The sequence below is a fragment of the Colius striatus genome, chromosome 1, assembly GCF_028858725.1.
Source record: "Colius striatus isolate bColStr4 chromosome 1, bColStr4.1.hap1, whole genome shotgun sequence".
In the NCBI taxonomy this organism is placed as follows: domain Eukaryota; kingdom Metazoa; phylum Chordata; class Aves; order Coliiformes; family Coliidae; genus Colius; species Colius striatus.
The window spans coordinates 125,714,079-125,858,257 of record NC_084759.1 but is presented as its reverse complement, the minus strand read 5'-3'; the positions used below and the strand labels follow the sequence as shown (position 1 = coordinate 125,858,257).

At 39.4% G+C, this 144,179-nt stretch overlaps 1 protein-coding gene across 1 annotated transcript; it reads right to left on the bottom strand.

Annotated features, from left to right (window-relative positions):
* Window positions 1-74,036: 74,036 nt before the first annotated feature.
* Window positions 74,037-139,920, bottom strand: MPPED1 (metallophosphoesterase domain containing 1). Its single transcript, XM_061988785.1, has 7 exons — window positions 139,843-139,920; window positions 125,150-125,415; window positions 119,732-119,913; window positions 104,365-104,590; window positions 86,052-86,167; window positions 81,362-81,475; window positions 74,037-76,750 (listed from the first exon to the last, which is right to left on the bottom strand). Exons 2-7 carry the CDS (start codon window positions 125,299-125,301, stop codon window positions 76,632-76,634), a joined length of 909 nt encoding a protein of 302 aa, XP_061844769.1. The 5' UTR covers window positions 125,302-125,415; window positions 139,843-139,920; the 3' UTR covers window positions 74,037-76,631.
* Between the last annotated feature and the right edge of the window lie 4,259 nt (window positions 139,921-144,179).

Here is a 144,179-nt window from a genome sequence, read left to right as displayed (position 1 = left end):
AGTTGGTAGTGTTTTGGCAACCTCTTGCATTCAGGCAAGATGGCAGATATCTCAGAAGACAAAGTGCCTACAGCAGATGAGACAATCTGAGATCTTCAGAAAGGAGTCAAAAGTCACCGTCATCTTTAGATCCCTTTTAGAGGTCTAGAGTTAATCTGTGTGCCGCTTAGATCAAAGTAATACTCTTTTTGTTAGCATATTTTTAGAATGAGAGTTAACATATTATCATTATCCTCAAGTTTAAGGGATAGTATAAAACACACTTAATAAATCTGTAAAATAAGACTGCTGAGTATTTCTGCATTTTTCTTATATTGAAATACATGCTTCAGATCATAATTTTTGATAGATTTTAACTTTCCCTTTCATGGGTTATAGTAAATCCATAACAGATGTAAAACAAGGACAAGTGAGACACATTACTTACCCTTTAATTTAATTTCTTTTCTATCTTTAAAAGTTATGAAATATTTAATTGTTATTTATTGTAATGGCTTATTGATGAAGGTTGTGGTATTTCAGCAAGAGTATATAGTCCATATCTATGGACTTTCATATAGGGCCTGAGAAGGAAAGGTATTCTGGCCATTTCTCCAAAGGGAAAAAGTGTGAAAATTATTTACTTGGAATCCAGGAAGAGAGAAAATGACATAAGAGATATTTTTTCCCTTTTAAAATAAATGGAAAGACTTTCATTAATTTCTTTTATGTTAGCTTAGCCATCTCATGTTAACTGAATAGGTGCTAAAGAATAGAAGTGGCTCCTTAGCTGATGTAGGAATGGGCTCATTAGAAACAAAGCCTGTAATTTGGAGGTCTAGGATCTCCACTTGAAAAAGAAACACTTCAGAACAGTATCAGTCCATTTTTGGTTTGAGGTGGGCTTTGTTTGTCTTTTCTGTAAAGCAAGCCATACCTAAGAAATGAGTGCACAATATAGGCCTCGGAATCAATGTGTGTTCTAACTTGATCAACTTGTGTACTCTAACTTGATCATTTTGTTTTGCATCAAAGAAGTTTCTTCCACATCTCCATGTCTTGTTTGTCATTAAAGCAGTCTTGTTCATTGTTGCTGAATCAAATGCATGAAACTACAAAAAATAAATGACTTATCCTCATGCACAATCTTTCTATTTTAGAATCAAGCAGATTGCAGATTAAGCTAGCAAATATGCCTAGAATAGAACTGTTCATGAAGTAATTGAAAGGCTGAAAGGCAGTGATACAACAAGCAACAACTCTTAAAGACAGCTTTTTCACCTACAACAAGGAAGGACACTGGAAAATTAACAAAGCTAGCTTGTGGAAGGTAGGAAAAATGTCAGCCATTTTTCTCTTTCCTGTATTTTTCTCAGAAAGATACTTATTGTCTTAGCAATGTGCCTGTGCACACAGCTAGAGTTGAATCCTCCAGGAATGTTTCAGTTAATGATGAGCTAAACAGGTCTAGTGCAGGTTATTGTATGGGAGAGAATTTCAACTTGTCTTGAAAGACATAAAGTTATCAAGGTGTAGCAGCACTACACCTTGAAAGCTTCAACTGCTCCCAGTTGTCAAAAAGAACATGTATGAATTGGGACTGGAAAGAGACGGTTGACACTAGATTTCCAAATCTCAACTAAGAACACACTTCTTATGTGAAGTGAGTAGGCATACCTTGAAGAATCCCCTAAGCCTTAACTCAGAGCCCTTATGCCCTCTTTGTAACTCTACAGTGGTAGCTGGTAGGAACTGGCTATAGGTAGGTGAAGAATAAGATTCTGAAGATACATCATGACACTCCAAGGAGAATGACCTAAGCTAACTTTACACAGTCTTTCAGATTTCTGAGCCTCAGCTTTCTTTGAACCACTCTTGGCCTGCAGTGTGGCTTATAATCATACTGACACTTAGGGGTACTCCGTGGAGTACCTGTCTTTCTTCCTTGCTCATTCTTACTCTGCTTTCAAAGGAATCTGCAGTAATTGTGTCAGGGGAATTTCCTCCAGACATCTAGTAGCATTTCAGGGCACAGGCTGGTGCCCAACAGGAGAGGAGAATGTTTCTGTTACTCTTAGTTGAATTCAGTGGACTAGATCATGTTATAAATTTCCAATGTAATTATTTCATGTTGGGTGCCTTTTGATACTGGGTACAGCATCTCAGCTGAGAGGGTCCTCATTGCTATGAATGTATTGAAATAGTATACTTTTTACTTGACAAGAATACCAGTAGATTTTTGTTGATGTCTTTTCTGAGGTAGAGTTTTCTGTGGTGTTCTCAGGGCTCATCACAGCCTTTATGGCTTATCTAACTGCATGTTATACTTTGGACAGACTTGTGAGATCATGGACTTGGGATTGTAGCTGTGATGCTGATGGGATCCAGCTGTATATTTCTTTCTTTTCACATTTCAGAGCAAAATGCTTTGCTAAAAGTTGAGATTGGGTAAGAAAAGAGATATGATAGCAGCAATATTTCCCTAGTCTACCTAGGTTTAAGCAAGAGCTACTGCTGAATAGTGTTATAACAGTAACGCATGCTCTAACCTTTGTTTGGGTGCTGAACTAAGGTAAGAGTCAGCAAAGGACAAACCAGAATTGTATCTTTGAATATAGCCTACACGGTTCCTTGAGAAAAATTGTCCCAAACTGTTTTTATTCTGATTCAGTAACAAACATCATCTTCCCAACAAGCTGTGGCCTTCCTTTCTCCCCTTTTCAGCATGGACCCATGAGGTATGTGCTCTCCATCGTATGAAGGCTGGTATTATAGAGCCTTCCCCCATGAAAGCTGTAGCTGCATTCAGACACACACCTTCTTGCTCTCGGGTGGATATATTTCTGCAATTGTGTGCAGGAAGTGGAATTGCTTTGAAACGGAGGGGATGAAAAGAGGGTGGACAAAACATGTAAAATATTTTCTGTTTCTCTTAATATTTTCTTGTAACAACACATTCATTAAGAATGTATTAAGCTGCAGCTCTTCTTCCCATGCAGATCTAACATCTGTAGCACATACCTTTGGGACATTGGCGTTGGTTGCTGTGATTTGCACTACAATGTGATAGCTAAGAGGCTTATGCCAGCAGCTTATGCAGGAACATGCATTTTGTCACTTTTGGGTAGAACAAACTCATTTTACCTGATGCTTTTTCTTCTGCATTGGCTGTCTGTGTACAACTCGCATTTAAGATATTTCTATATCACCACCAACTATTGAACAGTCTTTCTGATTTCACTGTTATTTATTACACTATGGATGATGCATTTCTCCAGTTTTGGCTATGCACAAAGGATGAAAAAAATCATGTACCTGCAGACAGATATATGCATCAGTGCACTGTGACATTCTTGGACTCTCCAAGCTCAGTAGAGTCCAGCTGGATGGGATACTGCCCTGGGAACTCTGCCCTGCTGCTGCTGATCATTGAAAAGGGGTGTGCTTCCCTGCAATAGCCCTATTCTGCCCTGCCTTGTGCTGAGTGAAACAAACCTATCCAGGAATGAATGAGGATGACAGCTCTGTATGAATAAAGATGATTAAAAGGGATTCCTCATCAGAACTGAGGTGACATATGTCTCTGGGAACTGCCTGGGCCTGTGTACTTTGAGGTGAAATGCAGACTGAAACTGATTGTTCATTACTTGTGGTCTTTAAAGATCTCTGCACTTTTTGCAAAAGAAAAGATTTTTCCATCTCACTGTCTAAGTAGAATTCCAGCTCTGAGTTTTCACATTCTTTGTGCTTTAGTTTCCCAGTCATTTCTTCCAGGATGTTCATCAGTCCCTGACCTGGAAGCCCAGTAGCTTTTCATCCCAGAGCTTGTGGAGTTTCAGTGGTAGATAAAGAATATCTACAAATGGGTATCTAGCATCATTTGTAGGGAATCTTTAATGGCCTCCAATTGCTACTTCAGTAGTATGTAGGATTCCTTGTATCACATCTATCTGCTACATATAGATGTTCTGAATACATTAGGTAATTGTGAATGATGCATGGTAATAGGACATGTCCCAAATGGGTGGCTAGGTTGTGAGGCATTTTGAAGTGCTACTAAAGTTAAAAGGATCTATAGTGGTATGCTGTTCTTTGAAGGATTCTGACTCTGTAGCTGGGCAGATGTGCCAATGCCCATCTTATTAGCACATTTGCAATGCTTCTCTGAACTACATCTTTATTTAGAGCAGTCAGGCAGCTAGTGTACAGCTGGGCAAAGCTGCTTGTCCTCACAGTTGGAATAGGTTACTCAGCCATAGTGTAGTGTGGTAGTGGTAAACATAAAAGCATACTTGTTTTCTGATTTGTTATTCTAGGCCAAGCCATAAGAGTGGGCAAAAGCTGTCTGCCCAACTCAGAAGTGGATAAACTCTATTTATTTGTATAGCAGTAGCATTCACGGAGTGGGTAGAATGTACACTTACATTTCTCTGAAGATTAACTCTTCTTGGTATGCCTGAATAAATCAAAAATGCAGACATAGAATCACCAGTTAGCATTTTCAGGGTTGTACCAACACTGTCAGTTATCTATGCTTTTTTTCCTCTGTGGTTTACAAAATAAAGACAGTTTTTAACTGTACAATGTAATATGACTTAATTTTGTATGCAGTTTTGGCAGAGTTTTATCACTTTATTTTTTTTGCTACATAAAAGTGCTAATAGTTGAGACTGTAGTCACCAATATTACTATTTGTGACTGATTCTCTCCAGCTTTGATTGGATTTGTGCAGCCATATTTCCTTATTGCTACTATTAAGCATTTCATTTGATGGGAAATACTTGTTCAACTGAACATAAAATGTGCTTGCTTATCCATAAGCTTTACATTCATAAAAAGGAATGATAATTTGTTAATTATTATCACTTTTTTAACACTCCTTAGGTTGTTAAGCTCTTTAATGATTTTTTTTCTTTTAATCTGTACAATTAACTAAAATATAACAGCAAGAGTAATTGTTGTAGGAACATTTGGAAATTCAGGACATTGCTGTGAAGAATAGTTATAAAGAAATACACCCAAATTAGGAGTTACAAACCAACTGAAGCAAACAAAGATTTTGGAGAAAGCCCTGAGCTGGCACAAGGTCTGCAGCTACAGATTTTCAGGGAAACAAGAAGTGGGAAAACTAGAAGAAAACCAAAGACTTGACCACTAGGTAACTGTAAGAGGAACACAATGGGAGACTGCCACCGCTCCAGACTTTGGCACCTCTTAGATGTAGAGAGGTAGAGGATCTGCAAAATAAAGTGAAGTAGACATGGGAGGAATGTAGGAAGTTCAGAAAGTTCCCTGACAAAACAGATTACCTAAAAGGGATCCCCAAATCTACTTTGAAAAGCAGCAACATAGAAGGAATCCTGCCTTCCACTTTACTGCATTTGTGTGTGGTTCAGGGGCCTGAATCCAGTCAGTGGCATTTTTTGTCCAGGAGGTGGTTGTGGCAGACTCGTGGGGAAAAGCGGTAGCAGCAAATTCTTCAAATGACGGTTTTCCTCCAGTCTGCTGAATGAGCTAATGTCAATTCTTCTGGCACATTTTACTTTCAAGGTGAAGCTTAATCTTAGCCTGTCATTTGGTGCTTTTGCTTAAAATGCCAGTCTCAAAAATATAGTGAAATTTTTCTCTCTCTTTCAGTATGGAATTGAAGTTCTACAGAATAAATCTATATTTAAAGGCTTACTATAAATGTGAGGAAGAAAAATCAAACACCCAGATATTTAGTATTTGAAATGGCATATTAAGCAAGAATGTAGGCCATTATGTAACTTTTTTTATTTCTCTTCTAACAGATGTTGAAAGCTTATGGCATACCAATGGATGACCGTCAATTTCATCTACTAACAGAAAAGCTAGGGTTACCAGAAGGAGAACTGAGTTATCTGGATTTTGTGGCAATACTTTTTTTGTGGTAAAGGAATTTTAAATTTTGTGGTAAAGGAATTTTAACAGCAACAAAGCATGAAAAAAAACCCCCTCTCCTGGAAGATCCAGAACTTTTCTCTTTCAAGGAAAGGCTCTTAGTGAAATTAGGAAGAGATCAATCGTATTACTTTTAGCACATGGATGACCTTAATGTCTGTAGTTTTTTTGACTCCTGATCCAGCTAAGCTGTTCAATATCGAACTCAGGACAAGAGGGAAACTGGAACACATGGAATGTGAACTAACTAAAAGTCCACAGACAGGTAACAGGCTGCAAGATCTGAGGCTATTTAGCCTAGATAAAGGATGATTGAGGTGGGACCATATCAACACTTATAAGCACTTAAAGGGTGGATGTCAGGAGGATGGGATGACGCCTTTTTTTTTTTTTTTGTAGTGCCCAGTGACAGGAAAAGGGGTAATGGAAAGAAGCTCGAACACAAAAAGGTTCCACTTAAAGACAAGGAAAAACTTATTTCCTGTGAAAGTAAGGGAGCACTGTCACAGGCTGCCCAGGAAGGATGTAGAGTCTCCTTCTCTGGAGGTTTTCAAAGCCCACCTGGGCACATTCCTGTGCAACCTGATTCAGGTGGAGCTGCTTGAGCTGAGGAGCTGGACTAGATGATCTTTAGAGATCCCTTCCAAACCCTACTGTTCTGTGACCCTTTGATATGGAGCTGTTGCTAATGGATTGCAAAAAAAAATAACTGACTAATTGCTCTGTCCGGAGTAGATCCTTGTCCTCAGCATTACTAACTCTCACTCACAGTCTTAGGATAATGTTATATCCTAGATTACAGTGGAAGATTTTATAGTAGTGAAGGCCAGCAACTTTTTCTATTCTGTGTAAGAAGACAGCAACTAGTCTTTCAGAAGAGAAAGATGTGTTAGTATGCCATTAATGATGAGTTTTAGTGGCAGTATATACAACTGGAGCTCTGTGGTGTGATCTGGTCACTTATTGGTTTAGGGTTTTAATTTAAAGTACTACTTTTAAATGTTAAATCTTTTAAGGGGTGGTGCTACTAAAGAATGTTGAAATGTGGTAATATACAATGTAATTGATAGTTTTATTAGAGTATTAAGAATTCCAGTGAAAGGGCGAGGTTTACTGTTTGCGTAGACATAGATGTATTCTCCATTCATACAATGAGGATGTGGTCTTCATTGATTTACTGTTACTGTGAAATGAATACCAGTGGAATATATTCATAATTTGGGAGCACAGTTTTTCATTTCAGTTACTTGTTTTACCCTATTGGTGATTTCACTGATTTCAAGGCACTGTAAGTAAGAGGTTTGATTTTCAACTCTTAAAAATGTAGCTGATGGAACCTGGACTGATTTCTAGGGGTGGACCGCTGAGTGCAGACTAAAACTAGTAAGTAATATCAATTACTCATTTCTTTTATACTTATGGTTTTAGACTGGATTTTGTGGGTAAAATTGCAATGCTACCAAAGACAATGGCAGTTCTGATGTGTGCTTCAGCTCCTGTTTTAACTTCCATATTATTTTTTCAGAGGTGTGCATTTACTTCTTCCAGACTTTCATTATTATTTTCTGCTGTCATTATTTACCTTTTAGAACAAAGACAAGAGGGACGGCTGTCTTGTGGCTGACTGACATAATACTCAGATTTTTCTTCATTCAGGCCTATAAATTCAGAAGTTTTTGACTATAGCCAGCTAGTTGTCTGTCCACTGAATTATGTGTGCCTTCATCCAGTAGCCTAATAAAAGAGATTTGAAATAGGTTAACCTCAGCAAAAATAAGTGTGCCAGCTTTTTTTGTTTAAATCAAGAATCAGGAGTGTTTTGTCTGTATTTAAAGTTTTTGCTTTTGCCAATTATGATAATCACAGCTTCTCTTTCCATACATTAGTATCTTTCATAATTGTAAAAGAAAGTGTGACCCACATTTAACATAAAGTCTCAGAAACCAGAAGGCAAAGAAGAAACTCTCCCAAGTTTTATTTTTGATGATTTGTGATTCACTGGGATGGAGGGTGGTCTATAGTTAAGGAAAAAGAGACTTGATTTTTTTCCTTATCAGCTTTAGTGGAAAGATAACACAAGTACAGATTTTCTTAACTAGACTTCAGTGGAAAGTGGAATTGAAAAAAAAGAGAAGGATGGTACATATCGTTAAGGGTGGATAGGACTGAAAGGATAAAATCAGAAAAAGTAAAAATGATGCAGTGAATATGATTTAGTCACTCTTCAGAGTAGTTGTACAGGCTCTTGTGTGTCAGGGTATGTAAATCTTCTAAAAAGAAATGTTCCTTTAGAACAGACCATTAACTTAGCATTTTTCTTATCCGTCAGGAGTATAGTGAAATGTCAGCGTGTACATTTTTCTTTAGAAGTTTTTCCCATTTTAAACCTGATGCTAATTACTTTACTCCTCTATATGGCTCATATGTTGCAGAAAAAAAATCTAAAAATGCTCAAAGGGCTACAAAAAATGCATGGTCTCTTCCCCCCCCAGAAGGAAGGCAAAATGGGTTCCTAAACTAAGCTATCACTGCACAAAAAGTAGAAGGAATCAGACCTAGAACAGTGACCACAATACCTTTTCTATGGCCTAAAAGTACTTTAGCCCTTCAGTACTGGAAGTACATGAATGACCTGCTTGGAAGCCAGCTGTCTCATGGAGTAATAAACTTGTGACAATATGAAGCTGCTGTTTGTGCAGGACTGAGTCTTGCCAGAGCAGAACAACAGGCAAAATATTTTCAGGGGTGATACTCTGTTAAGTCAGGAGTGTTTTGAGGCAAATCTCCTGAAAGAGCCTACACCGGTTCAAACCGGAGGAGATCATAGCCAGGATAGAATTGCTCCAGGAGAGATGGTCTAGTGTGCAGTGGTTGTGCTACACAGTTGCAGATGTAATAAATTACTTTCTCTGATATAGTCTGCACCTCCTGTGTTTCTCTCACTGAGGCAGATGGGCGGAGTGACAGCAATTCACAGCTTTCATGGTGCTCCTTTTCTCCTCCTCCAGTCTGATACCTCCCTCCCTCAAAGCAACCCGAGAAGGCTAAGGCAAAAGAAAAAGGCTTTACCTCAGCTGCCCTTTCTTCAGTTGAGATTATCTTCACCTTGCGTTGAGAAAACTATAGCAACTGAGACTTTTACTGTAAATTGGGTGGACAACTCCAGTACTGCAAACAGCTGTTGGACTTTGTCAATGTTTGAGCGGTAAAATATTCAATTGCAGGGCTTCTTGTTTTGCTAATGTTGTATACTGTGCTTTTTATCAGATATGTTTAATACAATCTTTTCAAAATTTACTATACTTTTATTTCATTATTGCAAATGCCAGATTCAATGGGCCAGGAACTACATTAAGTAATATCCCAAACCACAGAGAAAATGATGCTAAATAGCACTATGAGACTACTGAAGAATGTCTCAATGAACTTAATGATAAGCTGGTGGAAGTCTAGGGGATAAATACATCGAGCCATGATTTGCTTTTGGCAGTGAAACTGGAGGTTCTTTTCATACAAACATTTATTTTAAAAGTTGGTTTGGAGGAGCTGTCAGGAAAGTGACTCTGAATTTTGTTGGATTTCATGTTTCCTGTATTCTCAGAAACTTCCAGTTCAAATACATTCAATTTGCAAGGCAAAATCTATTCTTTTTTTTTTTTTCTCTTAATTGTCTTCTCTGCAGCCTCTGACAGGAAAATAAAATATAAGATTTTTTTTCCCCCCCGTCCTTTTGTGAACATAGCTATTAAAGATTCTGCAATTAGAAATGAATAACTCTGTACTTCTTATTCATGGAACTGTCCATCTATTCATGAGAATGATCTTTCAAGATGTTCTTCGAGTTTGCAACATAGTGATCTCAATCAAGAGTTGTTTTCCAGCTTTTCTATTTGCTTATTATTTTCTGTCATTACCAATAAAATGTACCCCTTGAATTCCCGCTAGGGTTAGGCACAGAGTAAGAGAGATCTCATTTTACAAAGGAGAGAAGCTTCAGTCATTACCCTTTTGCTCAGTTCATTCCGTCGCTGTTCTGTTGGAGAAGCTGAAAGACCAGCATTCAGGAAAGGGATCCTTAATTTAAACTAGCTTGGACAGTTGTGGCAAAGCTGATAATATTGATTAGCATTTCTTCAGATGTCTAAAGAACTGTATCATTTTAAAAGCATTTGAATATTTTGGGTCTATTTTAATGGGAGAAGGTGTTGATCTGGTAGATCAGTTGCTGGAAATTCTCTCTTTGTTATAGATTCTCTAACAGTGTGCATGGGTACAAATGAGGTACCTCTCAGTATAGTACTGATGGAAAGTGGAGGTTAATTTGTCACTTTGTATGGGGGGAACTTTTTGATGCTCTCTACTTTTGCTCACTTCTGTACTTGCTTGAGAGGAGTAAGGTTGCAGTTTACTGTGGACTATCCCAAGTGTTTAGTAAGGCAGTATTACAAATGCTTTGTATTCTTAAACTGCGTTAAAATATTTGCCTGTTGTCAAAACAAGTCTAGAGCAAACATTTGTTATTTGTGTTTAAAAACATGTAGTTGATGTGTTAAATATATTTAGTTAAATATTCCTTGTTAGGACACCTATACTGCCTTCCGTGAAACAGACAGTAACCATGATGGTGTCATCAACATGCGTGACTTCCAGCAATTCTTGGGCAGCTTTCTGCTTTATCTTAGAGACGAGGAGTTCCTGCATCTACTGGGTTTGTTGGGACTGAACCTGACCTCCAGCTTAAATGATGAAGAATTTTGTCAACTGTTCCACGCCCAAGAAACTAAGAAGATACATCCTCAGATTGTGCAGTCTCACAAGTAAGAAAGAAAAAGCTGTGTAGTCCCTATAATAATCTGATGTGTTTACAGAAATGAGTATGCTGTATGAAAATTTGCACTGGGTATAATTAAAAATATACTGTTAAAAATATGTCTTTATCAAGCTGAGTTTGGGTGTTCTCAGTGATTTATGACTCTATTAAATCAAATATTGAATGCACTGCTAGGTTAAAATGCCAGAATTACCCCTGGGGACTTCCTAAATATGTAAGGCCAAACATATGTATTGATATCTAAGTTGGAGTCTAAGACTTGAGGTAGCCTCCAAACTGGACAACTTGTCTGCATCTTCGAAGCATGCAGAACTGAGAACATGGTTTAGGAAGCGGATGTAATTTTGGATTAGGAGCAGCCAAGGTATATTACCTGTCTGGCAGAGTCTTTCAATTCTGGGACTAATATTGTTGTCACTGTACATTACAGTAGCAAAAAGCCTTATGCTCCAGACCTTTACTCTGCCAAGTCATTGACAGCAGACAAGATCAGATGAGGTGCATTGAAGCACCAAGGCCCTGCAGAGTGGCTGGAGGCCAGGGTTAATAGTGAAGCAGCCTCCCTTCCTGTGAGAGGTGATGCTGCTTAAAATGTCTGGAATTTTAAAGTTTCAGCTTAACTTTAATGATAAATAGCATTCAGACACTAAAAAAAACCATTCTAAAAACTCAGTGTGAAACTCTGTTTAACTATGCAAACAGAGATAACTCATAAAAATAATGACAAGATGCAGCAGGACTGAAAAAGCTCCTCATCAACAACTCATCTCTGCTGTGGCAGTGAAGATGTGATATATACACATAGGCTTATTTCCCAGTTTTTATTTTTCTGTTATAGCATTACTGTTGGCTCTGGTGTTAGTAATATTTATCTGCCTGGTTTGCATTTCTCTCTTCCTGAATTGGACAACTGAGTGAATCAAGAACATCAGTCTAAAGAAAGGAAACTGATGATGAATGATTCTTGCTAACAGTTGGAGTCTGAGACCAATTACTGTCACAGAATTTCAGTTTGGACTTAGCTAGAAATTGAAACATTTTGAATTTAGATCCAGAATTTCCTCATTTCAAATACTGTTACTGTTTCAGAAGTCGAGCAAAGAAAATCTAGTGAAAGCCTTAAGAGCACTTGCATTTTCCCAGCTAAGTATTTAGACTATTTTTGTTGGTCAATTGTTTAGGCTTTTGGCATCTTCTCAAGCAGAGGGAGTGGGAGAAGCTTAAAAGGTTCCCAGGTACCTAAAATAGATTACTGTGACATTTGTGTTTCTATATCCAAACAGACCTCTTGGTGAAGGCTGTCAAGACCCAGTGCCCCGGGAGCTCAGAGTAACTGAGTTTGAAGAGCTGGAGTTCTTCAGGACTGAGGTTCCGATCTGTATGTACCATGGGTGGTATAGGAACTCAGTGCATAGGTCAGACATAGTTACCACAACTTGTCTGATTTGCAGACCCAGTATTCTGCTACCTCTCATTTGAGAATCTTGTTCGAGGGAGCGTGCTCCTGAAGTGCAGCTGAACCAGGCTCTTAAGCCATATGTCTGCAGCATTTCCTTATAAAGCAATAACCTGAGGAAAAATGGATGCTAGGACAGAGCATGAGGTGGACAGCCATGTGTTAAGAGAAATGACTAGTCTTTTCTCAGCTTTCTAACTGAAAGTGCTTAGAAAAACTGAAGAGAATTGGGCACCAAGAAGAGGGCTGCTCTTCTAAGCTGAGGGAAGGTGCACTGTTTCAAAGAATGTTGAGATGTAAGGCCCCCTTGATCCTCAGGTAGGCGTGTCCTTATTTAACACACAAATTTAGTCACCTTTCTGTGTAGTGCAATAGCTATGCTGGATCTTAATCTGAGGCACCCACATTCTCCTTCATGCTTGTGTTCAACCAGAAGCACCATGCCCCCAAAAGTTAGGTACTTGTAATGGTGGCTTAGTTTGCAAATGTGAGTTTTACTCTGCACACTTACTAGCTATGCATTGGTGACTCACAAAGATAGTTTTGAGCTACATTATTGATGTAAATCAAGGATAATCTTCTTGGAATCACTCCAGTACATAATTGTTTCTGAGATAATTAACATTTCCTTCTATGCGTATAAATGATCCATGCTGGCTCTTGGGTTTGAGGAAGAATTGAACAACATTGGTTTGAAAATAAATAGGGAATTACAAAATTTAAAACATCTTTGCTAACCTGCAGCTAGGGAAATAAGACAGTATTTAAAAAATTAAGTTTACACAGATGTGAACTAACGGTCTTTAATGGGTATCTTAGAAACTAGGAAACAAAATCACCACTACCATGAAGAAGAACAAAAGAGAAGGAAACTTGAGGAGATTAAAGATCCCACTAATGTAAAACGTAGTTGTTATTTTATTTTTTTTTCTTTTCTCTGAAAAAGAAAAGGATAACGGATGCAGAGCTAGCTTGTGATCACGCTCATTACTACCTTGTTATCAAAGCAAGAACCAGATGGCATGACCTAGCGAGGGTAAGAAGAATGTTTTCTTTAAATAAATAAGCAGCACTAATAGATTTCAGAACATTATGCAATGTTGATCTTCAGATTCTATAAATATTCAGAGACCCTTGCAAACTAGCTCATTAATGATAAAATCTTACTATGTGATTAAAAAAGAAATAAATCAACAGTTTGAATAATATTTAGTTTTTGTAACCTCGATTATGTAGTACATACTATTACAGTTATTTCTAAAACTTTCTTCATTTTTCACTATTGTTAGTTTTATTTAATATTTCTTTTGTAAGAGTGGTAATGGGCTTTATCTTAGGCTTTCCTTGTCTAGGCATGTCCACAAACACAAACTTATCTGCTAACACCCAGTGTTGCCTATCACTGTGAAGTATTGACTGCGATGCTTACACCATCCAAAGAGGCTATCACAAAACGGTCATATAAAGCTTATTTCCACCTTTTAACTTTCTGAAGAGTTGAAATATTTGGACAATAGATTATCACAAGGAAAAATTAATGTCATTTTTTCATTAAATGTTTGTGTAAATCAGAAAATAGTAGGGATATTCTCACTTTTGACAACGAATGGTAAAAACCCAACAAATCCAACCAACTAAAACTTAAAGCAAAATCAACAGTGTCTAAGATAACCTAAACAATATCAGGTATAGAACAAGTTGAGGAGAAAATCTGTGGGTCCACTCTTTTCCAGTACCTTCATCTTCCATAGGCATGCTTCAGCAATGGGCATGCAGCTTCTCATGCTCACATCCCCTGTGTTTGTCATCAGTAAATAACTTTCCACACAGAAGACCTCACATAAACACCTGTGATGTCAATCCCAATTCAAGATTTTGAGAGTTGTACATCCACAACAGAAAGCAGGAAACAGTAAAAACCAAATAAAAAAACATTAAAAGATTAAATTCAGACGAGCATGATTTTCCATTTCTTTCTCATTTCCTGTTATTCATTAAGCTTATCAAGAGATAAAACATTCTGTCAAACTTGTTGGTACTTGTTAGTGATAGTTTCTTTTACATCCCAGAATTTTCAGGAATGTGACAGTGAAGGAAATGGCATCATATAGCTAAGGGACTTGAAGAAAGCCTTGTTCAGATTTGGCATTCCAATCACCCTGGAAGAATTTAAGCAGCTTTGGGCAAGGTATGACAACTCTAAATGATTAGCTCTTCCAATAATTTATCTTTTACAGGATTACAGAGCCTTTGGTTGTGCAGCAAATGACAACAGATTACACCGCACAAGAAATCTTTTATTATGATTGTGACCTCAGATCATGAGACTGTGTTACAGGAGGCTATGTCTTGTCATATGGAGCTGAAGAATACAATCAGATCCATCAGTTTGCAATGAATTCAAAGATAGAGCTTTCTCTTGGCTTCAGTATTATTGATCCCTTTGATTTAAAAGATATTTTTCTTCTTGGACTGTACCTTAAGTCACTGGCTAAATTAACTTGTTTTTCATCAATTTGGCTTACACACACAAATGCCAACCTCAGTTTGTGATGGGTGAAAGTCAGTTCCAGATGTTTCGGGCCAGATGGGAACTGCAGACAAAGCCTCCATTGAGGAGGTCTGTGGACAGTCTGCATACCTGTCTGAAGGCAGTATTACCAGCATCTCTGTTTTAGAGTGCTAAATTTGCTTACACTGTTTTCACCCTAAATAAAAGTAGTTCAGTCAAAAGAAAAATGCTACATACCGAATACATAACAAAAGAAAGTAGGGTAATTTCATGCTGGGTAAAGATGGCAAGTAATATCATGAAATGTTTTCATAGACAAGCAATTTGTTGTGAAGTGGGGGAAAATACTTGCCTGCGTTCAACAAAGAAGAGGTGTGCAATATACTGTGTTGGAAATGGCAGAGGTATCAGCTGTATGTGACATTATATAAAAAGCTACCTTCATTAAAGGTCTACTTAAAAAGAAAAATCACTCTTTCTAACATATAGAGCCCGAGTGTACTGCATTTTGGTTTCAAGCTGCAGTAAGTATACATATTTTTCTTAGCACTGATTCATCTCTGAATTATTTTCTACTCCATTAGATTTTACTTTCCATTCTTATTCCTTATGGGTGCCATAGCACATTGAAGAGTATCCTTTTAATGCAGTTATCTGCTGCACTACTTCACTCTCATCAGCTACTCCTTTTATAGAACAGATAAAATCTCTTACGTGCTTGATATGTCTATAACTTGAATAAAAGAGTGAAGTTGGGGCTAAATTAGGCATTATCATGCATTGAAGCACTAGCAGGGAGAGAAACTTAGGGGAAAAAGCCTATGGAAGGGTTTATATCTAAGAAAATATGACAAGTGTTCATGAAGCTAAACCTTTGTTTCCAAAGGATAATTACAATTCTGAGCACCTCATATTTGTGTGACCAGTTTGAGACACTTGAGAATGGATTTTTAGGAGCCCAGTTCTCTGCGTCTCGAGCCAGACACTGAAAGGCAGCAGTACTTGAGCACTGGAGAATGCTCCTGACAATTTGGTCCTCAGGGTAGTATTTTCAGAATTGACTCTGTGATTACAATGCATAAGCCCTGTCTTTTGAGTCTCGCATAAAGTCACTCACTCTTTCTTGATGTGGTATGGCACCTTGATGAAGAAGGGAAGTGAGCGAGATTTAAGCTGTTAAGTCACTTAAGGACATCTGTAATGCCTTTCTATGAGGAACACATGAATATTTAAAAAGAGCATTTATTTTTTGAGGTATGATACAGATGAAAAAGGATATCTTACCAAGAATTTTTACAGAAATTGGAGATAGAGTTTGCACCCCCTGACACAGGGCTCAGTAGACACATCATGGAAGACAGCTATGCACACTTACATGTGTGTTATAATAACCAACAAAAGAAGCATTCAAAGCTAGAAGAGCAGCAGAAACAGCTAACTGAAGCTCTGCATGCAAGAGAAATTAAAAAGCAAATCAAGTTACCTGTGAGTTTAGCATATAACTTTCTGTGTTTGTGTTTAGTTTGTTAAGGTGACAATGCGTACAATAAAAATGTAATTTTTTTAAAAAAAAAGGTCTGGAAAAGGGGATTCTTGGGTGGTACTGGACCAGCCTTACCCATTGTGTTATTGCCTTGATTTGCTGTAGATAAGTCTAGCTCAGTGTGCACTGTGAGACTTTTTAATAGATATTCTCCATGGTTTGCATTATTTATTTTACAGAATTTATGGCAGCATCTATAGTGATAAATCAGAATGCCCAGAGACAGTCCCAAACTCAGTCATCTATGCTGCTGGAGTGCCACAACAGTCCTCATCATGCTTTGGCCTGTGTCAGCTAATGTTTTCCCTGACCACTCCCAGCGACCTTTGGGAGTAAGAATGCTTCAAGGACCATTCCTAACAGGCAATTTTCAGGCAGCAGTTCCCTTTCTACTGCTAAGGAGGTTCACTAGTAGAGATATGTCAACTGGCCTCTGTGAGAGGAGCACTCCCTGGCCTGTTTATTGGTATTGTCTTAGCTTGAGGTTCTAGTCCTAACACTGCCATCAGTTCAGATTGAGAGAAGAGGAAGTACAGTTTTTTAACCCTGCAGGTCTCTTCTCAGACTGCTTGAGGCAATGTAGACTTAGAGCCACTTGATTACACTCAACAGGGGCTTTTCTTGCAGCTGGACTGGGTGAGTGTGTAGGACACTGTGGTCCCATATCCTACCCTGTCCCTTGGATGAAGGCCAAGTTGCAATCACAGTTGGTTTCGCATCCCTCTAGCAGCTAGTTAAATTGTTAGTAAATGGCTTTGTAGATGCAGTAAAACCCAGCCTTGACAATAATGGACCCTGGCTCCATGTGGCAGAAATAACCATCTTATCTCCAAGCAAGAGGAGACTCTGCCTCGAACAAAATCAACTCTCATACAGCTAATAGATCATTGCTCCTGAGAAAAACATTTAACAAACAAATGACAAATTTCTATCCTTTTGGGTAGTGGAGTCTAATGATCCATGCTTGTCCTAGTGAGTCAGTAGTGATTAGTGTACTGCTGCTGTAAGATTCCTGCACCTGCCAGCAGATTTAGGCAGCAGGAGAATCCTCTGCCTCAGTACAGTGCTGTTAAAACTTTCTCTTTCCATGTTGTGAATAGACACAGCCTGGATGCTTATCATGTCTTCTGCTTACGTTCTCACTCTTCTCCTGAACTCTTTTATTTTTCTGTATTTATTTACCAGCATCAACCCTCAGGAGCAAAAACCATGTAAAAATGTACCCCCACGAGCATAGAATTGCTTTCTTTTATGCTTGGAAAGTGTCTGGAAGTTGTAGGAACTAATAAATTATTATTGATAAGAACGATAATTCCCCATGACATTGTTGGTAAAGGTGATACACTCATAAACAAAGAAGAGCAGCCTTGTCTTGTAGATAAAGAGGCAGCTTGGGAAATCATTAGGAAAAAGAAAAACCAAACCACAAAACACAGAGAGAAGCCTCTGAGCCAAGGCTTTTGCCATTTTTTTTTCTTTTTATCTTGTTTAAAAATCCGTTTTTCAGTATCCCATGTAGGCTGAAGGACTCAAGGACAAAACTTGTCCTTTCTTTTCAGCATGATATCTCTCTCACCTGCATTGCAGCTCTCTGGCATAAACTTCACTTATGACACCCACAGGTATCAGTAAGCATTCCACCTGTAAAAAATTGCATAATATAAAACAGAGTTGGTTAGGCAGCTGCAGTGTTGTAGGCATTGCTTATTACTGTATTTGTAACTGTCTGATGTGAAACTTAGGCTCTAACTGTCTCATACTGGCCTCTCCCACTTAATTTGCTGTACCAACCAGTTATCTCTAGTTTTACACTTTGAGGAAGAGCTCTTTTAGTCAGGAACCTTCTATTTCTTTCCTATTAGTGCAATGCCAAGTGCAAGGCAGCCCTGCCTCTGATGCTATAAATAAGAAGCAGCTCTGCAAGTAGGGAAGATGCTGTGCTGCAAGCAGAAATTATGCAGTGTGGCTTCAAGATGCAAATACTCGTCCTGAAGCAGCTGGAGAGTAATTAAATCAATGGGGAAGACATGCTGGGTAAAAATAAAGTAGTCATGATGTGACATGCTGGCAGGTCCACATCATTTAGAATTATTCACTTTTGAGAACCTACCATAACAACAACTATGTATAGAACTATGTATATGGCATATATATGCACAAATACATACATACAAGTGCACAGCAATTGTACTAATCATCCTCAATTCAAAGGAAAACAGATATTAGCAGACTCGATCAAATGTAACTAGGCTCAGTTGTATGCTATCAGCTGGAGCCGGATGTTTCTGATTGAGGTGGAGCAGTCTTCTAATAGACAGATATGGAATATTCTGTCCCCTGCACTAGGTCTGTCTCATCTTGGGCAGTGACAGAGTTTTGTGTAAGACTACAAATGGCATTTTTCTATCCCTTTCAAAATTATTATTTATAATTCAAGAAAAACAGAATGTATGTTTAGGACATCTGGTTCTGTTCTTAATCTTTTGAAATTTCTGGCTTCTGTAGCTTTGTCTGGGAATGAGTTCACAGCTTAATAGTTTGTGGTCTTTGAAAATGTATGTTGTTATCGATTATTGCCACCTTTCAGTTCCTGGTCAGTTGGAACAGTCTTGTGGTAGTAGTTCCTGTCTGTTTTTCTCTCTCAGGAAGCTGGAAGTGCAAGAAGAGCTGAATATAGGCCTTTGAACTCATCAGGTTTCACAGAAGACTCTCAAACTAGAGTCACTATCTGACAGATGAAATCCATCAGGATGTTGGGGCATCACTTTTTTCTGTTGTGTCTAGCGGACAAGGGATAATGGGATGAAGCTGGAACACAAAAAGTTCCATTTAAAGATAAGGAAAAACTATTTCACTGTGAGGATGAGGGAGCCCTGCCACAGGCTGCCCAGGGGAGTTGTGGAGTCTCCTTCTCTGGAGGTTTTCAAAACCCACTTGGACATGCACCTGTGTGACCTGATCTAGGTGGACCTGCTTTCACAGGGGAGTTGGACTAGATGATCTCTAAAGGTCCCTTCCAACCTACCATTCTGTGATCTGTGTAGTGGCTGTGAGGGCAGTGATCCAGATGAGTGTGAGCCTTCCGCTCCAGGGCCACATCAGGCAGCTGCAATACGGAAAGCACAGGTGGGCACTGTGCCCTCCTACTGTAAAGTTAAGTGTAAGGATATCTGCTTTCAGTCAGTAAAACAGACAAGCGGCTGCTAAGCCTAACCATGGTGATGTGCATGGGTCTCAGCCCTTGCTTAAGTCTCAATGAGTTGGAAAATTTATTCCTTTCACCTGTCAAGTTCAGACTAGGATTTGCCTGAGGTGTGAATCTTCTGGTTATAGTATCCACTTCAGCAGCACTGGGAGAAGCACCTACTGCCTCTTCTGTGATCTTGCTTAAGCCTTCTCTGCATCCAGACAGTGTCTTTCTTCTGGCTTTCTGCAGGGGCTGTTAACCTCACCCTAACAGCTTTGGAGCAGTTTCAGTACCCTGTGATTACACACTGTGAGGCAAACAAAAGCTCTGGACATCTTACAATTCAAAACATACTGCTGTGTATTTTTTTTTTTTCCTTCTGCTTTTGTTGTAAGTCACAGGGACAAATCGCCTAAATTAGAAACAGACATTGAACAGTGGTTCTGCAGCCCTTCAAGAAAAATACAAAACATGTGCAAGAAAATATTATTTTTTGGCATTGCAGCTTGAATCTATGGGTTTAACCCTCATTTTCTGCACCCGCAGATTTACTACTGTAAGTGGAATAATTTCTGGTTGGAAATCTTTTATCAGTCCAAAAATATTGAATGCCTCAATTCTCAAAAAATACGAACCTCAGAAACTATTTTGATTTTACTTCAGCTTTTTACTTTCATGGGGAAGACGGTAGTAGTGATGAAGAGTGGCATTAGAAGTAACATTTGGAAAAGGGTTCCAGAATTTTTCTACATTGAGGGTATATGTCAGCCATATCCTACTTTCCAAGCACACCCTTGCAAGACGGAAGAAGCAGTGCTAAATAGTCTTCCAGGGCTGGAGGAGATCAACCTCTCACTGAAATCACAAACTGCCTTTAGGATGCTCATCTGCTGTTGGCTTGTAGGCTGCTGTATCCTGCTTCCTAGGTATGATTCTCTTGGTTTCTTTTCCCTTTGCAGTCCTTATAAAGCTGTGGATTTTAAGCTGTGGCACGTTACATTAACTCAAAAAAAGCAAACCTTCTGTCAAGAGAATTTAGATTAGTGTCTCTACTGTAAAGTCTGTAGGCTTCTGAACATAATAAAAGTTAAAACTTGGAGATGTAATTAGCAGATGTTGGATCTCCAGGGTCTCATATCTTAGAGGAGGTTGAATGAGTCTAAGCTGGTTAGTAATTAGATACATGGAGATTCAAGACGGTAAAGCCAACTTGAGTGCAATGCAAATGCACTCTGACTGATGTGCACCCTCTGCAGCTTACTTCTGTGCTCTTTCCAGTATAAGTCTTGCTTTTAAAATTGTAAACCAAGTACCACATGGTAACAGGAGCAGAATGTGAAAAAGAGGAAGGAATTAACTAGAAAAAAAAAGGATATTTGAAAGTGAGAGAAAAGGTGATAGCTCTTTAGGGGCTTTTAGAGACTCTAAACCACACTGGCAATATTGCAGTTTCCTTGAAAAGATTCATATCATCCTTTGAAACCTATATACAGTGGCTAGATTAATCATAAGGAAGCTCGCAACTATATTCTGGAATATTACAGGAGTAGGAGCTATCAAAGTTTTTAATGTCATGAAACCAAGCCAGAGTCAGAGGGCAATCTGTGCAGCTACAAGAAAGTAAGTTGAGGGAATATTGCACTCCCAAGGAAACTTGAACTTTTGAAAGACATAGGTTTCATATGAGAATGCAGAAGGAGGGATCCTTTGAAGAATTTTTAGCGGATCTTAAAATAACAAATCAGTCAAATAGCTATTACTTTTTCAGAGATTCCATTTTAAGGGATCAGAGAGTGATAAGCATCAAAGATCTAAAGATACAGAAAAGGTCCAACGAGAGTAAGATCTCAAAAAAATACCCCAAAAAAAGAAGGATATAAAAACCTGTTTGGTCAAGCTAGGACAGCGATAAGGGACAGTAAGAAAGTAATCAGAAGGGGAGCAGGACATGCTATCCATCAGTAAAGGTTTTAGAGACACTCTTCAGAGCTATTTGCAAGAAGTAGCCAAAGCAAAAGACATGAAAATTCACAGATTCCTGTTATGTCCAGGAGTTTAGAAATTCTGCAGCAGCTCTAAGAAATACAGTAATTTTGCGAGACCTTGCAGCTGGAAAAGCAGAAACAAAGACAATACCCTCCACATCCCCAGATTTATGTGATGATGCACAAACCAACATTTCAACAAAATACCACATAGGAATTCTGTGCAGAGGCTGCACAAGGGCACTGTAGACTAAGGATAAACACCTCTAAATTAAAAACTGGTACTCAGTCAATGTTACCTCCATACATACAGTAAAATGTCTGGCTCAGGAATCTCTACATATGAAGAAAGACTACTGAAACTGAGAGTGGCTACGAAGAATCTAATTCCTACTAAAGGATTGTATGAATTTAAAGTGAAAGATGAAGATAAACACAGTAGTTGAAGTTTATAGTCAAAAAGACCTAATATTTGGTCTAAAATATACCTAGCCCTGGGCTTGGTTAAAGCACTGTGTGCGATGAAGGAATCATAAAAACAGGAGATCAGCACCCAGAAATCTTTAGTGTCAAAGTAGACACAGAATATAGAGCTGTATTTTAACAGCAACATGTGCTGTTAGGAACATTCCTCTGCTTGTGAAAGAGAAGCTATAAAGGAGCTAGGTTATATAGGAGTAATGATGGGAAGTTTAAAAATGGAAGAGCCAATTAGCAAGATCAAAAGACAAGTCTATGAGATTGTTCATACATTCAGCAGGGCTAAGTATATGTTTCAGGATAGACACTGTCCTATAAAGAACATTTTCAGGTAAAAGGATTGCATATGTTTTTACAATTACTAATACATTTTAACAAAAAATACAAGTTCAGATTCTTCCTGGCATGACAGGAGTTAAACACTATTTTTAGACCACTGGACAGGAGATTTTGTTTTCAAAGACTTTATTTAGCCCTAAAGTCCATTCTTGAGTTTTCACAGGAAAGTGTATAAAAAGCCATTCACTTGAAGGAGCTGTGGTTACTTAAACAGATGTGAAGTAGAGAGAAAACCAGTAGAGAATCTCAAAAAAAAGTGTGCAAGAAGGTCTGAGAGGTAGGATTAGACAGAGATGTAAATGTAAAGGCAGAGAAATAATATAAAATATTAACTGTCAACAAGATAAAAAAGAGTCATTACAAATATGCCAAGATAACACAAAGATAACGAGAACATCCAGAGGCCTGTTAGCATGTGAATGTTACATGGGAGTTCATATCACGTGAGCAATCTATGCAAGTAGCTTTGAAGTTACTGCACAAAATGGACACACTGAGCTGTAAATCTGGGACAAGAATGTCCAAATTAAAGGTATTAATAAAGACAACTGCTAGCCTTACATATATTGGCTCTGGAAGACAGACACAATGTTCAAAAGCTGGCTTACAGGCAGTATTATTAAAAAGGTAATCAGTGGAAATGTGTAGCCTGTGTTTCCAGGGTGCTTATCAACATCCTGATTCAAGGCATAGACCAAGAGAGCAGAAAAAGCTATAGCCCTGCACTTTGATTGTAAGATGTCACATATTTGTTTATCAATGTGTTACGGTCAAGGCTGAGACAAACCCACTTCGTAGGCAAAAGAAAGACTTGCTTACAGATTATAAAGATAGTGCGAGTTTTAGAGATGGTTTCTTTAGGTAAAATAATTCAATTTGACAATAAAATTTAAGTCAGAAAAATAATTACTTATCGAAGAGATACTCTGTAGATCATTCAAGGGGCCTACTCTTGAAAACAACACAGGGAATGAGATAACATTTAGAAATACAATTTTAAAAGTATTATCCTGTTTCAGAAAGAAAGTGGTCTATGTTTGATGAGGCTGTACAGATGACACAATGCAGAAAATTATCAAGTCACCTCTTGGGTAGAGAGGTAGTTTTGCATACCAAAGAGAGGCTACAGTGGAGGCTCCTGTGAGAAGCTGCTAGAAGCATCCCCAGCTCTGGGTCAGACTTATCTCTGCCCAAGACTAAGCCAATGAGTGACAATGGCAGTGCCTCTGCAATAATCTGTTTAAGAGAAAACCTGCAGTGGAGGAAGAAAGATGGGAGAGAAACAAACATGAGGACTTGAGATCAGTAAGGAAGACGGAGAGGAGGTGTATCAGACCAGAGATTCCTCCACATCTTGTGTTTTTTCTGCAGGTTTTTCTCCTGTAGCCCATGGAGACTGACAGTGGAGCCAAGGTCCGCCAGCAGCCCATGGAGGATCCCATACCAGAGCAGGTAACAGCACCTGAAGAAAGCTATGACTCTGTGGGAAGCCTGTGCTGGAGCAGTCTGTTTATGAAGAACTGTAGGCCACAAAAGGGACCTAAGCTGGAGCAGTTCATGAGGAGCTACGCCCTGTGGGAAGGGCTCACATCAGAGAGATTTATGGAGGACTGTTTCCTGTGGGAGGAACCTCAAACTGGAGTAGGGGAAGAGTGTGAATAGTCCTACTCCCCGATGAGAGAGGAGCAGCAGATATAATCTGGGATGAACTTACTGAAACCCCCATTCACTTTCCCCCTGCACTTCTGGCAGAGAGGAGGTAGAGATACCAGGATCTGAGCTGTCTCTAGAGGACGTGATTGGTGAGGAGAAGGTGCAGTTCCTAAAATCTGGTTTCGTTTCCCTCTATCTTACTCCGATTTTGATTTCTAATAGATTAAAATAATTTTGTTTTCTTCCTCGAGTTGGGTCTGTTTTGCCCTTCACCATAACTGGTGAGTGATCTCTCCTTCTCCTTGCCTCAACCCACAAGACTTTTATTTTCTCCTCCCCATCCCACAGTGGAGGAGGAGTGAAGAAGCAGTTGCATAGTGCTTTGTGGGCTTAAACCATGGCACAAGCTCGTATGACCAGTCAGATCAGAGTTTTCTGTGTTGAGCAGCATCACTGCAGAGATGCAGAGGCTGCCTAGTGGTATGGATGTGTTTTAAGGTGATGTGCCTCACAGTGTACATGAGGCTCAAAAGGATGCTGAAAAATATGAAGGAAAATACCATAGGTTGATACATCTGAACCTGTTATAAGTATTTGACTCGGGCATTAGCCTGAAATTGCATTTGGATGTAACAATGGAACATGTTATGGCATATATTAATGCTCTCCTTGTTTGGTTGTGGGGTCCCAGAAATTTTGTAAGAAATGAAGGATATCCAGATAGTCTGAATGCAATGGTGAGCTGAGTCAAAACTGTTAAAAGGCAGTTCAAGCAAGCTGTGAAGCTGAGAAATGATCCATACTTCCACTGAACTAGAGAAAAATGTCATTGAAAAATGGTTTCTTGCTAGATGAAACTTGGTTAAGCAGAGTGTCATGGTGTTCCCAATTTAGTCCATATAATAGTGGAAGGTATAGTGGGTCTGAAGCATACAATAAATTGCTACAAACCACCTAAGTCATATAATAATTCTGGTTTTTTTAAGGTAGGGGATGCTGTTTGAATACACAATGGTGTTTCCTGGACGCTGGGGGATGAGGATAAATTACATTTTGTTCATAGGAAGTGCAGACTCCAAAATGACAAATGTATTGTTCTTGTAAAGACTGTATTGAACTTACAATTTCTTAAAACCATACGGAAAAACAAGGATTCTGCAATTCTGTGAGTAGAAAGACAGCACCAGTAGCTGAATCTGAGACCAGATGCCTCTGAGTTGATCTGTAACAGCTAAGAGAACTCTGAACATTTACTGCGTATTGCTAAAAAACATATGAAATTTAGCATGTCCCATGTTAGCCTTACAACTGATTGCATGGTATTAATACAAAAAAGAAAATGTAAGGCTCGGGTGCTTGCTGCTTTGATGATGGCTTAACAAGGAGCAGAGTGAACTGCTCTGAGCTGTTAGATCCTCAGACAAGCTTGGTGAGAGGTTGAAGCCTGATTATGTGGGTTACACTGTTGCACTGTGCTATCACTTTAATAAGCCTTTTATATTACCAATCGTGACTCTCTAAAGAACCCAGCCTCCATGCTGTGTACCATAGGGCTGGCAGAAAAAGCAATCCCAAACAAATGATGTGTGGCTGTAGGTATTAACCCAGACAGTTAACTCGACAATTTTGTGATAAAGGTAGCATTTGGTAAGTGCTGAATATATGTAGATAATGTATATATACTTGATAATCTACATCAAGACCTAACTCACAACTATTTTAACTTACATTGACCTTAAGCCACTTTGCTAGCTGAATACGTGCAATCATGAGAGATGTTTGTGCCCGCCTCATCCTCTTGAGTCAAAATGTGGAGAAGCTTCCTTTGAATAAAGAGGCAGATAGGCACACTGATTGATTTTCCAAAATTTGATCAAGAGGTCCCTGATGTCAGTGAAATATAAGTGACAAAATAAAGGGAGAGGAAAAGTCAAGATTTTGAGGTCTGAATTCAATTATATGTAAGAAAGGACAAACACCACAGAGAGGTTTTAAGGTGCTGGCTGAGTGAGCAGAAGTGCTGCACTTCCTCCCTTGGGCAGGGATCAGGCCTTTCACAACTCCAGGTTTTGGTCAGGTTTTTTGTATTTGTTGAAACAGTTGTTCTTACTATGTCAAAGTTTCAGCAGTCTCAAATAGCAGAAAGCAAGCTGCAAAACCTTTATCATTAAACATTTTGTAACTCTGACTAGGATAGACTTTAAAATAACTATGTTTTTTTTATCTGCAGTTCTGAATGAGAAGAGTAGCCTGTTAATCACTCAAGTAGCATTTCTTTGCAATGGGAGGCTTCAGTCATGCAATTCCACATGCAAATTAAATGGAGAGAATGTTGGGTTTGAGATTTGTTTGTGAACAGTTTGGCAATCTTTGAATAAATTATGTGAACTTAACACACATAAATAAGCTCAAAATCTTTCTCTGCCCCTCCACCTCTATTTTGTATACTTATTTGTATCCTTTTATCTGATTTAACAAAGGAGCTAAAATAAACATCTGCTCTCTTTGAGGGATAAATTTAGGGATTACTTCCAAGATTTCAATAAGGGCTTTCATAAAGTGGATAAAAATAGAGATAGCTACGTAATATTATGTGACCCACAGAGGATACTGAAAGAGTTCAACTATTACCTTGATCACAATCAATTCAGCAGTCTTCTAAACACGTTTGTATGATTATTTCCTAAGAGCATCACCCAGCAAAGCTTGTAAGCTTCTATTTATTTAAGCATATAGAAACTCCGTTAAAATGAATGGAGATAGCCACATGTTTAAAACTGCACGTGTGAAAAATCTTTCCAGATAAACTGTTGATTTTGCAAGTAATGAAAGTGAAATTACTTCTTATATTAAAAATAGGTTTTATTTGTTTGCTAGTTTATTTATTTAATTACAATTTAATAGAGCAAGTACGTGAAACAGATCCTGTTATAGAAACAGAATTAAATCGGGCAATAAAATAGCAATAATTTTCAAAAGATCCAATGCTTCTTCCACGCTAAACTAGGCTTTTAATTCTGTGTGTTAATATGAGTAAGCAGAAAAATCTCTTTTGTAGAGGTGGAAGAGTACAAAGGACCTGCTCCAACATTAGGTACTGCAGTTCTCTGCAACAAACAGTCCCCCAAAGGTCATATGCCTGGCAGCACTGGGTTTTGTTCACCAAAGTCTTAAAGACCAGACTCTTTTTTTGAAATAAAATTAACAAAGTCTTTTCACAGTTCACCTTTAATTGGGTGATCAACTTTTATGAATCGAAACCCTAATAGGAATCTGCTGCTTGTTTCTTTCTCAAAGACCTCTTGATGATAAACACCTCCATTCATTGTAATTTTGTGCAGATTATTCCTTTCTTGATCCAAAATAGTCTTTTCTAAATAATACAGAGTAGATTAGCATATGTATTTAGTTTATTACTAAAATTTTAATGCCCACTTGGCAATTTATTTCTCTGCTGAAATGGTGTTGATTATTTCCTTTTCCACACACTGTCTCCAATATTGGAGCCAGCTTGACACTGGTAGTATGTGGGAGTGCTGTGCAGCTGCAAGATGCAAAATCAGGGCTCTTGAATATTTTTTTTTCTTACTAGCAGATATGGGGTCTATAGTTAATTTCTTTTCCAGCCTGTTTTATAAAGCTTCCTCTTTGTTTTACTGGCTCTCTCCATTAATTAGACATTCTTGTAACTGGATATTCTGGTGAATGGTAGCTGAGGCATTGGTCCCCAGTGATTTACTGTGGAAACAGATGATAAAAGTGTGTTACAGTAATCTAGATTTAAACAAGAAAATCAGGACTATGTAGTGGGGCCATCTCTTCTGTCAAGTCTTGGCTCTGTAGGACTTGCCCTAACCATTTTTTTTTAAATGCTGTATGTAAGACTAAAAAGAGTCCAGCCCTTTCCATGCAGCCTAGGAAATATCTACGTAATACATGTATCTAAAGAATCTATTTATTAAAGTGTATTAAATACCTTTTCATAGTAGGTAACTCTCAAGTCAATCTGGAATAATTCTATGGGAGCCAATGGATCTTTGTCAAAAACATCTAATCTGAAGACTCTCTGATTGCCTTCTAATGGTAGGAAATGCCACAAACTGGCTGCACTAGCTTCATACTGGGTGAGATCTCAACTGGCTTGAGTTGGGCAGAGAGGAAACTCATGAGGTTCAACAAGGACAAGTGCAGAGTCCTGCATCTGGGAAGGAACAACCCCATGAACAGGCTGCTGGTTGACCTGCTGGAGAGCAGCTCTGCAGAGATAGTCCTGAGAGTCCTGGTTGATAATAAGCTAAACATGAGCCAGCAATGTGCCCTCATGGCCAAGAAGGCCAATGGCATCCTGGGATGCATCAAGAAGAGTGTGGCCAGCAGGTCAAGGGACGTTCTGCTCCCCCTCTACTCTGTCCTGGTAAGGCCTCATCTGGAGTCCTGTGTCCAGTTCTGGGCTCCTCAGCTCAAGAGGGACAGGGAACTGCTGGAGAGAGTCCAGTGCAAGGCCACCAGCATGATGAGGGGACTGGAACAACTTACTTATGGACAAAGGCTGCAGGATCTGGATCTGTTCAGCCTGGAGGAGAGTGAGGGGGGACCTCATTAATACTTAAAAGTATTTAAAAAATGTATGTCAAGAGGATGAGGGAACAGTTTTTTCTGTAGTGCCCAGTGATAGGACAAGGGGTAACGGACAAAAACTGGAACAAAAAAGTTCCACTTAAGGAGAAACTTTTTTGCTGTGATGGTGAGGGAGCCCTGGCACAGGCTGCCCAGGGAGGTTGTGGAGGTTTTCTTTTTTCTCTGGAGGTCTTCAAGACCCGCCTGGACATGTTCCTGTATGATCTGATCTAGGTGGACCTGCTTTGGCAGAGGAGTTGGACTAGATGATCTCTAAAGGCCCCTTCCAACCTCCACCATTCTATGATTCTCTGAAAACAGAACAAGCCCCTGCTATTGTGTTCCTTCTGGTGAGGCTCACTTGACAGGTTTGAAGTCCTTGTTTAAAATATACCAGGTGTCTTTTCATTAAGTGGTTATAAGTCACAGGACATCGGATGAAAGTAGCTTTTCATGTAATAGTGCTATTCATTTTGGGGTTTTTTTGTTGTTCTAAATAACTTTTACAGTCACGTATTTTCTCCCTATGGGAAGCTTGCCTTAATTCCAGTCTTTTTATGGTAAAACATCTTTGAATAAAAGTTAATTTAGTTTGGTAACAGAGTCTTCTGCAAGAAAAATTTCCCAAATCATATGCAGAACTCATCATTCCCTGTGCTAATGCAAAAATATATTCACTTTTGTAACCTGAAGCTATCTGTAGTCAGCTCTGTAACCCACTGAATTTCCAATGTGACAGAACATGAAATTCCCCAGTGTCTGTGGTCCAGCAGATGTTTCATCTGACAGACGGAAATTCAGCAAGTTGTGAGCGCAGCCTGCAGAGACCATGGACTGGGCTCCCAGGTGCAGCCTGGCCACAAGCAATCAAAAGAGACGTCTCACAGGGCACAGCATGCCAGGAGCCAATGGCAGTGACTGCTAGGCCAAATGTAGCAGCCCTTTGTTCAGTTCAGTGGACACAGCAAGAAGGGAGAGTCAGTGACTGAGACAGCGAGGCTGAATCCAGCCAAGGATGTGTAAAATAACTCTCTAGTGGCCTGACAGGCAGTGCAAAGTTGAGTGCAGGTTGAGGAAGGTAAGACCTTCTATCACAAACATAAAGAGAAGCACTGTACAGAACTTGGTTTGATTTCCTCTTATGTGGTAGAGAAGTCATGAGTGAATACAGGCCTCTGCTGGTACATCAATAAAACATATCACTGAGCAGTACTAGATGTCCTAGCTTGTATCTGGTAACAGCGTACCCAGTTATATGTGGCTCTACTTATTTCTCTCAGAATTGTAATGATCACAATATACTGGGATACTTAAGCAACATCTGTGAGTCAAAGGTATTTTCATAAAACAGAAAGTCAGGGGAAAGTACCAGCACTTAGCACAATGAACATCTACTCCTCAACAAAGTCTATTAGACTGTATTTACACTGTGACATGAGAAAGAGATTCGAGGACAAGGTTGGGAACCTCCGTGTCTTCTGGTCACATTGGGGATGGAGAGCTCAGCGTAGATTGTGATCAAAATAACTGTGTTCTGTTTCAAAAACACAAAGTTAATGCTGATGGACTGGAAGGTTGTGCAGTGGAAATCTGTAAAGCAGGTGTCCTCTTGAGCATCTGGAGATTGTCCTAGATCTGCATCAGAGTGTGGTTGCATTTAAATGACAGGATTGGTGGCTTAGACCTAAGAAAGAGCTTGGGCTGGAACAAACTGGAATTACACACTGACAGCACAAGTATATCCTGAAGTGCTGCTGCAGTACAAATAACACTTCATAACAATTAATCAGTACAGACAACAGTGAGATAATTATTTAAAAGCATTGATCTCTCATTGTGGTTTTTCCTTAGCTTAGGAATCAGCACTCATGACAGCAAACTCTCTTATTTTGATTTCCTGAGAGCAATTGATGATGGCAGAGCATCTAAATACCAGCAGAGACAAAAGCAGACTGCACCACCTGCAAGGTTTGCAGTGCTCAGCTCAGAACAGACCCTAATTAAGATAAAAGAAATAGTTACATCATCTTATGATTTGTTGTACAAGGTAAGTTTCATGTGGTCACTCCATCTTATTTAATGTCTGTTTTTTACTGTTTGTCTGGAGACTAACCAAAGGCTTCAAAACTTTTCTGCTATTAATTGAGTGCTACCAACAACCTTGGGCTATGTAGAAATAGCATCTTCTGACAACTGTAGACTTCTTAATTAATTGTATTATAGTAACTCCACAAAAGTAGCATATCAAACCAAGCTTAGGGGTTTTGTGAGAGTAAGGGCTGGAAATGAAAAAGCAAATAGCAAATTAGCAGGACCTTCCTCTTTTCTCCAAACTTCCTTTCCTCTTCCAGTTGTCTGTAAATTGTGTCCCAAGCATGTAAATACCACATGTCTTTCAAATAGCTCTGTTGAATTTCCTTAAGCTGAGACTTATTAGAGGTAGATATAATGTGCTACTGTAGGCAGGCATTATGGTTTTATCACAGGAGAGGAACATATAGCAACTGATGATAAAGACATGTGATGAGATGCAAGCACATGATAGTGGCTGCAGAAGCTAGCACTTGTCAGCTGCGGCTCTGCAAATATCTGCATTTATGCTCTTGGCCACTTCCGATTCTGACACAGACAGATAAAGTGCATTAACTTTCAAGCAGCAAGTTTTCTGATTTTACCACCTGTAAAATGGAAATAATAAAAAAATAACTACTTCTCCCAAGAATTTTGAAAGCCCCAAATGAAAAAATGGTGTATATGAAGTAGATTGTTGTGTTGGAGTCTAATGAAATGCAGCAGCCTCTACAGTAAATAATTCTTGATGCCACAGTAAATATGGGAAAGAATAATCAAAAAGACCTTGAAGGAAACATTCCTATCACAAAGAACGGTAGAGCAATCCCATCTACACCTGTTCTTTCAGGGCCAGTTTAGGTTTATGGCTTTAGAGGCAACCTGGGCCAGGAAAATTCAACCTGACAAAAGCTTAATCAGTTGTGCATGCCCATGGGAGAGCTGGGGCCCATAGAAGGGAGGGGAAGGGAGCAGTGGCTGGGAAGATAATGGAAGCAGAAATTCTCTGTCATCAGTGGCTGCATTTCTGAAATCTCAATCTGTGGACTCTGTTCTGCAGTTAAAAATAACACAGGCTTCCAAAAAAAAAAAAAACCAACCAAAAACATGACTAGTGATATCACTGGTACAAACACCGAAACAAAGGTGCTAATTCTTTACAGAAATCTCTTTGCACACTATTTGGAGACTCCCAGGATATTTGTAAACTTATTGGTGGCATGTTGCCATTTTTGACCAGGTAGGCTAATTATTGAACAGGATGCTGCAATGTTTATAGTCACTTTACATCTTTTATGTTAAAGGGGTAAAAAAGTTCTTCCTGTGCCCTGCATAATTGAAATAAAAATAGATAAGTTCAACAGCACAGGTTAGTGTTCGTTAAATTTTAATAGAAGACAGTACCTGTTGTCTCATCCCTGGGTGTCTTAGGAATGGAGAAGGTCACAGTTTTGTCTGCTGAGAGTATAATTTGAAAATTACTTTTGGCAGGAGCAAATCATCCATTTAGTCTTTTAGGATATCATTTGATAGCTAATATAATTTCAAGGACCAAGGGATTTTTTCCATAGAGAGCCAGACTTTGTCCATGATGCTATGGAAAAGCAGAACTTCTTCTCATTTCCCTTACACAAGAAAATAAGGAAGTTCTTAATTTTCTTCTAAGCCATTTTTTGAGTAATAGCTGCTGCCATCTATGTGACAGGGCACTCTAATGACATAAGCTCGTAACAACATAGATTGTTAGAAAGAGGCAGATATGTAAGTACAGCTCCTGGAGTCTAGCTAGTTGATCCATCCCATCCACAACATTTTTACAACTGAATGCAGAACTTTGACTTTTCATAACAAATAGTTTAAGAGCTCAGGTGTATCCTCTCTGTCAGTATAATATTTTTGCCATGCATTTTCACCATACTCAGTACAATGCATACTATATACTTCATGCTCTGCTTTTCCCTTAAGACTTTCAGCATGTAAACAGAGATCAAACTTTCATATTAAGAAGTTACAGAATCCTCTTCGGTGTTCAAAGGATTCCTCTCCAATGTCTTTTGCATATGATAGTGTTTGTTTTGTCAGTAGACATGGTTCATATACATTAAATACACTTTTTTAAGTCAATTATTTAGAACAGCTCTAATGGTAAACCAAAATTTGCTGTATTACACCAATATGTCACAACATTAGCAGACTAATAGGGCTTTAACATGAAATTTTGAAAGGTGTAATATTTATTTATGTTTGTGAAATCAGTGATTTATATGTGCAGCATCATAAATTAGGGACAGAATCGAACAAGAGTGCACGGTAACTTAGTAGCAGCCAGGCAGAATAAGAGTGAATATGACCCACAACTTTTCTAGACCCTGTTCTTTCTGCCACTCGTTTGAACTACTCTTTTTCATGCCTCCTGCTGCAACTGTACTAAACCTAATGTGTTTCCCATGGGAAGCTTTTGCAAAACTTCCACAAAGAATAAACTGGGCATTTTTTGCAAGGGAAGAAAAGAAGTGAGCAAGTTAGCCTTAAGCATGAGCTGAAACTGAGGATGAAGGGCTGTCAAGTCCTTTACAGAGTAGAAAAAAAAAAAACCTTGCCCCATCAGAGACAATAATTTTGTGGGTGGGAGGTGAGGAAACAACAGGCAAATTAAATATAGAATCATAGAATGGTAGGATTGGAAAGGACCTTTAGCAATCATCTAGTCCAACCCCGCTGCAGAAGCAGGTCCACCTAGATCAGGTCACATAGGAATGTATCCAGTTGGGTCTTGAAGACCTCCAAGGAAGGAGAATCCACATCCTGTCTGGGCAGCCTGTGCCAGGGCTTCATCACCCTCATGGTAAAACAGTTTTTTCTTATATTTAAAAGGAACTTTTTGTGTTCCAGCTTCATCCCATTACCCCTTGTCCTGTTGCTAGCTACAATAGAAAAAAGGGACGCCCCAACCTCCTGACATCCACCATTTAGATATTTGTAAATGTTAATAAGATTCCCCCTTAAGTCTCCTCTTTTACAGACTAAACAGCCCCAGTTCCCACCCAGGTGAGTTTATTTTAAAATGTAATTTAAAATAATTTATAACATATTAATTTGAAGTATTTAAGGCAGCCCTCAAGTATTTTTGTTGTTTCTTATCTTAGCCACTACCATTTCTGTAATGTTTAGGTTAATGCCTTTTTACTTTCACTACAGGTTATTGTTTATTTCCATATTTCTATTACACGTGTCACAGAAATACAAGCTATTTTGGGCTTATTTCAATAAATGCATATTATTTCCAAAAGAAAGGAAAGCTTCAAACTAAATAACATTCTGAGAAATGTGTTTTGCTTCTTTATATACTAAATACCTGCAAGTAAAAGGCATATGAGTCTCAAGTATTTCCATGTGACTTGTTTAATGACTGCCAAAAAAGGTTTCTCTTTGGAATGTTTAGGTTTGCTTAAATAATTTTAATTATTGCTTCTCAGACATTTTCTTTATTCGATAAAGAAGACACTGGAGTAATTAAAACACTGGAATTTCAGAAAGTGCTTGACCATTTCTGCTTTAAATTATCAGACAAGCAGTCCGGGCACCTTCTCAAGAACTTTAACCTTTGTGAGGACTTCACAGTGGATTGGAAAGTTTTCCTGAAAAACATAAACCACCTCATAAAGGGAAAAAGAGCTACAATTTGCCATGTTAAAGTGTCTGACTAACCAAGTAAGCATGTGAAATTAATTTCTATTGATTTCTACTGAACTCCATCAACCCCTTATTTCCTTACAAACTGCTCTAAGAAATTCTTAGGCTCACATAGATATAGGTCTGTACATGTGGCAAGCTGAAAGCATGACACAGATGCAGCCAAATTGCCTCAACTGGGCAGTGTAGGACACGGAATATCTAAATATGCCGAACGACACCTGACCTCTCTAGATGGACTGTCGGGAGCCAGACAGAATAATGAGTGGGCTGAGAAGCCCACCAGGTTCTTGATGCCAAACAATAGCAGTGTAGATGTAGCAGGAAGGTCAAATACAGCAATTAGTCAAGTACAAAGAAAACCTTGACTACAGTAATGGACAGAGTCTTCTGATTCTCTGAATACGCGTGTTGAAAGAACTCAAACTAGAGTTGCCATTTCTCTGTGGCAGAGGTTTGTGTCCACAGTGCCTCACTTGGAGTCAATCACTTAGTGCAGACTGCAGGAACAGATCCTTCAGTTCATAATCACATGCAGTACTCCTTACCATGTTTGTAAATAACAGGAACATTATTAAAAGCTGTAAGTAAAATAAACTTCTGTCCTATTTCGATTCCTCAAACCTTCCCTTTCCTCTGGCTTCTCCCTTCTTGGTCTGTCTTACCCAGCAAGAAGTGGGTATAAAAGTAGGTATAAGTAGACATGTGGGTGCAGGAATCTAAATGACATTACCTTACAGCTCGTTTGACTTGACTAAGGATGTGAAGTGAAAGCTGGATGGAGAAAAAGCAGTCCAAAAAAAAAAAAAAGAAAAAAAATATTAACTTACATCTTACATTCTAAGATGTTACTATGTTTAATTTTCAAAAGTATATGCTTGAAGCACAAATAAAATGAGAAAGATAATAACCATCACCCAATGGAAAACCATATAAAAAGCCTACCACTTTATTGCCATGGTGATTATAGAATGTTGTGGTAAACAAACCCATATAGAGCTATACTGTGGTTAGGTCTTATGTCATAAAGTACAAGCCGGAGAACTAGCTAGATCTGTCTCAGCCTCTTCACGTCCCTAGTCAAAGTCTGTTAGGCTTCAAATACTTGCAGGGCCTGAGCGACTCACAAGAGGAGGCAGAGGGACCACAGGTTTCTAAAGAAGGAGGACCCATAAGCAGCTCAAAACGTTTGTAATGTGTTATGGGCTTTCGTAATGTGTTAGAGACTTCATCTATGCATGTTGGTTACCAACAGGCATAGCTTTACAAAAGTGCTTATTATAAGTGTAGCTTTATTCAAAATTTTATAAGGTTGCTTGAATGTATTTCATTCTTTGTAAATTTAGCATTAATATTTATAGAAGTGCAACTGTTACTTTGTCCTTAGTGGCAGGACTACATTTAATTATAGTTGTTAAAAAAATAATTGGGGGATTTTAAAATATTTATATTTTCAGCTTATTAAAATTAAAATGCAGTCTTAACAGATATAATAGATTACATGATTCTCAAGTGTAAAACAGTGAAATACTTTGTATAGGTTAGAAAATGTCGCATTTCCCCCTTTCCTGCTTTTATGCTGATATAAATTCAGCAAGTTTCAGTGGAGTTGTATCAGCACAAAGACCAATTGTATGAGATATAACATATCTGTATAATTATTGTAAGAATGTATTTGTGTGCTGTCATGTTGACCTGCAGCAAGCTTTTGTGTTAATTTTAGAACATGTAGCTGCGTCTTTTAGGAAAAGGTTTGCTGTAACGTCTTCTCATCCTCTGGGTGGGTGCTAAGCCTCCTCAACACTTTGACAAGCTGCACGGTTCCTGGGGTCAAGCTCTCCATGAGTGTATGTTTTAATATGAAGTCTCCTGAACAATTAGTCCTCCAAGACCCCAAATACTTTCCACTTCAACTTAATAAAAACATAAGCTACCTCTCTATCTTTCACAAGGTACTTGGTCCATGACAGGACTGGAGGATGTGCTGCTTTTTTCAATATTGAGTGTTCACCTTGAACAGTTTTCTTTGCTATTAGGAGTAGAAGGGACAAATCCATCATTAAAATCTCAAATTAATCCACAAGGGGACATTTTTTTAAAAGACGAAACAAATATGAACCAGGTTCACAGTGCTTGTGTTCAGCTTCCAGATGCTCTCAAATCTCATGTTTTCATTTTGGGTTCAAACCAAAATTTCCCACGCCTTTGCAATTTCATCCTACCCTGGGTTCACATGTATTCCTGAGCTCCTGTGCAGGTTTTGAGAGAAGGCTGATTGTTACATTATTCATCCAAACACGCTACAATTTTGGTCTGTAAAGTATGTATCTAAATTAATGAGGTATGCAACTCATTCAGGCACGTTAGGAAAACTGATCATTACACTCTACAATTTGATCACTGAAGTATATTAAAAAGTAACAAGTAAAGTATGCAGCTTGATCATTAAAGTATGGAAAATTTACTGAACTAGTAAAGTATGAGCCTGGGATGACTTTTGTCTCAAATGGCACCTCATAAATAAAACCCACAACCACAAAGGCAAACATTCACGAACCCAAAGCCATCCAGGTTTAAGTTGCATTTTTTCCTAGAAAACAGCTGAGTTAGGGGAGATGAAGAAAATCTTATGGAAATTACTTCTGAATGTTTTATGCATCACGTGGATCTTCTGATGGCTTTGACATATGTTAATGATCTTTATGTCCTGATTAACTCTTTAGAATACTCACTACAGCATCTATATGAGTAGGATGCCCACTGGAAAACAGTTCAATAGAGCTTTAGGTATATATTATACAAAAGTATAATTAAATAAATGTATTTTAAGTACTTCGACTGCAGCTTGATATTCAGATAGGAAAGATCCATAGCTATGGCTCTTAGCTTGGATGTTGCTAACCAACTGCAGAAATGCTGAGGAAGGAGACAAAGAGCATGTTATCTTAGGTGACTTGCTCTTAACCATCGGTGACTCTCTGCAGATATTTGTAGAAGTCAAGACCCTGAAGCCAGGAATGCGCGTCATGAACCTTTCGTGTCTGGCCTGCCAGTCTTGTGACTAATAAGGCCTGAGTGGAGTTGTTCTGCATTAAAATAAATGTCTAATATGGTCTGGCCTAATGAAAACTGCAGTTGGAAATCAGACTCACCCAAAAGAAAATGTACTCACATGTCATTCCCCACTATGAGCTGTTTCAGATGTGAAAAGAGAAAAAGTAAAGATCATGTTAAATGCCATAGTTCAGGGCACACTGGTCATGTCTAGGACAGCAATGTGTTCTCACAGGATCAGCACAGCTGCCTATAGTGGGAAATACATTGGGAAAGGAGGTATTATGATCAGAGCCAAACAGTTTGATGTTTAGCCTTCTTGGATCTGAGACCGCTGAGTGATTTCCTGCAATCTTAGAAAACCTTCACTTGTCAAAGTCCAGCAGTGAGGAGAAAGACTGTTGGGTCAGATTGAGATGACAGAGAAGTGACAGAAGTGCCCATTCAAGGGCAAGAGCTAAGCTAACTAGGGGCTCGCTGGCAACTACGTCTTCTAGGTGACAAAAGAAAATACTGGAATGAGTAGAAACATATTTAGCAAAGCTTTTTTCTTAAAAACTAAAAAGTGATTTAATCTAAAATGATGGAATTTGGGAATCAGATTGAATTCCAGAACTTCTTTCAGAAACATTTGCAGAATATTTCAATATCAAATCAGGCATTTAATTTAGCTTCATCTTGGACTTTTTTCCACACTAAATTCTCCCTTTTTTTGTTGTCTTTAGCTTCCTCTTTGGAGTTACTCTGCAGTCTGTCTCATGCTGCAGAGTGCCTTCTTCACCAGCTGATTGCATTTTGTTTTTGGTTAGTTTCATCTAATCAACCTGCCTGCAAAACTGAAAGCTTACATGTTCATCCTTGATACTCTTTCTGCCAGAGAGAGCATCCTGCTTCTCTTTGGACTGGTGTCCCTGTGTAGTAAATTCACATCTCTTCTTGAAGCCTGATACTGTGAAAACTGTACCTCCAGGTCTCAGGACTAGTTTCTGCTATTTGCTAGTGAAAAGCATGGGTATTGTGTCACGGTCTCCATCTTTTTTGGACATATTGCTGGTGCAGAGTCTACAGAGCTAAAGCCACTTGTTCTCACATCACATTGCTCTCAGCAGTGGCTGGTACAATCCCTTCCTGTAAAATGTAAACAAAACACCTTCCTTGTGATCTTTAACACTATTCTTAAATCAACAGAGGGGACAGTACTGACATGGGTTACCAGCTTCACAAATGGAGAATGGCTGTGCTGTGACTCCTCACTGATCTTCCTGCAAGTGATGAAAGGCACAGAGTGCAACTTTAGTGTTCTCTATTGTAGCCATATAGTTTCAGAGCTCAAAACCCCCATGCAATAGACATATTACACCCTTGGTCTTCCACGACCTTGCTACCTAAATTCAGCAGTGTTGCTAACCTAGCCCTTGTACATTGTGTTCAGGGCTGGGTAGCTGAAGTTCATTTTGCTGCATGGATCTACCAGTGAAACTAGAGCAGGAACACCTTAGGACCTGCTCTACAGAGACGGTGCTTTTCCCTGTCTTGGATGTAGAAGTTTTACAGGTTTATTACCTACTGTCTTCATCTGTTGGGTCTCTGGGCCTTCCTATTCTGAGCTACTGATCTGATCAGACAGCTGACTGTCATAGGTCAGTGCTCATTGCACCAACAGCAGAGATTAGCAAGCCTGCTGATTATGTCCCTACCCTCAGTCAGCAGCACCTCAAACTTTGTCTGTCCTCATATAGAACAGCTGAGCTCCAGGGAAATACCCCTTCTGGGATACTTGCAGGTTTGCATCTATTTTCCAGTGTTTGCATCTGTTTTCCAGTGTTACATCTGCTTCAGGCTGAGAAATATTCAAGCTTTCCTTACACTGACCTCTAACTCCACATTTCTGTTTTTCCATAGTAAAACTGGTTTGAAAATTCCCCTTTCCTTGTCTCTGCTCTGCAGTGCAGTGCTCTCCTCATGGAGGGCTGTCCCTCATTGTGCCAAGTTATCTGTTTTGTGACCTTTCCCTATTGACAAGCCTGCCAAAGCCTTACATCCCTTTTCTTCTCTGCTCTGAGTAATGAACAAAAGGGCCTAAAGGAATTTTAAAATGGCAAATTGTTCATTGGAATGGAACTCTATATTTACCAAGAGTTGAGGAAAAGGAGAAAGTAGGGATAATGGAAAATAAGGAATGTAGTATTAGACCATCAGGTGGGCTGCTGATGCGATAGACACTACTGGGGAGACAGAAGAGGGGGAAGCCTCACTGTGGCTCCTGCTTCTTTACCCAGTTCTACCTAAGCTTAATATTGTACAGCTATTTAATACAACAGCTATTTTACTTACATTTAGAGGAATATGGCTTTTTTTTTCCCCAGGCAAAACAGACTGTCATGTGGGCCACTTTTGACATATTGTATCAAATAGTTTTGTCAAACCATTGTATACCATTATATATTCTAAACATTACCCAAAGTATTTCATCCTGCAAATATGACCCAAAACTTGAATCTGACTGTTGCAAACAGTTGGTCAAAACAAAACCAGTACATTACAGAATGACCCTCAATAGAGTTTTCATCTTTTATTTATAATGTGGTTTATTATTGCAAGCTCCTGTTGCACACTAGCTATGAAATCCTCAGCAGGCGTAAATCAGCACTCAGGTTAATGGAGCTAGACTGATCACTGCCAGATGGGGATACAGCTTTACTTGTGACTCAGGGGTAAAATATAAGCTTCTCTCTAATCCCGACACCCTAAGAGCTAGAACACACTGGCTGGTGAATTACTGATTAGCTGAACATGAGAAGAAAATGCATTTCCACACCAATCCATGCTCAGACAACCAACTCTGCTGCTTACACACATCTTAAGGGAAGAGCATTTATGGAAAAGAACTTGAAGATACTTGTCATGAGTGTAAAGGAGGGCTAAGCACAGAGGCCTCTAAAACCATGTAAACTGTCAAAAGGATGATTACTTCTGGCAAAGGTCATTCTCACATACAAAGAGAAAGTGCATCCCTTTTCAGGGGAAGATACAAGGGCTTTCTTGTGTAAGCTGTTTCTCAAGACTTTGCATTCTGAACCTCTTCAGAAAGGGAGGGAGGCCAGACTTGTGGCACGGTAGGGAACAAGACCAGAGAAATTGTAATTTATCTTTATGTACCAATTTACTTTCTAATTAAAAATTCCTCTTAATAGAAAAATCTTCCAGAAACAGGAAGGAGCTGCAGGAATGGAGCTTCGCTGAGCAGGTGTGGGTGGCAGAGCCTTCTTTTATTACTAATCAGCACAGTTATGCCATTTATAGAAAAGGACATGAGGCTGTTCAAGGAACTTTCTGAAGAAGAAAAATAGAGCCTTACTTTGAAACAGTAAGCAAGCTACATAGGATGGCCCATAAGAAAAGCCTCATAATAATGCCTCCCTTCTCTTGGTGAAAGCAGGAGGTAAAAGTGGATTTACATGGTCCTCCCAAGGCACTCTGAAACTCTATTAGTGAGAGTGAGAAAGCCTGTAAAGAGCTGAGCAGGACAGACAGGTAATCTGGACTTCACAGTTTATGACAGCAGCTGGCCACAGTGTGGGGCAGATACTGCTCAGAGGCCACATGATAGTCTGAGATGCTACGAAGCAGGAGCAAGCTGCAGTGTCCTGGCCTCTGAGTTCTGAAACGATATACATACAAGTGGACAAGTGGAGCACATGGCAGCAAATATCAGGAAATCACTAAAAGAGAAGTTATCCCTTTTCTATCCCACGGAAACTCTTCTTTAAATGATTTGTAAGCAGTAATAGGGAATATGCTGCACAGCTCTGAGGAACTTCAGTCCTGTTACTCCCTTTCAAATTTGAAGTGAGACACAGCAAACCTAAGACATGTACCCACACTGTGTATAGGGTTAGTTTCAAACGAAGAATGGCACTTAAATATCCAGATGCTCAGGTCACAGTCTGAGATTTTAGACCTTAGTTCCATTATTTCAGCTAAAGGTGCTTATTTTTAGCCGAGGATGAGAGTCATAGATATACACTAAATGCAGCAATTGCAAGTGATAGATGAATGTAATGCAACAGCTGAATATAAAATGTTTTCTAGGTTTCAATGTATGTGGTTTGCAAGAAGAAAAAGTGGAGATTTTTTATCATCTGTCTAACCATTTCAAGATCAAAGTGCATTAGGTCTTATGAAATAAACAAAAAAGTCTTGAAACTACATAAATTAGGAAAGCTTGCACTTACAAATTGTGTATCTTTAACACATTGCAGGACAGTCACACTTTGCCTGAGTCTTTGGCTTCACTAGAATAATTAAAAGCAGCAGTACAGTGCTTTTTAGTTGCAGTAATGGCAGGCAAGTAGAATGCGTGGCCTTCACTGGACCGTGCCTGGCAAACTTTGTTTGCTGACTGTTTCTGACTACAGACCAGCTTCTGTGACTGTACGCATGATTCCACTCCTTGCATTTCTTCTCTTAGTAATAATGTAGCTGTAACGTCTGTCTCACACGTATGTTTTATGTAAAGTATGGTTAATAATGAAGTGTTATTTGCATCTGAACATAGTACAGTCTTTTCTGATTATGAGGCAGGTTTCTTGGAGTTCTGTAAGAAACATATTTTCTTTTCCATCCAGTTATAATGATCATGTGAGATGTGACAAGGAAACAGGAGCGCAGGACCAAAAGCCATCTGTTTCTTTTTTGGTATTTTATATTGCATGAAGCAAGAAGGTGGCATAGCTTATATGCTTAAACATGGGGGTATAAAATATGATGGTAGCATTTAACATGCTGTAAAGAAATATCTTTGAACCAAAACTAGAAATTATTTTGTTGTTGTTTTTACCAGGACCTATTACCACAGCTATAGTATAGCTGGCTGATACTTGTGTTTGTGAAACCTTTGCTTTCAAGATATTTTACATATTTAGGTTAGACTCTGCAATGGGTGGAAAGTCAGCTTCCATTCCTGAAAATAAGTGGTTTCTTCTTCAAAATTCTGATACTGCTTCTTTTTTGTTATTATTACCCCACATTGTGCCATTCCTGAGACCAATTTTCTAAGTAAAATTTGGCTTAATTTTGAAACTTGAAGTTTGCTGCTAATTCTGGAGGTAGAGTGTGAAAATTGAATAAATGTTGTTATATTTGACTTTATGAAATAAATATAAAGCCTTTTGTATGCACATTTAGACTTTTGGCTTTCTCAGGTATGCCTATACCAAAGCCTAGCAGTGTTTCACTTTGCAGTTTACTCCAACCAACTGTATTTTGTCCCTTTTATATCTGCTTGCCATGTGACCTTCTAATATATTTCCCCAAAGAGTGAGTTTCTACCCTGCAGAATGGATAATGGGAGTTTACTCAGCAATAAGCTCCAGTGGTAGATTTTAAAAGCCGTACACCAGTGTTAGATTTGAAAGCAACAGACTGAAATAAAAGGGATTGTGCACATCTGCCATTAGCATTGACATGCTTGTACCCAGCCCTTCCCTGCTTTCCCCTCACACATTCTGCACCTATGCAGCCTTCAACTGCATCATTTAGCTGAGTATTCCTAGGATGAATGACCAGATTAAAAAGTACCACCATAAATATACCTGGAACTTAGAAAGGAAAGGGACATAATTGCCCTCTTTCATTTCAGGACTGAAGTGCCTTTTCAATCAAAGAGATTTCCACTAAAGACTATTCAGATGAGAAGAATACATTTGGTATATTTGGGCTAGTTAGCGCTCACTTCCCTTTTTTCTGCATTAACAGAATAGCCCTCTTTGTAAGATCACCCAATTTTTAAGCCTTTGTAAAAGTTTAGGTCAGTCGTGGAATCCTGTGCTTTTGTTGGCCTGTCACCAGTTGGATCACGTTTATAGAGAGTCTATTTTTCTCCTCCATTATTTGCATAGACCCTTTTCTCTTTTGTGGTGCAAACCAGAATTCTTGGAAGCAGGTTTTACTGCCTGTAGGATCTTGAAGGCTGCCTTCTCCATGGACGTGTTCCTCTCCGACTGGCTAAATGCCACACCACGATTTATAGTTTATTCAGTGGATCCATTACTGATTCTCTGTGTATGTTTTTTGTCTAGACTGAGGAAGGGCGAAAAGTCATTCTACCTAAATCTGCTTCAGAACTGTCAGAGAGGGGCATCCTCTCACAGATACAAGAAGTAGTGGCTACTGACTTTCACACAGTTGCACAAGACTGTAAAGATATTGACTCTTCAAAAGATAATATAGTATTGAAAGAGGAGTTCTGGGATATCTGTAACCAACATTTTCAGCAGCTGACTGAAGAACAAGTAAGAAAGCTATATTATTTTGTCTTGTTAATTTAAGTGTACAACTGGGTAAATTGGCTGTGGCTAGAGACATGTGTTTGCATACTGCTGTGTATAGGCAAGTGGTTTAAAAATTTGGATGAAATGAAAATGTTTTAAGACTATCATTCCATGAACATTTGTTGCTACATTTGTGGGAGATTATTTTTTCCTCATCTGACTATGGTTATGAACTATAATAATCACAGGCTTTCTAAAGCAAAGTCACGGAGATGCTATTGCTAATAGCAAAGGTGTGAATTTAAAGCACAGTAGTTCTCTATCACTAGCTCTTTATCTGTGTATTTACTATTTTAAAAGTTGCTTTTTTTCAATCTTAAATTAATCCAGTTGATGGGGGAAAAAAGCCTTCTCAGCACAGAATAAAAATTATTTTCACGGGGAGTTAATGTAAATTCCCTTTTTTCAGTGGCTATTTTGTCCTACCCTCCTTGGACAAAGAAAGAGGTAAGCTTTTGACATTTCCTGGCCACCTCTCAGTGATTTTTCTCAGTGGTTAAAGAGTCTATCAGATTAGCGTTAGCAGAGTTTATGTAACATTGAATTTAGCCTGAGTGACTGGAATCATGGCACAAATCTGGCAGTACAAACCATCTGATTAGCCCAGTGCTAACCTTAGAGGAATCTGTGAGGCCGGTCTTTCATAAGATTCTGCTTCTGATGAACTTTAAATGAAAAGACACAATTTTTAATGGCTAATGCTGGTTTTGTGTGATTTTTTGCAGTCCAAATACTATGTGAATAATATAACAGAGGGAACCTTGACTAAAAGATTTCGGATTTTACTTAACAGCACTCTAACCTTCATGCTCACCATTGCATCGGTGCCATTTGGCAGCTAACTGAAGGACAAGACACACAGCCTCCAAACTTGTACGCGTGTCTGCACTCCAGAACATTATTTCAGTACTTTGTTTATTGCAGGTTCTCGGCCCAGCATTTTTGACTACAAATTGCAGGCAGGAGCAGGGTCTGTTTGTAATAGATTGCACAATCTGACATGTTATCAGGCACTGCTACACATATGCAGAGTTGCAGATGAAAGCACTGAAAAAACAATTAAAAAAGGGAAATGAGTACTAACTAGCCCAAATTCCCCCTTGCAAATAGCTGAAAAAGCCAAAATGGCCTGTATGCTCTATTCCCAGTAAGCACACCTCTGGTGAGGTACCAAGTGCAACTGCCAGGTCTGAGAACCTGGAGCCTCAACACCAGGTGAAATTAAAAGTGAAAACATGGTGATACTCTTTCTTTCCTCATTCCTGTGAACCACTGACCAGAAGCACTGGGGTGAGCTCACATCTGAACCCTGGCTGATACAGGAGAATGCACACCTTCCTGAGCTGCAGAAAATCTCTTGGACTTTTCTTTTTTGAAGCAGCAAGAGAGGCATCTCCAGCTGAAGAATCCTCTAGACTAGATCCTGCCTACTTTAAACTCAAGAAGAAGCAAACGGACACAGGAGCTATTTTATACTTGAAAGAACCTCAGACAACTGAAGAAAAAAAAATCTTGATGGAAACTGTCATCCATAATAGCAACGGGAAGCAGGCCTGAGGAGCCTCATTTATATAAGCAGCAGCCTCTCTTCGAGTCAGACTCAAGTCCTATATCTCCAGAGATATTTTGATTTTGACAGGCCTCTCAAAGATGTGCCTACGTGTATCTATATGAAGATGCCCCAGGAAAGCCTTCCAATCTGGGTACAGGGTTTGCCACCACTAATCCAAACCCCTGCCTTTCTGACTGCTGTCGCTGCACAGAGCTGTTACAGAAGTGTTACTAATAGTCATAGTCTGGATGACTTCACAGAAAATGTCTTCTTTTATCTTTTTCTGGATGATGGCCACTTACTGTTTGCTATTAGCAAGGCTCAGCTGGAGTCTGTATTGAGTAGTGGATAAAAAATTTCATCCTGAAGTTTGACTTCTTGGTCTTCTGAATTTCTGATACTGTGACCTTTTTCGTAAAAGACTAAGAATGGTAAACGTGCTGCAAGCAAGGTGCTGATTAATATCTTGCAAACTGACATCCTTCTTAAGCACTTGCCTGAGGACTCTACTTGAACTCCCTTGACTTGCTTGAACTATCTGCAATCCCCTAAATGGCTAAACTTTGTTGGGTGTTGAAATAGTTTCTAACTATACCTAACCCAGCTCATAAGGGTATTGTTCTATTTAATTGAGGTTTGTAAATACACTTTGAGATCCTCCTATGAAGTGTGAAGTATAATCACAAACGCAAAATAGAATTGTTTATAATTCATAATGTGGTAGCAGCCAGGCCAATGGGGGAAAGTTGAAAGGAAATTCAAAATGTATCCTTTGCCCTTTGAAGTTTGACTGCAACTTGGCACATGCATCAAAGAGGTGACTAGTTTCCTTTAGGGTTTAAGTCTCTGCCGAAAAAGATCAAATCAAAAGCAATCTGAGTTTCTCAATTAGACTTATATTAAAAATCAATAATGAAGACCCTAAAAAGGCATACTGATGGCTCTTGAAACACTCGCAAAATGAATGCATCTCATTTAAGGGCAGTCTGTGATAGTCCTTGCTTTGATTAGTAGCTTATATCATGAGTAGTCCCATTTAATTCAGTGCAGCTACTTACTGAAGAAAGTGCCATTCAGCAGAAAATCAGCCCAGCCTCATCCTTACTACTCTGCACGTATCTCACAGGGTGGGCTACCTGCCCTGTGTTGGGGTAAACAGCCACACAGACCTCCATGGGCAGCAGCTGCCTCCAGGCTTTCTGTAGGCTGGCTGTACTGTAGCACTGCAGCTCCTGGCTGTATATCGTAACTATACGTGATTCTAAAGGCTGTAAAGATTTCCTGCCGTGTTCTTTCATGCTGATTCATTTTTGCCTTCAGGGTGAAATAATTTGTTGATGCAAATACAATAACCGAGAAACCTTAATGGCCTTCTGAGATGGTGGTATAACTTAGGTGCATCTGATAGCATGAGAAATTTGCCTCAATGGTACTTAGCCAGAATACAGGTGCACCATGTATTTGATTTACATCTTGTGTTAAAGCGTTACTCTTCTATACTGCAGCTCAATCACTGTGTCTAATCACAGGGTTTAGTAGTTTAAACAGCACACTAAGGGCCCAATTCAATTAAAAAATGTCCTGCAGAAATCTTTTTTTTCATTGTTCTCCCAGCCTTGTGCAGGCTTCTGCAGAGAAGCTGTGGGGTTTTGGTTTTTTTTTTTAATAAGATGGTCCCTAGGATTCCTGCTATTCCACGACATTCTCTCCCTCTCTTTTTGATATATTTTGTCATATCCTTAGTACATAAGGGGATTCTGTTGATGTAAAACTAGCGTTTTCAAAAGTCTTTTTTTGCTTCTTAATTAGCTTGAAAATCTTTGAAACGCAGTAGATGTCAGTGCTGGTGGATGGCTGAAGTACCAAGACTTTTTGAAGAAGTTCAGTTCAGAACTTGTAACAATGCCATTAAGCACTCCCAGTGCCACTCTTTCTTCAGCTCCTTCTGAGAGAGCTACCTATGCTGTGCAGGACACACACAGGTCTTTCCAGCCTGAATGTCCCAAGACATCAACTTCCCTAGTAGGAAAAAAGAGCATAAGTTTGATTGTTTTACGAATTTTCTGGATTTTCATTCCCATGCATAGGCTGAAAATAATATCTGTGGAACTCCGTGAAAATATTCCTATTGATTGCCCACAACATCAGGCACAACCACCGGTCAATAAGCAAACAAGTTAATTTGCAAAACTGCGTTGTAATGACAAAAAATTGGGCCAAATAGTAACTCTACTGAAGTCTAAGGATGCATGTCAATTTATACAAGTAGTATTCCATGCTGTTACCACACACATACCTAACAGAACTGTACGGCAAACAAAACCTCTGTGTTTAAGCACAATCAGATTTCTGAGAACAAAGAATTCAGACCAAATTACAAAGGCCCAATAGCTGCAAAAGCAGCATAAAAAATATAGATGACTTATCTGTGGTCACCTGATGAAGCTAGGTTTGATTGGCAGTTGCAGTTTTCCAATAGGTGTTTGCTGGCCTGTCCTAAAATGTTCTGGTGGTTTTGCCTGTTTTCTGGTCAATGTTCAATTACAACTGTTAATACCTGATAGTCTTACTGATAGACTTGTCATGAAAGCTAGTGATCTGGGAGAGGTAAGAGAAGTAAATGAGGAATGCAGTACTTTTGTTTCATCTTTTGTACTATGGTTCATGTCAAGTCCTCTTATGCTATACTTCAAGTCCTCTTACCTGCACTTCATGTTGGTCCTCTGCATTGCCATGCTGGCCTCTTACTCTAGTGCTAGAATTCACAGAGAGATAGGGAAATCATTGCAGGCAGCCTTTGTGGAGCTGCACCTACCTGTTCCATGTTCTTTAGCTACAAACAAACCTACAACAAAAAATAAAATATTTAGAATTATTCAGTGTCTGGAATATGCATGGATTTTCTGACTACTTTTGCATGGAGATGTTTAGATACTGAAAAAGAAATAACAGATTGAGCAAATTAAAGATGCAAACAACTTGTCAGGGCTGGTAAATCTAAATATTGTCCCAGTACTAGCTCAATTATTGCATTAACTATAGATTTTTTTCTTGAAAAGCCCAAACAATTAGATACATGCACCCTTTGTGCTTTGATCCAGTTCCCAGAGAAAGCGACAGAAGATGCTTTGTTATTATCTGTGAATGCTAGATTGGGCAGCATAAGACAACAGGAAGGGAACTGAAGTCTTCCCAGACTTCTGGCTCTTGGTAAGACATCAGCCAGCCTGAACACTGATCAGGATGAATGTTCCTGCAGCATTCATTTCATGGAAATGAGTGTGAAGTCTCAGCAAGTCTGCACCAGTGAGACCCTCAAGGGAGCATTGGCAAGTCTCACTAAATGAGACTATACATGGGATCTAGAAGCATAAATATCACTTGTGCATTTATCATAGAGTGGTAGGCTGAGGCTTTGCTTTCAGCTCACCCACTGTACTGCTGGGGCAGAAAACAAAAAGACGTTGAGCACCAGGATCCTTCCATGTTACTCCTCCTGTGACTGCACAAGACCACTGCAGAACTGAGTACTCCCACTAACAAATTAAAGCAACGTTGGTTTCATAATTCAGGGAGTTTGAACAGGTTTGTGTTTGGTCTAAGATGGTACTACATAGGTTTTTTTGAACACTATATCTGTTGTTTAATAAGAAACAGCTTGGAGAAACAGTAAGGGATTTACAGATTAAGCCAAATTGAGAAAAACTAGTCAAGGCCCATTAAATAAATACTGTTGTTTTGCCACTAAAAGTGTCCCCACATTTTTACCTACACTTTTGCACATCAAATTAGACTTAGAAGTGGTTTGAATGGTACGTTAATCTCAATTCTGGAAGATACCGTCATCCAGTCGTCCTCAGACGACAGAAACTTGTTCTACACCTGTCCTTAACTGTGAAACCTTAGAAAACAAGATAAGAAAGAACATCCAACATTCCTGGAGAGGCATACTGAAATTGTGCAAAGAGAAGGATGTCAGCCAGATGGGAGAAATCCCCGTGTCAGACTTTCTAGGTTTGTCACCATCTGAGAAGTGGTTTATTCATTCTCAAAGGTGTTCTGTTTTCTTTCTGGTGTCTCAGCTAGAGGAATATCTGATCTCTAGTAAGTGGCATCCACTACATGATTGCTGCAGGTACCACCCTGGTGTCACAGAGCAGAATAGCATTGGGTACAATACATTCACATTCCTATTCAGAAGTAGCTGCTCCTTGGAAAAGAAGCATATGGCTTTGCTTATGGGAACTTATGGTATGTGTACAAGCTTCTCATCACCTTCCCAATACACTGTCTTTTCTGTTCCTCAGGTTATTTCAGTAAATAGATTCGCCAGTTTGTTCGGGTTTTTTTTTTTTCCCTTGTGAATTTGTTCATGCTTCTGGTTGCTTCTGACCTCAATGAATGCCTGCTGATTTGACAGGACCCTAGATTTTGCTCTCCTCTAGAGAGAGGATTTTCTGTCTCCTTGTTATGACATTTGCATGTATGAAAAAGCAGTGCATACCTGTATAATCAAATGTAAAGTCCTGGCTATAAGAACACGTTCACTTATCGGATTTTTTATCTCAGTTAATGTCAAGGAATATTTCTTGTGTATTTAAAATCAAAATGGCATATTATCAGTTTCCTGAAACCCTGTAAAATGTGAACTATCACCCCATAAGTATAGATGTATGCATATACCTGCATGTAACAAGATCTGCATAGCACACCTGCAGCTGTAAAACTTGTGACCAGAGGATAATAATTGGCTGTTTTTAAGAATGACAAAATTAATATTCTTTATTTGCATTTCAGATATAGCGCAGAAGTTCAATTTTGATTTAAGTGAAGGGGAAATTAACCAAATAACAACAAAGTAGAATTTCAAGAAAAATGGAAGATTTGCATACTATGACTTCCTTCAGAGTTGTATCTTGTTTTTAAAACCACGGGAAAGCTCACTGCTGCAGAGGGTGATTATACAGAAGCCACAAAATCAGGTAGGTACAAAGCTTATAAAAATAAAAAATGACTTCTTTTTTTTCCAATTTCTGCTATACTGACAGGATATTTCATGGCCTGTTTCTATAGTCACTTTATGCAAGGACTTTCTCTTATTTAATACCATGGTGCTAATTGCCTAGTACTCATTTCTATCTCTTTCATTTGGAGGATTTAACTCCTTGAGATCATGGTCTGTGTCTCCAAGTTACATGGTAAATTGGTGACATTTGCTGTAATTTGGATAATAATTCCAAACAGAAAACACAGGAGCTGGAGGTTTAAGAGCTTTCGTTAAACTCAATAAAAATCAAGCTAGAAATAAAAAGTGTCTTAGGATGGCCCTGACTTGTCAGCGAGATGTGTCCCTGCTGCACAACCAGCACTGTAAGAAAGCCCAGAGGAAGCTTTGACTTGCACTGCTGTTAATGGTCACTGAAAACGTCTAGTAGCCAAGACTGGTCAGCACATAGTGCTCTCTTGTAGCTCTCCCTGCCACACATACAGGCTCCCCAAGCTGTGATGAAGAATTTGAAGAAGCCCAGCAAAACAGCTACACGCAGGATGTTCCCCTCTGCCCACAGTATGGCTCGAGGGCAGAAAAGATCAGAAGAGACACAGAAATCTGGCTCTCAAAGCCCAGAACGGAAGGCGCCAGTAATAGCATCCCAATCAAGTTATGTAGTAGGAACAGTGCCAAATTCCAAATCTGCTCATTCAGCGAGCCTGTTACATTTTTAGGCAGTTTCTGACTGTGCCTAATTAGTTTAGATATGGTTAGTAGCAGCATTTTATAGAGAAATTATATTACCAAACAGTTTTCAGATGTGCAATGAACAGATTGCTACCAAGGTATGAAGAAAGTACCATTAGAAATTATCAAGTATTCACTACCAGTAGGGAGGATAAGGTAAAACTATTAAGTTTTGCCTCAAAGAACTTCATTATCTGACATAAGGTTTCCTTTATACACAAACTCAATGCCATAGGATTCCATCCGGGTATTCCAGAGTAGATGAAGAAGTAATTTTTAAGTACCTCTGTAGTTGTCTCAATTTTTATTTAATTTATTCTGTTAAGAAAAAATAATGAAAGTCTCAGTCCATGTTCTGAACACCTTTATATAAGGCAATATTCAGAGTGAAATTTCTTCAAAGATTACTCAGACCATTCCACCTAGTTAATGTACAGATACACATCAAAAGGAATCATAAAAACCCAAATAAATCCCTTTTCTTTTGGTGTCAGGCACAATTCCTTCTCTTTCTCAAAAGCCTGAGAGAATCATTGGCCTAGGGCTTCATGGAAGCATCCAGGCTCTGAGTGATGAAATAACCCAAGCTGAAGTCACTGTAAAATGCTCTTTCTCTCCCTTTAGCCCACAAGGGTAGTTCTCAGTACTTTGTGTTGGAAACTACATTATTCAAGTACCCATTCTTTCCCTAGCTACATAGTCTGTTGGAGAGATACACCAAGAGCAGAGAAAGATGGTGCAGCTGCCCCTCAGACCTCTTACTACATGTATATAGGTGCAGTATGGCCTCTGTGTCCATGTAGCAGATGTATAAAGTCAATTGTGCATGTCTTTCATAAGGAGATACTTGTGGAGGCTTCAATGAAATGTGCTACTGGCAAACAGAGTAATAAATGCAAGGACAGTGCTGGGGAAAGCCAAGATGGAGATGTACATTTGTGGTGGTTTAAGCCTGGCTGTGTGCCAGGTGCCCACCAAAGCCATTCTATCACTTCCGCTCTGGACTGAGGGAGAAAGAAATATAACAAAAGGCTCGCAAGTCAAGGTAAAGACAGGGAGATCACTCAGTAATTACTGTCAAAACAGACTCAATTTGAGGAGAAATGGTTTATTAACAATCAATCCAAACAGAGTAGGGAAATGAGAAATTAAAACTGAGAACCTTCTTCTTCCCAGGTCTCCACCTCCCTCCCCCCAGTGGTTCAGGGGATGGGAAATGGGGGTTATGGGCAGTTCATTACAGATGGACTTTCCTGCTGCTTCTTCTCAGGAGGAGGCCTCCTCACACTTTCCACTGCTACACTGTGGGGTCCCTCCCATGGGAGATGGTCCTCCACAAACTTCTCCAACGTGGATCCTTCCCACAGGGTGCAGTTCTTCACAAACTGCTGCAGCATAGGTCCTTCCCACAGGGTGCAGCTCCTTACAAACTATTCCAACGTGGGTCTCATCCACAGGGAGAACAGTCCTTCAGATACCAACTGCTCCACTCTGAGTCCCTCACAGGATCACAAGTCCTCATAACAAACCTGCTCTGGTGTGGGCTCCTCTTTCCACCGGTTCCCAGGTCCTGCCAGGAACTTGCTCCAGGGGGGGCTTTCCACAGGGCCACAGGCTCCTTCAGGCATCCACTCGCTCTGGCATGGGCTCCTTCACAGGCTACAAGTGGATCTCTACTCTCCCATGGTTTTCCATGGATTGCAGGGGGACAGCATGCCTCACCATGGTCCTCACCACAGGTCACAGAGGAGTCTTTTTTTCAGGGCACCCTCCTCCCCCCCCTTCTCCACTGACTTTGGTGTCTGTGGAGGTGTTTTCACATTCTCACTCCCTGTTGCTGCTGCAGTTTAGCAACTGTGCAGCAACTTCTTCTCCTTCTCAAATACATTATTCACAGAGGCATTACCTCCATCACTAATTGGCCAGGCCTGGGTCTGTTGCGGGGTCCATCTTAGAATTGACTGGCACTGGCCCTTTCAGCTACAGGGGAAATTTCTTACAGATCTTTGTTTAAAGAAGCCACCCCTGTAGCGCCTCCCTCTACCAAAAACCTATCCTAGGCAAAACCACTACAACTTGGTGTCTGTGGAGATGTTTTCACAATATCACTCCCTCCTGCTGCTGCTATAGTTTTGCCCTTGTGCAGCATCTCCTTCCCCTTCTTGAATACGTTCATCACAGAGGCATTTACTTTCGTCATTGTCTCAGCCTTGGTCAGCAGCGGGTCCGTCTTAGAGCTAACTGGCACTGACCCTGTCACACACAGGGAAAGCTTCCAGTAGATTTTCACCGAAGCCATCCAGTAGCCCCCTGGCATCAAAACCTGGTCACCCAGACCCACTACTTTTTTTTTTTTTTTTTTTTAAAAAAAAAGAAAGGTAGCAGAGCAGGTACAGAGCCTGAAGGTGGATTGGGGCTTACTGACTTTGAGAAAAGTCTCTTACTCATCATTCCAGTGTTAAAGCTTTGTGCAAGTGGAGTTCATTTTGACTTAATGAATATTTCTACAGCTCCCATGTGTTCAGGGCACACTGATACTACAGATTTAATCAGGCTAAAACAACAGGCCATAGCATATCCCAAGAAAAATTAACCATGTGGTCCAGCTGTGGAACTGTAGAGAGAACATACCTGGTTATAAGGTATGTACTGGGAAAATTGTATAGGAGGATTTTGGGTTTTCTTTAATACTGTACTGCTCCTGCTGTTTGCTTATGCATTAGGTCACTTTTAGGGAAAAAAAAAAAGAACACTGCAGAGAATTAAAAATGACTGAAAGAGGGAGTTGAAACAAGGCAAGCATAATACATGTGAAAACACTGAGATCTGAGCAGAGTAACACCAACTTCAAAATCAGCTTCAAATAATAAAAAGTTAGGGCTTTGACAGTGATTAAGTAAATATACCATCTGCACTTCCCAAGAATATCAAAATGTTATAGGTTAAAATAATCTTGTGTAAACAGTATCTTGCAATAATTTGTAAACAAGTATTCAGCAGCCAGTCATAGATAAGGCACTATTCTAGGCCAACATCTTTTCATTCTTCGCTATAGTTCTTCCCAGCTTTTATGTTTATGATGCTGTTAGTAAATGCAAGTCTTTCTCACCCAATTTTATTAACTGAGTCCTGGACCACAAACCACGTCATTCTTCTGTGCCCAGAATTCTTCAGCCCCAGATCCTTCACTGCTGGAGACCAATGAAGCGAACTTTTAAATCCTACGATGAAGGTCATACTGGACTGATAAATATTACAGATTTCACACAGGTAAGATGCACTTGTCAAATAATAGTCAGAAAACTACAGTTGTCTAACTTAAGCTTCCTAACTGGAAATTATCTGAACTAGAATGTCTAAACTCATCTTGGCTCCTCTTTGAAACTTTAATTCTGACTGTTACTCACAGCAATCTTTCTCCACAAGTGATTACTCTTCTTTGAGGTCTGAGGTCTTGGTCAGGTCCTGAATAGATAAACCAGATAAAAACCTTAGTCCCTATACAAAGTTTAAATGTGTATATTTCACAAACACATGGGAAGGGAACAGAAGCATATACCTTCTGGTAGGTCTCCCTACAGGCATTTCTATAGCTGCAGGATCCTGTGACCCTCTAACTAGTGTGTGGCCTCTTCTAAATGTGGAAAAGACTCAAGTAATCCCCATTTGAGAGCCTCCGTTTCTGTTTTTTCTCTTTGTTCTTCTGTGTGCAGCATAACTTTGTACTAGGCAAGGGGTCTCTATCCCCTACAAATACTTAGGTGTCTTGTGTCTCCTCAAAAAGCAACTACACAGCTATGTATTCTGTGCATCAGTGATTCTTTGTCTAGACTCATGGGAGTTTGATTTTTGCTTTTAATCTTTGTGTTTTAACTAGGAATAACAACTGAGGCCTGTTCCGGAGTAATTATGAATATTTACTATTTGATTGCAAAAAAATATAAAAAATAGTGGGGCTCTGAACCCATTTAATGCTGCATGAATTAAAACAGCCCTTGGCATCACTTTTTACTTGAAAAAAATGATCAAGTAGCAGATGGGATGTTCCACTGCAGTAAGCAAACATTTGGCTGCAATAGCAGCGATAAGGTGTGCTTCTGATGCTCTCCTTCCCCTGGAGCTGCAGGAAGTGGCTTGTTGCCTGGTACATACAAACCTATTCGATATTACCAGTCACAGAAATGCTCTTTTAAAGCTTTACTTACTTAGGATTGGTGGGAATGTGATACGTTCTGGCATTACCACATAGCTGAAACCTGAGTCCCTACTCGCTCCTCTGTGAAGGCTGAGGAGCAATATGTATCAATGAGGCTGTTCCAGCTTCATGCCTGAGGCATCCTGTTTTTCACTGCGGCTTTCTGACTGTTTGGACACTGGCTCAGCAGACCAGGCCCAGGGGAGAAGAAGCAAAGCTCCTTTGTATTTTATTTTAATTTGTCATGCTCCTCTAGGACATGTGGTGATTACCATTTATATTTAAAGTGGCGTCAACAACTTTCAAATCAAGCTTCCTAACATAAGTAAAAAAAAAAAACAACAAAAAAACCCAAAAACCCAACCTCAGCAACCCCACAACCAAAAAAACCCTAACTCTTTGTGAATCTAGATCAAGAAACAATGCCTGGTTCCAAAATCATACTTAAAATGGTGTTAGTCTGCTGTTTGACAAGATATCAAGTGATTTGTGGACGTACAGATCTCTTTATCTCCTAGGTAACTTAATTTAGTGAAACGGGGAAATCAGCTCTCTACTAACTTCAGTAACACTGCTATTTATGGCTTTACTATCTGCAAGGGGTCATTAGCGATTTCAGATGCTGAGTTGTTAAGAGGGAAAAGGGGCAGACTGATCTGCTTTTGCCAGAAAACTAATGACAACTGGCATAGCACACAAAGACACATGGTGTTGCTGAGCACTTTCAAGGTTTAAATTCCCAAGTGCATCTGAAACCAGAAAAAAAAAACAGGGAAAAAAAGCATTTTTTTTATTTCATGTCAGGGCATTGCAAACATTTAAAACACATTGAGTCAAATCACAGAATCACAGAATGGTAGGGTTTGGAAGGGACCATTAGAGATCACCCAGTCCAACCCCCTTGCTAATTCAGGTCCACCTAGATCAGGTCACACAGGAACACATCCAAATATTTGAAAGATGTAGGTACCTAATCCAGCTGTTAGCAACAGATGAACCAGACACATTCTGCTGAAGTTAGGTTCTCACTGAAATGTTAGGAGGGAATGCTTACAGGCTGAGCATTTATCTCATGGAAATTAAAAGCATTGAGTGCAGCACAGATACTAATATATATACATAGGGGCTTGCACAATTTGCATCTCTGGATCATTCCTTCTGTTACTCCAGATGCAAAGGCTGCAGATCACCCAAGGAGGAGTAAAAGGAAGATATTCCACCTTTTCATCTCATCTCCAGATACTAGCAGCGGCCTTTTAAACATGTACTTTTTTGTGAACTAGCTTCTCCATGCATGAGTGCTAACCATTTCCCACTGCTCCCTCAGGCAAGTGCTAGCTGGGCTAGTGGACTAAACCCCTGCATACACAGGTTTTTAAGTACACATCCCAGGGATGTGTACAGTATTGGCATGGGAAAAGTGATAAAGGAAGTTTTGATACACTAACGTTCTGAGCAACCCAAGACAGAGTGGAGCCGAATCAAGTGATTTTGTAAAGAAATTTTAGCAAGATCATGTTTTTTGCTTCTTGCTCATCCAAAGCACTGGAATGAATTTTAAAGCTGTCTCTGCCTTTTGTAGGTTCTTCGTGAGTACCACATCAACCTAACTGAAGAGGAGTTATTCAACATTGCGGAATACTATGATAAAACTTTGTCTTCAAAAATATCCTATAATGATTTTCGAGGCATTCATACAGTAGGATTTTGTCAAACTCAGGAAACTGTAGATAAAGACAGTGACTCAAACTAATAAATTAATTGAGTATGGCTTTATTGTATCTATTCATTAGAAAGCTCAAAATACTTTAAAATTCTGACAGTGGTCCTGTGTTGTGGATTAAATCTACATAGTGAGAGAATTAATTTAGCATAATCCATTTATCAAAAAAGAAAAAGGCAACAATTAACGTTGTCAAAATAATGCTTCCTAAGACGTCTCCAAAAGCAATTCAAGGAAATTCTTTTTATTTTAAAATTTTACACATTTTATTAATGACACACTCTTCAGTTAAAAAAAAAGATTTACAAGACACACTATCGAACTTCTTCAATTGTCATTTTCCGAATGCATTACTTTTAATACATTAGCCTTCATTATTAAAAAAACTAACCCCATTTCTCAGTGCATCTTTTCCTTCTGCTTGCACCACCGTATGTATATTGTCAAAGACACGTTAATACGGGCCAAGGATTGAAACCTGAGCAGCTGCCAACTGCATATGGACACCACACCTTTCTCAGTTAAAACTATTCTACATTCTTCTGTACAGTATAGAGAAGAAGCTACTTTACCAGTGACCATTGGCTTCTTAACTACAGAGAAATATTTCCAGTGTCAGCCGTGAAGGTTCTTTTTTTTTAAGGATACCATATATATATATACATATTTATACAACAAACATTAAATTGGAAGTAAAACCTCTGATTAGATTTCTCATTTCTAGAAAAAATCTGTTTGAATACCTTGCTAGGTACTTAGACTTTGGCAAGGAGATTAAAAGATAACTGTTTGACTGTTGAACTCTTGTGATGATTAAAGGATAATGTGATTATCAGAGCCTGCTTCCTAGGATTATATCAACAATTAAACACTCACCTGCTCTGAAGAATTGTTAGATAAATATTTCACTGTGGTTCCTGACTTAGTTTATATTGGTACATTGAAGAGCCCCACTCTCATCATCTGAACTGATTTGTTATCTTTGTTTCTCCTAAGTAACATATAATGATAAGTCAACAAAAATTAAAACAATTTAAAATAAAGGAGTAATGCATGTGCAAATACACATGAACGCAGACACATCTAGATATATAAAGGGAAGTGTTTGGAATGGGAAAAGGCTAGAGAAACATCATCGTGTTTTTCTTATTATTTCTAGTCAAGATGTGAACCATTGCAATGAATCTGAGATTCCCAGTGCAGAACACTTTAGTGCGTGCCTTTTTTCTTGGAGCTTTTCAGGAGATACATTGAAGATTTTGAGTGAAAAGCAGTGGGGAGATTTCAGGTTGAATATTCTGTATTGCTAAGCTTTTAAGATCTGTGTAATTTGTACTCTACTATAAAATAAAGACTTTTGGGATTGGATATATTTGAAATAACAACATAAAAAAAAAATACTTGCTGGTCATTTTTTCCAAAAACTGATCACAGACTCACAGAATGTTAAGGGTTGGAAGGGACCTCGAAAGATCATCTAGAACAACCCCTCTCCCAGAGCAGGACCTCCAACAATAGGTCACACAGGAACTCATTCAATGGCTACCTGTAAGTCCCTGAAATTGCTGCTTAGATATTTGATTAACAGAGGAGACTGAAACTACCATAATTTAAAATTACTAAATAAAGACAAGAATTCTTAATTCCATTAATAGAAAACAAATAGTTGGCTTTAAGAATACACATATAGATGTCAGCAAGTTATTGAAAAGGGCTGGTCCTGGTTCAGGTGCTTGAACACAGCTATCTCCCCCCTGGCTACCCCACCAGGTCCTGTGTTCACAACAGCCAGTTTCAAAGTTTCTTATACCTGCTGTTTGATAATTGGGTCCACTTTTACACCAAATACAAGACTTCCATCTCTGTACTGTCTTCTGTCCCGGAGTGTGGCTACCATGTTTCAGCAAGGGATAGAGAGTTGTGTTCCTTGCTCAACTGTTTTCAAGATACCCACTGTCTTCAGGAGAGGCAAGGGGATGGGTGTTAAGGGGTTTCCTGAGATATCATGCAAGAGGTTGATTTATTAGTTCAACTGGCAGGAGTATCAAATCCAACAACTCCAAAGAGATTAAGGAACAATCTTTTTGCTGTACAAACAAATCAAATCCTGCTGGGTTTTTTTGTGGGTTCTTAAAGACAGGGATAAACACTTACTGTTTATTCAACCTCAAAAAACCCAAGAAAACAAACAAAACCTGAATTTCAGATCCCAGAATTGTGAAACAACTGAGGTAATTTTTCATATAAAAATTTCAAACTGCTGTATGGATAAACTTTTTAACAGAAGAGGGCTTTAAATTTTGCAGCTATCACTCCTAACCAAGGGTCAGCCACTGAGCCAAGAGAGTCTGGCAGAAGTCCCCTGAGTTTGCACTGTGAGGCAGATAAAGCCAGAGAGATTAAGCATTATCCCAGGGTAATGGTGTCCTGCTGCTGTATGTAAATGATTCAGCAAAGATAAGGCAGTTGTAAAAACATCCACGAAAAGCTCAGAATTTTCATTTCCAAGTGAAGGACAGCAATCTTGTGTCTGCTCTGGCAGGATAGACGTTTTTTCTCTTGACCTCGTGAGCAGCAGGCACATGGGCCGACGTTTTTGGGAGTAGACAAGAAGCACAAAGCCTCAGAGGGATTTTGGCAGCACAAGTCTCTGGTGCACAGCATTTACTGCCACTGAAATGCAGCAGCAGGCAATGGCCTCCTCCGTGCCCCTTGCTGGCCATCAAGCTACAGGCAGCCGTTTCTGGCTGTTCCTTCCAGACACGCCTCTTCTGGGCTCAGTAGAGAAAAACATGTAGTCAAAGTCTCTCACTTCCCTTCCCAAGGGTCCTACTGCAGGCTTTGGAAAGGGAGACATCAGCCCTCACACACAGGAGCTGGAGCACGGCCTCCTGGCTGCAGCCCAACCTCACACGTGGTTTTTCAGTGGGCGGCCATGAAGCATTTGACTGGGCTAATCACAGTTAATGCTGCCAGGTATCCTGTGGGGTTTAAAGGGAGGCCATGCATACCACATAATCGGGGAAAACATTCACCTTCAGCAGTCTCTCCAGCAAAGCCTGAAGGAACAGCAGCCAAGAATCCCTAGGGGTTAACTCAGTTGTGGACAACAACTTGCTCCCTTCAAGAGCATTGCCAGGCTCCTCCACCCACCCACCCTCACCATTTTTCTGCTGCTCTGACTGCTCATGAGCCTCTTCAGAGCTGGAGACAAGAGGTTTGCTAAGGCTAAAGGAAAGTGTGTCATTCTGAAGTGTTTTAACATTGTACAAGTTTTGGTTATTTTACTCCCAAGCAAAACAAGTTAATTGAAGGAGACTGAAGTCACTAACAGATTTGCTGCTGCACAGGAGCCTCACATCACTGCCACATCACCTACCTACCAGATCCCTCTTGTTTCCTCACCCACACATTACATTTCGCTCATTGCCGTGTCTCTCAGCTAAGCAGCTGCTCACACATGACACCTCTATCAGGGGGCTAGCAAGAAGCTCTCCAGCTCACCACTGCCAAATTACATACTCTGGCTGTCAAAAAAAAAAAAAACAAAACCCTTTTATAGTAAGAGAACATCACAAAGAAACACTGTCCACCAGCATGGGAGAACCACCCCAGAGTCAGAGCCCGCCCAGAGGGACCAGGTCACGGCCAACATGAGCCATTACGACCCTGCACCACAAGAAATCTCAAACCAGCCAAGCACCATAGGCCTTCCAAGATTTTTAAATACAATAAAAATATCCCTTACCACAACAACAGTGGACTTCACATAGAAGCAGACTACAGAGAGAGATACAGTGTCTCCCTCTCTGACTTTTCTTCCTCTCCATCTTTCATGTTTTTCCTACTTCAAAGCCTCTGTAAATATGGACACTCACCAGTAACATGTGCTGCTCATTAGCACATCCTCAAGTCCACCTGAGCTACTTGGCCTCTTCCAATTCTCTGCCCCGAGGCCAGCGTGCTGTTACTGCCAAGAAGCAGGAACTGGTTTGTGGGAGGTGGCAGCTCTAGGAGAGCCCTTTTGGGGCAGGGCAGAAATGTGTGTTTGCTAGAACCATGAAGAAGCAGGACAAGGGAAATGAGGGATGAGAATCAGTCAGAGGAGGGAAGGAAGAAGAGGACTGTAGCCTCTATACCACCTATTTCTATCCTAGGACTTGGCATGGAGCCTTTGAGAGCAGAAATAGAGTCTCTCTGTGCTCAAAGGATGAAGAAGTAGGGAAGGGCAAAGGTAAGGCAAAGAGACAGAAGAGAAAGAAAAGAAGCGAGAGATCCACATGTGACGTTCTACATCAGCAACTGGCATAAAGCCTACAAGGCTAGAAATAGAACATGTTTCAGGAGAAAAAAAAAGGAAACTTCATCAAAATGTAGCCATTTGTTTGATTAAGGCATTACTGTGTGATGTGCCTATATCTCTGTGCAATTATTGTTTTTATCTGGATGATATGCAGCAGGTCATGAGCAGTAAGGGATGCTCCAAACATGGGAAAATGAATATCAGGTTTTTAAAAAAAATCCATTTTCTAAAAAATAATTTTCTTCTGTTTTTGAATTTTTCTGTGCTAAAGGCTGTCATGCAATGGAAAGAGCATTATTATGCCGTGAAAAGAGTCATAAAAAGAATTTTGTATTATATCAATACTTAAAATATGCAAATATGATATCTTCACAACACCCCAAAATTATGCTTGGCATGAATTCTTAGCAACAATACAAATATCATCATCTTCAAATAAGCAGGTATAACACACTGCTCAAATAGCTGTAAAAACAACCTCATCACAGCTCTGGGAACATCCAGATTTCATCTTTGATGTAGGTAGATTTTAAGTAGGAAAAGGAAAAGAGTTGTCTTATACATCAGAACGTATTGGGATGAGCGTTATTGGAGCAACTGCATATTTAACCTGCTGTTGTACATTTACAGAGCTATTGTAGTTATGAAAACACGGTTTTGGTACTGTGTGGGCTCAGCTACGTGGCATACATTCTTCCTTTCCTCCCAAATCCCTAGCAAAGCAAGGTTATCCCCAGGCTGCTGTCCAATGTCTTTCTTTATCACTACATGTAAATTGACTGTGATTCTTTTTTTAAAAAGGGAAGAGGGGGAAATAGTAAAAATAGTACATAACACAGACATTTCATTGTGGAGGGACACCCTTTTGCACCTTCTTTCAGTGTAAGAATTTTTACAGGGCTTTATTCTGATCTCCTTAAATCAACAAGGTACCACGATTCCCCTGGCTTCAGTGGATTTATCCCAGCATTTGAGATCAGGATCAGACCTGGACACTTTATTTTCTTTTCTTTATTTTGACTGCAGTCAGGTTTTCAAAAAAGCAGCAGCTTTTTCTGCTCACTCCAGAGCACGAGTGGCGGGAGGGTTTTGCCCAAGGAACAATGCATCTTTCTCCATACACTGTACAGAATTCCCATCTTGTGTATTAGAATAGATGTTGAAACAGTTCTAATTAACATTTTTAATTTGCATTTTAATTGCCTGCCAGGGTGTGAAATGACATGTCTGGGTAAAGGAGCATTTTCCTTAGTTCCAGTGGTTTGCATAGTCCTGGCAAGGCAATGGGGTAAGAAGCAAGCACCCTGGCCACTGGTCATTTTGCAGCATTCCCCATAATTAAGGCATGGCCTGATTCAAAGCCTAATAAGTTCAGTTGAAAAGGTTCACATGGGTGTTTGTTTATTTTTAATGAATGAGACTCCCATGATTAATTTTTGTCTGAAGATACACATTGGATCTTGATTTTAAAATTGCTGGTTGCAAATAAACAGCACAAGTTTTTTAGTGGCTTATTACTGTCTTTGTAAAGCAAACAACATATTCATTCCTATGAATACAAATATATGTATTTTTTTAAGATGATGTTATTTCAGATATGAATTTGCCTCTGTGCAGCTTCTGGCTTGTAGACCCTGCAGTTGTGTACAGGTCACAGTGAGAACATCCTGAACATCATCTTTCTTCAGCAAGGCAGCGTGAGATTCCCCAGATTTTCAATTCTTAGTGCAAATTTTCCAGTCTTTTTCCTATTTCCACAGGTCCTCCTGGTGTCAATCCACACTTGTCAAAATCATGTCAGAGTCAAAGATATATGAACTGGGACATTTCCAAATCTCAGCCGTAGGGATGCCAAATGCAGAGGGCATGTAACCTCCTTCTGTTGGCTTTGCCCACTCATCAGCCACATTTGCTCTTCTGGCCATGGCACCAACTGGGCACAATAGACACTTTCTGCCAATCAGATCCATATCCAAGTCCTTTTTTTTTAGAGCTCTTCTCCCCAAGGCAAAGTCACTCTGTCCTGTGTCTTTGTGTTTAGGGATATAACTTCATAGATGGCCATACTGAAATGTAGACTAATTTGCTGTTTCTCATTTTCTTTTAAAAAATCAAGATCTGAGTGTACCTGTGAGACATCCTGTTCAGTATTTCCCACAGTCCAACACTTGATTCATCTATAAAAGGTTTCAGTGGAGCCTTTTTGGGGGAGAGAAGTAGGTTTCCTGGTCAAGATTTAGCAGTTAAATCATGTCGGGACACGAACCACTACCTTCTGGACCCTACAAAACACACGGCTTCTTAAAGATGATTCCTCATTTAATTACAATAGTTATGTGGTTTTTAATTCATTTAATGTGTGCCATGTCAAAATTATATCATTCTCGTTTCCTCTTCGAAATACTAGGCAATGGTGCCAAGTCATGTGCCTTACAGAAGTCTATTACCTTAACACTGTTTAATTTGTCATCCAAACTCGTAATCTCGTAAAAAGATATCAAATTAGTTTGAGAAGATCCATTTAACTTAAACCCACCTTGATTAGCATTTAATTTTATTAGCCCCTTTTAATTCTTTATTACTCGAGCTTCCCACAATCAATCCCATCACTGCTTTTTTCCGGGGATCAAAGTCAGACTAACAGTCTCCACTTTGGCCATTCTCTTTCCCTTTTTAAAATATTGGCACGATTTCAGCTTTCTCTGGACTGTTGAGACTTTTCTAATGTCCTAACATGTTTGAAAATTCATTATTACAACTTTAAAAAGCACCTCAGCCAACTTTTCAAAGTCCTGATTCAAAAAATTTTGTTACTGGTTAACATGCTCTTTTAAGGACTGCTAGGTTTAAAACTACTTGATCACCAGCTCTGTGTAATGTCCTGCTACCACCTGGCCATTTTGTCTGCACTTGACAAAGATACTTATTTAAAAATTGAACTGTAAATATAATACTGTTGATGGATCTCCCATTCCCATTTGCTTTTGTATTCTTATTATTACTGTTTCAAGCCATTGATATTCCCTGTACACATTTGCTTTCCTTGTCACTTTTTAACAGGAATTTCTCCCTTCATCAATTTGGTATACATTTTGGGTTTTTTTCCAGTCTGCTTTTATTTACCTTCAAAAACAGGATGGATGTTTGTTCAAAACTTCTTTGGGTTATTCTGGCAAATTTAATTAAAGACTTTGCAAACACCATCTATATTTTCCTGCTTAAATGTTTTTTCTCCAAATGGAAATGTTAGTATTTGGCTTTGTGAATTGCCCTTTTAAAAGACAAATTGTTTATCTGACTTGTTCTGTCTCCTTATTTTGTGTTCACGCAGTGGATGCAATCAAAGCCATGGATGCTGCTATCTCAAGCTATGGCTGCCGCTACCTTTTTTTCTGTCAAAAGACAGGAAATTGGGATCTGGGGACTTTAGAACCTCTATCAGGACTGAACTCTCCACTTTACACCATTCAGAACAAATTGCCTCTTGACAATGGGTGCGGGGTATATTGCAAACATTATTGATATATGTTTAAGTAGGTGTCATCCTCTATAGGGATAATTCATAAATCTCAATAGAATTTAATGGTGTCAAGTGTGTATCAGCTGGAGGGTCAGTCCAGAGTCTGATTGACTGACTTCATATTTGCCAGCACCACCATTTTAAACTTTGAGCCAGTTTTATTTCCCTTTCTTCATGTTGATTTTTTCTAAAGAGATTATAAATAACCTGATCAACATTCCTGTCATGTGTCATCCTATTAGGTTTCATTAATATCAGCTAGTTCAAATCATGTTTCTAAACAAGCAATTTCTCTTCCTTGCATTTATTACCCGAGCTTTTAATCTTGATACATAATCAATTTATTAATTTCTGTTCAGCATAGTCTTTGCCTCTGTCACATGTTGCCAGCACAAAGATTTTGTACAGTCTGAGGGTTTGGTGATCCCTTCTTTTCATACACTTCTGTTAAATGGAACCCCTCCTTGCAGCTCTGGACAGCACAGTCTTCTGCAGGAGGAGCTCTTCCAAACTGTGCAGTTCTTCTGGTGTCCTAAACACATGAATGCTTTAACTTGTAGCTCCTAGTCAAACAGCACTTTTCACTGTCAGATCCATGCATCTTCTGATTTCCTTCATTTACTTCCAAGAGGATGCCTCGCACATCCCTCTCCCTCAGCTGCTGTTGGAGTCTAATGTTTACTAAGTTGCATCATGAATTGGTTCAGTAGTGTCTTCTGGCTTCATGAAGAGCAGTCCTTTGTGTTGTGACTCTTTATGTCAGTTCATCGTACTGCTGCCAGCCTTTCCTCAGAGAATATTTCTTCCTCCTCTTTGCCATGCAACAGAGGTCCATCTGCCTGCCTGGTTTTGTCTGTTTCTCTGCAGTACCCAGTGAGGTGATGCTCTCTGCATTTCATTGTCCTAGGGCACAAAATTTCTTAGACTTGTCCTGTGGGAATAGTAAAGGCTGTGCACCATATATACTTACAAAAGGCAATCACTGATTGAACAACTTCTAAAGCAAAATCCTTCCCTAAAGAATGAACCTTTGTGCGTGCTGTAGCTCAGGTTCCTGCAGTTGAAGTTTCATATCCCAGTTAAATCTGAACAAAACTGCCAAGGTTTTCAAATATCTACATAGCCTGGCACGTTGAGCATCTGACTCTTATGGGGATAAATCTTTAGTGACACATGGCTACATATCTGCACCCCACTGAGGAGTCACTCTGCTTTGAAGAAAAGTTGAAATGTCCCTTGGAAAGCAGTCACAAAAATAAAGTTCATGTGGGTCATAAATTGAGACACAATGAGCACAATCTTCCATTAAAATGTGATCTGAATGTTTCCCCTGGAAAACAGACTGCTCTCATGTGACCAAGGTGAAGTGAGAGTCCAACAAAGCAAGTGTCTCTCTAAACTACTCCAGCTCAGCTAGGAAAGGGCACAGTGCAGAGATAAACATGGCTACTCTTGAAAATGTGCCAAAAAATTGCATCTGAGAGCCTTAGACTGCAGTCAGATGAGGATGCTCTTGGCTCCAACTTATTTAGATACTTGTTTTGCTGAAGTCAGTGCTCATACTTCTGCTCACTTCAGTAGGACCAAGATATTTTGCACCATACATTTTCTTCAGAGTAGAGCTCTCTCAAAATAACCAAAGCAAATGGCATTGTTGCATTGAAGACATCAGAGCAGAGGAAAGAAAAACAGAGGGCTCCAGGGTTTTGCTGTTTTGGAGTGGCTGGCGCACGTGCTGTCTCTGAGCCAGGCGCCATGCAGGACATCACCGTGTAGCCACATGGGCTGGGGGGGCACTGAGAGTGGGGAGCAGTGCAGCTTGCTTCCTCTGAGAATGCAGGACACAAGCTTGCCTTTCTACAAGGAGGGGCATTTTACACCATGAGGGTGGCCACACACTCGTCCAAATGCCCAGAAGGCTGTCGAATTCTTCATCTTCGGAGACACTCAAAGCTCAGTCGGAGAAGCCCCAAGCAGCCCACCTGGCTGGATGGACTTAGAGTGGGAGGTTGGGCTGGGTGCCACCAGAGGTGTTCCAACCAGAGCTATCTGGAAACCAGACTTGAGTCATGTTGCTCCTCACAGAATAAGTTGGTTTCCAGGTTCAGTGGACCCTGAGCTTCTGGCAGAGTCTTGCATGAATTTAGCTCAACTGATACCCACAGATATCATCACCCTCTTTTTGTGGGAACAGTTTTGTAGTCCTCTGTGGCCATGTACACAGGAAAGGAAAAGCTGTTGTGAAGCCACCAAGGACTCAAGAGAAGTACCTGTCTTTTACATCTATGAGGAACTTTTAAAGAATAAAATCAGTCTTTTTTTTTTCTTTATTAAAAAATAAAAAAGCCACATACCACCTTCCTATTTCAACTCTGCATGTGGGCTGATGATTTTTAGACCAACGTCACAATTGCCTAACAGAAGCGCTGTTAATAATGCCAGTGCAGAGACTACTGAGACAACACTGTTCTTTAAAGAATGATCTTCTATTTCACTCAGAAACAGAAATGAAGCCAATAGGGAGCACAAAACGTCACTGTCACTTCTGAGAGCCCCATTCAAGTGATTTGCTTTCATACATTTTGTTGCTTTCCATCTCCCAGCTTTGAGCTTCTTTTGTTGTTTCTAATGGATAACACCATCTTCAAAGTTTGAAGGAACCATTCCTTTTCTGTCGCTGTTGTCCTTTTTTCTTTTATTCCTTTAGCAAGTGTTGATTTTCTTTTTTTGCAAGTTAAAAGGATCTGCTCTAACAAAGCACCCCCAGGATCCAGGAGAGACAGGTGTCTCATGCTGCGGCATCCTGAGCTCGTGGAGGGGTGGAAGGACTCTTTCCTGAACAGCAAATGGAGCTGCACCCTTTTCCCCTCCATCTACTCAACATTGTGGGCTTGGCAGAGAAAGTCCTACCCTTCAGATTAAAATCTGTGCACTAAAACTTCCTATACCTTTATTTTAAGGGATGGCGTATGCTCAGTGGCAGGTGGATTAGAAGCAGTTAAGAAACACTCTGCTTTTAATTTAGAAGAGAGCATGGTATTTCCAAGTTTGCCCCAGCATTAGTGAGTGCTCAGTGGTTACAGCTGCCACACAACCAGCTCAGCCGGCGTCCACTTGAGTGCAACACACTGACACAGAGCAAAGGCAGCTGATGAAGTGTCTTCATCACAGTTTGAGTGCCTTGTCTATATTTTTGTGATTTATTACTTCCCTGACTTTCTTAGGTGTGGGGAGGAACAACGAATCAATCCAAGCATTTTCAGAGCAGGGCCAGCTAATTGCACAAGCTCTGTTTACCGCTTGAGAGCTCCAGTTTTGACAAGTCTCTTGACCGCATGTTAATACATATGATTAATTATTGTTACGGGAATCCACAGAAACCAAGTGGATAGGTAACACTTTGGGGCTATTATTTCTTTCTCAACAAGCAATAACCATAATTACGCACACACTATGTTACAAGCATAACAGGCGAGGAAACAAGGTGCTTTTGAAGGTGTGTGGGTAAACCATCGCTCCTCAGCAGTGGGTTCCCAGAAGGCACAGGCTGAAACAACAGGGCAACAGATTCGAAGCAGTTATTTCTCTTGACTCCTTGGTGGCTCCACAATAGCTTTTTCTTTCCTATGTACATAGCTGCGGAAGGCTGCAAATGAGGGCAGAGTTGCTGCATCGCCTGGCACGTGAATGAGGGGTGGAAATGCCGGTCAGGGCACTAAAGGGCATTAGGTTACCCAAGTTCCAAATTTTTGCACCATTTCACAAACAGATGGAACAAACTCCAGTGCTGGGAAGCTGGGGGACCCTACTGGGCACTTGTCTCTGGAGATTTGCCCTGCTCTGCCATGCTTTGCTGCCCTGGTAAAGAGATATCTTTGCTCTGGCTGGTGTTAGCATTTTTACCCCACAGAACAGGGCTCTTCCTTCCTCATGGAGAGAACTTACTGCATATGTGGATACCTTCTCACTAGGAGAGGCTTGGGGTGATGTTAGATGTCCCCAGGTCCACTCCAGGAAGGACGACCTGCCCTCTTGTCCTACACCACTCTCAGCTTGTTGCAGGTCCTTTGAGCTGGTAGTGCTGCAGAAGGCAGCAGAGATTATCTGTGGGCTCAAAAGCAACATCAATATGAGTTAAGGCTTGCACATTGTCTCTGGGGAGACCATACAGGTATCCAGAGTAGGGGTGACCAAGTAGGGGAGCCCCACCCTGAGTGGCACAAAGTGGCAGAGACCAACTGGACCAACCATGGGAAGCAGAGGAGATGATGACAAAAGAAAGGTAATCTGCAGCCAACACACGTCCATGTGTAGCAACTCGCTGCTCATTTTAAAATACCAGGTAACAGATGCAAGCAGAATGTCTGTGCCGTGCAACAGCCTTATAAAACAGTACAAGAAATACAAATACAGGGTTTAATTATCCACTCCACTTAAATTGCTTTATCCTGTGTGACTTCATTATTTCTAGAAAATTTGTCCCAGGACACTATGGTGGGAGGTAAAGTTTGCAGCAGCCTGCCAGGAGGGGTTATTACGCAGCACAGATTGGGCGCATTTCTGCTTGCACAGAGCCCTCCGTCCGGCAGCTGGGCTCAGTGCTGGCAGGCTGCCAGAACCCAACCCTCCTTTCTTCTCTTGGAGGGGCAGCACCACTGGTGGAAACCCAAAAGGATTGGGGCAAATTATAGAATCGTAGACTGGTAGGGTTTGGAAGGGACCTTTAGAGATCACCCAGTCCAGCATCCTGCTAAAGCAGGTCAACCTAGATCAGGTCACACAGGAACGCATCCACGTGGGTTTTGAAAACCTCCAGAGAAAAAAGAAAACCTCCACACCGTCCCTGGGCAGCCTGTGCCAGGGTTCTCTCACCCTCACATTCCTTATCTTTAAATGGAAATTTTTGTTTTCCAGCTTCATCCCATTATCCCTTGTCCTGTCACTAGATACAACAGAAAAAAAGGGATGCCCCAGTCTCCTGACACCCACCATTTAGATATTTGTAAATATTAATAAGATCCCCCCTCAGTCTCCTCTTTTCCAGACTAAACAGCCCCAGTTCCCGCAGACTTTCCTCATATGAAAGATGCTCCAGTCCCCTGATCATCTTGGTGGCCCTGCACTGGACTCTATCCAGAGGTTCTCTGTTCTTCATGAGCTGAGGATCCCAGAACTGGACACAGGACTCCAGATGAGGCCTCACCAGGGCAGAGTAGAGTGGTAGCAGAACCTCCCTGGACCTGCTGGCCACACTCATCTTGATGCATCTCAGGATGCCATTGGCCTTCTTGGCCATGAGGGCCCATTGCTGTCTCGCGGTTAGCTTATTATCAATCAGGACTCCTAGATCTCTCTCGGCAGAGCTTCTCTCCAGCAGGTGAATCCCCAGCCTGTATTGGTGGATCTCTGAGAAATCCACAGCACATGTCACTGGGGCTGCCTGGAGCAGTCACCTCCTCCACGCCATCAGCTTCAGCCCAACACACCTGTAGGCAGAGTCTCTGCTGGGGCACACACTGCAGTATCCCTCTGGATAAAGGGGGCATTTGCTGCGGGAAGGCACTCCAGGACCCTCTATGACCCTTTCCCACCACTCTGTTGGCCTCTATGGAAAGATTGATACACCAACCTCAATATCCTTTGATACCAAACTAGGGGGACTGGCCGATTCCCCATAAGGCTGTGCTGCCATTCAGTGGGATCTTGACTGGTTTGAAAGCTGGGCAGAGAGGAGCATCATGAGGTTCGACAAGTACAAGTGCAGAGTCCTGCACCTGGGGAGGAACAACCTCATGCCCAGTACAGACTGGGGGTGACCTGCTGGAGAGCAGCTCTGGGGAGAGGGACCTGGGTTTTGTGGTGGGCAGCAAACTAAACATGAGCCAGCAATGTGCCCTTATGGCCAAGAAGGCCAGTGGTATCCTGGGGTACACTACGAAGAGCATGGCCAGGTTAAGGGGGGTTATCCTAACTCTCTACTCTGCCCTGGTGAGGCCTCACCTTGAGTCCTGTGTCTAGTTCTGGGCTTCTCAGTTCAAGAGAGGCAGAGAACTTCTGGAGAGAGTCCAGCACAGGGACACCAAGACGATCAGGGAACTGATGAGGAAAGGCTGTAGGATCTGGGGCTTTTTAGCCTGGAAAAGACTGAGAGGAGACCTTATCAATGCTTATAAATACCTAAAGAGCAGATGGTGTCAGTAGGATGGGGTGAATCTTTTTTTCTGTAGTGCCTAGAGACAGGACAAGCATTAATAGGCACAAGCTGGAATACAGGAAGTTCCACTTGAACAAGAGGAAAACTCTCTTTCCTGTAAGGGTGCCCAGGTGTGGAGGGTGTGGAGTCTCCTTCTCTGGAGGTCTTCAAAACCTGCCTCAAAGTGTTCCTGTGTGATCTGATCTAGGTGGACCTGCTTTAGCTGGGTGTTGGATTGGATGATCTCTAGAGGTCCCTTCCAACCCTACCATTCTGTGATTCTGTGATTCATCCTTCTATATTTTTTCACATCTGGCCCTCCTCTAGCTGTTTATCCCATCCAGAACGTGGAAAGCTTTGAAAGAAACATATAATGAGAGTAAGCAAAATGGCAAACCCATCTGGGCCATTGTTTCCTACAACGGCCATGCCGCTCTCCCTGAGGCTCGCCACCATGCCAGCAGCACAACCTCACTGTGTGTACAGCGATGGTCCCTAGGCAAAACTTGGGAAGGAGCAGCTGCACTACTGGGTTAACTCTGAGCACGCAAATGCCATCTGCTCCAGTGAAGGGAAGTGATTTGTCCTCTGAGCCTGGACTGCACTGAGTCATGGCAAACAGTAAGAGCATGAGGGCATGTTGTGCACTGGCCTAGTAGTAGCTGCTGAGGTCAATTACTCTGCTCAGTTTTAGCCCATTGTGGCCTAGAGGAGGAATACACTTCACTGGGGGGGGGGGGGGGGGGGGGGAAACAAAGCCAATCGGTTTGTGAAAAGGAAAAGCCTGTTTCTTTAATCTATTTGAGAGCTTTTGGCACATCAAAGTTGTGGCAAGAAGAGGTATCTCTGATATATAATTGGTGTGAACAATTGCAATGGTTTTGATAAAGAGCTTTGTGAAAGAGCTATCCATGGGAGGCAAAGAAGGGTCATGGGTTAGACATTGGGCAAGAAACAAAAACTCCAAAAGCAGGATGAGAACCGGGCAAATGTCATACGGCTCTGTACAGTGGACAAGGTGCCCCTGACAGCAAAGCCTGACGAGGGGTGACAAGGATTGCCAAGAGCACCACCAAATCCAAGGGGAAAAGATTGCCTCATCCACAGGAGCTCCCTGGGAGCAGGGAGGTGATGGTCATATAAACCAGGCAAGTCCAGATCAGCTGTCACCTCCCAAAGAGAAAATCCAACTAGGGCCATGAGCAACTCATCACAGTCTTCCACTGTGGGTTGCAAATGTATAGTATCACGCCATAAAATCCAAAACAAAATCCTAAACAAAACCCTAAACAGAATTGGATAAAGATCAGCAGAGATAGTAGGACGGAAGTGTGTTCAAATGCTCGGATAAGAAGGAAGAGAAGATCCTCTTCCGGCATCACTGCCTCTCACCAACTCCCAAAGGACACATCAAAAAGAGAGGGGAGTGTTTCTCAGATGGAAAAGTAAGAGGGTTAGAAACAGAGTTTAGCTAGAATTGAAATTATTTTAATTTCTAGACGAAGTGAGTAAAAAGCAACATAATGGCAGTATACAAAATAACGAATGGCACAAAGAAGGTACATAGAAGTACTCCTATTTACACTTTTCACATAAAAAGAAAACAAAGGGACAGTCAATAAACATGTGCACAATCACCTGGGGAGCTCAATGTTCCAAAATATCACTAAAATTGCAGATGTATAGAGACTTTCAAGAAAGGGACACGAATGTACCTGAAAGAAAACAACATTTGCAGTGATAGTTGCTATATGTGGCTTACATTAGCAGTGAGCAATAATACGGGTTTTTAAGAGAGAAATTCTCATACAAACAAGAATAAATGGGAGAGGGGCAAAGATCCCCATGGGCAGGTTATTCCAAAAACTGCCTTCTAAGGAATGTCTTGTTCCTCCTTCCTCTAAAGCATTTACATTGGCTATTGGCAGCAATCAGCAACTGGAAAAACTACTGCTAATTCCCTCTGGTCTCCTCCTGCAGCACAGCTAGAGCTCTGTTCCCCTGTGTCACCCAGAGATGGGGGTTTTCACCACAGCCTCCTTGCTGGTAGAGCACTCAGCAGGTCCAGCCCGGTGCAATGCTGCCAACCAGCCTCGCTCCCTGCAGCTATCTCCTTGAAGACCATCACAGTTTTGGAGTCTCTGCCTTCAGAGGCTACCAGATAACATCATTTGAAAGCCTAAACTCAGTTCTTCAGGCTCAGGTGAAACATGGTAGGTGAGGGCTGCCTGGGAAAAGGCAGCTGCTCAGGCAGGTGCCAAGTCCCATCTTGCTTGTTCCTTGTAGCCAAGGAACATTTCACATCCTCAGCCATATGTGTCTGAGGTAGGTAAAAATAATCTTGTCTCTTTTCATTGACATGCAGCGATATCTCCCCCATTCACCGTCAAAATGAACTGAAATGAATCTTGGTAAAAATTCTGCCTGGTGATGGTAACACACATATTAGTGACGATAGGCACACCTTTGGGAGCCATGCTACCTGGATAAATATGTGAAAGTGAGCAGTGGGGAGGTGGGGCAGGAAATTACTTGAGAGAGCATCCCTGTAAACAGAGCCCACAATGGCAAAACTCTGTCTGTGCAAACCTTCTTTTTCCTCTAATTTGAAGCAGATCAGACTTGGGGCCAGAAGATCAGGCTTTGACTCTGACCACAAAGTTAAAAATAACAGTCACCTTGAATTTGTCTCCCTCTCTGTGAGGTTCATGTCCTTACCCTCAACTCAAAGCACGAACCATCCTTCCCTTTACTGCTGCTTGTTCCCAAATGATGGCATCCCAGTTCCCAATTGCTTCACAGCTCCACTGCAGCACTCCCTCAGGTGTGCTTTCCCCTGCATCGCAGGCACATCTGGCACAGTGTCCCACCAAAATACATCAGTCCTGGGAAGCAGGTGCTGTCTTTGCCTCTCTCTGCAACCCCAACTTCCACCTCGCTACCTTCTGCAAGAGATGTGGCAGTCTTATGTTGGCAGATGGAGCAGGGCACCTCCTGTCCATCACCCCCCAGCCCTCTGCCAGCTGCCCCTTGACCTGATCCACAACCCTTCGCTTTAATTTCAACTTTAATGTCCCCCAGCCTGGCTTATATACCTGGAGAAGACAGGCAGACTTTCCTCCATGGAGCTGAATGCATGAGGTGGATATAAAGAGGCCTTATTTTTTATTGTTCTTTTTTTAAGACTTTATTTGTCTAACATGCTTGACCAAAAATTACAACAACAATCAAGTTATGCCAAAATGATTAAATAATCTTTAAGCTTTCATACCTCAAGTATTTTAAGTGATATTTTGAAGTAACAGCTGCTTTCATATCCTTTCCACATAAAAATACACAGTATTTTGAAGATACCTTAGGAAAAATTATTTTTAAGAGAATAGTTTATGGTTAACATAGAAATTTTGCTGATGCTAATAAAAGGACCTCTTCCCTCAATTTAACATTTTAGTCTCTTAAGTGCCGTGAGCGAATGTAAACATTTCAGACTTTTAACATACAGCCAATTTCCTGCCACATCTGTTGCTTGAATTGTGACTAGCCGAGACGTTTTTCTTCTAACTACGTGCTATTGCTCATCTTCCCAGTGATGGCGGGAGTTCAGACTCAACAATGAATTTCAGTCCTTGCTGATTTAGGAGCTGATCCTGCAATTTCTTCAACCAATCGTTTTGACAAAAGTGGTCTCATCTGAATTCACAGCAGACTGCTTATGTGCTTGTGAACTGTTCACTCAAAAACCAGTTGCAGGCATCACTGACTGTTTTGGGTTTAGTTTCAGGAGAAAGTAGCACAGGAGTTTAGACCTCGGGTCACCCAGCAGCTTATGAGAAACAACCGACCTGTGACTTGTCATGTTTTCTAGTGGTCTGCTGGTTTCTGGTAGGTCCATAGCACAAGTTGGTTACAGGGGTCTCGAATGTTGCTGCTCCGAGCAGCAGTTGGAAGAGCTGCTGCCCACAGGAAGCCAGTGAAATGCAATGTTTCTGCCCACCGCGCTTACAGTTGAGGCTGACACAAAACCTGGGTTTGTGACACAGGTATTTTAAATTTTGTGTGCATATAATGTACACGCAGCTGCTACATGAAACTCACATTGACATCCATGTATCAGGCGAAAAGGAACATACACAATTACCAAATGCGTGTGTGCAGATGGGAGTTATGCACAGACCCCCAAATAGCCTTGTACCAGTAGTGAGATGATCTGCCCGATGTGTCTGGACAAGATAGATGTCTAGATGCCATCAGCCCCAAATTCAGGTTGTCCACATTCAGAATGTAGCAGCTAAATTGATCTCCAACAAGGTGAAAAGGCTCCTCTTTGAGCATGGAGATGTTTGTTAGTTCAAGGCAGAAACACACTTGTTGGGCACGTTTGGAGTGTAGGATGGGACCAAAATACCAGCAACTTCCACACCTCTGTTAACCTGCAGGAAAGGTGCACAGGCAGTAGCAGTTGGCCATCCCAACCAGCTCCTGACATGTCCTCTGCTTTGCTCAGCGTAACATACAACACAAGAGGTGGATTTCAACCCAGTTGACTTTCAGCAGTGTCCATGAGTGGGAAAACAGCAATGACAGGTTCTGGGAAGTGACTCCTGCTCTGTACTCATTGGTGTCTGCTCATCACTCACTGCACTACATAGCTACTCAAAAGTGAACACCCAAGCTCCACCTTGGGGTGACCCCTTCCCCTTGATGACCACAATGTTCCCCAGTAACAAAATGATCACAGTGACATTTAATCACTTCTGACTGGGGCCAAATTCAAACCAGTAATTTCATCATTGGCTGCATGTCCCATTAACAGGTTTTGAACAAATAGTCTGAGTGGGTTTTATCTAAAACACCACAACTGAAGATTTGGGGGAGGGGGTTTGTGGGTTTTCTTTTGCTTTTTACATACAATCACATATCGTCTTACCATATGAAAACACAATTGTGGGGTTTTTTTTCTCTCTTTTTTTTTTTAAGGGAAATGTCATCCTTTTTTTTTTTCCACAGGCAAGGCCAGGCTACAAATTCCTGAGTTTATACTGCACTTAATACAGTTTCCCTTCTTGAATGTTGAGCTGTTTACAGCATGCCGGCAATATGCACCATTTCCCTTACCATCTGTAATGCCAGATGTAGTAAAACTTCATTTCAGTACAGTGAATTAGGGCCTCTGTTGCATTGGTTTTGAATAGATGCAAAGACTTAGACCTGGAGGACTTGAAGTAATAGCTTTCCTCCTGTGACTGGTCATTCGTACACCATCTTTTATATTTGCCATGTTAATTAAGGGAAAACATCTTTACATCATTTTTCTTTTACCAAGAGCTCACTGGGAAACATTTGACATGAGGAAATCCTAGTCTAAACACTGAAGTTTAAACCGCAAACTTTCTTAAACTCTCCTTTGAAAGACGTTGTTCTTTTAATAAGTCAAATATAACGTACGGTATATACAGAACTCCCTACTTGAGAGAGATATATATGTATATGTATATATATATGGAATGCATTCATTTTTTTCTGTGTTCACATATATTTTAATGGTGAAATTAAGTTAAAGTCTTTAATTTGTTTCTGGCACCAAAATCTCTATGTTCCTCATCCACTTTTGTCACTCAAAATTTATCTGTGAAGAGCTAGCAGGGAAAAAAGAAGAAAGTTTTTACTTTTTTGTTGAATGGTTCCCTATTGGGATTCTCAGGCAGCAATATAAAGTTGCTAATGTGTTCAGTACAACTTTAAATCCTCATTATAATCATGTGTTCCTTGGAGTAGGTAAGTCAATAACTATAGGTGGATTAAGTGGCTGGTAATTCACAGTGCACACAGATGCATTCACATAGGTGGTAGTTCCATCAGCCATGACACCATAACCTAGAAAGAAAGGAAGAAAAATCCTGGTTACACTCATTGTTCATTATTCTTTTATTATTATTATTATTCACCTTCACCATAGAATGGTAAGTGCCACAGTTATTACTCAGAAGGAATTTAAAAATTCTCTTCATGCAAAACATCAAAATCTCCCCAGTCAATAACATCTTTATCCTACAGCAGAAATTTCTGCCATCTTTTAGATTGTGCAAGAAAAGCAGAACAGTTCATAGAATCATAGAATGGTGGGGGTTGGAAGGGACCTTTAGAGATCACCTGCAGAAGCAGGTTCATCTAGATCAGGTTGCATAGGAACATGTCCAGGCAGGTCTTGAAGACCTCCAAGGAAGGAGACTCCACAACCCCTCTGGGCAGCCTGTGTCAGGGCTCCCTCACCTGAACAGTGAAGTAGGTTTTTTTATGTTTAAATGGAACTTTTTGTGTTCCAGTTACTTCAGTAGCTGGCAGCTATCATCTCTGGCAGCCAGCTCACCAAACCTCCTTAGAAAGACAGGTATGTTTCCCTGCAAAGCTTTTTTCTTAAAATCTTCACAGTTTTGGAAAGGATGAGAAGACAGAGGTTAGTCAATTGCATTACTGAACAAAACATACTGCTGATTATTTAGGTTGGTAGTCATCAGTGCAGCGAAGTTTGGGCACTTTTCAGCAGCAAACTTTTGGGCAAGATCTCGACTGGCTTGAGAGCTGAGAAGAGAGGAACCTCACGAGGTTCAACAAGGCAAGTGCAGAGTCCTGCACCTGGGGAGGAACAATCCCATGCACCAGTACAGGCTGGGGGTGACCTGCTAAAGAGCAGCTCTGCAGAGAGAGATCTGGGAGTCCCGGCTGATAATAAACTAAACATGAACCAGCAATGTGCCCTCGTGGCCAAGAAGGCCAATGGCATCCTGGGATGCATGAAGATAAGTGTGACCAGCAGGTTGAGGGAGGCTTTGGTGAGGCCACATCTACCCGTCTCTAGTTCTGGGCTCCCCAGTTCAAGAGAGACAGCGAACTTAGGGAGAGAATCGAGTGGAGAGCCACTAAGACAATCAGGGAACTGAAGCATCTCTCTTGACAAGAAAAGGCGGCAATGTTTGGGGCTGTTTAGCCTGGAGGAGACCAAGAGGAGATCTTACCAAAGCTTATAAATACCTAAAGGGCAGACAGGGCAAGTGTTTTTTTCTATAGTGCCCATGGACAGGACAAGGAGTAATGGATACAAGCTGGAATACAGCAAGTTCCACTTGAACATGAGGAGAAACTTCCTTCCTGAGGGTGAGGGAGCCCTGGCACAGGCTGCCCAGGGAGGGTGTGGAGGCTCCTCTGGAGGTTTCCAAACCCACCCAAATACATTTCTGTGTGACCTGATCTAGGTGGACCTGCTTTAGCAGGGAGTTGGACTGGATGATTTTTAGATGTCCCTTCCAACCCCTACCATTCTGTGATTCATCTTTCCACTTTTTTTTCTGTCCAGCGTTGTACATCTTTTAAGCAACCAAAGAAGAAAAAGTGTTGCTGGACTAGGGGGAGTATGTGTACATATGTACCTGGGGAAGATTTGCCTAGCAGGAACCTCTTCTTTCTATGTGCTTGCATTTGTTGACTAATTTCCACCAAACTTGATGGGAAGATACTAAAATGTCTGCCCAAGCAGAGATAAAATGTCTTTATTAAAACATTCTCTGACAGACAAGGTGAATTCACACCTCAAGACACCATAACATTACCAAAGGAGAAAACCAGAGGCAAAAAGCTTGAACTACATTTCATGTCTGACTAGACACCCAAGCCAAACAACCGCAGAGCTAAATCTGCAGAAAATCAAACTTCCATCTCTAATGCCTACAGAGAAATACAGTGAAACCCTGTTTCAGAAAGTGAAGAAGCAGCCCTTTAACCACCCTGGTGTTACAAAAAAGTAGACACACTCTCCATTGTCAGTCATCTTCTAATGAATAAGTAGGAAAAAACATAAGCTCAGTTACACTAAAACTAAAAGCTTGATGTTGGAAACCTTCATTGAAATATTGTGATCAACATGAAGAAATACACTCACAATCAGAAAGCTATGATTTGGGGGAAATCGCCTGGTAGAAAGCATTTGTACAAAGGCTCAGTCTCACCATTAATTAAGCTAATAGTGAAATGTATTCATTGCAACATACATTGAGTTCCAGCTATTCAAATCCTAGGTAGCTAGGATTCTACAGTTTTTCTGAGTGCAATTTTGTGTCTTATAGAAGCATTGATAGTTGCATAATTTACAAACAAAGAAACAGTAGCCAAATTCCTTTTCTTTTTTGTTCCTCAAAATACCCTGAATAATGCAAGGCCTCCTGGACTCCCCATGGAAAAACCACACTATAATTAGGGACTAGGGAGGGAAGAAAACTCTTGTCAGGTTCCTGTCACAGACGTTTCTTTAAATCATTTGCTGTTTGCCACAGAACAATTGTTCTGTGTAAAACACGAATGGCACGGAGGATAGTCAGCATTGCTGCTGGGACTTTCTGTCTCCTCGGCTACATGTTTGGAAAGAACAGAATCAGCTTGCTAATACACTCTTTTTGCTTCAAGATTCCCAGTGCTACAGTTTTCACTTCTACCCTACTGCCAACAGTTTCCTTGGCCATGACCTCAGCCCAGTACTGGCCTTGATGAGCAAACCAGGATGTTAGCTGGAGTGCTTGCCATGCTGCTCGTCACTTCCATGGGTCTATCAGCAGCAAACCCAAGTATAGAGGCATTTTTTGGCAGAGATACCAGTGCAGAGGGGGAATAGGGAAGAAACATCTAAGCATCTCTTCCTCCCGGATGTTCGGTAAATGACTGCTGCAGATGTAGCTATGCTCAGTCAGGGGAAGAACTCATCTGTTCAAATCATGCATTCTCTCTGCAAAAAGCAGCTCGTTTGCACAGGCTGTCTGCAATGGGAATTCTCCTCTGCAGAGATTTCACATCCCAGTGCAAAACAGGCTATGCAGTTCCCCATTTGTTTTCTCTAAATTACAATAGTTAACAAGAAGAGTACCTTGTTTCTGTGTTCTCATACCTACTCTACCAACTGTATTAATTCACAATATTTACCATTCTGTGGAGGTGCCATTCTTTTCCCTTGGGAGCCAAAGGTAGGCTTGGTTTTAGCAGATGTGATTTTGTTTACCTGCCTGAAGCTTCACGGCTTGCTAACTGTTTGCTTATATCCCCTGCAACCCACTTGGATCACAATTTCTGAAAAGACAATGAATTTGAGCTATATTCATCAGCTCTCTTCTATGGAATCTCAAAGACTGCTCTTAGAGCAAAGGGTCAGGTAAAAAAGCCTGCCTATGAGTTGTTTGTTTACTCTGTGGCTTAACAGCACCTTGGATATGAACTGGTCATGAACAGGCCAGCACAGATAAGACACAAACAAGGAGAATGGACTTAATCCCTGAGCTGTAAAATAACAAACCAAGTGTCTTCTCCATCAGTTTTAAGCCAGCACACCTCACAGCAGAGTCACTTCTAACACAGGATGGTGAAAGCGCCCAGCAGCAAGTCAGAGTGGGATTTCTTGGGAAGGGTAATGGTTCTTCACAAAAACTGAAGTATCTGAATGCCAGCTACTCCAGTTTTTCCATTTGTTCATTTCTACATCAGTAAGACTCAGAGAGAGTCTACATCAAAGGCTTGAGCAGTCCCAGAAGCAAAAAACTGGCAGTGGTGGAGCACCTTTTCCTGCCAGTAAGTTAACATGGCCAAGAACTAAGCAGCTGATAAATACAAGCTCACATCCCAGCGGGTATGCTGGGCACAGCCCAGTGGTTTATTTTGGTGGGGCCCTGCTTGAAGTCTTTACTGCCATGGTATGCGAACAGGATAGATTTCACTACAGCAGACAGCATCTACCTTTTCCATTGCCTAGAGCCGAACTCTTGCTGTCATTGACTTTAGAGGAGCATACTTGTCACTGTTTAGTGACTTATGTGAAGGGAACAGTTGAACAGATTTTCCAGTTGAAAATCAAAAGAGTCGCGAGAATGGCTTTGTTTCGTCTGGATACAAAATGTTTCTCTTCCCAAAGCAAATAAATACATGAATAAATATCTTGAAATTCTACACAAGTCAGTGGTGACATCGCTCGATTTCAACTTCATATACACACTGATGGGGAGAGACAACCTTTATTGTACAGTCCTGAAGATTAAGCCTTAGAAGCACCCTGCAACGTATTCTTACCTATTTTACAATCACAGAAACTGAGACACAGAGAGCTTACATGAATTATCTTAAGTCACGGAGCTTCAGCAGAGGAAAATACAATCCATCAATCCTAATATTTAGTCACTTTCTGTAACTACTGGACTCATGTTCTTATTTTAGAATTCACAGTAATACTCCCTGTGAAGGAGGCATCACCTTGTTTTATAAACGTAGGAACTGAAAGAGAAGTTGAAGTATAAATATTGAAATGCAGTTATCAGGCAATTTCATCTCTATACATGCAGCTAAATAAGTATCTAAATTCCAGAAATGCTTCAGTTCAGACATTCAAGTTTGAAAATGCTACTTAAACCAGACAACTCTGTGTCTGTGATTTCCAAATAGAAAGAAATGTGTTCTGACCTTCATGGATATGTCCAAAAACATGAAGTCTTGGCTGTATTCGTCTCTGGACTGTGTTCAGCAGCTCAACACATCCTACCCGTTGCATTTTCTTAGGAACCCAGTCTAAAAAACCTTTGGAAAAGAAAGGAAAGCTTTAAAAGAAAACAGGTTATCTGCAAAGCTCAATTGGTATACAGTATTTCTGAGACTTCATGTCTCATGGCTTCTCATAACCAGCCACAGAAGAAATGACATGGCAAAAACAGTGTTTTCCTTGATAAGTAGAAAAAGAATGAAGGAAAAACACTTGAAGAAAACCATAAAAGCTCATCTGATGAAAAAGGACATTTTGCACTGTTGTTAATGTGAAAACTCAATGCATTATCCATATTTTTTCCTTTAAGAGAGTGAGGTGGAAAGAGCAGTACGTTGAAAGTGAGTTTCTGAAGAATCTAAATCAATGTTTTGCTATTTATATCTAGTCCTGGAGTCTAGGTTTTTTTTTTAATTGAACACTTTAACTGACTTAATGGAATCTGTGCTGCTAATAATAAAACTATATTGTCATCTCACTGAATCTTACAGTAGTGGAACTGCCTGAAATCAACATCCTCAAGTAAAACTGGTTTCAGCGCTTCATGACACAGCAAGCCCCACCAGCCTAAATCTATGGGCCTCAGGCAGGAACCAAAACTCAGCCATTCCACTATAGATATTGTTTACTTGTACAAAGCTTGTATAAAAATCCATTATTTATGAATACGGCCCAAAATGTACACCAATTTGCTTGTATGTCTAAAAACATATTTCAGGAGGGTGCTTACTGCCAACTGAAGTCTCATGTTTCCTTCAAAGCAGTAGTATAAGAAGGATATAGTTGTATTAAGACAGTTTGCAATGACCAGTCTTGTTTTCATTCTACTGTTTTGTCATTTTCATTAGGCTCAAATTTGGATGCCTAAAAAATATAACCATTGATTTTATTTAGTTGCTCTGGTACTTTCCTTGTGTGCCTTTCATAGCTTTTTATCTCTTTGACTGCTGCAATAGCATGAATTTATTTTGTGCCTTTGAGAAAAGAGTAGTCAGCCAGAGAGGTGTAGAGTCTGGACCTAGTTTTCCCATGTTACTTTTGACATCCACTCAAGCATGGCTAAATAGCAGCTAACCAACTGGCTTGAAAGACCAGAACTATGGTATTCAAGCTCTTGGAAAAGCTCTGATTTGCTCGAGTTTCAGGGTATGTTCACACATTAATATCTCGTTAGATGCCAATGCTTGAAAATTGGGCTCAGTATACTGACCAATTTTATGAAAATGGTAAGAATTTGCCCTCGTATCATAGTTACTCAGAGAGCCAAGTCCAGTTTTCAGGAATTAGTTGGGAATGTGGCATCCTAAGTATCAAAACCAGGAAGATTTGATAATGAGCATAGACTCCTAATTCATTCAGGCATCTCTGAAGACACTGCTTGGCTCCTGCTGGGGGGATATACAAAGAGAAAGCCTCACTGGATTAGAGACAGAGCACAGCAATGCTCTGTTCTGGTAACTGATTTTACCAGTCGCTCTTGGTATCCCACACAGATCAAAATTTACTGTACGAAATAATAAGTATTTCAGATGTCAAAGTGAGGCCAGAAGCTCCTCTGGAATCCAGTCATGCTTTTTTGAGAGCAAATAAATACATTATAACCATAGGTTTTGTTACTTCAAAGATTTGAAACAGTTAATTGTCAAAATGTCTGTGGTGAACATAAAGCCAAAACTATTTCCACTTCAAAAACTTCACAAACAAAAATCCATAAAATTAATTTCTCCATTAAATTAAGCATTATTTATGTTGAACATGTTTTTGTTTACATGCATTATCACCCTTCTGAAGCTTTCCCATATGTTTGCAGCTTATTATGTACACCTGACTACACAAACTAAGAATAATTGATTACACCTAGCTAACAATTAGAGTTCATCTTAGGGTTTTTTTAATGTTTGGTTACTTGAAACAGGTTTCTGCAGCTGTCAGGAAAGTATAAATCTTTGTCACAGACAATCAAGCAGACAGCTACAAATGAAGACTTAAAGGTGAAATCAAATTAAAAATAAACAAAGAAAAGTGAACTTTCTGAAGAGAAAATAAAAAATCACAAATGCAGATCTTTGGGAATCAGGGAAAAGACTTTAAAAGTTATACTACAAGTAAAGGTAACAAAAATATGCTGATATAGAAATGAGCATTAGCACTAATCATTAATACTACACTTCATAAGCTATGAAAAACATGTCATATCTTTATTAATAATAAACAGGTTACTAACAAAATGGTCAATATCTGTTTTAACTTATGTTTTTTCATGACATATGAATCTCCTGGGTATCCCCACCCTGGTTTCATCCCAAAGCACTACTCTAAAACAGAAAAAAACCCCAAACCTACCAGAATTTTCTTATGTGCCCAACTGAATTAGAAACACAAAGTCCATTAACTCTTAATGGTGCTTCTGTATCTAAATCATGTAGGCAATTTTACATCTACCTAATAATGTAGTATTAATTAGTTCAGGAGGACGAACGCTCTTTTGAAGTGAGGGTATAAGAAAGCAGCACAGAGTGGATGATGGACAGAATTTGGGCAGTCATGCTGGAGGAAAAAAAAAAAAGAGGAATTTGCAAGAGCACTGATTGCTATTTATGATCATTAGGAACAGCTCTAGTGATGCTGTTCAAGATCAGAACAACAGTAATCAGCTTTCTGGTTAAAATAATTGGCTGGGAGGGTCAAGGAGGATCCCGTCTCCTGAAATGTCTGCGGACACAGTTACACAATAAGGAGGTTCTGTAAGTTAGGCCGAGTGCTAATTTCTTTTGAAGCATCATGTATTTGTTGCCATGGGTGTCAGGGAGACCAACAGCTGATGCCCTCAGGCAGAGGGTTCTGTGTCTAAGACACCTATTAATGCATCAATAAGACAAAGAAATGGGAACTTTTAGAAAAGAAAATCCTTGGAGGATGGTTGAAGCTTAGGAATTAAAAGAAAAAAAGAGAACAAATACGGAGACATAGAGATGGAGGGAATTTACATGATCCCGTTACAATCAGTGGAGACAGGCAGCTCTTATGCAGGAATACTGCAATTATTAAATTAATTTCCCATTATTACATTTACTATTAAATTTAGTATCAAAGCATGTCTGTTAGACAAAACGTTCTCCTCCCTCTGCTGATCACAGAGGTTGCCTAGGGAGGCCTGGTGGCTAAATTAGCAAGGTGTTTTAAGCTGGGTGGTGTAAATCCCTCTTTATACTTTCCAACACTGGACTTCAAATACTAGATACAGAGATATTCTATACATCAGCTGAAAGTTGGACTTCTTTACAGGTAATCAGCTGGTCTAAAAAATGGCTTTAAAAGTGCTGAAAAAGCTTCTGAAAGAGTTTTAAATAAAAATACATCAAAGGCTCAGCATCATGCCTTCGATACTAACAGGAATTATCCCCAGTACTGTTTGGAGCTGATAACTTGAGGTCTAAACAATTCACTGCTGTCATCCACTTTTATGATGCATGTCCATATTACTATCAGTCTATGGCGTGACATGAGACTCCACTTAGGTGAAGTATCAAAACACATGCCCTTACTGTGAGAAACCCTGCTCATAAAGAAGCCCTTTCCATCAGGATTAGTGTGCAGTGGAATGCAAACATATCTTTGTAAAGAAAACAACAAAACACAAACCCTTTAGATACTTTCTCCTCCAAGCTCTCACAAAGTAGAAGAAAGGGTGGAAAACAAGAGGGTTTTACCTTCCAGAAGTTGGGGAATCTAAAGGTTTAAAGAAACCAGCTGCCTTCATTTCAGACAAAGCACTCCTCCACAGTAAGACTCAGCAGAACGCTTAAGTACATGCTTCACATTCATGTCCGTTTATTAAATTAGTGAGAGTCAAACACATAGTTACATCAAATATAGCTGGCTGTATGTTAAAGATATTGAAAAACATGTTAAAAGCTTTAAGACTTTATTGAATTTGGAGATCTTTCTGTGATTATATTATTTTCATAACACAGATCATTTCATTATTATCCAGGAACACAAGAAACTTCTCCCGGCTTTTTATCACCTGTATTACTAGTTTTAAAACACAAATGTGAAACTATTTCTTGTTGATCTGTTAGTGTTGCCAGATTGTATTACAGACAGGCAATTCACTCACACTGTCTAAAGAAAAGGCAAACAATGGCAGCATTTGGATTTGTGGGGCAGAAGATGAATCAAGTCAGCATGATGAGGAAAAATACAGGTTCTGGATACTCACTGATGGGGGAAAGCTGTTTTAAGAGAGAGAGAAAGATGGTGCCAAAAAATAAGAACCTGCATTTCTCTTCAAGCAGGCTCAATGCTTTAAATCTGCTAATTTCAGTGGCAGAGGGACAGGTGCATAGGAAAACTTGACTTTGCTTATTTATAGAATCCATTAAGGCTTTACATGTTAAGGTTTTATTTTTTAAGCCACTACTCAATTCCATACCATTAAGCATAGGTAATCACGAAACATAAACCTGAGCTGGAGTCCTTGGTCTGCTGAAATCAGTATGGATGTTATTTTTTACTTTTATGAGCCAGGCTTGCACTCTTTGTCTAAGAAGAGCCATCAGTTACTATATATTCATCTGAAATACATAGCTAAGAGCACTAGTATTTTCTTACCGAGAGGTGGTCCATGTGTTATAAGAATATCTATTCCATCTGGAATAAGGTTCCATTTCTCTAATAGTGCTTGGCCTCGTGGAAGATTAAAGCCCCAGCCATAAAACCAAGGTTGCCTGCCAAGAGAGGAGGAGAATGTCTTCAGTGCTACTTCCATGTACTGGTTATCTAATTAAAATACAGAGATTGACTCTCTTCTAGCATGGAATTTGGAGACACAAATAGCATTCATTTTATTCTTTGTGTGCACAGTAAAACCCTCTTTCCATACATCCAGTGTCATTTAACTTGTGTGGCAAATCAGTGCAGTCCTCACCACTTTCAGTAGGCAACATACAGTAAAATGTTCACAGTATTCCCTAACTAGGTGAAAAGTAACTCGTCCAAGACCTGGATACCAAGGTCTCCGCATGTGAATCAGCATGCTAGACTCCCTCAACAACTAGAAGAACATTTGTCTCAGACACCTAGCTCTGGTTATGTTGTACATTGGTTCCTGTCACGTTTGGCCTTTAGCCATCATCTTTAGCTGGCTAGGGATAGAGAGACCCTGGCACCATCACAGATCCCGCTCCAAAGTCAGAGACATCACCTACGCTGCTTTGTTTCCCTAATTGGGAGCATCCCATCAGAACAAGAACACTGCTCCTTTCCTTATGCATAATTTTCTTCCGTCCTCTGGTGTGTTGACTTGCTTTTAAGCGAGACTTTCCATATTCAGAATTTCTTATCAGATAGGCATTTACATTTTAAAAACCATATTTACGGAGCAGCTCATCATGGAGCACTGGGACTGTAACGCTGCCAGTCAGGACACAATTTATCTGTATCTTGCTATCCCATTGATTAAAAAAAAAGTATTTCAGAGCAATTATACCACAGTAGTAAATTATGTCCTGCTGACTATGCTCTAATTCTCAGTCATAAAACTGAGGGGTTAGTTTTAGGTTGGAATTGTTTAATAATTTTTTGACTGTCATCTTCTGGCCATATCCATATTTGGAGAACAAGAAATAGGCTGCTGTGACTTAATAAGGTTTATGATAATTGCAGCCTTAGTGTTTATAGATACATACACATCAACTACAGTTCTCTTTGAGATGCTTCTTTTTGAAGAAAGCTTTACACTCCCTCACCGCATCAAAAGACAGAAAGAATTCTTTCAAACAAATTCTCTGAACTCCACTTTACATCACGTATGGCAAAGACAAAAGAAAATGCCCATAAAGCTATTATTCATCCTCTACCATTACTGATGCTTGACTAACATCTCAAAAATTAGCATGTCTTCATGATGATGTATTTTCTACTCTTCCTTTCCGAATGCTCTAAAGCACATGCCTATTGAAAACAGCTTTAAAAACACAGTTTGCTAACATAGAAAGGGATGTGGCTTACCCAAAGAAAGAAAAGAAAATTCTCATAAAAGGAAGGGAAGAAGGAGGCTTTGCAGAAGGCTTTCTGCCTTTCTTCCACTGACAAAAAGAGCCTCAACTATTTTAGACAGATGACTGAAAGATTTCTGTGCCCTCAGCTAAGATCTCTCCTCCTAGCTCTTCGCCACACACCTGCATAACCAGAGTCTGGATAACCAGGTGTCCCAGGGGGAAAAAAAAAAAAAAAGAGTAAAAACAGGTGAAACTTTGTACATCTGCCGTTGGAACCAGAAACACATCCAGCCTACAGAAGCTGTGATGAGGAAGATGAGGAAGGTGTGTGAATAAGAGATGCTAATAGTAGTAGCAGTCAAGTAGAAACCTTGCTCTGAGTCAGGTTGTCAGACCAACATAACTGGCTAAGAAAGAGATGATTCCTATACCAGAGATATGAAATCACACTTTTCTGGTTACTTGCACCTGGCTTGCAGGTAAATGATTCCTCATCTTTCCTAATGATGAGGTGGTAACTCATGGTCTAGTTAGGAGGCTCTGAGGAGACCTTATCTTTGAAAGGAGGTTGTAGTGAGGTGGAGGTCAGTCTCTCTTCCCAAGTAATGAGCAATAGGGCATGAGGAAATGGCCTTGAGTTGCACCAAGGGAGGTTGAGATTCTGTGATTCTGTGATATCAGGAAAAAAATTCTTCACTGAAAGGGTTGTTGAGCATCAGAACAAGATGCCCAAGGAAGTGGTGGAATCACCATCCCTGGAGGTATTTAAAAGATATGCAGATGTGGTGCTGAGGGACATGGTTTAATCATGGGCTTGGCAGTGTTAAATTTATGGTTGGACTCCATGATCTTGGAGGTCGTTTACAACCTAGATGATTCTATGATTCAAATTATTGATTTATTCTGCAGTAAGCTACCAGCAATGTTAGAGCATCTAACTCTGTCACACTTAACCAAAACCCAATCTGTGGAGTTTAATCAGCTCGTCTTTATGTTCAGTTCACCATTGACAGAATGAGAGTATTTTTATCTCACAGGAATGCCCTGAAAATAAATAAACTGAAGTCTGCATGGTGCTCAGATATTACAGAAGTGGGAGGCTTTAGGAAAATACACAAAGGTTAAGCTTTTTCTAACCTCTCCATCCATTCCTGCCTTGAGATTGCATTCCACACCTTACACGCCAAGGTTCTTTCTTCGCCAAGATAAAAATGCTTAACCATTTGGCAGACTTTGCCAAACATTTTGCTCTTTTAGCCCAGGGCAAGTTTTCCGGGACCAAGATCTCACCATCAGAAAATATTTGCAAGAGCAAATGGGAGGCAAAGTGTCAACAAAGTAAATCATGCTTTTAAAGACACCAATAGATTCAGCGAATACAGGCCTCTGGGCAAGAGCATCCCTAATCTTTGGTGGGAAGCGAGGCAAGGCACTGTCCTGCACCCTGCAGGTGTGCCTGGCAGAGTTAACTGTGGTTACTCTGCACCCCAAGAAAGAAACTGAGGGGGAAAGATCAATGTTTGCCCAGGAAGAAAAGGTCAAAAACCTGCAGGATAATAAAGGCTACAATGAAGCATTTATAAAGAGAAATGATCGTGACTGTTTCGCCAGAAGCCAGATTTAATCCTGCTGAAATCCGAACGACCACAAATGGCATATGCTGCTGTGAGTCTCTGCCTGCCTCTGCTAGCGCTAGCCTGAACATGGACAGTTCTTAAAAATCCCGTTTCCCCTTATGAATAGGCATGATCTGCTTATTAAGATAAGAAGCACAAGCACTTTCCCCCTCGTCCCTCCTTCTCCTCCCTCCTTCCCTCCCTTTGTGGTGACTACAGCGCGTAGCCGTCTGAGCGCAGGGCTGGTAAGTTATGCATGCTGGAGCTGTTCTTTTGTGAAGGGGAGATGTTACAACTTGTGTGATTTGCCATCGTGCTGTCTTTTGTGACAATCTCAAGATTGAAAGAAATGTCTGGAATATTTCTGGCAAAAAAAAAAGAAAGAAAAAAGAAAAGAAAAAAAGCTGAAGTCCAAGAAAGGACTCAGCAGAGGATGTTGGTGTGCTTTACATCTGAGAGGAAAAAGCCAAATCACACACTTCAGTGCCCCCACCCTCAAAGCAAAACCATCTTTATACGCACACAGGGATTTTACAAATCCCCAAGTCCCCTCTTCTCCAAATTTATTGCAAAACAGCCATCAAAGTTTCCCAGTAGGGGAAAAAAAAAATCTTCCCTAATACCCATTAATGAGTCTGTGACCTGGATATTGTGCAAAGACAACTTTGTCTGAAATTTTCATTTACGATGGAACCTGAAAGCAAAGCTGAAGTCTTCAGATCCAGCATCAAATTTCTGGATCCCCACTTACTGCTTGCTCAAGAAAGGTGTACTTTTTAAATAAATTATTTTTCAACAATATTCTATACTTTATGACAAAATTACTATTACATATGTTCTATAACAAAAAATACACTGTTCTTAAAAATATCTATATATTTGTCAATTAAATACATACAGCATGAATATATTTCACCTCTGAAATGTACTCATGTACTCGTGATTTAGGTCTGATCTTCTCAAAGCTAACAGTTTGAGTCTCTCCACATACTAGTGAAATTCAATGGTAGTATTATTATGATAAGAATAATGACTGTTTACATGTAAGACTCTAGGGGGGAAATACATTGGAAGCGAATTTGTTTACAGCACAATTAACCTTATGTTAAAAACATATGAACAAGTTGGGCAGGTCAAATAATCTACCATACAAAAAGGGCTGAATTATCAGAATTTGTGGTAGCAATCGGATGTTGCTTTATGTACTGAATTTCTATCTTTCTGTTCTAAAGTAACCATTGGAATAATTTTCTTACAGAATGATAGTTGCTATGACAACCATAGCAAATTTTCCTTTTCTGAAACAGATGTCTCATTTAGTTGAAAATTAGAATGTGAAAAACCCATGGGAAAAATTAATTCAAACTTTAACAGAACACTGACTACAATGTAATCTCTTATAGGTTAACCCCTTAACATCTTTCTGCATTCTTATAGTAACCTTCTCATAAATTCTAATTAAACCAGTTTAACCTCCTAGGAATGACCTTCTTAGCAATCATTAGCACTTTAGTTGTCTTTGAATGGAGGATTTTTGTTACAGCAATAACAAAAAAGTCATCCTAAAAAAATAGTGGTCAAACATATTACCACCTTAATTATTTATTAGTTTTTCATCTTTTATGCAGCTACTACTGCAAAGTGCTACCACGTAGTTCAAGAATTCTTTTGTAATTTAAATGGGGCATAACTTAGTTTTTACATGTGATTTACTGTAAAGGGCAGTGATGCACTACACGGGTTTGACCTGTAATTTTTCGTGAAAATCTTCAACTTTCAAACCCCTGGTATCCATCTCAATCTGCTCAGCAGACATACAGTAAGAGGACACTAAAAAGATACCTGACTGGGGAAAACTATCAATGTGCATGGGTTTTTTCTATTACAAGCAGCAAGACAGTAAAATCTGATTCTCTGTTTCCTTGATTCAATTTGAATGTTTCAACTTGAAGAACAGATCCCTTCCTCTCTGTACACTTACCAGCTCAGGAGGACCCTTCACATTACCCGGCCATCAGCTACAAAAGAACACAGCAGGTAGCCAGCAGGGAGTCAAAGAAATACTCCTACCACAGCACTGCCCATAGTGCTTGCAGGGTGCCGACTACCACAAAGACTTCAGGACTGCAAGATTTACTGCAGCAGCTGCATTTAGGTTGACCAGCTGAACAAGACAAATCCTGCCACCAGCAGGAACACAATTACTTTCTTTGACTTTGGGGGAAAATGACTTTGAGGGAAAACTCCTCCAATACCCATGGAGAGCTATGGGTAGTAAGTGACTGAATAACCACTGGTGTATCAAATTGGTGGGCAGCATCTTGCAAACACCTTAGTAGCCAAAAACGCAGAACTAAAACACAATGCAGAGATCATTGTAACTCCTCAATTCTATAGTTTCCTACAGAAATATCTTTCGTAGCCGAAAGTTCTCTCACTAGAATTCCTTTGCTTACAAATAAAATTTAAAAATACATGTAACCTGCTCCAGATTTCCGTCCACAACAGTTGTAATTTTAATCCTATTAGAAAATAAATGCATGTTGGCCAGTGACTGTAAAGAAGTTCAGTGGGAATCAACTAAATCAGCCTTCTCACTCCTGCTCTCCTTCCTGACAGCTGTTGAGCTGAACATATTCAATATTTAGAAAATGGGACAATGTATGCTGAAACTTATACTGGTAAAACTGACCGGTCATGGGCCACTCTTGTGATTCTATGACTTAAGTTTCATTAAGTTTCATTTTCCCTGGTCTTGATATAATCTTACCGCTATAACTAGCTACAGTCCTGTGAACATGGGTATACAGTATACGCGTATACCATCTTTGTCTGGCTGGTGTTCACAGCCTTCAGGTGTTCATATGTTTATGCTCCTCATCACTGTTAGTGGAATTTTCCTAATCCCTGTAATCACTTTTTTAGCCTTTCCTCAGCAACTAATCAGTTTACTGAGTATTTCTACTGCTTTTTATTTAATTTTCTCTCCAAGGAAGGACTCATAAAAGTTCACATCTTTTTTTTTTTTTTCCCCTATGGAGTATTGGTTGTTTGAACATTTAAAGAAGTTGTGAAATAACATTATTCTGTCTTGTCTTCCTCGCTTTCAAGAGGACCATTCAAAAGAAGTAGGGACAAAACTAGCTATTAGACCACCATTGCTAAGACTGGAAAGGCATCATTCGTTTATAGGTTTTGAATTATCATTCAACACTTTTTCATCTGAATATTTTAACAATATAACTGAGATTTAAAGAAAAGCAGGTTTCAGAAGTTTGAAGGAGTATGAGGAGACTTGTATTATCACAAACATCCATGTCAGAGGGATAAGGGTGGTATAAAGAGATACGAAAGCAGTCTACAAAAATAATTTAATCACACATAAAAGAAACTTAGATTCACTCATTCATAATATTGGAACCAGAGCTTTTTTCATGAAAGCTAAGGTTTTATACTTAAAACTAATAAATGCAAATGATGGTTAATCTCATACAAGACTATCCTCTGGAACACATGGCCACGAAGTAGAGCTCAGTAGGTGCAAAGGAGAAAGCAGAAGGGAGAGGAATGTAGGTGCTAAGACATAACCTGGGTTGCACAGTGTTAGCTCAAGAGACTGCAGGAAGCAGCAAATTGAACTCTGATCCTCTATTAGTCTGCTGGCCACAACATACAGCATTCCTTCCATGGGGAAGTTTGCCGTGTTCTTCATTTTTTGCCTTACTTCCCTTACATTCAAGGTTGTCATTGCTGAATCCCTGAGTCAAATGAAATTACTGTTTTCACAAAAGGAAAGGAAGGTAAAAATCTGAATACAGCCCTTTGTCAGTAATTATTTCTTTTGCAATTTCAGTTACACATGAAATCAGTCATCTTTTGTTTAGTAAAGGATTTAATACATCTCTGACTGGGAAGAAGAAAGAATGAGCTGTGACTAATAGGAATTGATCTTTTCTAAACATTAATCTGTTGCAAAACAATTAAAAATAAAATCTACTTTATAACAAGAACACAGAAGATAACAGGTAAGGAGAAAAAACAATGGAAGACTGAACTTAAAACATGCCAACACCAAATGCAAACAGTTTATTCCATTCTACTGGGAGGCAAAAAGATAATAACCCATCTGATACTTTTAAAAAGTAATAATATAGACCCAACAAACAAACATAAAAGCTAATTTCGAACAATTAGACATGAGAGTCAATGCTGAGGGTACGAATGTAGAACGGTACAGACTTTCAGTACAGTCTTATGGATGTAATGCAGGTCTAAGATCTTGAATTCTTCATGTCTCAGAGACTGTTTCATCAGTCTCTGGGATTCTCAGTATGCAAAAATATAGGTACAGTCAGTTTATCCAGACTGTACTTCAGATACTGATACCTGATAGTCACAGAACGAAGAGTTAAGAGAAAAGGAGGAGTTAACAGCCTCTCTGTCCACAGTACAATGATAATTTCATTTTAAATGAAAAATTTTCCATGAATGGGCCAATCTCTAAGGACAAATAATTTGAGGCCAGTCTATGCATGGTTTACCGTTTTTCACTATCAGGTGACCAGAGAGATGAAGAAAAAGAATTCAGCTAGTTAGTTTTTACTGTAGTCTTCTAAGACCTTGCAGAAGTTTTCTGGCGAGACGTCTCTTCAAATGGAGATGCTATACTTTTACAATGCAACTCCTGGAGGGACTCTCCTAGACAAAATATGACTGAAACATGTAAGATGTGTAATAGGGACACTAAGGATCAATAAAAAAGGGCCTTCACGGTAGCCACTTCTCAGTTTAGTAACTCACCAGGTTTACATTCTTTTCTCAGAACACTAGGAGTAATTAAGGCCATATGGACTAACTGTATGCCAGTTCTTTTCTGTCTTTCCTTCCTTTTTGTTTCCTTACCTTCTTTTCCTTAGACAATTCAAACCTATTTTGAATTAAACAATCATGAAAATGCTTATAATTATAATAAAGTAGTACAGCATGCGTGTATATGTGCATAAAGTGTATTATATTTAACACTTTCAATTTAGAAACAGATGAATTTACTTCTTGCTTGAAAAAGCACATATTCATCCCTCATATGTGACGTTTCTACCTGAGGAGAACAACCTCCAAGCAATGCTGAATTCTAGACACATGTTTTCCTGCACATCTCACAGTACAGTGGTGAAAACCAACTGCTGCAACACAACTTCATATACCAAAAACGCACAGCTTTAACAGACGGATGTTCATTCAGCCAGTCAGCAATTCTGAGATAACCTTAAAACCCCCATATACTTAATTATCTGATGTAAATCACATAATTAGAAATACTTGACACACACAGGTGCAGCCCTGTGTTGTGATATTGGTTCCAATTTACGCTACTTTCTTACTGGGGAAGAAAATCTTCATATTAAACTAAGCTAATTCATTAAATAAAATTAATTTATGAACAATCAATCCAAAGGAAGCGTTCTGATGTTAAACAGCTTCACAAGTGGTAAATTACTTTTCCTCTTAAAATCTGGTCAGGGAAAAGAGAAGAAACTCAGATAACTGTGTTACAATTAGTTCCTGCGATGGTGGCTCTATTTACAGTCCTTCACTAGAGCACAACGTAATCTCACTCCTATTTCTTGATGAAAAACCCAGGGAAAATGCATACACACAAGCTACCGTGAAGTAAGGAGGCAGATTCTCGCCAGGTGTAAACAGCTCCAAAGCTGGTGGAGCTCTGCCAATTTACTCCAGCTGAGAATCAGCTCCATGTAGATCCGCTCCAAACTAGTTAGCTATTTGTGTTTCTCTTGGAATATTGCCAAAGGGCTCATCACAGTACCCAACTGTGTTTACATCTTTGAAACATCCTGAAATTGCTGCTGTCTGAGACTACAGCCCAGACTACAGATAGAACTGGTAGTCCTTTTGTTCAAGGAAAAAAATGGGAATAAAAGAACCAAAACAACAAAAAAAGCACTTTAAACTTTAAAATCAGCTCTGTCTCATAAAATTAAACTTTTGAGCAAATGTGAAAAATAAAGAGAAAACTGCTGTGGGGGATTGCAATTTCACTCTTGTGGTTTATGAACTGCAGGAAAGTGAAGCCAATTCCCTGTGGTGAGATTACAGGTCTCCTCTTCTATAGGTCTTAAATTAAAAACCAGATGAATCGAAAGTGAGCTAGTTTACTGGATCAGAAGATTCAATTATTTCTGCTAAGTAACTGCATGTGAACTACTTCCTTTTAATAATACACAACTAATAATTACTGCCCAAGAAAAGACTTTTTTTCTACCAAGCTAATTAAACTAAAGCAATATATTTTTTGACTTCTCCTGAATTTAACTAAAGCTAGAAACACTGCAACAAAACAAGTAAATGCAAATCCCCACTCACACATGGAAATACAAAGCCACATAATGTGTTCAGATGTTAAGAGAAACAGGAGTTGCCCAAAAAAAATTATGTGAAATCAACATAATTTCCAGTCTGTATTCAGCACCCATACACACAAAGGCAGTGTCAATTTATGTCCTGCACACTTGTACAGACACAGTGGAAGAACACAACTACAAAACAGATGCAAAGCATCTTTGGCTGGAGTAAGTGCATAAGCTCAACTCTGCAAGAGGGCACTGTGAAATGTGTTAAAGAATTGATCCCTAACACGCAAACATGCAGAGCCACCAAGATGATCAGGGGACTGGAGCATCTTTAAAGGTCCCTTCCATCCCCTACCATTCTATGATTCTACGATTCTTTGAGGAAAGGCTGTTGGAACTGGGGCTGTTTAGCCTGGAGAAGAAGAGACTGAGGGGGCATCTCATTAATATTTACAAATATCTAAATGGTGAATCTCAGGAGGCTGGGTCATCACTTTTTTTTGATGGCATCTAGCAACAAGACAAGGAGTAATGGGATGAAGCTGAACACAAAAAAGTTTCATTTAAACATAAGAAAAAGCAAATTCACTGTTCAGGTGAGGAAGCCCTGGCACAGGCTGCCCAGGGAGGGTGTGGAGTCTCCTTCCTTGGAGTTCTTCAAGACCTGCTTGGATATGTTCCTATGTGACCCGATCTAGGTGGACCTGCTTCTGCAGGGGTGCTGGACTAGATGATCTCTAAAGGTCCCTTCCAATCCCTACCATTCTATGATTCTATGTACACATAAGCAGCATGTAAAGGTGTTTCACTTATTGGTTTTCCTCTATTGTGACTATTCTAGGATTGAACTGTCCCAGACTCTTCAGCCCTGGGCAATGTTGAGAAGAAATTTTATTTGAGAGAAAACACTTTCTGAAATTTCTTTAACCAGAAAAGAAAAAAATATACATACATTCTAAACTGCTGTGAATTTTTAAAAAATCATGTGGGAAACAGAAAAATAGTATTTCTCAGGATCACATAACTAGAATTTATCACATTGCTCTGATTTTGATGATATTTATGGGCTACAATATGTGTAGGTAAGTCTACCTTATATTTCACTTACATATCCATTGTAGAGTTTAATTAGTTAATAACAACTATGTTCCTTCAACACAGTATAGAAAATTCATTCGGAGTCCAAGAATCTTTTATTTTGACCATACACATCTTTTGTCAGCAATGCTAATGATTCCTGCAAATTCACTTCAGTCACTTAATTTGTACTGCAATGTTCACTGAAAGGACCTCTTCCCAATTCAGTACGATTGCTCACATAAGCAATAGCATCTGTATACCTACTGTCTACTGAACGGAACTCACAATTCCTGTATTTCCAAGTCATGAAGAAACCCCACTTTCAAAGATATGTTTATCATGTGAAATGTACAAATTGTAGCAAAGTACCTTTAGTAAAACAAACAAAAAACCAAAAAATTAGGAGAAGAACAATCGTCTGATCTGTTTCCGATGTTAAAACAGTCAGAATGCACTCTTAAGCCTCACTTGCTACTGCTGGAAAATTTTTCACACTTCATAAGTTCAGTATCTTACATTTCTCCTCACTGCTTTCCCTGAACAGCTGAATTTAATAGATCAAAAATCATTTTGCAGGAAAAAACATTCTTATTATCTTTCATATGCTGCAAACTTAACTACAGTGTATTGTAATGTTAAGTGTTTTTAGAAACAGCGTTTTCCAAGATGGAAAATGGTTTCTGGTAAGTATGGAAGAGGAAATAAAAGCACCACTCCAGCATTCTATTCAAATACAATTAAACTTGTATCTATGTGCCTCAGACTGTTAATTAATATATTTTAACAGCATGATTAATTTTGCTTTCTCTCTTCTAAACACGTTTCTTTTTCCTATACATCTGTCACAGCTTACCTAACTTTTAATGAATGCCTGAAATCTTCATCATTCATCATCAGCATTCTAACCACAGTAATGTAGCCACATCACTTAGGCTTAGATGCCAAACTTCTCCCCAAAACTTCTGAAGCTCTACTTAATCTGTTTACAAGAATTTTAGAGTGCTATTTTATTGCTTTAGAAAACAATACAGAAGGGATAGCACTTGAAGTATTTTTATTTTTATCTTCTGAGCAAGTGATGAGTGCAGAAAGAACACAGGAAGATCAGCTATTTTAAACTTCTAGTATGATTTTGTCAATAACACAAATTTTTGGCTCCCTAAATATTTTAGTCATTTATAAGGTACTGAACAAGCTTTCTGCAGTTTTGAAAGGGACATAAGAACTAAGAATCAGAGTGGTCATTTTGAGGCAGAAGTTATTATTTTCTGTGAATTTTATAGGGAATGAAACCTACAATGTAACATTTTGCACTGCTGCTGTTACTCTGTCTAGAAGCCACACTCCTAACTTGGGAGGTATATTATGTTAAATGAAGTCAATATTTTATTTTAATGCAGTTTCATTTTAATTGATGTTCACCTCAATGACTGTAAAGATTTGTACAAGGTCTGGGAACGTAAACATTAGATGATTCATCACTGTCAAAATGAAAGCGTGTTCCTCTCATGAAATGAATCTATAAATCTTTGCTACATTATTTTACTGATGGAAACTGAGTTCAGTGAGGAATGAAAGATACTATTACAGCTGTTCTTCAGAAGATGGAAGACGAAGGCAATGAAACGGAGACCTAGGGTATGGGTGGCCTGGAGTCAGGGTGGAACAAAAACAAGTCTGCTTCATTTTGTCCTTTATATCCTCTTTGAAACTACTCCAATTACACAGGAAAGTTATCAGTTTTTCTAGCCAAAGTGCATATGTGTGCACACATGCACACACACATGGAAAACATCTAAGAAGGAGTACAACAAAGCTTTTGTGATAAAATAACAAAACAGAAAACAAATCAGATGTTAGATACCTATAGCTAAGCATTACTAGTCACACTGGGCCATACAGCCTGAGTAAAGAAACTCAGCTATGTATTGGAATAGCACAGTCAGCTGCAGTGCACCAAGAAAAGGGCCAACACGGTGGACAAATTTCCAGCCCTCACACCAAAGTCAGATGATGACTTGGAGAACAGCTTTCCCTGTCAAGGCTGCTGAGCTGAAGGTTGATACTCACTAATGCAAGCTAGAGATTTATGTCTTTTACACTGGAAGGAGTTTGGCCATCTTCTCTGACATAGCCTGAGCTCACTGAATGGCCCTGACCCCAAATGCTAAGCTCAGTAAAACCACTCTTGAATGGAAAAAAAAACCTCCCCACATACACACCACTAGCTTTCTTCACTTGGTTCCCATTATCTGAAAACTAATGTTGTATGAGAGTTGTTGACCCGTGTATAAACATGCGAGGGTCACATCCAATCGATGTTCCATAGGGAAAAAGCTACAAAACCCCTAAGTCCAGCCCAGACTCCTGTCAGTTCCCAACAAATGGTCACAAATATCTTTCTAGGCCGATGTTAATCTTTGCTCTCCCCTTCTTGACTGGGAAATGAAAGTTTCTGAAAATCCAGAATGCCTACAACAAAAGAATGAAGGAGGAAATGAGCATACATAGACACTAGAAAAAACTGTAACTCTGTAAAAAGAAAAATGTGGTTCTGTTTCACAGGACTAGATCCTTCCAGATAATCAAAGCCAAGCAAAATTCCACTCTCTGGGTAATGAGTCTGGAGGCAATCTCATCCTAAAGGGCTTCTTTCAGCTATCCAAGACAATATGTCATTTAGAATAATGAAATTATCATACTTTTCACAAGAAGGCTTTGATTGTCCCTTCCTTCCTCATATTGTGGAAAAACAAAAAAACCACTAAACAAAATAAAATGCTTTTGAGTCACCTTATATGTCCATTTCAGAGCAGCAGGACTGAAGTCTCTCCTACAGTTGTGTACAGCTGCTTAGAAGCATTAGGGAAATTCAGTGTCCACGAAGATGTTTTCCTTCTGCCACTTGCATCTCTTTTCATATGTGAAGTAAATGTGTACTCTTACCCTGCCATTTGATGCACAATAATCCACCTTTTAATACAAAATGTCACTGGAATTCCTGCCATTTTCCACAAGATCAGAGCACATGCACAGCACATATGTTCTCCTGCTGATGCACACCTTTTCTATAATTTGAGGTAGGGGTCCAATATTGGACATTGGGCAAACAGCCAGTGCAACCTTTTACAGACACCAACTGATTATAGATCAGAGGTCAATTCATTAATCTTCGGGTATTAACACATTAGTCACTGCATGCAACAGGAGAACGGTGAGTCAAGCTACTTACTGAGTTGTAAAAAACTTAGCATAAATGAAACATGTAGTAGAGCAGAGTCCATTACTGGAACCTTGTGCAGCAGAGAAGCAGATGCAGCAACACCCAGCATCACACATGGAAGTATGAACCTCAGAAGGGTGTTCTCACATTGATACAAAAATGTATGTGCACCTTTATAGGCATTTATTTTTACAGAGCAATTCTGAATAATGGCTTTAAAAGGAATAATATATAGCTGGCTCATTCAGCAAGCACAGCAGATCTGTGCATTGAACGCATCAGGCTTTTCTGTGCAATACAGTGTCTTATTGTGCAATTAAAACCTTTAGTAGTGCAGATGCACATGTGGATTGTATAGTCTATCTTAATTCCAGCTGTAGCTAACATTAAAACTCTTACCTGCAAAGTTCTAACATATTGTGGGGCTAATGAATGATAATAAAAGGCTGAAAAATCTCAGTGAAAAACACTCACTAATCAGTTATTAATATGGTTCCATGAATGACATCATCCCAGAGAGAATAGTCCGATGACACTTCTGCTTCAAATCCAAATTCAAATTTCCACTATTATCTCAGCTTCCTGACTTCCAAATCACCTGTCAGGACCACTTACTGTTTGCCACGAGCTTGATATCAACAGCAAAGCTACTAATTACAAGGACTTTGTTGATACCTGTTTATTTCAGTTGTCAACACTGACACCTAGCTCTAGTTCCATAGTGGGACTGACAGAATCAAAAAAATCTTGCTCAAAATGGACCTTTGGAAATCTTTATTCCAACCTACCACTTGCCACCACTAGATCTCATCAGCCACGACTGTCTGGCCATCTTGAAAATATCTAAGGATGGATACTCAGCCACCTTTCTGATGTTCCTGCTTGCTGAATTTTTACTTCTATTTTATGATTTTGTACATTACCAAAAAAATATACTAAATCCCTCTGGAAAATGGCTTCATCTTTGGGAAGGCTTAGCAGTCAAAAATACATTTTATAGAATTATTATATTAAAATATTTGGGCTATTCTATCTGACTTTTCTCATAGCAGTCCAGAATACATTAGCACGTTTAAAAGTACTTTCCAGTTAGAATCTTTCCAATTTGTAATAAATGCTATTGAGGAATCAAAATCTCATATCCTGATGAAACCAGAATGCACCTTCCTGAGCTTAGCTTTTTAGGAAAAAAACCCCATGGTGTCCAAGCTTTTTATGGGACAAAAACCCAGTTGGGCTACACTAGAAGGGAGCATGTTTCAACCTGATTGAAGTTCATCCCCACCTGACAACTAACACTGTATGATGCACTGTCAAAAGCTTCATCCCTCTAGGCCAAACATAGCCACCCTTAAAATTCAAGATTGATCTGGACACGTTTAACACCTTGGTATTCCCACATTTTTTTTACAAAGTGAGTTTTTATGCTCCTCTCCCTCATGATCTGTATGGATATTCTGTGGTCCAAGACACTGGTGTTGTAAATACTAATTCCCCGACAGCAGTTTTCGTGCGTTGCAGCTTGCATTTCAAAATGGCTTCTCCCAGCTTGATGATAATATTGGCATAATTAACATCTAAAGCAGTTAAATGTTTGTTAGTGAGTAGAGGCTCAATGTGGAGCACGAAATCTTGCCCTTGGAGCCCAGGAGAGTTAAAAGCATTGGTTTCTGAGACAAAACAGTGTCCCATTTCTTCTGTGCAATTAAAAATAACCACTGAGTTTTAGATAACAATAGAGGTCAAAATACCCAAGTGCTATTAAAATATTTAACCACACACAAAATGGTACATATTTAAAAGGTCTTAGAGACCGGCATGTTACGCAAATCAATCAAGGTTGCACTGTTTATTTTGCAACTGAAACATCTTAAGCAGAAGTACCATCTAATGACATACAGGCCATATATAAAAATGCAGATGGCTACTGGTAAACACACCAAGTTAATGCTGGTTGGCAATCACTCAGACCTTACTCCAGCGTTCTCAAAGTACTTTGCAACTATTGATTTGCAACCTGTTTTATAAAGGAGGGATATCTCTAGCTTGCACTTATGTTACAAAGGGTGAAATGAGACAGAACATGTCAAGCCTGTAACCAGAAATGGAAAGGCAGGATCTCAGGCCCCAGTCTTTTAATTTCTAGATAGCTCACCTCCTTAAATAGTCATGTATAGACAACAAATAAACTGTAATTGGGACCATTCAAAAAGCTAGATGCATATTTTCAGGGATGGAAAATAAAATTATTTTAGGATAATAAATAAGCAACTGTATGAAATTGAGCATTCTCACTGAGTTCTGAGATCTTAAAGAACTCTAAATTTTGAAGTCTTGACTAGGTTTGTAAGTATTTTCTAAAGGACTGGCTTCATGATGCAAGGGCAAAAACAGATTCACCATGTAATGTTCACCAAGTTCTGTATTTTTTTAGAGATTACATTACTATAGCGCAGAAAGAATCCCAGATGCCCCAGAGCAGCTTTGACAAACCTCTCTTTTCAGGGTGAATGAAGTATAGACACAAAAAGAAATGCTAAAGAACATCAGTGATCAGTAGGCACAGACTTGTACTACAGCTTTCAATCTAACAGGCAGCTAGTTTAACCCACACAAAATAGCTGTTTCTCCTCCTAAGTTTTCTGGCTGGTGGGCTGGCTGATGTGATTTTGTTACTTATGCATCTGTCGTTCTGAGAGACTAACAAAGGGTGACCTATTATCACTATTATTGTTGTTGTTGCTGTTTCCGCTGGACATGACATCAATCAGCATGGAGACTTCATTCAGTATTGCATAATAACAAGAAAAGAAAAACAGTTTGGCTGGAAGACTTTTGAGACCTTCTCTCATATGGAGTAAGCAAAGGACCTTACAACACTCATCTTCTAGGACCATAAGGGGGTGGGAGATGAGTTAGCAACACTGTGAAATGCGGAGTGTGGAAGTTTAGATATAACCTGTGGATGTATAAAAGATGGAAAGCAATCTTTTTCATGAAGAACGGGTCACCCCAAATAGATTAGACAACTTGTGCAAAATGACAGGATTAGCATGCACAGGGAATGCAGCAGCTCTGATTTTACAGAAAAATTATTTATGGTTTAGTGAATGGACAAAAGTTTTCTCAACAGATTTTTATGGATCTAATCATACACAGAAAGTTCAAATGGTTTCCTTAGACTCTACTTAGTGTTACTTCATAGATAGTGTTTTGCTTTCATTTAATTTATCTAGACTTTAATGAGACTTTTGGTACTTTACTGCCTGGAAAATTAAAACTGACATTGGAAATATGGTGCCTGGTTACAGATATTGCAATGAAGATAGGAAGTTGCCAGACATATTGTAAACAGAGCATAATTACAGTATTTACAGTTGAACATCAAACTGGGAAGAGATGCCAAGTGGCATTTCTCAGAAGTTAATATTGGGACTGATACCATCTAATATCTTCCCTAATAATTTGGAAAAAGAAGCAAATTGTACATTGATTTAATACACAGACACAAGAGGAAGACGAACTACAACACAGCAGGTGGGTATGTCGATAAAAGCCCAGAAAGATCTGCAGATCTAAGAGGGAGAAAGAGAAGGACGCATTTAAGAGGGAAGTTATTTAGTGTAGACAAATGTAGAATGATAAGCTCAGAGAAAATTAATACCCATCTCAAGTAACCAAATGGGAAAATGCCAATTTTCATTAAAAAAAAAAAAATCCAAGAGATTTCACAGTTTATTCACACTAAAAATTCACATTGGGGTATATGCATCAAGTTTGACAAGTGGTTTGCTACATTCCAGTCTGATGTGAGTTTAAGAGGAAAAATAACAGATTCCCTTAAAAATTTGCCTTTTAAAATAAATTTTTACTTATTTTATATGTATACGAAATGCTCATAAAAGACTGAATTTACAGTCCTGTTGGTGGAAATAACATAGTAGTAATGTAACATAAGTCAGAGACCCAGAAGCAGCACACGAGGTCCAAGGTGGAGGTCAGGAAGGGAAAACCCATCTGTCTCCAATACTATCAAGGAGTTCTAAGTGTTCGCTCTATGCAGGAGAGCAAACTCCATGAAACACTAAGTTGCTACTGACTTCTTGGCTTTAGTTTAGAAGCTGAACTGTACCTTGAGGAAATCTATTACTGTATAAAAAGAAAATAGGATTCGGAGGGATATTTAAAGATACAAATCTAAACAAAAACTGAAATAAGCTTGCTGAACTAAATGACTACTCTACACACTAATGAACCTTAAATATTATCTGCAGGATGGAAATTGTCAAAAGAATGTACCCTTGCAATAAAACTAACCTGTAATTACATAAACTCACTAAGTACAGAAAACATATTTTATCACACAAAAATCCCCTACATGGACTATGTTAGAGAACTGCTCCTGGCTGAGAGTTTAAAAAGCATACTTTTTCCCATAATTATTTGGTTAACAATATCCATAGTATATTATTTTGTCACAGGAATGATTCATTACAAGAAGATATAAAAACTTTATCACACCGAGTATTACTTCTCGTCCTAACACAGCAATCCAAATATAGCTGAGGCGTGAGAAATGGCTGATGTGATAGCGATCAACAGTATTTTTTTACGTATGCTTAAAAACCTGCTTACCAAGGGGAGCCATATATTCTGAATCCTCTCACCGTCACTTCAGAGTCTTGAAGATAGATGCAGTTTGTTAGAAGAGACTGTACATTTTCATAGCTCTCTGGCTTCAGCTTAGAGACAGAGGGGAAATAGTAAAAGTCCTGCTTGATTAAGTCAGCCATGAATTCCTGGTCAAAGGTCAGTTCATGATTTCCTGCTATCACAATCTTGTATTCATAGGGCAGGCTACCTAAAACAGCGAGAAACAAACAAATTACTTGTTTTATGGAAAACCTGGTAAAAGAAAACAGACTCACAAACTATTATTGCTTACTATGATCCGCTCTTATATTTGAAACAATCGAGTACATAGTTACTATGTGTTACTATAATTCATGGTGATTTCAGGTAAATGACATTACTACCTTTTTCAGGGCACACTATGATTTAGCATGCTTATGTGTTGAAACTACTTTCAACTCATCAACCTTAAAAACCCATCTGCAGACTTCTGTTCTACTATTTGCTTCTAGTTAATTGCCATTTGTGCTGCAAGTATCGCTTACTGTGACAGCGATGATAACTCTTTGACAGAAATTAGGGTTCAAAGAAGATTGGCCGTAAAATAACATCAGCTCTCTCCTCCCAGAGCTGTGGTCTTTATAAGCCTGTGCTGCGGAAGGCTTACAAGTTCAGAACTTGAGTCAACCAGAGAGGTCTGCTGTCCTCTTTTCCCTGACATTTAGATCAAGCCATCAAGCAAGACAGGGACTGGATTTAGCTGGAAAAACTCCACATCCCACAGAGAAGTCTCGCAGTTTGCCTCTATCCCATGTTTTTTCCTGCTCCATTTTCTCAGTGACTTCCTTAGATCCACGGGCTATAATTTAAAGTGACTCATATTCAAGAATATTTTACAACCCATATTTAGTGAAAAACCTTACGACAACCTCCTGCTGAAGGCAAGAACATATATGCCCACACACAGATTCTTCCTGAGAGCAGCACTGCAGCAGAAAGTTTCCACCTGACTCCATATTGGATTCCCAACTGGATTCTGCCCTTGAGAGCAGGCATCACCCATCTCAAAAAAGCTCAACAGAAAATTCTAAGTATATCTGAGAGGAAATAAAGACAGAAACTGTGGAAAGTTGCATCATTAGCTTTCTTTCTGCACTACTAATCTGCATCAGGATGAAAACATTTAGAACAGGAGACTGGGAGCAGAAAGAAGTATTTTATTGAAAATGAGACCCACCTTGCATAGCAGCAATCTTGTTGAGTTTTATTTAAAAAAAATGTATTGTTGATAACATAAAAACCTTTAGCAACTACCCCAAGCCTAACCTAGAGGCAGGATATTTAAGAGAATGTAAAACACCGGTCAATACTGAGCTGCAAAAGTTGGCATGAGTAGGACTTAAGGCTATAATACCACAGTGTGATTCAGAGTTATGGAAACAGAAGACAGAGAACAATGCTAACCCAGAGAAGATGTCACATGGCTGAACTCATTATTTGCCAAATGAAAAGATCTAGGTAACTCCGAAGTAGAAGTTTCAGACACTTTAAACTCCAGTATTAGAAAAATTGATTGCACAGGTTCCGGTTTTTCCTGTGGACCCAACATATATGTGCCTTTAGAATATTTATTGAGAGAAAGTCCTTGCAGATATTTATAATTACGTGTTGAATGTTGGAGATTCAGTTATTTACCTAAAAGACTACTTGAGATGTAAATTTTGTTATGTTTGCTTCTGAAACATTTTGCATTTTGCAGACGCTTGCTCCATCTCTACAAGTTTTCTGAGCGTGTGCACACACACAGAGAAAAGTTTAACATGTTACATGCTACAGTATGTACAGGCATCTACAGGCCTTAATAAATCCTGTATGTGGCACTATTGTTAACAATTCGATTTCTGGTCTGTTTTGTAAATCTTTTCCAGCTCATCTGATCCATCTATCTAGCAGCCAAGAACCTGTATGAGCTGGTTATAGTTGTTGCTTCCACTAATGTATTTATGTCATGTTGCTGTCTGTGGGTGTTACTTAGGCAAATTAGCAAATTACTCTAAATGTACAGTTACATTTATTATAGTGGCGGCCAGAAGCGCTGCTGTAGTTACAGGTCTGTCAGCTTTTCAATTAACAACTGTGTTTTTGATGACTTTGCAGCTCATTTTTTTCCTTTCATTCCATACCAGGCAGCAACTTGCTAAACCTATTTCCCTCTTTTTGTCTCCAAAAACCTTCTATACCCTTATTTTTTTGCTGATTGCACAGAAATTTAGCAATATTTTATTTAAACTTTGCTCCTTAGAAGACTTCAGAATATGCTTTACTTTTTATTCCAAATGATCAAGATGCCAGTTGAGGGTTTGCAGATGAAAGACTCTCAGCTATCAGACTACAATATTGATTACACATTTCCAATCTTACCTGCTACAGTGTAATCCATCCATACTTACTAATGCTCGCTCTAGTTCATACGCAGAAATCAACACTGAATGCTAAACATCTCTTTGCACTAAAGCATGGTCTTTTTACCACTGATCTCAGAGGCACCAACACTACCTTACTGCAGTAGGGCCACAGCACAAGACAGTGTGTCAGCGCAATCCTAAGAAACATTGAATGTTTCAAGTGCCTTTTATTGCATTAATATCCACCAAACATTTGTAATATTTGACCAAAATTTCCCTGAAAAAAAAGGTAAAGCAGCAACTACTTCCTACTTCTGACCTACAACTTCTTACTCTTCTTTTTTATGTGTGATTATTTAAACTGTTCTGTATTTTCTTACTTTGTTATGTCTTTCCAGCACAAATACATGGTTTTCCATCCCTAGGTACAGACTACTGCGCAATTTGTAGCCTTGGTTCAGTCCTCAACTAGGACTGAGATCTTCTCAAGAGCACATAGCCTAACAGGTGTTACAGTGCTGTGTTTCTATATGTGTCCATGGCTTTAAATAGTTACTTTTACATTTATTATCTTTTGTGCCACCAACTCTTCATCAGAGATAATTCAAACACTTCCAGGTTGACCAGTTTGTTCCCACACCTGCTAGTGAGTGCCAATAACGTGCTGGGAGGATGGGCAGAAAACACCAGACACATTCCCTGTTGTTTGTTAAACAACCTGAGCAGAGAATGTTGAATTCCCACTCATGCAGCTCTTCATGGCTTCTTATAACTGCATTTTGCTAGGAAAGATTCCTATCAAAGACAGCAGTGGCTACAACATACCCACTGACACGGGTTCCTTCTGTCTTCTGTTTACAGGCTCCATGAAAACAAGCTAACACCTTCATTTGCTGAGCTGTTTTCCTTTTTTCTTTCTTGTCCAAAACAGCCATACGTTAAACATTGTTTCCTGAATGCTCATCCATCTGGTCACCAATAGTACCACTAGAACAACCTTGAGCATATCAAGTGTGGCTGACAGCCCTGAGAGAACAGTGAGGGGTATACAACCCTGGTGGTACCTTTTCAATCCTCTCAGTGAGGGAGCTCAGTGCTCAAGTGGGAGTGGATGCATCCCACAGTCAACACGACGCTGCACGGCTGGTGCTACAAACACAGCTCCAGCTTCTATGACTATGGGACCCTTTCTGAAGAACAAGGACTGCTGCACAGGGATGACATTCTGCTGCCAAAACAGGGCAAGAATGTCTCTACCAACAGGTTCACTAATACAGTGTGAAGAGTTTTAAGTTAGGTGTGTTGGGGAAGGGTTGTCATGCTGTGAAGAGAAGCATGAGGTGCAATGAGAGGGAAGAAGACGATACACAGTAAGAACTATACTATAGCATCTCTGAGATGATGGAGATGTGGTGAGACAGCTCACCTCACTAGAGTACTGCAACAGATAGACATAGGCACAACACCTGTCTATCACGGGTCTATCACTCTTGAAAAGGATTGAAGATGTTCTCAATGGCTGTGAAAAGGCAAATGCCCCATCCATCCTCAAGAAAGGCAAGAAACAGAATCTGAGGAACTACAGATCATCAAGCTTCACATCAGGCCTGGGAAAATTATGGAACAAATCTCCCACAAAGTATTTTTCCAAGCACATGAAGATCACGAAAGTAATTTGGAACAGCTATCATTGTTTTAACATGGGTAAATCGTACCTGACTAATGCAATTGCCTTCTACGAGGAAATAACTGGCTCTGTGGATAAGGGGGAGCACTGGATGTTGTTTGCTTGATTTTAGCCTTTGACACAATCTCCAACAGCAGCCCTATAGCCAAATTGGTGAGACAAGCATAGATGACAAGGTGGGCCAACTATCACCTTGAATATTGGGCTCACAGAGCTAGAACTGAAGTCCACGGTACAAAGTCTGACAGCTACCAGAGGCATCCCTCAGCTAGTGATGCGGGGATCAATACTGCCTCCCATCTTTACCAACAGCATGGATGATCTGATGGAGTGTGCTTTCAGCAAGTTTGCAGACAACACAAAATCAGATGTGGGTGTCTGAGGTTCCACTCATGGAGGAACTATGTCTGCTATTCAGAGGAATCTCCAAAGGCTGGAAAAGTGGCCTGACAGGAACTTAATAAACTTTATCAGAAGCAAATGCAAACTCCTGCACTTAGGAGGGAGTAGTTTCATTCAAGAAGACTCAGTAGTGTGTCTTTGTGGCAAAGACAGCCCACCACATTTTGGCCTGTATTAGTAACAGTGAAAATGGATGAACAAAGGGAGTGATATATCTCCTCTATCTAGCACTTGTGAGATGACACTTTGAGTGGTGTCCAGTTCTGGATTCCTCAGTAAAAGGAAAAACTACTGACAAACTGATACAAGTCTAGCAGAGGGCCACTAAGATGATTGGAGAATGTGGCATGCAGTAAGAGGCTGAGATCCAAGTCTGTCCAGCCTAGAGAAGATGAAGACCTTACTGCTGTCTGTAACTACCTGATCTCAAGAGAAAGAGAAGGCAGAGTTAGGTTCTTCTCATAGGTGCACACAGATACAAGAAAATGAAACAGACGCAAGTGGGAATATGGTATACGGAAAGAATTTTGCCATGGGGATGGTCAGAAAGTGGAACAGGTGCCCAGAGCAGCTGTGAAATCTCCACCCTTGGAGATACACAAAACTCAATTCAACGAGGCTCTAAGGAGCCTGCTCTGAAAAGGCCTGCTTTGAACAGGAGGCGGGCCTCAGTGACCTCCAGAAGTCACCTCCACCCCGTGTGATTGTAGGTTTCTGTAAGTCTACACTGGAAACCTACCAAGATTTATGAAGAGCCTGCAACAAAGGTGACGAAAAGTAAAAACATGTTGTGATTCTAATGGAACAAATCTATGGTGGACAAAGCAATTTAACAGGACTACAGAGCAAGTTCCATTAACCATGGTCTCAGTTTCTTATACTATCCATTTGGCAAATGAGTAGGATTAAGTACCCAACTGTTAGCCAATTAACATTTGACGCTACCATATGGCTTTGCTGGTGGGCAGGTAGCAAACTTGGTATTAATACAGAACCTCTATGTTACAAAGATATTAAAGAAAATTTATGCCTGTCAAAGGAATTTGCACACATCCAGGACAAAACTCATTCCCCAGCAAAATTAAGGCAGCAAGCATGTAAGAAATAGATCTGCCCTTCAGGAGTGCCAAGAAACACATGCAAGAACATATGCTATGAGAGACAAAGATGCATTTTCAAACCCAAAAAAAAAGGAAAAGTTATGAATTCGAGGGAAAGTTACTTTTTTTTTCCTGATCTTATTTTGACTAGTCAAAACAAGAGAAGTGTTTTTGCTCAAAGACCAGGGATGTCCCTGTTCTTGGCACCTGAGAAGCTTCTGATAAAATACCCCTATAACCTGGAGATGAACTACAACTAGAATTGTTTGGAAAAATTTTACCTAAACAATTTTCCATATTAAAATTATTAAAATATCACTTGCATGGAATGGTATATATTTGGAAACTTGTGTAGTGATTCTGACATTACCAAGGAAACAAAAAGAAGAAAAATATCAGTTTAAAATATTTAGAGGTGAATAAAAACTTCAATTCTAAGAAAAATTTCATTTTTTTCCTATAATGTTTTTTTTTTCCTCCTATAATGTCCAACTTGCAAGAAATTAAAATTATTTTTCTCCACAATCAACCTCTAACCACTTCATCCTACTGGGTTTGGAATCAAGAGAACTGTTTACTAAATTCTGTTAGAAACATGCTGGCTGCAATTCAGTCCTGGGCTTCAGGGCGTTCTCTTTCAGGCCACATCCAACATTTGCCTTCTGCCAATTTACAATGGGGCTCCAAGCTACCATTCAATCTTTCACCATTTCATTCTTAACATGGGATGACAGATTTCTCCCTTTTCTGTCCCCTCTGCTACACAGTTCTTCATCTTTCTAGCCTCATTTTCCCCTCTCCTTTCCTTCTTCTAATCTCCCCCGCTGTGAAGAAAAAGGCAGGAAACATTATCTTGCGCTTAATTTGGCAGTTTTAGCAAAGGGTCTATTTTCTTACAGAAACAAAACTTGTAGAAGCACAGTGCTTTAGACTTCTATATGCTTGTCTCCCAAAATCACTCTGAAAATGCCCAACAGATTCAAAAGTCATTTACTATATTCAGAAGAAGAGTAAAGGCCTCAAAGGTAATTATGCTCCTTGAGTTTCCTCAAAGTAATTTTTAAGACCAATGCCCAGTCTGAAGAAGAGCCTTCAAAGGAATGAGACACCTTATGAGACACCTAAAAACCCACAAGACGTCTACAAGACGAAATCCAAATAAGCAACAGTTGTTCTTCTCCAAGAACAGCTCATCGTACAAAAAATTCTGCCCTAAATCATCTAAACCAATGTAATTTATTTTAATTTGTGATTGTTTTACTGTCAAAAAACTGGGATATTGTATTTAGCTTATACATTGTCATCTCACTAACCTCTTAACTACATACATGGAGTTTTGTCAGCTATGGAAAGCCCTCCTCAGAAAGTTTCTTACCCTTTGTTTGCTTAGTATAAAAATCTGACAGTAGTTCTGGTAAGTGTGTAAGAATATATATATTGTTTATCCAGTAACATCTCTGTTTATATCTCCTTTATATATCCTTTCATTACTGTAGATTACTAATTAAGAAAATCATCTGAACATCTAATTTTTTGCACATTTATGCAGTAGTTACGAAATTATTACAGCAATTCTTAACTTCTAAACTACAGTAGGTTCTTTTTATGATGAACATAATTTTTACAAAACAACTTGAAATGCTGGGGAACTGTTACTTGAACTACACACTGCATAAAGCAAAGCACTGAACAATGTGCCTTTGTTTGCTACCTCTCTGCATTTAATTTTGTTCAAAGTACAATTCTGTGTGCTCAAAGGTTCATCTTGTTCTATCAGCAAGTTTTCACGTCTGTGAATTAGATCAACGTTGCATGTAATTCAAAAGGAAATGCATGTTTATACTCCAGGTTCTTCTTGTACTAAAAGGTTGGACATCTTTGTCAACTTGTGACCTCCTTTGCAGCTTACTATTATTATCAGCTTGCAAGTTCTCCAAGATAAATGCAAACTTGTACAAGCAGATGTGCTTTTTTTCTCTCCTGGTATTGTACTGTGCAGAATTTTTAGTGTTCATTAAAAGCAGTGACAATCATGTAAGTGCCCACTTAATGCTTTTTCCCTCTCATTTCAACCTTTTAGAATACAGAAGTGAGTGATATAGTCAAAAGACTGCATAACTGTCTCAGATTGCTTTTTAGCATCTCTTTGACAGTTCTGTGTTTAAACACTGGGGCTGATGTCTGGGAAATTCACATTAACATACTTTTTGTATGGTGTGTAATCTGGAATAACATTGTAAATGAACACTCCCTCCTAAGTCATCTGTAACCTGCTAGCTTTAGACATTCTTGCATTGTAAAAGCCAGTAATTATATCAAACACTAAACCAGCAAACACATACAGTACTGCTCACATTTGCAAAACAGAGCTCTTAAATAAAGGCAAATAAAACTAAAAGGTATCTGAGTGTAGTCCATCTTAGGCTCTTTGATATACTGTGCTTTATATGCACCCCTTCACGTGCATAATAATTGGCCAAAATTACTTCTAAAGGAAAAGTGGCTTCCTTTTACTCCGGATTATTTAATTACCCTGTAATTATGCAGAATCAACCCAATGCATGACACAAATCAGACCATTAGGGTGGCTGCAGTGAGTCATGCCAAAAGATTATGTAGTTGTGTATCCTCTGTCCACTAGTGGTCAGTAACAGGTGACCAGAATATTGTACAACTGCAAGGTTTGCCTTTATGCACCCTCCTTTGATGTACACCCTTAGACTATGGCAAATTAATGGTTTGAGAACCACCAAGTACATGAACCATGGGATCCATGTTTCTTTTTTACTTCCTGGAATAGTTATATTCTTAAATAATACACCTGCCTGAGGGGACAAATTTCTACATTTCTACATCTACATTCTTTTCTTCCCTCTAGAATATTCTAGTTTTGTATCTGGGGACAATGAAAGGAAAGGAGATAGAGAACTGAGTTAAAAAGTAATGATTACAAATTATTTGAGACTTGTTGTATGGATGTCTTTGCACGCTGACACAGATTCCTATTCAGATCCAGATCCCACAAAGGCCCTTTCAGTATCTCCCAGCTGCCACCTTCGGGAAAGGAAGACTATAAAGAGCTGTGTGTCATGTCACTGTATGAGGTGCACAGCACTGGTAACAATGTTTAATGTTTGTGTATAGTGCTTTGCAATAGGTGTTCAAAGTGCTGTGCTGAGGATAATTAATCCTCTAACACGTTCCTGTGGTAGGTGGATCAAGCACCATTTTCACAATTTTACAAGGGGGAACAATAAAGCATCTGTCATATCTAAGAGGACTAACTAGAATTTGGTTGCCTGTCTTCCTCAGGCTCTTTAAAGGTATCTCTGACACATCCAATGACAGTTCACAGAATCATATTCCAGATCTTCCGTTCTCTGATTGCTCTTTCCACTTCCGGGCTGTACCACCTTCCTGAAGCCGCACTTGTCTGCTTCTTTGGAATAAGACTGGATATTTTCACTTACTGGCTTATTTGGGGATCAGGGATCTCAATATTTAAGAAAATCACTGGATGCTTCTAGGCAAGTCATCTCAGAGACTCAGTCATGAAATTTGGCTACTTTCCACTCTACTAGTGGAAAGTAGGAACCTCAGTATTAGTACCAAGTGCAAGAAATCCCCCCAAAACATATGTGTGTTTCAAAGGAAGGAATGAAGGAAAAATCCTTTAGCACCTACTGCTCCTACAGCTTCAGCAGCTTCTCACCACTAGCACGGGAGGAATACCTGGAAAATAGTTGTTCTGAGTCATCCTCCCAATGTAAGGATGTACCTTAAATACTTCCTGAGACTCCTGTCAATGAGTTTAAGATTCAGAAGTCTTCAAGACATACTAACTCCCCAGCAGCTGAGAAATACCTGAAGGTTCGCTGCAGTGCATTTTTCTCTGCTGTACTGTCTGAGTCCTAGATGTACAAATGAATCTAAGCCATCACACATGTAACAAACGCAATAAAAACCAACACTTTTTTTACTATGCCCAGTCTTTTAAAAATGACATCTGTTCTAAATCCCTACACAGCTCAATGTTTTTCACTGCATTTCCAAAGCCATTCTTTTGTAAACAGATAATTAGTGCTTAAATACTTCTTTCAAGGGGTTTCTACATTAACATAAAAATAGTGTAATTACTGATGGTCAAAATGGCATGACTACAATTCAAAAATCCTAATTTCTTTTGCTGTTCTGAAGCTGGTTTTCTTTCTTCTTATCTAGTTTTAAATGTATTATTGAATCTAAAAATATAAAATACCTGTAAAGTAAAAGTGAAGTTAAGCCTAATATTTCAGGCATTTCTGAAGATCATTTTTGTTAAGAACTTAAAAGTAAGGATAATGTTTATTGATAAAAATTAGTTGATTCTTTTCTACTACCCAATAAGAACAATAATTCTAGAAGTGCTAGTTACAACAGCTGGGAAGGCATCTTCACTCTAAAACACATATTTGTCTGAAATAAAATTATTGTCCTTTGAGCTGAATCTGCCCAGGTCAATTTCTGAAGTACATGTCAAATAATTTAATTATTTGTGTGTGTGTGTGTGTGCATGTGTGTGTGATTAACATTTTCAGGAAAATACTCTGAAGAGCTAATTATTATTTTCCACTACAATGCAAAGCCACCTTCTGGTTTTTTATAATTTAGCTTGAACTTGAATTTCAGATAGGAAGACTGTCTTTGACATTGGAAAATCTGAAGCAAACACACTGAAACAAGGGATATTATAAAATGTGTTAGTTTAAGTAATCTTTCCAATCCACGCACTGAAGAGAATTCTGAGAAAGAATATGGAAGTATGTGTTGCAGCTTATATCACAGATCGACTATTTAGTTAAATTTCCAGGAAAGTAACCCACAGTCTCAAAGTGATAGTGGGTCCTGAAGCATGCACAATTTAAAAATGATATTACAGATTTGAGCAAAGGAAATTACAAGAGCAACTGAGCCAAGCAGGCAATTTCCAGTGCCAACAATAAGGGAGATAAAAAATAAGAGACGGTTTTAGAGTCATTACTTGATGAGTGCACTAAAGCTGGACATGTGTCTTTATATTTGTCCTACAACATATTTCATTTATATGCAGGTAGAGAACAAATAACAAAAACCAAAAATAATGAAAAAGCTGAGGAGAGTGCATAGTAGGCTTAAAATATCTGATGATATAATCTAACTTATCGAGCCTGGATTACACAGAATCATAGAATGGTTTGAGTTGGAGGAGACCTTTAGAGATGACCTAGTCCAGCAGCCCTGCCACAGGCAGGGTTGTTTTCCATCAGATTAGACTGACTGAAGTCTCATCTAATTTGTCTTTGAACATTTTCAACGATGGGACATCCACAATCTCTCTGGGCAACCAGTTCTGTGTCTCATCACACCTGTTGTAAAAAACTGTTTTCTACTCCCAGTTTAAAACCAGTGCCCCTTACCCAGTCACTACAAGTCTTGGTAAAAAAAACCTTTCTTCATCTTTCTTGTAAGCCCTCTTTTATATATTGAAAAGCTGCAATAATGTCTCCCTGGAATCTCCTTCTCTCCAGGCTGAACAACTCCAACTCTCTCACTCTTTCTTCCCAGAGGAAGTGTTCCATCCCTCTGCTTATTTCTGTGGCCCTCAACTGTTTTAACAGGTCCATGTTTTTATCAACAATTCCCCCAAATTATTTTTGGCTATTTCAAGTGCTGTCACTAAAATCTCCTGGACATATTGGAAAATTAGCATGTGTTCAATCAAAGCTGCAGTGTCATGCATTCTTAAAATGTCGTTAGAAAGTTTTGTTGGCCTCATGGCCTTCAGTTTGGCCCTACTGTACGACATATATTTTCTACTACTTTTTTCTAATTCTTCAAAATTGGATTTTCAAATCTGGAAGAAAATACAGTCGGAGAAGAAACCAGATTAAAAAAAAAAAAAAAAGATTAAATACAAAACATTAGAAAGGTCAATTCAGGAGAAGAGGGAGAAAACTGACCAGCCTGGCATGGTTGGTAAGCTTTGTAAAATAACTATTCTTCCCTTTTCCCCTTAATTTTCCTAGCTAACGTGAAAAAAGGTAGCAAAAAAGAAATCTGACTTGCAAAAGTACATCATGATACTGCATGACTGGACAACAAGGGGACAGATGAAACTGAATATAAATTTATGCAGAATAATTCAAGTGCTGGAAAAAAAATACCAACTACAGATATACACTGATGGGTTCTGAACCAGATATTACCATTCATGAAAGAGTTCATAGAGTTATAATAGGCAATGTTATGAAAATGCCATATTATTGTCAAAATGTCACAATCGAAAATAAAAACCAGAATAATCACAACACTAGGAAAGAGAACACAAATAGGATAAATCATGTGCAAGTCCTGGTTTCCCTATTTTTAAAACAATAAGAGAACAAAGAAGTACAAAGGGTGACACAGATGATCAAAGCCGTTTAAGGACTTCTAAAGTGTTTTCAGCCTGAAAAATATCTTAAGGGCAGATAAAGGAAGAGCCTAAAAATTCTTAAGCAGAATGAAGAATTATGTTGTTCACTTGCCTCTTCCAGTACAAAGAAATACAAAATAAATCTAGTAGATGACAAGTTCAAAATAGGCAAAGTTCTTCAAGCAATTCATATCACATTGTGGAACTATAACACAGGATTGTGTTGGCACTCAAAACTTGCACAGATCCAAAAGGCAATTAAAAAATTCAGAGAAGAAAAATATACATATTAAATACAAAGTAATGCTGTGGCTCAGGAAATCGTAGCAGAGAAAGCTGAGAAAACATGCAAATCCAGTTATCATCAGCGTTTAACTTCCTCCACAGAGTTAGGCACCAATCTAGCGCTAGTAAAACCTCAAATCCCTCTCTGGGAAGAGGGGAAGGGGCTTTAAGGAAAGTGAAGGAAAACAACTGATTACAAAAGCACTCAAAGTGAAATGAAACAGAGAGCTTTCAGGGTGTGTAAAACTAGGTGACCAAGGGGTAGACGAAGCAGTGCACCTGGGCTGCTGGCCACAAAGACAATACTGGGCTGGAAAGACGTGTATATCTGAGATGTTACAGGCCTTCCAGTGTACCCACATACAGTTAGCTTAAAAAAGAGAGAACATATTTTAGGGTATGACTCAGCTAGCCAACGTGCCTCTATTAGTACAACACTTGAGCATGTGCTCAATATAACCATAAGGTCCACACAAGTTAATGATGTTAATGTAAAATACACTTTGCATCAGACTGGCACAGAAATTTTATGTAGAGCAGAAAAGTAAAATCTGAACTTGCTAAAGGGCTTCCTGAAAAGAAAAAATTGGCTGATAGACCAGAGTGGCACAGACTCGAGAAGGTATGATGGAACAGAAAGCTAAAGGATATGCATAAAGACACAGTGGAAAAGAAGGAGTGGGATATGTATCTAGTGCCTAAGAGGAAGTTGAGATCAAGAGAAGGTGTAACAAACAAATAATTCTATTGTTAATTCCAAAGCGTAAACAAAGTTATAGTCTAATAATGGAAAAGACATGGGCTTGACCCAGAACAAAATAACTAAGTGGGAAGGGGAGTCTGGGATGAACGGATAGACAGGAATAATTGGTGGCAGTGATGGAGGTATAAGTCCATGTCAGTCAAGTAGTTTTTTTCAATAAACTAGTAAAATGTTAAGAAAGAAGGAAAAAGCTGGTGAGGCTGTGAAAGCTGCAAAGTCGTGGAAGGCAGGGGAAGCAGCTATCTAGAAAAATCAAAACTGTTGGAGACCAGTGCCTTTCACATAAAAATTGCCAATGAATTTTGACATTTCTTCTTCTCAAAGAGAATACTTTAAACCATTCTACCTCTTACTATATATTTTGCAAACGGTCAAGTTACTTAAGAATTGATAAATTGTTCATTTAAAAAAAAGCTTTACAAAAAAGCCATTTTTCATTTTGAAATCTCATGAACTGTAAGTTAATAAAATTAGTTTACAATTTTGAACTGGAACAAAATTTTAAATGCTAGCTGCATGAAACGTACATAGTGACCCCAAATTACTTTTCTATCAAATCTTCTAGAAAGAATTAAAAAAATGAAGTTAACATTTTCCATTTTTTCAAATCATCAAGATTTTTTTTTAATCTTTAACTTGTTAAATCTGTATATCTCAAATATGTTCTTGAAAAAATGTACCTCAAACCACAAATATCACCTTTTCCCAAACTGAACAGTATCATGAAATCGGAAGCATGCTTGAAAAGTCAGAAAATTAAGCCTTCTTTTTGAATAAAAATGATTAAAAGACCATCACAGAAATGCCTTGGGAAACTTCCCTACCATACTGAGAGGATTTCAGCTTAAGGACTTCTTCAGAACACTGTACAGCTGTGACCAGCAGGGAGGCAGATGGGGAACTAGGCAGACAAAACCTGTGCAGCAAGTAATGTGTGTAGTCCTCATCCTTGCTCGCTAGCAATATCCCAAAGCACTTTTCTTCCCACACTAGCAGATAAATAAAATGGGCACTATTCAGAAGCGATAACCATATGGTTTGTATAATCTTTATATGCTATTTTCAGTACATAATACATGGTAGAGACCTATGAAATAGGATTAAAATTTGCTCTCCCGTTTTACAACCAACCTGTTCCATTTGGGTACAGAGACAAGAGGTAAGGGCACTATAAGAGAGCGTGTTATTTCCACATACTGTTCCTACCTTAATATTCATAGAACAATGCAATTGTTCCATGTGGGGCATATTATTGAGTTCCTAAGCTCAAATAAATATTTATCAGTCTTGCTGATAATTATTTGCTAGTAAATATTTGTTTAAATTGTGAAGTCCTCACTTTTTTTTAATATTCCATTTCAGCCTACATGCATCTGTCTGCTTTGTGCCTTCCCAGAGCAAAATGCTATAATATGTAGCAAAAAAGACAGGAAAAATGCAAAACCACCAACTACAGGAAAAAAATATCTACTTAAAAACTGAAGCCCATTACCCTTAAACTGTGTCCTTTCTCTCTCGAGCTCCTTCATTTCCTCTCACTCCTTTTTGATACTGAAGTACCAGAATCCAGAATCCATTTTTATTCTAAACTAAGGTATCCGCACTGCTGCAGGAACAATACCGATCACGGTTTTTGTCTGGATACAGTGTATGCTTTCCAATTTTCACTGTCATTTTTTTTAGCATATACAAAACATTACAGAAGCACATGCAAATCACCACTTTCTTGCCCAGTGGAACAGAATTTCAGTTACCAATGCCAACAGTTGCATACAGAAGGCATCTACATCTGGTCTGCTACATCCAAGACAGCAACCACAGGCACACGTTTTGCTTTGTTTGGAATTCATCACTGTGGTGCAGCTGAGGCTCACATAAAAAAAAAAAAAAACACCACAACTATGAGCCTCCAGGGTTAAACAGACAAATGTTTTCAGTCACAACAACTTTTTTTTTGCAAGGAAGCAAAGCCATAACAATGTATGTAAGAGGTTTTATGTAAATCATTAAAGGCCTACTGACTTTAAATGTTGCTATCACCAAGAAGTTGCTTAATGTACACTTGAGAGTGTGAAGGCAGAACAGATGAATAGTCTCACAAATCTTATTTGCTCAGTTGGAAAAATGCAAAAAATATTTCTTAAAAAAAAAAGCTGCTCATTACCATTCAAATTTAAAAGTCAAATTAATATTCATCATTTCTGAGTGCATGATGGTTTTTAATGGGAGGCAGAAGGGGCAGATACAATCAGTAAACAAATTTACTTTCAAATCCACACAGAATTCAATACCTACCTAGCCACTCGTTGAATTTTTTCACTTCACTAGGAAGTCCCAGCTCAGTAAAATCACCAGCATGTATTAACACATCTCCATATGGCATTTGGATGGGATCAGTTCTTGAGTGAGTATCAGAAATACAGACAAATCGTGTATATCCTGGAGGTTTGGGAGCATCATGGGGCACTGGATCAACCCTGTAGGAAATGCATCATAACAAGGTTATAAAGTACTTAACATACTTCTTCAAGTCTACTTTGCAATTCTAATACTATTTTTTTTACCTTTATGAAAGATTACATAGAATTCTAGATCTGTCTGATGGAAGGGATTTATTAAAACAAACCTAACACTAATGGGAGGTGTAAAAACTCTTGATGTTCACATCACAACATTTTCAGTATTTGTTAGGTAGATGGATTAATTTAAAGAGATTAAGAAAAGAGATTGAACTACGGCAATAACTCCGAAACAAACACAAATAAATCAAAGGCACTGCCAGTTTCAAAGGAATTGTACTATCCCATTTCATTGTTTAAGTATGATTACATGGTACACAGGGAAAAGATTTATTTTTAGATACAGAAATACATTTAAATGCTTTTTTTTTCCTAATTATAACTTCTTTTTCTGCAAGTTATATAACTCCAGTAAATTTAATTAACACATTTTGGAGATATGTTTCAGTGTGTTAATGCAAAGCAAGATAAGAACTCTCCTGACAACAGCTGTAAATGTACGTTCAAGCCTGACTATTGTCAGGACAAATGTGGCAACTTTCTGGGCTTAATTATATTAAATGAAATCAGATGCTGTCAGGGGTGAAGCTGCATTGTTCAGAGCCCAATCTCGATATTCAAAACTGACGAAACAAAAAAGTCTGACCCAGTTTGATGAGACATGATTTTGAAGACAAAAGCAGAGAACACCTCTCTGCTCTATGAGGAATACACATTTTCAACTCAGCCTTTTTATCCTCAATTCGTATTTTGTTAGAATATATAGAAGCAAATGTATCTATATGCAGCTAAACCATATCTATTATTCCAGGCAGGGAATTCTAGTGGAATAAAATCAAAAAGTAAGATGTGTGAGACTTATATATTTATGTCACTAGAAACCAGAGAGAGATACAGAATTGTTTTGAATTATTTTACAACATTTATTTTGAAAGGACAAATAAAATTAGTTTTGTTCACTGCTGCAGTATGAAATACATATTCCTATCCCTTGCCAGTTGTGCTTCAATTCAGGAACTTACTATTACATAAATAAACTCAGAAAAAACAGTTAGAGATGTGTGCTATTAATAATACTGCCCCTGTTTACAGGGTAAATTTTCAAAAGTCATTTTATTGCTTGAAAGATAAAAGACAATAGTCTATAATCATACAATATTTTCTCTAAATCAAGGAATTCTATGAAATTTATAGGCAGGTGAACTACTGGTTTTTGATAAATTCACAAGATTAGTGAGAAATAAATCTAAAACATTGAAATTTTGTTAAATATATTAATTCTGAGCATCTTCTACAACGTAACTACAAAACTAGAGTATGAACAAATTATTTTGTACTTGACATTCCTGTATCTTTTTAGGAAGAAGAAAGGCCAGATTTTTTACAGCAGTTTTGGTGAAACAGTCTTTTAACACAAGTACCTTGTAGTTGTCTTTCTGAAGTTTCATTTTTTTAGCAGAAAGCAACCAAGCATGAGATAAGGAGTAAAACCAGCTGTGAAAAAATAATGCTTAATGACTACCCAACAGTATGTACATACCAGTGTAACATGCAAGCAAGCACTTACCAGAAATTCTAAAACTCAGATGTCAGAGAGTAGAATGTTTGGACCTTGTGAGACAGCCACTACAATCACTGTGTGTAGGGCTGGGAGACCTATTTTGTGAGAGGACCAAAGCTATGTGTAGATGCGCAGACTGAAAAAGAGTTAGATGCAAGGGAAGCTGGGCATAGGTGGTCACAATCTCAATCAGTGCAGCCACGTGACTGCCATCGCATGTTAAAATTGCCTCTGTTTTGGAGGGAACAGAGCCGTCACAGAATGAGCCCCATAGCTGGTGAGTGAAGGTATCAAGGGGTGCAAAGGAATACGAATGATGAACCGTGGGTTTCAGAGCAGTGAGTAAGGCTTGCCATAAGGTGCAAGCTATATGAAGGGTAATAAATTCAGTTCATGGAGTGCCTCCAGAAAATGAACTTGGAAAGCTGGATTAAAATGACTAAGAGCTGACCCTGGCTATTGTTGCAGCCATTCAAGCTCAAAAGATTAAAGATCAGTTCAGCAGACAAGTTTCTGATTATTGCTGTCTGTATCCGCACTTCCCAAAACCCACCTGGACGAGTTCCTGTGTGACCTACTCTAGGTGGTCCTGCTCTTGCAGGAGGGTTGGCTAGACGATCTTTTGAAGTCCCTTCCAACTCTTAAGATTCTGTGATTCTGTGACTCAACATTCACTTTAATAAGCTGACTTTACACTATGCATACTACCCTGGTACAACGTAAGGATATGGACTGGTCTAAAATATCACTTTTTGACTTTTCATGGTAGAGTAGCCTTTAAAATAGGAGCTTCATCTCTTTCAGAGATCTTTAAAAGCTCAGCACAACACTAAGCTAGGTGTTGGGGAGTAGCATGCATTTCCCATGTTGCTCCTCTGAAACTGAATGGAAAAAACAACAGACTTGCCATGGCAACCCATGCAGCACATAATACATATGCTTCTTCTATAGTTTGATGGGGAAGATGTGGACTGTATTTTCCCGGTTGTCGAGGTATGTATAACTTGTGCAATGGGCCAGAGAATTTTCATGGAAAAGGCATCAGCACAAAAAACCAAATAAATACGATGCAGATTTTTCATACTGAAGTGATATGCACACACTGAGGCCACATATACATAAAAACATATGTCAAGTTTCACAAATGCATCTAAGTTGTATTACTGGAAATAACTTCTGAAGGCTCAATCCCCATATTCTTGTGTTACACATTCCCACAGCAGCTGTCACACCAACACCCAATGTACTGCTTGCAGCGTGAGCAGAGGAATAAAGATCTGCTGCTTATTTTTGTGCTTTTGGTTTTCTTTAAAACAGTATGAAGGCTTGCAGAGCAATTGGAAAGCAAAGTTAAAAAATCTGAGAGCAAAAACACTGCCAGAGGTTAGTTTATACACTAGGTTTCAGCAGTTTCGCCAAGAAGCAAGACAAGCACTTTCCAGAAACCACTGACTTGACTTGAAAACACTGCGAGAATTTATTACCCGTTTTGCAGTGGCAACCCAGGCATCTCACAAGCACAGGGATGCCAGACTAAGATGGAGATAGGAAAAGGCTGTCAAGAGTCTTCTAGGTGCTCAAAAGTTAAACAATAAATAAAAAACTGCACAGAGGGTCAAGGAAGATCTGCAAGATTGAATTCAGAAGAAAAGAGCACCAAAAAAAAAAGTCCCCTGTGGTTAAAGCAGTTTATTACAAGTTCAGATGTTAACAGGTCTATGTGAAATCTGTTTGTGATTGCCTGCAACGTCACTAATCTAGGTATTTTGAATGATACACAAAGACATGGAAAAGCCCTCACCTCCCCGAAGACAACAACAAAACTTTCACAGACTAAAGCTGGGCTAAGATTTTACCCAAAACAACCATCTGAATAAAAAGTGCTTTTGTTATACTATTTATGTCTACTTTTCCCTTCTTTGTTACTATTCTATTCATTGGTAGGAGGCAAAAGCAATCCTGCTGGTATTCAGAAACAGTACTTACAATTTCTGTAGCAAGAGTAGGTCAGATTGTGGTAAATGTTTCAATTGATTTAGCCTTGTTTTCTGCTTTCACAAGGTTCTTCAACAGTATTAATCATTCATTGAGAGAGATTGCCAAAGTCTGCTGAAGAACCATATTCTAAGGATAGCTTATTTCTTGCTACTTGCTTAGGTGCTGAACTTCTGTCATTGCTGTTGATTGTCTCAGCCCTCTGGTAACATGGATTTGTTACTGGTTAGAAGTTTAAACAGCATATTGCTGAGTACCAAGTGTACACTAATAAATATCTTACTTTCAGCCGACTAAAAAACATTCAACTTTCAAGAACAATGAACAAATTCAGGACTGCTCGGGAACTGTCTGAACATTCACAAAGAATAGCTAAGCCCAAACAAATAAAGCAACCTGCATTTGGCATTTTCATCTGTAAAAATATTTCTGAACCCACGTTTGTTTGTTTGTACTTTTGCTACCATTTGTCAGCTCTGTAAACAAAAGATGTTTCTCAGTGCTAACACTCAATTCATTTTACTGTTTGCATTTCAACAGTACCTAAAACCCCCCAACACAGACCATAAGCTGATATACTGCCCCCAAAAACTGACAGTTTTCTCACCGCCCTAGTATATATGTTAGTCTTTAGATTTTTTTTAATACAGTACCTGATTTTTGCCAAAGAAGGTACATAAGCATTCACTGAATAGACACATAGCATTCAACCAGTCATAACTGCCGTGTTTTTTAACTGCAGAAATCATGGCTTATGTTTATATATTATTAAATACCAAAAATGTGAACTAGATGATTATTAAGTTTTTCTGAAGGGAAAAGTTTCCTTTAAAAAAATTAAAACTAGACTTCTGATGTAAAGATACGGCTGCTTCTCTCTTTAATAAACACAATAAAATGGTGCAGACATTTTTATTCCCTATAAAAATATTTTACAGTAGAATTTTATACTTAATTTATTCGTAATAGCTTTCCTGGTTTGATCTTCCTTCTGGTATTAAACTTTATGGCAGGTTTCATTTTGTAATTATAATTCTCTACTTTACATTACAAGTAAATCATTTAGAGAAGTTAATTTTACTGATATTGTTATTATATAAGAAGTCAGAAATAAACACATTATTTTAATTACTCTTTAAGCACTTGGCACTTTCGGCACATCAGTATGAAAGTAAGTCATCGGATGGGTACCCACACTATTTTTTTTTATTGATGTGATTTTTTTCAATTGGATGTAGCTGTAAAATAACGAACCAAACAGTAAATGTTGTACCAATACAGGCTTGGTATTTTCAACAGCTATTTACATCAATAAGCAAGTATGCAATGCGAACAAACCTTATTAAGACTGCAAAAAGTGTCATCCTTGTAGTGTGTCTTATTACCACCGCTCGTTGTTTATTTCTCTTTTTAATACCTAAGTACTATGTATTAAAGTTACTCTTTCTTCCATCCTTTAACAAAGCACTTACACTTTCCAAATGGACTGATTTTGTATCATTATAGTAATTATTATTAGAAAGGCAGCAAAACAGTGTTCTCTGAATTCTTTTTGACTGGTCCATCAAATACCACATTGACAAGGCAATAACAATTCAGAAGGCTGTGCTAGAGCAATAACAAAACTATAATACTTACATTTGCACATGTGGGGGCTGAAAACGTCCCTGGTTAATGTTGTAGAACGTGAATGCCTGTGTGGGGTTGGAGCTGTATTCATCCACTTCAATTATGAGTCTACTATGCTGATGCCTTCTAGCTGCCATAATGTGCGACTGGGCGAAAGCCATGCTTGCACTGGGAAGCTGGGCTCTTTCAGGCGATCATATCTGCTATCTTCCTACATCGATGGAAGAAGACCATGACATCTCCTTACCTAATCAGCACACTCCCTTTCAAGAAACCTAAAAGCAGATTGAAGAGATGGAGCATAACTGTTTAACAGTTAACCTGTTTGGATTATGCTTTATTTAATATGAGAGGAAGATGAAGAGGGGATATGGAGTGATGAAGACATACAGCTCAAACAACTCATCACAAACTTTTCCAACTCAGCAATTTGATGAAAGTACTTTAGATGTGGGTGGAAGTAAGCTTGCTAATGAACACAGGGGCATTTGCTCAAATATTTCAGATATTTAATACAAATCTAAAAGACTAGGCAATCATTCAGAATGGTGCATCAAATAACAATGTGTCTTCAACACAATAATTTACTTTCTTTTTTTCTAATTGCATTGCTGAATGTTTATTCTCTGTCCTCCTTCAAAAAAAAAAATACAGCAGATCTGAAATTGAATAGAAGGCTGTGCACAACAAAAATGAGAGTTAAGTAAACCGGAATCAGATTAAGCAATTCTTCAGAAAGTATGCTGAATTTATTACAGGGAAGCATTGCCAGTAGTTTATATCTTAAGGAACAAATCAAACAGCCTTCTGTGCACTTAGTATTGCTGAAGAAAATCCTGCCACAGATATGAAGGGGTCTCCCCTTCAAACATATTCTCTTCTCAGTCATCACTACCCCAGCATTCTGGATTCACTGGAAAAGAAAGCGATTCAAAGGCTAACATACAGTTAAATGTCATTAAATATTACAAAAGAAAAATCCATACAGGTTTTATGTTTGGGAATAAATTTTTCCCTGAAGGTTAAGCAAGTCCAGAACAGCAGCACTAAAAATGGGTAGAGGAATAGCAAAATGAAACCAACTGGAATACAAAGAGTATCCCCTAGAAACAACAGAAAGTAATTTAAATGTGAATTTCACTTTTACTTCCCAGTTTTAATAAAAAATGGATTACAAGCTATAAAGGTGGGTATTTTTACAGTATAATTTTGTATCCTTTTTAAAAGTTGTCTGTCTTAAATATTTACTTTCATGCAAGGAAGGCTTCTTTTCTTTGAGAGAATACAATAATCTGCTTCAAAAGACAGATTTCACTGAAAGACACAGCAATTCACTTAGTATGGGCAGTTTCTGGAAAGCAAGACCACAAGTATTTTATGTGACCTTGCTGATGTGCCTTCCTTCCATTTTAAAGGGATCACTGCCAAGACTGATGGATGAAGGAGTTCTTCATAGTAACTCTAATTTTTAAGGCTATTTAAAGATACCTAGGTCCAATTCATTTCTAGTGGCAGTCAAGCACCTAAGCATCTTTAAAAATCTTGGCTTCAGTCCTTTGCTTAACTACTACAGATGTTAAGTACTCCAAGAAGTGGCTGTGTATTTTTGTTTGGGGAAATTTTGCTCAGTTCAGTTTTGTTACATGCTGAATGGCTGCAAAATGATGACAACTTGCTGTCGCTAACAACCCGCAGGAAAATAGTCTGAGAATAAAGAGCAGATTCCTTCATGCCCTCCCCTAGAGCTGAGTGGTAAGGAAATGATAGAATAACAACAAAGAAAATTTTGGATTTTAAACACTCTCAGATGCTGTGTTCAGGCTAGGGAACAAGCAGCAGCACAAAGGAATGTGCCAGAGCAGGGGGAGGGAAGGGAGACACGATCCTTGTAAGAATAATCAAGTACAAATTGCTGCATTTAGGAAATAAGAAATTATGATGGCAGATGTGAAGAGCCCTCCCTGAGGAGCTTCCTGTATTAAATGATGCATTTGTAAAGAAGTTTGAATAGGCAAGGTCAGAGATTTTATAGGGGGCAAATTGTTCTAAGTGAACCTACTTCTGTTTGAAAGAAACTAATAGAACTAGTGACCTCTAGAAATATTCTCCAGTAAGATTAATAATTTATGTTTCCATTGCTCTACATAAGGACTTCAAACTACCTGAAAAATGCAGCCTTTGTTTTATAATTCAGGGATTATGACCACTTTGCACACAACTGAACTGCAGTTACAAATGAGTTAAAGTCAGTGCCTGACAGACCTAGACCTTTGGTGTTAGAAAGTTCTCAATTCACAGCAGCTGAGAAAACGGCTTCTGTAGCCTTCTCTTTAGGTTTTGTCTTTTACGACTTCTCTCAATTTATATATGCAATCTGCTGCAGAAACAGCAGATGCATGCAGGTACCTCAATATCCACTCTTAAGCTGTTTCTTCTTTCTGGGTAAATGGAAAATAGCACTTATCAACACAAATTAACTCAAAAGAATAAATTTATTTTAAAATAGAAACAAACCACGCCACTGATACACCCTTAGGTGCTAGACACTTCTTTTAAGCAGGGACTCAATCCCTGCATGTAGAAGTGTACAAACCACATTATTAGGCCAGCTTGAGAGGATGCCAGCCCCAGACACTCAACAAGAAGTTCACTACATAAACATGTGGAAAAGGGGAAGACAACATATTTCACCCGAGGTAAGGGGGAAAAAAAAAAAGCAAAACTAAAAAGCCTTCTGCAAAATGACAGTCTCCCAACGTCAACCTTGGACACATAAAAAGCTTCCAAGACTGGAAAAGAGAAGAAAGAGACAGATCCTGCAATAAAATAACTAGCAAGCATATGAATAGCTTGTGCTAAACAAAAATCAGATATGTAACATATAATCAGTAAGCATAATTCAATAGCAAGCTTAATTCAAGCTCATTTCAGAAACATACACAGATGTCTTTGAACCTTACCTTTCAGTCTAGGATTTTCTTCCTGCATAAGTGGTTGGCTGACTACTAACATTCTTGCTGTTCAACAGAACAAGCTGTCTCTTTCCAGCTTGACTGATAACCAGACTGACACCCATTACTCCCCTCTTCCCATTTCCATTTCCAATAGCCCAATTGTAACTTTCTATTTCTCTTATTATTCTGAAATTTCTTCCTTTCCCAAACCAGAGTATAAAATGCAAAGGGGAAATAATTATCTGCTTCTGTAGAATGCAAGTTTTAAAATTATATGCCCAGCATTACCAACACAGAACATTAAGACTCAAATCCCCACAGCAACAACATGCTAACCATCCTCTTCCCCCAGACTTATGGAGCTGCGGGATGTCTGCCAGGGAAAAACAGAGAAATGTAAAAAGGACTGCAAGAACATGAATACTAAAATAAATATCACAAACCTGGCTGTTAGAATCACAGACTGAGAAAAAGCTATTAAATCAGCTAAGCCATCTACTTACTGATGGCAGGAATGTTCTCCATACATTATTTTTCAGCTGCTTTCTCCAGTCTGTATTCAAATGTTCACAGAGCTCTGACCCAAAGCCAGCTGCGTACAATGGACATCCCTCCACCATCTTCTGAAGGCTTTGAAACATGCCATAAACTATGTGGACTGCAACATCTCTCCTGAGGAATTACTAGGTAAGTGCTTGAACACAGACGTATGTTTAAGTCCTTTGATGAGGTCCTCAAATAAATCTTTGTATTAAGATTGGTGTTTACTTTTTCAGTATGAAATTTCTACTACTTCATAGCTTCGTAGCTGACATACTTATTTCCCTCTTTTACATTAATTTTCCAGCCTTTTTATGCATCTTATTTCTCTTTTTTTTTCATTTCAAGACAATGTTCATTTTAATCTCACTTTTTCACTCACAGATTCTGCTTTATTCTATGTTCATCTTCCAGTTCACTCTCATGTCCACTGTCTCTCACCATATCTCATTCCATCATCTCCACTGTTCCCTCGTTCATCTACCCCTTCATCTCAAGACTAAAAATATCACTAAGATTTCTCGAAAATTATTCCAGCAACACATAGTATAAACCTAGACTTGAAAACAACACGGTTCAAGCAGATGTCACTGAAATAGTAATTCAATACCAAGATAAAATACTGATGATAATGATAATAAAAAGAAGTTCTAAATTAAGAGGGGAAACTGTGAAGTAGTTCTGTTGAGTAATGAACTTTGCTACATTACAAAAAATCTGGAGGTCAAGAAGCACTATATAGCCATGGTACACCCAAACAAGAGTTGAAGAGAGGCAACTGTTATAATTTGCACTAACGAGAGAGAAAATAAAGAGAGGACTGAGACTCTCTGCAGTACCAAGATCAGTGGCAAAGAGGTACTACAGAAAATATGTTAGTTTTGTTTAGAGAGTCTGCCAAGCTGCAATTTGGGGAGGCAATGAAGAAATCAAAAGTAGTACCAAAAAAAAAAAAAAGACGTTTTCATGCAGCTATGAAACATAAAAGACATATTTTTTTCAGGAAAAGCCAGTAAGACAATAGCAGTAAAGTACTCTAAAGAAGCATGTGAGAGTTTGTGATAGATCACACACTTGAGAGTTAGTGATAGATTGCACACTGGCACACTTGCTACATGTGCAAATCTTGGATACTGTTAGCCAGAAACCCTTCCAGAAGCTTCAAGGGCTCACGTCTTCCCCTATACTGCACCACAGTGCTCTTCATAAACTGTCAGGTCATCCTTTACAGAGGGAAGTAGATCCTTTATTTAAACCTCAAAGAAGTGCTCCAGAGTATTGTTCAGCAATGATCCCAATTGTCACAGTAACATTTCTATATTCACTAGTGATTGGCTTTGCCTTCATCATCACAAATGACTATATAATATAGATATGATATAGACTGACCAGCAATAAGCAAACATGCTGGAACCAGCAAAGCAATCACTTGCTGTAAGAAATAAGCCGAAAATGCTAAATAGTTTTTTTGCTGTCTATAATACTAATTTCAGATACTCCAGATAGGAGCCAATCAATGGAATTTGTCTGCTATCTTCAGTTCTGCCATCAGGAAATGGATACCAATATAATCCTAAAAAGGCATTATTCTGTGGGAGAGAATGAGCCAGGAAAATCGCTCTGCAGATGAATGCTTTTCGAAAGGGATACACTCTCCTCTGCCTCCTCTTCATTTTCTGAAACAGAATGCAACTCCTGGCAAACAAAAACCACTGAGTCTCCCCTTAGCAGACTGGTTTGGATCCACTTGACAAGCATGGACTTTCAACTGAAGGCAGTATAACCAAATGTCAGCGAGACACTTGTAGATTTTAAGGTCAATCATTTACATTTCTACTGATGGAATCATTAGGCTTTCTAAATGAATACAATTTGTCTTAGACAGAAACTTTTCCCACTGCATTTTAAAAACAAACAAATAAAACTGTGTGGTATTAAAGTGAAATGTGCACTTACAAATCCTCTTTCCAAAGCAAATGCTTTATGTATCTGCAATTTATGTCAATTAGAACTAAACAAAAGTGTTGAAAAACAGATAAACTCCTCCAGGATATCTGAATTATAGTCTCATTACCTGTGGTGCCACTTTAGGTGTTTATCACCCTTCCAAACCTCCCAGAGCTCTTTATAATAGAGCGGTCTAGAAATCCTGCCAGGAAACCTAACTCTACTTGAGCTACCGAAGCAGTATGGCATTTGAGAGCATTAGTTCTTCTACATGGTAGTGTAGCAGCAGTTGAAACGTGCCAGGGTGACAGTCTTCAAGCCCGCAGCTCTCCTTCCCCAGCACAGACAGAGCGGGTGCAGAGGGGCTGGCACCTGTGCCAGGTCTGGCACACTTCCCTGGCCTGTCTGTGCACCTCAGGCCCCCGTTGCAGGGATCACCACTCAGGGGTAGCTCTAGCTTCGTATCAACACAAGCCACAAAATCCCCAAGTATAAGCAGGAAATAAACCTACAAATGAGGGTGAGTTTTGCAATGCAGATTTATTTCTGGGGAAAAAAAAAAAGAAAAACAAGAAATGCACTCACCAATCCATTCTGTGAGTACCATGAGATGGCAAGACGTATCACTCCATCTGCTCCTCAAAGTGTAACATGTAGGTGTAATGCTGCGCAAGTTTGTAAAGTTGTCTTAAGGTCAAAAACTGGAATAAAATTTTTACAAATGCTTTTTACCATGGCTCTTACCACAAATCCTCATCTGGTAACTGTGCACATGTCCTCTCCTATTGTATTTTCAAAAACCTTCGCCTATGGTGCATCTTTAATTGAAAGAGATCTCAAGCATCCCATTTTTCAGTCTCTGATTTTCTCTTCAGGGGCATCCTGCTGGAAGAAGTTATACTAAACTCATGATTTATTAAGGAGACTCTTTGGGTGGTCTTCTTAAAACACATCTGAGATGGTTTTCTGTGCCAGTGAATCTAAGTTTACTAATCGTTATCAGTCAAATAATACTCAGTTCTCTGACTGCATCTTTTCCATGGAAGCCAGAGCTTTTTAACCAAAACAAGCAGGCACGATTCTGACTTATTTTTATGCCCTCAAATCCTACTGACTTCAATGGGAAGAAAGGTAAGAATTATCCTCTACTGTTTAGGACCTCTTATTTCACCTACCAATGAATACTTCAGTGTCTCATCTCACATATGATATATATTTGTTAACTGCAGATCTACAGGGCACTGCTCAATCTATTTTGTAACTTTAAAAAAAACTTTAGTGACTTAAATAAGATCTTTCTCTGTAATTACAGTTACCTTAACGTTCATTAGAAAAAAAAGCCAACAAAATTCCCCAAGATATTTCTCACTGTGCAAAAACACACATCATTGTTCTCCTTTGCTGATTATAATGACCTGTCATATAAGGTATGACAAAATTCTTCACTGAAATTATTTTTTTTTCTTCAAATTGATTTTCTTTCTCTGCTCTCAAGCACAAATACTATACATGTTTCTCATTATTTATATGGAACACTAACACACTTGTTAGGTTCAACTGACATAAAAAAGACTATATAGACATGGCAAGTAGGAAATGGGATAAATTATTTGTCTTTTGGTACTCTGCCCTAACATCCATTTCTGTGGAGTCTCCACAAAAAATACACTGTACCTACTGTACGTCAAAGCTCAGACCAGGCATTCAGAAAAAAATTACAGATTAATGAGTTCAGGAAACACAAAAATTTTACGTTTACCTATGAAATCTAATTCTTTACTTATTTAAAGCAGCTACCACTTAGAAACCATCTTAGCTACTCTTATTTTGAATGTTGACTGTATGATTTTTAATTATTTTCTTCTCATTTCTCTACCTAGGTTCCCAAAACTACAGTAACTAAATATTCTGTTTCTGAAGATTTAATTTTACTTTGGATCATCAGCAGTATCATTTTCTTAATCAAACTGTCTTCCATACAAATAACTGTTTAAATGGAGTCATTTACTCAATTTAAAAAAATAAGCACAATCTAATAATATTGCTTTCTTCAAGTACCACTTTGCAGTATATCAGATATATTTTAGATTTATATATATATATATACTCAAGATTTACAAATGGACAGAACATTTGTCAAGGCTAAATGCATCATTATAATCCTACATATGATCTTGTCTGAACGTATAAAACATTATCATATTTGGATTAAATATTTAAATGGGTACATTTTCTTAAGTAAAACCAAGCATTTTCCCTGAAAAAATGTACTATTTTGGCTCAGTACTACCTGTATTTATCCCAAAATACTTGCAGAGGCAGCTAATCTATTTAAGTAATTACCTCTAGGGAAGGAAAATTTAAATAAATATCTAAAAGCCACAAAACTCATTTCTAACTCTAAAAAAAATTGCCATTATCTCTGGCAGTATTTCAAAATCTGCTACGTTACTGAAAATCATGGGTATGCATCCACAAAAGACAAATTACAAGTCTCAAAATGACAATACTCATTCTAAGGGAAAACAATTAAAAATACAGGTTATGTGGGAAAATTATCAAAAATGGACATTCCAAGAAGAATAAATTAGTCATGGGGATATGATTCTACATTTCAGTCTGCGATTTGGGCATGTCACCTAATCAGGCTCTTGAATATCTCAAAACACTATTTACTGAGAAGGAGACTATGTAAGTACTGAAATGTTATATATTTAAGAAACGGCTTGGTTTAGTTTTTAAGCAAAGAATCATAGAATCACAGAATGGTATTGTGCTTCACCCTTCTGAGGTGACCACTGCTCTCACACTCATTTCCTACCCTTGTACCCAGGTACAAGCCCTGTTGGGTCAAGTTCCACTTGCCTGGGACATGTACTATATCCAAAGCAATTTCAATGAAAATAGTGTGTAAATGTACAGAATGTGAGAGATTTGATCATTCATGCATATCTGAGGGCAGAATACATCCCATATGATTTAGCATGTTTACTCTGATACCAAAATTACATCAGAGTATGTCAAAGCTTACTACTGAGCAGAGAATTATTTTAGCAGACAGTTCAAGTAGTTTTCATGTAAGCATTCCAAACCAGCATTGGTAAAGTCTCTCCTGCTCTGAGGTTTAGCACGAGCCAGGAGCTTCTGCTTCATACACTGACATGTTAACACTGGTAAAGCAGTTCACAGGGTCTTCCCTTTTCGTGCAGCAAGCAGCTCTTGGCTGTGGATGCCTCTGTATCGCCAATATTCGATTTCAGAAAGAAAACTAATGCTAACTACTCTTGAAAGGTTGCTGATCTCCATGTCAATACACAATAATGGAAAATAAAAGTGGTCAACCTATTCCTGTAGTTCAAGATGAATGAAATGTCAAAGTACTGGCACACTAATATTTGTGGGGTTTAAGGCAGAACACAGCTTACATGTAAATATATTTATAGTAATATTACTTCTGAGATGGATGTATCTTTAAGGTCTGGATTTAAATCCTAAAAAAAATAAAGCAAATGTTTAACAGCTACATTTTTTTCTTAGACAAAAAACTTTGAAAATGAAGTATACTATCCTGTTAATTACATTGTTTCCACTTTTCACTCATTTAACCACATCCATCCCTTTGAAATTGTTCATGCCATCTGATTAACCTTCAGGGAGGGAATCACTGGGTTTGTTCTGTTTATTTCTCCAGCTATCTTCTGATACAAGTTAAAAACATTAAACACCTATAAAGTCACGTCCACAAAAAACACCTACATGGGCCACGTGAAACTGAAACAAAGGTAACTTAATACTTTCCTCCAAAGAGAAAGTAAAGATAGTATGGGGGAAGTCCCAGACACACAGTCCCTAAGGGGGAGCATTTCAAGTCAAGCATCTCTAGGTATTCTTCAGACCTAAAATGGATCCTACTGGTTAGCAAAGCATTCATTCCTACAGTGTCTTTCTCACACAGGGATACTTCAAATCACTGCTCTGCCTGCAGCTGAAGAGTCTACTCCTTCAATCTTGCTTCTTTTACGAGAAGAGCTCCACTGAGAGTGCACTCACAGTACTTTGTGGCAGCTAGGCTAGCTCAGGTGGAAGCTATCACACTGCAAAGCACCACACAGACTGTGCCAAGTGACAGGAATAGTTGGTCAGTGAATGAGTTGGCTGCCTCTAAACTGTGACTGCAAGCTGTATGAAACTGCACAGCGGCTGATTTGCTGTCTGCTTGTAAAATTCTTTTGAAAATTTTATTTGGACTGACTTCAAATTTTCATGTGACAGAAAAAAAAAATGATGAAATAAAGCCAAATAGTTCTGAGGTAAAAAGAGAGATCAAAACAACAACAACAAAAATTTAGGAGGAAAATATAAAAGTACTGAAATTAACTCACTAGACATTTTTGGATTTGCTTTTCTCTTCTGTCTTACTTGGTCAGCATGGTGAAACTAGAAGATTTTTTTGGTGTGGTCACACCTTAAGTTTCCACTGAAGTATGTTGAAGATGACATTTTTTTGGTTGGGTTCTTGTTCAAGGTACTAGATTGTGAACTCTTGGAGGTAGCTAAATTTTAATCCATCCCATCCCTGATGCGTCACGCAAGGTATCTTGAACTTTTACCAAAAACTACTCATACAAGGGAAAAAGTCTTGAGAGGCAAAACTGAGATATACCTTAGAACAGAAATATAATAAAGATAGGTTCTGAGTAAGAATTGTTTTGCTTTTATAACAAAGACCCAGAAGAAAGGCTGTCCCACAAAGATAAAATTATTACTGTCCACAGAACAGGTGAAATCCAACAACAAACTATGCTAGACACTGTGCAAGCATACAGTAACAGTCTCTGCCCCAAACAGCTTACAGTCTCCAGAAATTCAACAAAGGATATGAGAGAAAAATAATACAGCAACACAGAGAAATGAACAGTGCAATAGCAGAACACTATGTTCCTTCCATTTTCATTTACAGAGAAGAGAAAAATCATCAAGATAAGCATCACAAGAGACAAAAGCAGAGAGATGGGATAGTGAAAGGAGGAAAAAGGTGATAAGAAATAAAGTGGTGTGCAGGATGTCAGAGTTATACAGCATGTTAAGCAAAGTGATGTGACTGCAAGAGTTGGCAAAGAGAGAGCTTAAGCAAAACAGCCAATTAGGAAAAGGCAGGGAAAAAATAGTCAAAAATATCAGTAGCCATCAGTCTCCTTCACATGCTGCTTCTACAGCTGCTCTGCTGGCTTCAGTCTTTGGTTGAATGGCAAGACCCTCACCTGCCATAAGGCAAGCTGAATTGGCTATATGGCAGAGGAACTGAATTTAAAAGGTCAAGAGGATTTTCCTCATGAAAACTGGATTTCAAAAAAAGTGATATATGTCAAATATAGTAACCTTGGTTTTAGCAGAAATGTATAAACTAACATATACATAACAACTAAGGACAAATGCTTGCATTTGAAATGTATTATACACATGTATTACACCTCTGAATATCTAAGTAAAAAAGAAAACTAGTCCATATTAAACTAATACTAGTATGGCTCTATAGTCACACACATGACAGCATATTGAAATGACATTATGAACCCAATCTTACTCCCATGGTAAATTATGGCATTTTAAATAGTAACTGAACAGAAAATGCTAAGCCTTTTGTATTTAGGCTAGTGTAATGAATCCCTAGTCAGTTATGACTGCAAGTTACTACATATACATTGGGATATGTCTTTGTTAATCCAAATACAATTCCCACTGTCTTATCAAATCATGACGAAACTGTCATACTTGTTGACAGTTTCAACAATGAGGTCAAGCAGCAAGCAGTCACAAAGAATGAACTACTTCACTCTCCAGAAGTGGCCGTTGTGTAGGCAGGTGAATAGACATTACTATAAACAGCTCTGCTCTTTTTTTTCCAGTAGATCTTGTACTGGACTGTCATTCTACAACCTTGCCCAAGCATCACATTCACATAATATTTTATCTCTAGATACATCAACCTGAAAAGATGACTTTCTAAGAGGAAGTTGAAAGGTAACAGTCCAGTGACGTTAAAGGATTCTCTTGCATTACTAACCTGCTTATATTTTGAAGTCTAATCTACAATATCCAGAATTTAAACTAAGGCATGTATTTTAAGTTAGAAATAACAGAGACCACCTTGCTCTCGGACACTCACACAGATCCAATTTACCTACAGATGATGATCACAGAATCCAAGCTGGTGTATGACCCAGAACATCCAAAATAAAGTTTCCAGCACTACATTTAGTCTTATTCTCAAACTGTACATTGTAATATTCTAATATATCTGTGAAAAGGCTCTTTCTTCAGCATATCTTACACATCCTCTCTGAATTCTTCAAAACAAGGTTTAGCAAGGAACGAATGGACTGCAGTTATTTATTTTTATTAGGTTTATTGCTTATTTGAGATGAAAATTGTTTTCATGGACAAAAATATTTAAATTTTCAATTAGAAAAGCACTTTTGAATTTACTATTTGATATTGTTTCCATACATCTGAAAAAGAAACTGCCTGGATAATTGACTAAGCAGTTACCTGGTTTCAGGAGATTTGAGTCTCCTTCCTTATAATTCAGCAGTTGAACTCTAACTGACTTAAGAAACAGTAACCTTTTCGTACACATTTACATGTTATACTGTATAGAAGAGTCTACTCCTGGGTAACTCTTCAGGTAAGGAGGACTGCATCTAAGGCAGCAGATCTGATCATATTTGATTCATAAGAGGACATAATGCACACATTTTCTTCTAATTCCATATAGTAAATTCAATTAAATACATATGATCACAAGCAACACTATATTCTATGAGCTGCCAACTCAAACAGCAGAAATATCAGTGTCCGAATTGGCTATGTATGACAAATCAGAACTTCAGTCCGCTTTACATTCCTGCTAACAGTTCCCGTAATAAGCACGCAGCATTAAATAAAAAACATGATCTGTTTAAACAAAGATCAGAGTGCGGACTTTATCTTTGCATTCTCTCAAATTTGTTGTTTGGCATCACTAACTAATAGCAAAACAGGTATTTTATTCATACCAGTCCAGTATGTTTCCATACAGGGCACAAGGGGTTGCTCTCATTAACCAGTGTTCTTTAAAACGGGCATTTTTCTTCACACAAACATATATAGGTATTCACAATGGTTACTTTGCTTTAAATTAGACCAAATGAAAGCAAGGACAGAAAAGACAGAGGGAGTAATGTACACACAAGAAATGTTAAGTCTTCAGTCTCAGTTAGCTTGAGACAATGAGGCAAACATGTCATTAAATTTTCACAGGTAATAATAATAATTAATTCATATACATATCATATATGGGATAGTCATTACATTTAATAATTTTTCTTTAAATTTCATCTGTAAAATAGAATTTAACTCCCTCTATCTGCATAGTACACTACGAAAAAAATTACCGTGCCTGGCATTGTGAAGCTGGCTATTACGAATGGGTGTAAAATAGATTACCATCATATAATGACTTCTTTAACTGGTCTTCTCAAAAGATACACTCTTTTTCAGTAGTCAATTTCAGATATGCCCATTTAAAATGTTGTCTTGTATTTCAAATATCTGCTGATACTCTTTTGAAAAACTGAGAGTTCACTTCATCAGGATCCAACCACAAAGTTTAACAATTTTGTCTAATTACCAATTTCTCCAGAATATCCCAAGTTCCTTTATACCAGTCTAAATTACCTATGAAATTCATTAAGCCTTAACTGAAGTTGAAATGGCCATCAATACTGCACATTATCAGCAAATCTCTTAATTTTGATATTGTCAAGGTATAGATTGTGTAAGCAGAAATCTTCAGCTATTGATCTTCCGCCAAAGAGAATGGGATGTTTAAAATCTGCCTAGTTTCTGCATGTTTCCCATCTCTATCCTCAGTGTCATCCACAGACGAGTATATGCATTTATAAACATATTTCACACTACCCATCTTAAAGCGCAAAACACAAAACACTGGTGCTAAGAAAGCAATGTATTTTAAAAGCAATGAAATTCCTACCAAAAGGTCTCTAATATTTTTCTGGTTTGGGGTTGTCTTTTTTTTTTTTCCTGCTCCACTGCTGGATACCAAATAACAGTACAATAAATTACAAGAAAATCAGTATGAATCCTAAAAAAAAAAAAGGGAAAAAAAAACCCCGCAAACCAAACTTATCGAGCAGTTTCCTCCCGGAATAGAACTTTGGAGGTCACTAAATCCTCTCCTACGACAAAGGAAAGTTCTTCCACTTCCAACCCCCACTCCCCCGCCTTTCCCCGGCTACGCGAGGGAAAGCTACTGGAGAAGGCACATGCGGATTTTTCTCGGGGGCTTCCCTCCCGGCAAGTCTCCGGTGGTAGCTGGTGACACCTGAAGACGAGGGGGATGAGAAAGGAGAGCGGCGGCGCCGGACGCCCGGGGGTCGCCGTTGCCACCCGCCCGCCCGCTCGCAGCAACCCGGCCTCCGCGGGAACTCTCGGAACAAAGTAACTTCCCGGCTGGCTGGCGGGAGCCAGCGGCGGGGCACGCGTGGGGCAGGGGGCTGTTCACCCCCTTGGCGAGCACGGACTCACTAGCACAGCTGCAGAGAAGCCCCCGGAGCGGCAAGAGCAGGCAAGGCAGCGGCAGCCCTTCCCCGGCAGCAGGGTGACAGCCCTTACCTTCACACACCCCTCTCCTCACGCCCGGCAGCAGGCAAGCGCCGGCAAAGCAGCAGGGAGGCTGAGCGAGGGGAGCTGCGAGGCTCTCGGCGGCTCTCCCTCCGCCTCTCTCCCGCTCCTCAGAGAAGCCCTTCCCCCCCACACACACCCCTCGACTGCCTCACTCTCTCTAGCTTTGGGGCATTTGTGTGTGTGTGTGTGTGTGTGTATATATATATATATATATTTCTTTTTAAGGAGCAAAGAGAAGTCACGAGGAATCTTGGTTGGGAGCCGCAAAGCCCTGACGCGCTTGGGGGTGGGTATGAGGGTGGGGGGCGGCTGGGGTGGTTTCAGACCCTCGCACGGGAACGCAGGCAGACCCATCCCCCCCGCCTCCTCAGTCCCCAGCCGGGGAAGGCTGCGCTGAGGCTTGAACCTCGCAGCCGTGAGCCGATCCCGCACCAAGGAACGGGCCCTGCGCATAATCCCCCCGCCCCGAGCAGGCACGGAGACCCCGCCCGGGGCGGCCGTACTCATCCCTCCCCGGATCCCCATCCCCCCAGGGGCAGAGAGCGGTCGGCGAAGGGGCTCCCCTAAAATACTTACCCTGCCCGCTGGGGCTGCTTTGAAGACGCAGGATTTTGTGCAAGCGATCGTCTCCTTCTCCGGGAGCCCAGCCTCCCCTCCCCCCCGCCTCCTCTCCCCCGCCTCCCCCACCTCCTTTGGGGGGCCAGGAATCCCCCACTGCCGGCCCTCCCCTTCTCTCCGCCCGGCCAGGGAGCCCTGCCGGCCGGTCGCGCCCCGTGTCACCCGAGCCGTGAGCTGCCGTGGCCGCGGCCGAGCTGCGGCCGGGGCGGCCCGGCCGGGTACGGGGCCCACGATGTTCCATAGCCCCCGGCAGGGCCCGGGACGCGTTGCCGACCCGCGCTGCGGCGAAGGCGCGGGTTGGCGCCCTCCCTTTTCGGGTGGGGGTCAGCGGGGGGCGGCGCGGGGCCGCCTCCGGCGGGAGAGGAGGCTGCGCCCCCCGGCCCTCCGCCTCAGGGGCCCGCCGCAGACAGCCGGCCGCCCTGCCCTTCCCAGGGCAGAGTTGAGGCAGCACCCTGGGGAGCGTGCGTGTGTAGCGGGGGAGGCAGGAACTCTGCGCCGGCCTTGCGGAGGGCGGGGGAGACCTCGTCCTCCCGTGTCCGGTCGCCTCTCTTCTCCCGTCACAGATGAGGGGAAGTTTGGCGGCGAGGCTCTCGGGCGTGCCAGCCTGCTGCCAGGCCGCGCCGCTCGGCACCGACCCTTAGGCGGGGCGGTCCGTTAGGGTCAGGGTAGCTATCCCCACGCCCGCGAACCGCGTCCCCGCCGCGGCCAAAATGAGCCTCTGCCCAGCGCCTTGGGGCCAGGGGAAACGCTTGCTGTCCGTAGTGGTGGGCGAGGACTTTGGCGCTGAGGGTGCCGGGGGGGCTGTGGAGGTCCGGCTCAACGTAAGGTGCTGGTGCAGCATCGGAGAACTTCGGGGTGTCATATCGGAAGGCGCCTTCCTTGCGAGCACCTGGTGTGTTTCTCAGATACACTGAGCGTACACAGCTTCCCTTTGCTTCAAAATCAGGCCATGATAAAATCATAAATATATAATATTACACTCCTATGATATGATGAGTGGAGAGCAGGAGAGTTAAATGTGTACATCAAGGAGAAGCAAATCAGATGGAAAGGGCTCTACTGCACAATGTTGACCGATTCTAAAATGAAATATTTTCATATCTTTCCAGGAATAAATTTAATTCCTGCATAGGTGTTCCCATGTCGCTTGCTAGGCAAGGAAGTGTGCTGGATATCTAGCAACAATTAGAGGAGTTACATAAAATCATAGAATCATAGAATGGTAGGGGTTGGAAGGGACTTTTAGAGATCATCTAGTCCAACTCCCCTACATCTGCTTTTAGTGCACATGGCGGGTGACCTTATCACTGATCAAATAGTCTTTTTAAAAATCCTAAGCTGGAAAGTATCCATTCTATAAAATAAAATTTAAATTTGGGCATTTGTTCTGTGTCTTTTAGGAAATATTCTGGAGGAAATCAAGGAGTGAATCTCGGTCTAGCCCCATAGTCAGAGTATTACTGAAGCACAGGCCAAACTTGAACACAGGCCTCCGCACAGGGAGAAGAATACCTCAGCTACCCACTGAGCTATTATCTGTTCAGTGTGCAGATGGAGATGAGGCTGGGCTGTGTATCAGAAACTGAAAATTGGACCTGAGAATCCTCCCGCACAGTTTCTGTTACTGGCAAAACATGTATTTATCTTGAAAGTTTTCATTTTGACATGTCAGCGTTTTTCCAATATAAATGTGCTTGAAAATTTTTTGATCAGCTTAATGGTTAGGACCTATTAGAAGCTGCAGAACATATTCACGATCAATTCACTTATTCAGACACATGAATACAAGCTTGCAAAAGTAATTACAGGCACCTTTTTTTGAAAATCTTGAGACTGCGTAGTTTCCCCATAGGGAATATGAGTAATAAGTTCCTACTCAAAAAAAAGAAAAAAAAGAAAGAAGAAAATGTGCTAAGCGTTGTTCTTATTTATTTTTCTCTTTAATATTAAAAATTGTTGATTAAATGTTCCAGGTAGGGTAAGTGTGGTTGGTTGTAAATCCTTCCTTTTAACTATTGTTTAAAAGAACAAGCAGAAAAATTTGATCCTGGTAATTCGGATCTTGTTTTTACCTTTCAAATTTTCTTCGTGTCAAATTGATTTTCCTGTTTGGTGAACCTGTAAACATAAATTTGGAACTGATCGTTATTGCCAAATCTGTCTATTTTGAGTGTTCAACTAAGAGATGACATTGTATCCATACATGTTGAATTCATCTATTTCAGCTTTAAAATCTTTGTTTAGAATATTAATTTCTCCCCCTTTATTGTTACAAAATAGTGAAAGGTACTTTACCTTTTAAATTATTTATGATTTGCATCAAGTTCTCTTTGTATTGAAAACTGACATTCAATTAAAATTTACATGAGGTCGTTATAAATTGTTCATTAAGGCTACCTTAAATATGCTTCATGCATTTCAAAAGCACGTTTTGCCTTTTAAAATATTTTATGAAATAACAAAATAATGACCTGTAGAATGGGAATTAAATTGGAAGTTTCTAGTAGCCGTGTATTTCACAATCTTAGAGAAAGTAGATTTTATCCTCTCATACGTAGGTTTAGCAGTAGGCTAACAGAGGAAAACAGGCAATCTCACTTTTTCTACTGTTACGTTGATTTTTCAGCTTTGGGTTAAATATTATTTGGGTTAATATATTTGGGTTAAATGCTGGATTGGATTGAAACAAAGAAGATATTCATATTGCCTGCAGAAGAAGCTGAAGCTCTCAACAATTGCTTTCCTGCATTGGTTACATGGTATTCCATCTGCTTTGCCAGTGTCTTTGGTCAATTTGGTGGCATCACTATCAAAACTTCAACAGCCAGTGTCTTTTTTGATTGACTATATTAACTCATGCCCTTACAAGGCAGTAAGTATGAAACCTAGGTTAGCTGCAATGTCAAGTATAAACTGAAGAGATGAAGATTAAATACCAATAAAATGTTATTTTGTGGGTTTTTAAAAAAAAAAAAAAAAAACACACAACCAAATTTGGTAGAAAAATATTACAGAATAATGGTGAACAGTTAGGTCAGTAGTGTGATGGGATTTTAATCAAATTCATGGGATAACAAAGCTAGGAACCCCTAAATAGTTGCCCTTTGATTGATACTTTAAGGTTGATACTTTAAGGTGGAAGAGCTCATAAGTCTTGTTTTTTGAATGATTAGTTTTGATGACAGGAAGTGCTCGATGTGAACCTGCACTTACATAGTAATGGACAAATATGAATTTCAAGCCGTAGGGAAGGAAATGATCCCCTTATCTAAAGTGAAAGATAATTTGGCAAATGAAATTCAGGAGATCACTGGAAAGGCAGAAATGGGTAATAAATGTAATCCTGTATAACAGTGCATCACTATTTTTCTGCTGAATTTTTATACTTAATTTGGCTTTTTGGTGGTTGACAACTATTTATGTGCAGTTTAATTTGAATCTGTAGTTCAAAACCACCCAATGAGTGAACAGGCCTAGTCTAATTTAGGATTTTTTATGATCATGCAGTTTGATTTTACATACGAGACTTTGTGCAGACTTCTGTCAGCACAGTGTCACTGCAGAAGAGGAACAGTAGGCTACAGCTGAGTGACAGCCTATCACTCTGAAATCTGCAATCCATCCTCTTTTTAAGTTACCGTTTCCCATCCCCTGTGCTTCTTTGACATGTCAGACTTCCTGCACGTGCACTGTAGTGCTAGTCTATGAGTAGGCACTAAAGTCAATGCTTCCTTAACTTATCTAACTTATGCTCCTTTGATGCTTACCTGAAGGATCAGATTTAATGCAAGTCACAGCTGATTTATACATTCAGTGGGGTCTTTGCCACCTGAATATATACCATGCAAGTCAGAGTTCATGTACATGAACTCTAATGCATTGCTGTATGTCTGTAAAACCTGGACAAATATAGCAAAACATCAGGTTGTGCCTGGTCATAATTGCCACGGGGAAAGAATGAGTTGTGTAAATTAGCCTTGTCTATAAATTAGCCTTACCTCTTCATTGTCCAGAGTGGAGAGACCCGTTGCTTGGGCAGGGGAACTTCACTGCTAACACAGAAACATGTTACAGCTTTTTTACCCCAAATTTTACATCTTTTCAAAAGAAATTTAAAACCTAGTCTGATGCATGACTAATATCCCATTGTCATTTCCTTAATCGGGGGGAGGTCTCCAACATGCATTATATTTTGTATCTAATAAGTACATAGCCAGTTCTTAACGCTAAACATATCAATCAGATCAGCCTCATGTAGTTTTCCAGTAAACCTCAGTGATCTTCTTTCAACTGCG

Coding starts and splice junctions, on each gene's coding strand:
- MPPED1 (XM_061988785.1), bottom strand. CDS start 125,301: ATGGCTTTCGCCCAGTCGCACATTATGGCAGCTAGAAGGCATCAGCAT. Junction 104,591..119,731: donor AAAATTCAACGAGTGGCTAG/GTAGGTATTGAA, acceptor TCGCTGTTTTAG/GTAGCCTGCCCTATGAATAC. Junction 86,168..104,364: donor AGAATATATGGCTCCCCTTG/GTAAGCAGGTTT, acceptor CTCTCTTGGCAG/GCAACCTTGGTTTTATGGCT.